The 144,179-nt window shown below is 34.5% G+C and overlaps 1 protein-coding gene across 2 annotated transcripts; it reads left to right on the top strand.

The window, feature by feature from the left end:
* The first annotated feature begins 57,065 nt into the window (after positions 1–57,065).
* LOC149562753 (protein CYTOSOLIC ABA RECEPTOR KINASE 7-like) lies at positions 57,066–117,132 on the top strand. Of its 2 annotated transcripts, XM_089826167.1 has the most exons (9): positions 57,066–57,178; positions 57,343–57,392; positions 58,905–59,009; positions 95,491–95,744; positions 95,958–96,084; positions 96,196–96,469; positions 115,884–116,016; positions 116,301–116,387; positions 116,532–117,132. In XM_089826167.1, the coding sequence occupies exons 3-9, from the start codon at positions 58,916–58,918 to the stop codon at positions 116,661–116,663; spliced, it is 1,101 nt and encodes a 366-aa protein (XP_089682293.1). In that variant the 5' UTR covers positions 57,066–57,178; positions 57,343–57,392; positions 58,905–58,915; the 3' UTR covers positions 116,664–117,132. The 2 variants fall into 2 exon arrangements, with proteins under 2 accessions (XP_089682293.1, XP_089682292.1); XM_089826166.1 differs by lacking the exon at positions 57,343–57,392.
* The last annotated feature ends 27,047 nt before the right edge of the window (positions 117,133–144,179 follow it).

The following is a 144,179-nucleotide window of genomic DNA, read 5'->3' as shown; positions in this document are numbered from 1 at the left end:
TCTAGACCCTTTGAAAACACACGTGATTTAAGATGCAAAGGTTCAATTCCAATTTGAAATGCGCCAACAAAAGAGAAGTGATCGAAGAATGAATACACCAAGAATATTTAGGGTCAACAAAAAGTAAACTCGCGCACCTGGAGGCCCTCCACGTCAAGTATTGATTGATTTTCTTTAAGGCATTCAAGATTGAGTGTGAGTTTTTTTTAAGCCCAAAACAAAGATGTGTGTAAAGCTCAATTTTAAGCATGCACCCGGAGGCCCTCCACGTCAATATTTGTTCAAGTTTTATGCCCAAATGAAGTGTTAGCGAGACTAATGTGCATTCAAAAAAAAAATTATCTTAGAAAAATCAATAAAAAACTCAAGTGAGTGGAATTTGATTTTTGTGGAGCACTTAACACCTTCTTAGGTAGACCCATCCCCATATATGGCACTGATATTGCAACCAATGGTTAGAATGATGGGTGATTAAAGAGGGTGAGCCCAACAACAAATTCACTCAAAGTGTCTTTATTTGTTTTTATAACTTAGAAAGTTTCTAAAATGTGGATTCTTTTTATGCCCCAAAAGATGATTATTTGATCTATGGCATTCAAGATTGGATTTGTTGTTTTAATCATGCATTCATAAAAATAAAAAAAACTTGATTTTAATACATGGCACTCAAGAGTGATTTTAGCAATATGCATTCAAAGACAAGTGATTAAACATTCAAGTTTTTTCCTTTGAGCATTCAAGATTGAGATTTTGCGTGTTGTTTTAAGAACTTTGAAGTGCTTTGTTTTAACCTTAGATCATTCAAGATTGTTTTAGACTCAAAAGTGAAAATGACTCTTTGGACTTTGGTTTTCATTCAAGATTTTGTGTTCTAGTTTGCATGTTTTAAGCCCAAAAATGATATTCCTAGATTGTTTTGATGCATGAAAAACCTAAGAAACATTCAAGATTTTGCAACAAGACATTTGTTTGGAACAAATAACAAAGCTTTTAGGACAATTTTGGCAACCATTTAGGACTCTTAGTTTTCATGAGATTTTTAAAAGAACTTTAAAATATTTGCAAATGAGGTTCATTTTATCCTTGATTGATGCTTTGAGTTTGATTTAGATTTTAGTGTGCACTTAGTGTTGATTTTAAACCTTTTGAAATGGAAACTTGAAGTTCTTTTTAAATTCCCAAAAATGAAGTGTTCCTAACTTTGCATGAATGCATCTAAAACATTGATGTTGCAAGGATGCAAATGATTGGATTGGTTTAGTTTCACTTGTTAAAAGATTCTTTATTTTTATTGCAAATTTTTAGTTTTTAATGGATTTAAGTATGATTTGGGGGTTCATTTTAAGCACTTAAAAAAAATGTGTGTATAATTTTGCTTCCTTAAAAAAAAAAAAGCCAAGATCCCTCAAGAAGAAGAAGAAGAAGTAGAGAGAATAGAAGAAGAATATAGACAAGAAGAGGAAGAAGAATTCCAAGTGCTCCATCCACCTATAAGCTTGAAAAATCTGCAAACACTATGAGATAGACTATGAGTTCCTTTGTCTTCTTCATGCTCATGTGGACCTACAAAACCAATTTATACAATCCTACCAATCACAAAAACAAGCAAAATCAGCCAAAATTAGCAAATGACATACAAAACTTGACTAAAAAAGCTAATGAAGATAACCCATGCGGGGTCTCACCGGGCGTGCCAAAAATGTATATGCTACTTTAGTATGTTAGAAACACTAAATTAAAACAATCAAAAAGCATTTGCATACTAATTTAACATAACTTCATGAGAGACAAAGTGAAGTCCTCAAATGAGAATATGAGCTATGGATAGGCTCTCTCAATGAGGATGATCACTTGATGTAGAGGTGTGTCTAATAGCTAAGATGACTTGATTATGTATGTATGCTCAAATGCTCAAATGGGCTTCAATGGAGGATTTTTGATAGATTTTGGTGAATGGATTTGATGTAAAAATGGCTTCTCAAAATGGCATTATGGCTTTACTTTCCAGATTGTGTTAAAATGGCTTGGGAGAGGATTCCTTAAATAGGCAAATGGCTTGAGGGATCAAGGGCTAGGATGCAAGGATGGGAGAAAGCTTATAGAAGGTTTAGATTGAATGAGAGGAGAGCACATGGATTGTGCTTCTTTATAGCCAATCAGGGAGTGACACATGTCACAGGGTCATTGGTTAGAGCAAGAGGGGTTGAGGGGTCAACAAAGGAGGCTCAAAGCTCATAAAGACCCTCATAATGGCTTGTAAGAGCAATGAATGGGCTTGTAAGAATCATTTATGGTTTTGTGGGCTTCATAAAGTTTTATGGTTGGGATATTTTGAGGGGATAGACTTTGGCTTGGCTTAAGAAAGTCTTAAGCTTGTTTAGGATTGTGCAAATGATTAAGGGTAGGATTAGATTAGGGATGTTAGAGATGGGCAAGTGGATGGCATTTAATGAGGGTGGGTGAAGGAGGAGATATTTGTTAACTTTGGCTTGGGTTAGCAAGTCTTAACCCATGTTTAGGGAATGTGACAAGGTTAGGAGGGGATTAGGATTAGGATTAAAGATAAGGATTGACATCTTCTAGAAGAGTCTAGGCTTTGGATGAGGATGAAGACTTTCTAGAAGAGTCTAGAACTTCCTAGGATGAGGATAAATAAGGTTTTTAGGAAATAAATAAAATTTTATTTATTTCAAAGGTTTGGGTTGAGGAGATATTTATTAAAATATTTTTAATAAACATGAGGATTAATATTTAATCTTAATTAAATATTTTGAGTTGTGATTAGGGGTAGGAAATGATGGGATTAGCCTTTAATCAAAATTAAAGAAGGATTTGAAGATTTTGGAAGAGGTTAGTGGTCTTAAGGAAATTGGCTAAGTTTTGGGCAAAAAATAAATAAATTATTTATTTTGGGATTTTTGGTCAATTTATTAATTAAATAATTAATAAATAAGGAAATAATGTTTAAATAAGATTTAAACATTTTTGGGAGGGATTCCTTAATTAAATATTTTTAATTAAGATAAATGGATTTAATGGCATAAAAATAAATTAATTAATTAATTAATTAATGATGATGTCATCAGAGACTTTTTCAGAAAATAAAAATACTTTTTTTCTAAAGGATTTTTAGATGTCTACAATGACAACACTTATCTATATCAGTATAGCTACCGAGCTTCACAGTTTACACTGAGCATCTCAGTATCTACCGAGCAATCAAAGTGTATCATGGGAATCCAGTGCAAACTGAACATTGGAAGTTGCAATGTTTACCGAGTGATGAAAGTGTAATGTTTATCGAGTGATGGAAGTGCAATGTTTATCAAGTGAAATCAAGGTAAATGAAGGATTCAATTTTTACCGAGTGACACTACTACTGAGTCTCCAATGGTTACTGAGTTCAGAACTACGTCGAGTGATTAGTATGGATTGAGCCTTCACTTCTACCGAGTGCATGATGATGTCGAGTAATGTAGTGGACGCCGAGTATCAGAAGGTCACCGAGTCAGTTCAATGAACCAGAGTTATTTACTATTGGGTTGACTCAGTAATGTTTTGTTCACTTGTGTTTTAGCTGACCTTGCAATTATAATTATTGGAATGATATATATGTAATGTATTATATCATTTACAATGTATGCATGAGAGTATCAAGGAATGGACATGTAATGCTTTGAGAAGAATAAATGCTAATCAGCAACAGAGCAAAATATCCAACAAGGTCTACAAGGAGCAGTAAAGATTCATCAGTCACAAGAGGTGATCTATACTTCAAGGATCTAATCAGCAATCAAGTTTGTAAGTAGATCCACTATTTCATCCTAATAGGTGAATCAGTTTTGTAAATCCTTTAACAAGGTAGACTTAACAGTCTTTGTATAAATCTCTTAACATAGTGCATACTTCAGTGTATATTTGTAAATCCTCTAACAAGGTGGACCTAGCAGTCCTTTGTGCTCCTAACAGGGCAGATCACCAGAAATGGTCAATGTAAGCCTTAACAGGCCAACTTTATAATGCAGTATTGAAGTTTTGTGGGTATCATCCCCACCCCAATTTTACTTTCTATTTGGAAGGTTTCTAGGTTACCAAATCACTGTGTACATGTGTTATGGATGTTTAATCTCTCATATATGCAGTAGATTAGATGAATAAATGGTGAATAGTATATATGCTTAAAGTGTTGAATAGTTTTAAAGTTTTGAAGTTACTGATTCACGCCTCTCCTCTTAGTAACCTATCATATCTTGAATATTGCCAACATGGTGTATTAAAGACATTTTGGAGAGAAGTGGTTAATACAACAATATACATAATGAACAGAGTGTAGATTAGAAAAGGTACAAACAAGACTCCTTATGAATTATATTTTGGACATGTACCATCAGTGAAGTATTGAAAAAAAAAATTGCAAGTAAGTGTTACATAAAAAGAGATGGTGATATTGGTAAGTTTGATGCAAGAAGTGATGAAGGTATGTTCCTTGGTTATTCATTGAAAATCAAAGGTTACAAATGTTTTAATCAAAGAATTAAGACTGTTGTTGAGTTTGCAAATGTGAAAGTGGATTAAAATTTTCAAGTTAAAGAAATAATGTTGGATTATAATTCTCATCAAGAAGATGCTAATCCTAAGCTATCATAGAAAATGTTGAAATCTTCTTTGAGACTAAAAATGATTTGCAAAATGATATTCAAGTTGTTGAAGAGAGAGAAGAACCAAGATCTGAACCTAGAGAAGAAGTAAGAGTTGAGTCAGTGATGCCTACACTTGACATAAACTTGACAAAGAATCACCCTATTAATCATATTATTGGAAGAAAATAAAAATGAGTTATAACAAGAAACATAATAGATGAAGAATTGTGTTTAATTTATCAAGTTGAACCAAATAGTGCATATGGGGCATGCAAGGATGATCATTGGATTCAAGCAATGAAGGAAGAACTAGATCAAATTGTGAAGAATGAGACATCGGAATTGGTTCCTAGACCTCAAGATAAGAATGTTATAGGAACTAAATGAGTCTTCAAAAACAAGATGAATGAATAAGGTGAAGTTGTGAGAAATAAAAAAAGATCAGTATGTAAAGGATATTCACAGTGATGGGACTCAAAATTGCATTCCCATTTTGAGTATCATTCGAAATGTTTGAGTCCATTTGAGCCCTATAAGAGAATTTTCATGCTTATGTACATGCCTATCATTTTAAGGCCTAAGAGGTGTTTTATGTTTCTAACACCTTGAATTCAACATATCCATACATCCTATAATGATAAACTAAGATTCTGAGTCATTCCGTGAAGTTTCATATTGAGCACTGTTCAAATCTGTATTTTTACCCAAGTGTCAAACATCAACAGAAAGCCTAGTTTGCATTTGAATATCTCACACTCGGTTATGTTTCATGACTCACCACGTTGGGAGTGTTTAATATGCATATTAGTGAACCTATATTTCAGATTTTGAGTCATTTTGATTATTTTTGACTAGGTTTTGAATCACTCGAAGTTGGTTACTTATCTATGTCATGCTGATGCAAATTGCCTTGAATTTTGCAAGGCCCTATTTGACCAGCTGTAACTTTGACCTAGTTGACTATAGTAGTAAAATTCATTTTACATTGCATTATAGAGGTCACATGCTCTATATGTTTCATACTTGAGCCTATGAAAAATATGTATGATTAGTTTTCAAACGCAATTTTGAATGCAATTTATAACTTTTTACTGGGGAATAAAATGTAGATTGATCAGTACCCCTATTCGGGATACCATAACTTTCAATCCATGAATGATGAGATAAAATGGATTGTACCACTAAGTTTAACTCTAAAAATTCTCTAAGTGTGCTAGTTTTTGAGTCTTGACCAATCTATCTGCACACTTTCCTAGGGCAATTCCATTTGTGAAAATCATTGTTTTGTTGATGTTTTCAAACCTAAAATTTTAAGTACCTAACTTCGCACACTTTCCAAATGCACCCTATTATTCATCATGAGCCCAAATCATAGATCTATATTCTCTTCATGGTAGTAAACTAATGTTTCAATTTTCAAGCCCTCAAGTATTCATTTACCCTAATTTCGAAGCCAAATCCAAATGGACTTTCATGTTTTCTAATATGTTTGCTTGTAGGTAGTTTTAACTAAGCAAATTTGATGGTAAATATCTTTTGACCCTAAAGTTTTCATGAGACAAGATCTGATGAGTTGAAGGAGTGCAGAACGAGGAATCAACATGTCAATTTTCAAAGCCCAGTTATTTGTTTCAGTCAATTTTTAAAGCTAGCCTATGGGTCTTCTTATCAAAAAATCATAGTTTGTGAAGACAAGGTAAACAAGTTTTAAATGATGATTCAATGCTCAATTTTTTTCTAGTCGGTGTTAGATGTTCATTTGAGTAGTTTGAGATATCAGTTGTTTTAGTTTGAGTTTTTTTTTAGCCAGACCCACTTTGGGGCCCAACTGATTCCATCAGATCAACAACATGTTATGATCATTTTCATTAAATTAGGATCCGATGAGTGTGTGGAATAAGGTACGAGAAAATACAAAGAAATATTGATTATTAATATGCTATTGTCAATGTGGAAGTAGTCTATTTCAAAATTAGTTTCATATCAGAGCAATGTGGTTTATAGTTTTATAAGTACTTTGAGCCTGTTGAGCAGATGAAGTTAGAAGAGATGTAAGGAATATTGTGTGTTATTGGTCATATTGATCATGGAAAGACAACCTTACTTGATGCAATACTCAAGAAAGAAAAGGTGTTTCATAAAAATTAGTTCAAGTAAGAATCATGTTTCCCAATTATCTAAAAGGGGAGTGTGGGATAACTATACTTAGCTAGAATACATAAATAATGTACAAGGATAAAAAGATCAATAGAATTGATACTCCAGGCCATTCGGACTTTGGAGGGGAAATGGAGATTGTTAAAATCTAGGAATGGACATTTCTATTTCCATTTTTCAAAACAATTAGCATCATATGTGCGAGTATGGGGGTCCATCCTTCTATTGTGGGAGTAGATTGTAGATCTGACATATAAACCTAGCTTCAAACTTATAAATCCTAATGACACACCTTCAGTAGTGGAGCATCACTTTTCTTATTTTTCAAAAAAGATATGGGTTTGATTTAGCTATTGATTTAATTAACTTAAGGGGAGGTGAAGGCATTTTGAACCAAGTGTATGCTAACACAATGCAAAATCTGGTCATGATTTTCATCATACCTACAAACATGTACACTTTGAGCACCTATCCCTTCTATATGAACAAATGTTGTAGCCTACCCTTTTATTCTTTATCACTGATAGGAAGGAGTCATTGGAGGTAGCCAGACATCTAGTTGAAATGGATGAAGTAATGGAGGATAGTGATTAGAAGATGACTACATTAACCATCTACATGATAGGCAATGGTCTTCTATGTGTGCTGTAGAGTTTTGATTGTTTGCATGGAGGTCTAGAAGCCCGCCATTATGCGTTGTTTGACCTGGAGCAAGGGATCCCACAAAGAATGAAGTTGAACAATGGTTAGATTCTCTGGATGATGCCAACTACCAAGAAGATGTCTCTCAACTCTACTTTCCCTTTCCAAATTGGTGAATATGGAGTCATGCATCCAATTTCATGTTGATGCCCCCATTCATTAAGAATATAGAAAGAACTTTTCCTTGAGGGGTCACCATTGTAGGCGTGGAGAGTATTTTTTTTAAAAGGGGGGTGATTGAGAGTTATAATTTAGTGGCTTTGCAAGTTTTTTACTCTTCCCACTTCCTTTCACAAGCACAAAACAAAGAATATGACCCGCCAAGGCCAAACGCACAGGCGACATGTATGTTACCATGAGGTGCCTAAGTCATTTATCCCACATGTGTTGGGAGATGGGGGTTTCACCTCTTTTTATATGTGAGCATAAGCATATCATGTGTCCCAAAGGCATATGCTTGAAGACAAGCTAAAATTTTGCATGAAGGGACCCACACGGCTAGTTGGATGGAAAAGTTAGCAATGTTTTGATGGTCAATGCAAAGGTTAGAGGGCTACATGGCAATCAATAAGAGGCCCATTGTCAGATCACAAGGAAGGGTTTGAGGAGGTGTAATCTTACGATCATTAGAGGATTAGAAAGAGAAAATAAAGAAGCTTTGATGTTATGAAAAAGGCATATCAGGGAATCGTAAAGCAAAGTTTGAAGTGTTGTGATGTTACACCAAAAGGGAGTTGGGAGATCATAGAACCAAAGTATTGATGTCACAATCATACGAGGATGTCATAAGGTCAAGGAGGTGATATTTCAAGCTTAAGATATTACACTAATATCAAATCATAAGGTTAGGAAAGGTGAATTTGAGAGCTACTAAGTAATGATAGGATCATAATATCGTAGAGGGGAAGATTCAAATTTTATTGTTACATAGGATGAAGTGGGGCCTGCCCAGGTACAATTGACGAATGATGAAATGAAAAGTGGTGAATCATGACTAGAGGAGAGGATAAAAATGAAATCAAAATATTAAATCAAATATTTTAGTCTGAGTGTGCATTTTGCGAATTTGAAAGATTTGAATTAAATTGATATGTTATATAGTTTTAACTATATGGTTCATTTTAATTTTTCATTTTAATGTCAGTTCATGGCATGGGGCCTAGTTCTTTAAATGCACTTTAGGGGCACATTTTCTATCCAAAACATAGAGTATAATATACCATTGGACTAGGAGAGCCTAAACTCTTCATTTATGAAGTCAGATTCTGTACAGGTATTGATCAGAAGGAGCTATAGACAGAATTATGTTTTTGGCCCATCCTCAATACAAATGCAGATTTATTATTTTTGATGGAATATAATTTCATTTGGATAAGTTTTAGATAAGATTTGTTTGACTGGAGACCATAAAGGATGAAGTGGGTGTTTTGAAGGCAATTCGAAGCAATGAAGTTTTTTCTAGCAGGGGCAATTGAGATTCACAGAAAAGGCAGACGAAGAAAAAAATAATCAGATTGAATTTTTGTATATTTTATTAGATATTTGGCATTTCTTTAGAAAGGGATTTCCTTATTAAATTTTTAAGGAAGATATTGTTAGACATTCTACAACAATAATTAATGAATTTTGATTGTCAAAAGATGGAGAAAATCAATTTCAATAGCAACAAGAAAGAAGAGTTTTCAACAGGACACATGTCAAATTCAAAATCTAATCCTAGAGCCTATTTCTTGTCTATAAGTCTTTCTTCTCTTCTCATTGTATAGGTTTCAATTTTGATATTTCCTCACTATTGTGAGACCAGAAGGGTTTCCAATTTTTACTGTGATACCATTTCTCAGTATTTTCTCTATTATCAACAGCGGTAGTGCAATGTTCTTTGAAGCATTTTAACTTATGCAGTCATCCTTTGAGTTGTTCTTTGAGTTATTTGCATACCATGATGTATTAATTTCAAAGAAATTAATACAGAGTTCCATTGATAGTTTCATTCTGAAGTTTATCTCCTTTCTGTGGGTCTGTAGTTTTCTATTGACTATACCCAAAGTGCATACTATCTATTTGTAGCTTGTGTTGAGGTTATATGCCATGGTGTGTCTTGTTGTTGGGTCAAGGACCTAAGCAATTTTCCTAATATTGCATTTACATAATTGTAGGAATCATAGGAGGATTTGATAAGTATGAATTTTGTGTAAAGATTGATGTTTATTTGCAAGCTAGATAGATAGATCAGATGTTTGGATATATGAGTATATTTCAAGTATCCATGTGTGTGTTTCTGACTTTTTAATGCCCAATGGATAAGGGACTGAGTAGATAGAGGTTACATGTTTTTGCTACTACATACCTAGGTTATGTTGATCCAAATCTTTAATCGAATATCATTTTATCATTTTATATATTGAAGAACTAGAAGTGCTAGTCAATACTTATTTGTGACAGTTTTCTTGTTGATTATAACTATTGCAGTCAAGGAATTTGTTACAAACCTAAGAAGAATTTTTGACCAATATCTGCTATAGGAGATAGTCTTGAAGAGAAGAGTATCAAGTTAGTAAGATTAAATCCCTAAGGTTTGCCCGCCTTGGCCCTGCAAAGCCTAAAGTGAAGTGAGTCCTGATGACTCTATTAATGTTGGCCCAGAACTAAGATGTAGCCCTGTTGAATATAGGATTTATTTGATCCTTAGGCTTGTCCCTATCTTATGCTTCTTGGTATTAGGTTTAAACCCACCTGATATGTTTCTTACCCAGAAAGAACTCCAACACATAACAAGAAGGTGTAGACTATGAAGAGACATTTTCTCCTATTTCCATAATTAAAGCAATAAGAATGTTCTTGGCTTGTGCAACAAGTAAGAACTTAAGAGTGTACCAAATGGATGTGAAGTAAGCCTTCCTAAATGGAGAACTTGAAGAAGAAGTTTACATTGAGAAGCCTGAAGCATTTCCTTTGTCAGCAAAAGGAGACATGGTATGCAAATTGAAGAAAGCATTGTATGGACTAAAGAAAGCACCTAGAACCTTGTATTCGAGGTTAGACAAGTATTTGGCAAAGTTTTTATTTGCTAAAGGTATTACATATAGTAATTTGTATTTGAAAGAAATTGAGAATGGATTATTGATTATTGTGATATTTGCAGATGACATAATCTTTGGAGGTAATGATGAAGCAAGTGACAAATTTATTGATGAAATAAAGAATGAATTTGAGATGAGTATGATTGGTGAAATGAAATATTTCTTAGGTCTACAAATTGTGCATAACAATGATGGTAACTTCCTATCACAGACTAAGTATTTGAAAGACTTGTTGAAGATATTTGGCTTAGAAAATTGTAAGCCTATTGGAACACCTATGATAATTGGTGACAAGTTCTAGAAAAGATGAGACATCTATAGTTGAGAAGAAGAAATACAGATCCATGATTGGAGGTTTACAATATATGAGTCATATCAGGCCCAATGTAGCAAATGCAGTTGGTATAGTAGCAAGGTTTCAAGCACATCCTAAAGAAGCACTTTATGTACTAGTAAAGAGAATATTTAGATACCTAAAGGGTACACTTGATTTTGGAGTGTGGTATGTTAGATGAAGTGACTTTACTTTGTGTGGATATACTAATAAGGATTGTGCAAACAATATGGATGAAAAAAAGAGTACTAGTGGTGGAGCATTTTTCCTTGGAGGAAGATTGGTTTCTTGGCTAATTAAGAAACAAGATTGCATTTCACAGAGTAAAACATAAGCAACGTATGTAGAAGAAACACAAAAATTGCAATTAGATCATGTTGATGAAATAGATATTGAAGGATATTGGGATAGAACTCTCAGATTATGTTATCATACATTGTGATAACACAAGTACAATAACTACGTCTAAGAATCTTGTGTTACAATCTAAGACTAAACATATATCTATTAACTATCATATTCTAAGAGAGAAAGTTGCAGAGAAAGAAATTAGATTAGAGTATGTTAATATAAAAGAGCAAATTGCATACACTTTTATGAAGCCTTTTCCTAAGGATACATTTGAGTATTAGTGAGGTATGCTTATGCCCCAACCTACTTTTGAGTAAATGATGCAAAGAATGGATTAGTCCAATGGTACAAAGCAGTATAGTTTATTTGGGTTGAATGTTGATGTTTCCTATATGGGGGAGAATCTGCGATGAGAAGAGTCATCAAGGACTCTTGGTAGTTGGTATAGAATAGTGTCTTTGGACACTTGAGCTAGTTGAAGACTTTACACAGTTAATTGACATAATAATGCCTTTATCATTGATATCAATGGGGGAGTTGATCACATGAAAAAAATCTTCTAATAGTGTTTGGGAGATATATGCATGGGGTATAGTTGTTCAAAAAATGGATTAATGTTAATGGGGAGAAACATTGAGTTATATCAATGGGGGAGAAGTGTGAACAATCGATGTCATCCATGTAAGGATGGGAAAGCATAGATGGAGAGTTATTCCTATGAGTTTCAAATTTGATTGATGAAGAGGATTTGAAAAGAAGAGAGCAACAACAACAGAGTTGGATTTGGTATTCTTGGGACTTACATTTTTTATATATATGTTGCCATCAATGCTAATGGGGGAGATTGTTAGCATAAATGTTGATAGTATTCCTTTGGGGAGTATCCTAAGCATTTCTAGAATAGTTGAGAAGATTGACATGTTGCATTCGTGACTATATTTATCATTGATGTCAACATAGTATTATTTCTACAAAGATTGGTAGAGTAGTAGATAGAGAACAAGGTCGTATGGACTGTATTGATGATGTGGTCAAGCACAATTGAGGGTACATTCTATATTGTGTCCTAATGAAGTAGACAATTGCATGTGCAGAAAGTCAAAGACATGTGACACAGTGTAAGGTAGGAGAATCCCTAAAGGAGATGTCCTAACCCCCAGAAAATAACCACATAATGGAAACACAACACAAGAAATAAGATATGATACCAAACACAAATCTTTAGTCATAAACTAACTAATTACATGCAATGTGTCAAGATGTAATGCCTTCATGGTTACAACCAAATGTAAAGCAAGTACTAGTTCTACAAGATCCCTCAAGATCAAATCCAAACCCTAGCTAGTCCATATCCACACTCTAGTAGAAACCTCTAAGGAAGATCTAAACTTATGCTCGCAAGACACCAAGAAATCTCCATGTTTTCGAAGCTGCAACTACTAGCTCTTCTCAAACTTTGCTCATATGCTTCGTCCTTATCTCCAAGCTTCTATACAAGAAGAGATCACACCTTGAGAGCTTGATTACAAATGCTCATATACTTTGAATAAATAGGCACTTACCACCCAAGATGTTACAAACACAACCAATGTGGGATAAAAGGTAAATACAAATACCTTACAACAAATATTTAATTCCCACCCAAATACAACTAAGCACCACCATGTGGCCAATTAGAAAATTGCATTGCTTTTGTGGATCATAACAAATATTAAATGCATGATTTTAGGAACTTTCCACAAAATTCTAAGATGCTACCTACACACGTCATTAAATGAAATGACAACCATTTTTCCTATTTTTCTTTTTATGTCACCCATGCACCTCAATAGACAAAAAAGCCTTTTCTCTCCATTTTTTCCATTTTTCCATTTTTAAATTATTTTTCCTTCTATTTTCATCGCTTTCTCTCTCCTCCAATTTGTTTATTTTTATTTTTCATCACACCCCTTTTTTTGTGATGCAAGATGCTCCTACATCAGACTCCCCGAGAAGATAGAAAAGTATGTCCCATATTTTGATGCCAAAAGAAATTTCTCCAACCAACTTCATCTTCCCCAAAGGTTTCCAATCCATCCCAGATAAAAGAAAAAATCTAGACACCAACCATCTTGACTTCATCCATACAAACATCTAAATTGAATGAATATCACCAACCCAATCAACATGCTCACTCTCAGGAACAAACTAAACATATTGCTTCACTAACAATCCATGTAACTTAGGAAAATCAGGAAACTGAACATATTGCTTAATTAGCAATCCATGTAACTTAGGAAAATTAGGAACACATAGATCCACAGTATCATGTAGATCCTTAACCACATCAACAACCTCCAACTCTACATCAGTAGAAACATCCATATCAACCATATTAGCAGTAGCCAGTACATTCTCAGTCATCTCAACAACAACATATAACTGCAAATCCATATTAGCAACCATATGTAAATCCCCATAATCAGCAATCTTGTCATCCACAATAAGATGCTTTGCAATTTTCATGTTAGATCCAACCAATTGATCATGAAAAGAAATCTCCTTTCCAGTCTCACCAAGGTGAGAAATCTCTTCTATAAGTTTAGGTATTTTAGCAACAACCGCAAGTTTCTTTTTAGGTTTCATATCAAATTCCATAAACTGATCAACAAAACCAACCATATATACCTCTTTAGTTTTAGTGAAGTCATCCTTTACCTTTTCCTCAACAAAAATTTGTCTTCTTCTCTACAAAATCTTCTTAACCGGCCATACCACTCTCTTCCGGATCAATAGACTCCAGTTCCATAAATCTCTATAGAACTCAACTATCCCTTTCTTAACTCGATTGGTCAAACTAGCTTCCAACCGAGTAGACATCTCTAAAATCTTCTTTTCCACCACATCATAGAGATTTGTGTTCATCCTAGGGTCCAATCTTCTCTGAGGAATCTTCCAAGATCTTTGCAAATACTATGCAACAAATCCACATTGTTAACAATCACCAACCAGATCAAACTTTCAGTCAACAAGATCAAATCTCCATCTTCGCAACCATCAATCCATCCAAAAGTCCCATACAATTGTAAGTCAGAACCATGATTTACCACCTCACAACAAAGATATCTAGGACTTTAGAAGGAACAATCCACCACAAGATCGATCAGATCCAATCGTGATCAGATAATCTTCACCCCAGGTCTTGGTACAAACTACCTCAACTTTGACGATCTATCTACATGCTCTGGAAAACCTTCACTCTTATAACACTTGACACAGTGCAAGGTAGGAGAATCCCAAAAGGAGATGTCCTAACCCACAAAAAAAATAACCACACAATGGAAACACAAAGCAAGAAAGAAGATCTGATACCAAACACAACTCTTTATTCATAAAATAACTAATTACATGCAATGTGTCAAGCTAAGAAATTCTCGGTTATAACCATATATAAAGCAAGTAAAAGTTTTGCAAGATCCCTCAAGATCCAATCCAAACCCTAGCTATTCTAGATCCACACTCTGGTAGAAACCTCCAAGGAAGATCTAAACTTATGCTCACAAGCCACCAAACAATCTCCATGTTTCCCAAGTTGCAACTACTAGCTCTTCTCAAACTTTGCTCCTTTACTTCATTCTTCTCTCCAAGCTTCTATACAAAAAGAGATCACACCTTGAGAGCCTGATTATAAATTCTCATATACCTTTCTTAAATAGGCACTTACCACCGAAGGTGATACAAATACAACCAGTGTAGCATAAAAGGTAAATACAAATACCTTACAACAAATATTTAATTCCCACCAAAATACAACTAAGCACCATAGTATGGCCAATTAGAAATTTGCATTGTCTTTGTGGATCACAACTAATATTAAATTCATGGTTTAAAGAACTTTCCACAAAATTCTAGGATGTCACCTACACACCTTGATAAATGAAGTGACAGCACCTCGGTAGACGAAAAAGCCTTTCTCTCCATTTTTCTATTTTTAATTATTTTTCCTCCTATTTTCATCACTTTATCTCTCCTTTAATTTATTTATTTATTTATCACACCCCTTTTTTGTGATGCAAAATGCTCCTGCATCAACATGCGTGAGTAATTAAGAATTATATAGGATAGTGTGTCGACAGAGTACTTGAGAAGTAGTTTCTGATGTTTGGATTGTATCTCTTAACAGGGATAGAATCATTATGAGAGAAGTTTAACAATGGCAATAGACATCCTAATGATGATGTTGATAAGTGTGCAAGGTCAAAGGTCATATGTGTAAGAATTTGTACTTACTGTGAGCTGACAATTATTTGTAATTGTGAAAAGATGTAATGAATTGTAATATCTTAATGAAACCCTATTATAATTAATTGGGAAAGCCTCAAGGTCAACTCAAAGAATTATTTTGAGGATATGGTATAAATGAAGGTTATTTTCCTTGTGATGAAATGTGTGGATTTGTAAATTGTGCAAGTAATATGTGAAGTTCTAAATGTGTGTAAGAAATCAAAGAGATTAGTGTGATGCAAGTTCAAAGATCTAGTATTGAGATTTGAAGATGTTTGGTCCAGCCAAGAGGATAGAGAAGGAGTTCAAGTTATTTCATTTCTATTATTCTATAAAGAATAATATAGAGATTAGTTGGACAATGAGTTTGGTGGTCTTACCCCTGAAGCAGTTTGGATAGTGGGTTCATTTGCCTTCACAACTCCTAACTATTCAAAATAATTGGTTAATTGTGTATTGTCTTTGATGTTACACAAAATGTCATATCTTTTCTAGTTAGTAAATGTCGAGCTCACTCGGGTGATGAAGATAGTTTCTTGTGTTTGCCAAGAATTCCAAAGTTTCCCAAGTTCAAAAGGCAGTGACTACCGTGTACACTCGAGCATCGAAGGTAAGATCGCAGAAGTTGAGTGTTAACTGAGTTCACTTGGGTAATCAAGGAAATGTTGGATGGAACCAGTGTTAACTAACCTCATTTGATTAGCAAAGGAACTTTGTGAAAATGTAGTGTTAACTAAGTTTACTTGGTTAACACTGGAAAATTATTTCTAAGTTAGTGTCTACAGAGAAGGGTTAACTAACAAAGGATTTTCTTGTTTTGGCATATTGATTCTAATAAATTTGTTTGTTGGTTCTAGTTGACTAAGGAGATGAATATTAATTATTCTAAGTTATACTCTAGTTGACTTGACAATGCATAAGGTATAAATATAAGGTCAAGTTGAGGATTGAATGTGTGCAAGTGAATGGAAGAATAGAAGATGCTTGGGGGAAGAAAATTAGAAGGATAAGAAGAATATCCTTGTGGAGATGCAAGACACATTCAATCAAAAATGATCAAGTATACAAGCTATAATTGAGATCTATAATCAGCAATTTAGTTGCATTAGAAATTAGGTTATCTCATTATTATTCTTTAACCATCATAGTAGTGATCTAAATATCTTAATAGAGTTGGCTTAACAGCTATTTGTAAATCCTCTAACAAGGTGGCATTTCTAGATTGAAGTGTCTAAAGACCTCTAACAAGACCACTCCTAACAGGATGATTAAATGCTCTAATAGGATCACATCTAACAGTGTGTTTTGTATTTTTTAATAGGGTTGGCTCCTAATAGGGTTCACTTCAGAAGAGTGAAAAATAGTAACTAGTTGCAATTGGTGGTTTTTCCCAAATTGGGTTTCCACGTTAAATCTTGGTGTCACTTGTGTTCATGATATTTCTTTCATGTGTATGCAACTAAATTTACTAAGGTTAATCATAGAAAACATCTTAATATTTGCATGTTAAACATTTTTCGAGTTACAATTGTTATTTCAGTGCTTACCGAGTGACAACATTTACTAGTGTAAACTACGTGTCTGTGTGTTTGTCAAGCATAGTATTTTCACTAAAGTTTGTGTTATGTGTTTACATCTAAGGGATCTAGGATTTATTTTAGTGGTAATTTATTCAACCCTCCCCTCTCAGTTGCTCATCTTATATTTCCAACAATTGGTATCAGAGCTTCTTGGTGCTTGCAGAGAAGGTTTCAAGGACCTAAGCTAAAGATCATGATGTCTTATAGAAGGGAGATCCCCAAACTAAAAAAAGATAACTTCAAGGCATGGTAGGAACTCATGAGGATGCACTTGGAAACCATTGGAGATTCAAGGCTAAATTATCTGGACACCAAATATACTACTCCTACTGGAACTATGACTATTGAAGGAATTACAAAGAAGAAGAGTCATAAGATTATGATGATTGATATTGCTTCATCTCTCAACTATGTTGAATTTGGTGAAGTCAAAGATTTTGGAACTGCTTATGAAATGTAGATCAAGCTAAAAGCCATCTATGGAGGAGATGATAATGTAAGAAGAGCTAATGCTGAAAGTATTAGAGGACAATTTGATCAAATAAAGATGAGAGAAGATGAGAACATTGCAAAGTATAGTGACAGAATCAAAGCTGGTGTTTGTGAAATCAAAGCTTCAGGAGGAAAGATTGAAGATGAGACAGTGGTAAGTAAGTTTCTCAAAACACTTCTTCTTATATATGCAATGAAAGTTTCAGAAATTTAAGAAATGAGATAAATCCAAAGAATGATATAACATTGGATGCAATAGTTGGAAGATTGACAACATTTTAGCTAGATAACTATGATAATTATGTTCCTAGTTCTAGCAATCTCGAGTCTGCATTTGAAGCCAAGTTGTCACTTAAGAAGAAAGCCAAAAAGTCGATCTAAAAGTGAAGATGAAGATAGTTCTAACAGTGACATTGAAACTATTGAAGCATTACTTACAAGAACGTGTCCCAAAGGCAAAGGAAAGTATAAAGGTAAAATTCCTTTGATCTATTTTTCTTGCAAAGAAGTTGGACACATTGTTGCAAGATGTCCAAATAGAGAAGACAAAGATGAAAAGAAGCACAGTAAGTACAAAGGCAAGAAGGATTTCAAGAACTTCAAATATTACAAAGAAAAAGTTAAGAAATCTTGTTTTATGGCTAAAGATTCAGATAGGAGTGATGATGATGAAATGGTCTATATTGTTGTAAAAGATGAATCTGATGATGAAGGAGATAAAATGGCACTTATCTCTCATGTTAGCAAAAATGATACATGGATTATTGATAGTGGTTTCTCACATCATATGACTGGTGACAAAACAAAGTTTGAACATATGGAACACTATGATGGTGGAAGTGTGAGATTTGGAAACAATGAACCATGTTGCATAAAGGGAAAAGGTTGTATCTCACTAACTGATAAACTTAGATGTGATAATGCTTATTGGGTTGAAGGACAAGCATAATCTACTAAGTGTGGCACAATTGAATAACATTGGATTCAAGGTAGAATTCAAGAATGGGAAGGACAATCTATTTGATGGAAAAGGAAATCTGGTACGGTTTGATAACCAAACAAAAGGTAACTTATTCTACCCAGATCTCAATGAAAGTTCATGTTTCATTACTCAAGTAGAAGAGAGTTGGTTAAGTCATAAAAGGTTATGTCATGTGAACTTTGATAATCTGATCAAGATGAGCAAGAACAAAAGAGTGAGAGGTATTCCTAGTTTGAGAAAACCTAGTATGGGCCTATGAAAAAAGTATCAAATTGGAAAGATGGGCAAGACAAGTTTCAAAAGCAAAAACTATTATTTTAAAGAAGTCTTGGAGTTGGTTCATGCTAACTTATGTGAACCTATTCGAATTGAGAGCTACAGTGGAGATAATTTTTTTATTCTTTTTGTTGATTGTTGATGATTATTCTAGAATGATGATTGTAATGTATCTGAAAGATAAGTCTGAAGAATTTCAAAAGTTGAAATGGTATCTGGCAAGAGTGGAGAAGGAAACTAGAAAGAAGCTAAAGTGTTTGAGATTAGATAGAGGTAGTGAATTCATTTCCAATGAATTCAATGAATTATACATTGAAAGAGGAATTAAAAGACAAGTATCAGCCCCTAGTACACCACAACAGAATGATATAGCTGAAAGAAGGAATCAATCCATCATGGATTGTGCAAGAACTTTGATGATAGAAAAGAATGTTGTAATCAAATATTGGAAGGAAGAAATCAATATTGTAGTGCATACCTTTGACAAAGTATAGATGAAGAAAGATTCAAATCAAACTCCTTATGAACTATGGTATGGCTACAAACCTAATGTAAGTTTCTTACAAGTATTTGGTAGAAAATGTTATATCTTAAAGGAATCTAGGAAAGGTAATTTTGATGTCAAAGGTGATGAAGGCATATTCCTAGGATATTCCTATAGAAGTAAAGCATATAAACATTTGAATTTATCAACCCATAAGATCATAGAAAGTGCAAATGTGAGAATTGATGATTTTGTAGAAAAGAGTGAAGAAGAGAGCAACAAAGAACCTAGGATTATAGAGAGTTTATCTATTATGAACTTGATACATTGCCAAATCCAATTAGAAGTCAACAAATTTCACCTCCCGAGTCCCCAAAATCTCTAGAGGCTACCAAGTTTCAACCAATGCAACCTGAGTTATAGTCTGAAGGACCCGAGTCACAAATAGAAGCTACTAAGCTACTGCTAGAGAAAACTGAGTCTGAAGGACTTAAGTCATAGGTAGTGGAACCCAAGCTTTATATAAAAAATCATGGCGAGGCTAGTGAAACAAGTTCTAGATCCAAAGTACCTATGTTAATTAGCAAGATATGTCAGAAGGTACCATACACCAAATCAGATCATTAGAGACAAGTCAGATGGAACAATGACAAGAAAGAAATTGAAAGGTACATGTTTACTTACTAAATTTGAACCTAGATTAGTTAAAGATACTTTGGATAATGAGAATTGGATTGAAGCAATGAAGAAAGAGATAGAAAAGATAGAAGGGAATAAGACATGGGCTCTTGTTCCTAGAACCAAGGATAAGAATATAATCAACACAAAGTGGGTTTTCAGAAATAAGCTAAATGAAGATGGAAAATTTTCTAGAAACAAAGCGATGTTAGTATGCAAAGGCTATTCTCAAGCAGAAGCTATTAATTATGGTGAAACTTTTGCTCCTATTGCAAGATTAGAAGGTGTTAGAACTTTACTTGCTTATGTTGCACATAAAGAGTTTAAAGTCTATCAAATGGATGTGAAATCTACATTCTTGAATGGAATTCTTGAAGAGGAAGTTTACATAGAACAACCATAAGGATTTGTAGATCCTAGCAAAAAGGATATTGTTTGTAAATTGTACAAGGCATTGTATGGACTTGAGAAAGCTCCCAAAGCTTGGTATGAAAGACTTCATAACTACTTGATAAAGATTGGTTTTCAAAGAATAAATGATAACAATAGCCTATATATCAAAGAAGGACTAGACAATAAAATTGTAATGGTAGAAATATTTGTGGATGACACATTGTTTACTAGAAATGATGACTTGTGAAAAGCCTTTTCAGAAGAGATGAGTAAAGAATTTGAGATGTCCATTTTGGAGAGATAAAATTCTTTGTTGGACTATAGATTCAACAGAAGAAAGATGGTATCTACATTACTCAATCCAAGTATACCAAGGAGATACTAAAGAAATTTGGAATGGAGGATTCAAGACTAGTTGGAACTCCTATGTCTACTAGACATAAGCTTGCCAAGAATGATGATTCCAAGGAGATAGATCAAACCACATACAGATCAATGATTGGAAAACTATAATATGTAGTGCATACAAGGCTTGATATTGCATTAGTAGTTGGTATGGTGGCAAGATTCTCAGTAAATTATAAAGAAAATCATATGACAGTAATCAAGAGAATCATGAGGTATCTAAAGGGTACTAAAGACTATGGATTATGGTAGAAGAAAGGAGGCAATCTGGATTTGAAAGCCTTCATAGATGTTGATTGGGTAGGAAGTGTTGATGATAGGAAGAGCACCAATGGGGGAGCATTCTTTCTTGGTAAAAGACTAGTGTCTTGGACAAGAAAGAAGCATAATTGCATTTCTTAGTCTATAGTCGAGGTAGAGTATGTTGCAGTAGTAGTTGATTGTTCTAATGTTGTTTCATTCAAGCAACTATTGGAAAGTATGAAGATATAGATCAAGGATCTTGTAGTTATCTTCTATGACAACACCAATGTAATTAATATATCAAAGGATCTTGTGATGCATACCAAGACCAAACACATTGCTATAAAATATCATTTTCTGAGAGAATTGGTGCAAGATAAAGAGGTAAGATTGGAATGTGAAATACTAAAGAACAAATTGTAGACACATTTTCTAAACTTTTACCTAAGGATGCATATTTGTATCTAAGAGGTAAGCCAGGGGTTATTCCCCTACTTGAAGCTCACTAAAATGAATTTTAGTGATACATCAACCAGAGCATGTTGAAGATCAATCGATTGATGCAGTATTGTAAAGAGCATAATGCATATGAATCAGTACATGAAGTATATTGTTATTCATTGAATATTGTCTTTGGCATAAGATGTCAAAGAGGGAGAGTTTGTTGTCGTAGGGCCCATTTGTCATTGCACCAAAAGCCATGACTGTTAGTGAACAGGGAACACCACGAATATAACCATTTCCACATAATTCATAATAATCTAAAATAAACACAGAATTAAAATCCACATGCAAGAGAATAGACAACATACCCACAAAATGTGACACAAGATATACCTTGGAAAACCCTCATTGAGGGAAAAACCCAGCCTCCAAAAGCATCCATCACCATGTATTATTCAGCAAAAAATACCATTGCCATACAACCATGGAAACCTTCATGGCCATAGCCACAACCGAGCAAACTATGTGAACAAGCATGAATCCACACATCCCATGCCATGCTTCCAACCTTCACAAATGCTCCCTTGGCTAACCTGTCAAGCCTTGTCCTGCTCGACTCTTGCCTTTTGTCTTCTTGTTCTACAACAACTACCCTTTTGGTTGCTTATATAGTAGCAAGTCTCACAAAACCACCAAATGGTATTACATAAACCATGTGCTAAAACAATGTGCTACCTAACCCACTGGCCCCACATTTAATATTGGGCATTTAATTCTTTTCCCCAATATTAAATAATTACATGAAATATTATCACAATGTTACAATACAACTCATCAAGAATATTCCATGGGAATCTTTACATGTTGCACGTCCATCTAGGCACAACATTACATAATAAAATAAAATAATAAAATAACAATATTATGCAATGTGTGCAACACCCATTATCTCAACAATCTCCCACTTGTTGTATACATTGCATAGGGTCAATCCATAGCCACATAAAATGAACAAGGGAACAATCCCTCCCAGCACATCCACCATCATGGATCAAAAATACACCAAGTGCTCCATTCTGGTCTGCAACAAAATCAAAGTATCCAGCATCTCAAACATGAATGATCTCACCTCCTATTATGCCACTGCCACTGGACATACATAAAAGCCATCCAAAGACAAAGCCACCCAACTTGTCGCATTAGAAGATCATAAAATCCTATACCAACTAAAATTTCAAGCACAAAAAACTTGATCCAAAGGTAATCACATGTATCCGTAGTTGTCAAAATATCCATAGCTGAAATAGCACCCACAGCAAGTGTCAAACCCATCCAACTATCCATACCTCAAAGGTATAACAAGTGAATCTCATATCACCGACATATCCAATCTATAACCTGCAATCACAAGCCTCAAGAGCAATACCTGCCACATATATACCAAGAAGCTCCCACTGCAAAAGATAATGCCAAATCTATAACCAATCCACTCAACACATCTAAAAAAAAAGTGAATCCATGTAGCATCAAGGACATCCACAATACATAAACCAATATCCTACAAGAAAAACTCTCATAACAAATCTCCAATGCTCTCCCAAGTTCTCCACAACCAACAGAGGAAAGAGATAAAGGAATAACCATGTCATCTCTCACATGACATACATCAGCACAAACCAGTGATCACAATCTCTAACCAAACTTAAATCCAATGTAGGCAAAACTAAATATCCAAGAAGATAACCAAGACCAGAGAAACCATGCAAATCATAACCTGTATCATGTCCTTCTACACACACCTCTAGATGTAAACTGTGCAAGTATGATCTCCTCCATAAAACCCCAACAAGAAGCCTCAACAACACCCAAACTATACCATATAACTCATCATGGATGTAAGCCTCTCACAAGAAGATCAAACTCATAAACCATTCCTAATCCAAGGAATATGCCCAATATAAAACCATCTCCCAAACTCAACCAACATAATAACATATGCACATGGAGATAACCAATGCTAAACCATCTCTCAAATGAACCCTCCAGAACTAACTCATGTACCATAGCTCAAGATCCATATCCATGAAAGACAAGCATAAATATAATGCAACTAAGAAAAAATAATGGGCTATACCTCTCAAGTAGCAAACCACTGAGTAGACCAAGAGTGGGGAATGAGAATGCTCATCAAGATACCCAAGTCTCCAACCAAGACTCATCTAAGAACAATCTCCTCTCGAGTCCATATCAGGTGACTGCCCCTCGGACTTCCTGCTGAAACCATCAATCGTCCCAACAAATACTTCTTTAATCCAAGAGAAAACAGCATCACCACTGTCTCTAAGTATCCATGAGCACTTGTAACCAATCAATCCATGCCAACTCCAAATGCAACATAGCAATATCATGAAGTATCCAGCTTATGATCAGTGTACTCAATACCAAGAAACTAAACCAAGATCAATGTCAAAAGTTCCAACCATGGCCTCAGGAACATAAACATGACAACATGATCTTACCATCTCAACTAAAGAGATAACATGCTCCACATGAACTCACCATAACATGTCACAACTCTAAACGTGTATCAAGAGTATACCATGACATAATAATGAAACCATCCTCATACCAAGGATAACATGCTAATCAAAGCATAAACCACACCTTTGCCAAGAACCCTGTGAGTCCTCAAGATGCAACCATCTCCACACACCATGAAGAAAACCATCTCCACATACTAGGAAGAACTATCTCCACGCACCATGAAGATAACCAAGAACTCCATGAGTCCTCAATATCTAACCATCTTCACACACCATGAAGATAACAAGTGCACCATGCAAATGTCAAAGACGCTTCTACAGCAACAAGATCTAAGACAAACCTCCAATATCTACAAACACTCAATAAATAAATCAATGCCAACAACTCCCACTCAACCGTGGTACCAAGTCACCTATGGCATCATTAAATCCATCTCCTACTTGAAGATCCAAACCAAATCAGGAACTAATCCTGTACTGTCACCCCATCACTATCACAAGCTCCCACTAAACTGTGTATCCAAGCTATCCATGACATAATGATGAAAAACCATCCTCTAACCATGAGAATCAACCAAGGCATCAAACCATCAAATAACTCAAAGTACACATCATGAGCTCCTCAAAAGAAACCAAATAACCATGATCCTCTACCAAGAAGATATACCACCATAACCAAATCAGAAATCCAAGCTAATGAACATCAAGGATGTACCTGTTTATCCAATCATGTCATGCCAAAATCCATGACACCATGATCACATCCATGAACCGAGCATCTGGCTCTCAATATGTCTAACCTGTCAGCATAAAATAGTCAACCACAATCCTCCACCATGACTGTACCTGGTAACAACATCTCATCCCTTCTACATGAAGAAAATATTAAATCATGTGACTTAGGGCATAGACAACCCAAATCCAAGCCACCAATCTAAATATGCATCAATAATGAAAGATCAATGGGCAAAGACAACCCATAACCAAGCTATAAATGCAACCTGTAAGTATAGACCGCTTACAACACTGCACAACTTGTAGACCCAACAAGTCATCATGCATATCCAAATTCAAACATTTATAACCATATCATCATGAGACCAATCTGAAATATGAACTGAGTATACAATGACATCAAAACTTAAATCTCCAATGCCATAAACTCACAATGTTATCATAGTCAAAATATACTTATAAACTATTCAGATCAATATATCACCAAATTAATTATGCCAAACCTGCACCAAATCTGAACCAATGTGTAGAGCTCTCCAAGAGCTTTTCGTTGACTACTCGAAGTCCAAAATCCGACTCTGTATGCCCAAGTTATGCCCTAATCCGTGCTCAAAATAAATAACATCTGATTTTAGGGCTCTTAAAACCTGACAAAATATCAAAATCATAGAACCAAACCTACACCATGTTGTAGTGCTCTGAATTAGCTTTCCAACACCTATAAGAACTCTGAAATCCGATATTCTGAGAGAAAGTTATGGCTGTTTTACTAAAATTGTCTTTTTACCATTTTTAGTACGATTTTTCATTTTTTATTTTTTCAGTGACGAAAAAATTCGACGGGATTAAATTTGACGGCCATCATGGGCTGAAACCAAAAAACTCTTTCATTTTCCTCTAAACATGGCCAAACTAGGGCATATTATATATCAAAATTTATGGAAATGTCGACCCGGATCCAATGGTGAGGTCTGTTTTTACCCAGAAGGTCATTTATGCATGCTACTCCACAAAACCCTCATTTTAAATGAAACATCCAAAAAATCTTTTTGTCCAAAAAATTTCACATGCCCAAATATTTTAACATCCCATCATAGCAGCAAATCCAAAACCCTCATATCTACAATAAATCATTCATATATCTTGCCCTTTCTTTTATCCTCTCATGCATTCCCATGGATTCAATCTAGGGTTATAATAATAAAACCATAGCTCTGATACCACTTGTAAGGAAACTTGGCAACAAAGAATATAATCGTTTCCACATAACCCATAATAAATCTAAAATAAACACGAAATTAAAATCCACATGCAAGAGAATATACAACATACCCACAAAATGTGACACAATATATACCCTGGAAAACCCTCATTGAGGGAAAAACCCAGCCTCCAAAAGCATCCATCACCATGTATTATTCAACAAAAAATACCATTGCCATACAACCATGGAAGCCTTCATGGCCATAGCCACAACCGAGCAAACTATGTGAACAAGCATGAATCCACACATCCCATGCCATGCTTCCAACCTTCACAAATGCTCCCTTGGCTAACCTGTCAAGCCTTGTCTCGCTCGACTCTTGCCTTTTGTCTTCTTGTTCTACAACAACTACCCTTGTGGCTGCTTATATAGTAGCAAGTCCCACAAAACCACCAAGTGGTATTACATAAACCATGTGCTACCTAACCCGTTGACCCCACATTTAATATTGGGCATTTAATTCTTATCCCCAATATTAAATAATTACATGAAATATTATCACAATGTTAAAATACAACTCATCAAGAATATTCTATGGGAATCTTTACATGTTGCACGTCCATCTAGGCACAACATTACATAATAAAATAACAATATTATGCAATGTGTGCAACACCCATTATCTCAACAATACCACCTGCGGGCAGGGGAGCGCATCGCATCACCCAACAATCTCTCCCTCGACGTGCATACCAGGTGCTTACGTGGGTCGGGAAGGCACCAGGGAGATTTGAACCCATGACCAGGCCAAATCCAGGCTCTGATACCAATTTTAAGGCCCATTTGCCATTGCACCAAAAGCCATGACTGTTAGTGAACATGGAACACCACATAATTAACCACCTGTGGGCAGTTGAGCGCGTCGCATCACCCAACAGTTGTCATATTCATAGAATTTTGTAAAGGGAGAGTTATTTGATAAGAGAGAATTTGCAAAGATGTCAGAGATGTCAAAGAGAGAGAATGAACTCGGTATGATATCAAAGAGGCAGAGTTTGCTATCAGAAGATGTTGAAGACAAAGTTTGCCGATAGAGGGAGAAATTGAAGGCAGAGGGAGTTCACACTGATAGAGGGAGATCTCATGGATGAGAATCAGAATGAAACTAAGAATATTTTCCTTACTTCATTTTGCTCTAAAATTTCATTGTATTATGACATGTTGTGTTGCCATCAATGCCAAAGAAGGAGATTGTTGAAAACAATTGGTTAATTGTGTATTATCTTTGATGTTACAAAAAATGGCATATCTTTTTCAGTTAGTTATGTCGAGCTCACTCGGGTGATGAAGATAGTTTCTTGTGTCTACTGAGCATTCTAGGATGGAACCAATGTTAATTGAGCTCACTCGGTTATCAAAGAAACTTTTGAAAATGCAATGTTAATCGAGTTCACTTGGTTAACACAGGAAAATCATTTCTAAGTTAGTGTCTACCAAGCAGGGTCAATTAACAAAGGATTTTCCTTTTTTAGCATATTGAGTCTAAAAGATTTTCTTATTGGTTCTAGCTGACTGAGGAGATGAATATTAATTATTCTAAGTTGTATTCAAGCCTACTTGACAATGCATAAGATATAAATATAAGGTCAAGTTGAGGATTTGGTGTAGGAGCCCCTAATCCTAGAGGTCACTATGAGATATATAAGATTTTTGAGTCATTTAAAGTCAATTATATGATGTATTGATTCATTTTGAATCTATTTTTAAAAGTGTTGACAAGAAATGTAAGCATGTGCACAATATTGCTCAAGTTGTCAAATAGGCCATGTTTAGGTCTACATGGTCAAATTTGTGTAAAAGACCCATGGAAGGGTAAAAGAATTATAAAATTTCTTAAATATCCCATTTGGGTATGTATAGAGAGGTTTGACAAAGTCTTGAAGTCATTTTTTCAAAAATGTAAAAGTTGGATAAAAAGTTGTAAAATGCAACATTGAGAAAGTTGCTAACATTACAAAAATGATGTAAAAGGTAGATGGTTGGTCTTGGGGGTGGTTAACAAGGTGTCTGACTATCAAATGGATATAAATACCATTGTATGGTCAAAACAAACCAAGATTTGAGAAGAGGAAATATTTTGATACATTTTTGGTGCATTCTATTATTGTTGTTTCGATTGGTTTTTTTGTTTTAGTGTTGTTTTTAGGCCTTTTATAGCCCTGTACGGCCTCCATGTATTATAGTAATGGATAGATAGAATGAAGAATCCTTATTCTCATGCTTTTGGTTTGGTTCAATTTTATAAATAAATGAATAAGTTATGAACATTTTGGTGAAAATGGGTATTTGCAGATTTGAGATTCCCTAAATACAGTCATGTTGTAGTGTGTGGTATGGACACATTTTAGATAATTAAAACCCCTAATAATATTAATTGAAAATATATGTGAATTATCCTTCATTTACTTTTGGTTTGAGTCATTTTAATGCAAATTTGTGACAATTATGAAGATTTGAGTGAAAATTGGTTTTTAAATGCACTCAATGGAATTACAAGCAAAGATATGGGATTATATAATGATTTATGAATTGGAAAAATTCATGTCTTATAGATTCAAAAACTATACTCATATAAGGTAGATTAAAAATTGGTTTGGTTTCATTTGGAGTTGTTTTGAGGAAGTTATTAGATGCCCTAAGCAGAGTTACTAGTTTTACTTCTGATTTGTGACAGAGAAAATGGGTTTACATGTAGAGACTATAAGTCGTAATGGATTTATTATTTTTGTCTCATCTTTGGATATGTTTTTGGAAAAACTACACTAAAGGGTTTTTCAAGAAGATGTTTATAACAGAGGTTATGAGTAATGGAATCAAATATAGAAATCTGGATATCTAAATGGAGAAGGGTTGATATTTTTATGTTGGAAAATGCTTTGTTTTGCCTCATGAGATGCCTCTAATTAATGGAATTATTTAATGTATTTTGAAGGGATCAGAATGTATCCCACTGATTGGTTGACTTTTAAGATGCTCTGCATCAAGATTGAATGTGTGCAAGTGAATGGAAGAATAGAAGATGCTTAGAGGAAGTGAATTAGAAGGATCAACAAAATATCCTTGTGGAGTTACAAAGATACATTCGATCAGAAATGATCAAGTATAAAAGCCAAAATTGAGATCTATAATCAGCAATTCATTTGCATCAAAAATCATGCCATCTCATTGTTACTCTCTAACCATTGTATCAGTGATCTAAATCTCTTAACAGAGTTGGCTCTACAACTATTTGTAAATCCTCTAATAAGGTGGCATTTCTAGATTGAAGTGTCTAAAGACTTCTAACAAGGCCACTCCTAATAGGGTGATTAAATCCTCTAATAGGGTCACACCTAATAGTGTGTTTTGTAACCTTTAACAAGGTTGGCTCCTAACAAGGCTCACTTCAAAAGAGTGAAAAACAGTAACTAGTTGCAATTGGTGGTTTTTCCCAAATTGGGTTTCCACGTTAAATATTGGTGTCACTTGTGTTCATGATATTTCTTTCATGTGTATGAAACTTAGTTTACTAAGGTTAATCATAGAAAACATCTTAAGATTTGCATGTTAAGCATTTTTCGAGTTACAATTGTTATTTAAAGGCTTACTGAGTGACAACATTTACTAGTGTAAACCGTGTACCTGTGTGTTTGTCAAGCATCAATATTTTCAATAAAGTTTGTGTTCTATTTGAAATCTAAGGGATCTGGGGTTTATTTTAGTGGTAATAAGTTTTGTGTTCTATTTCCAACACTAATAGGGTTATAATCTCCTAACATGGATTCAAAGTCTCCTAACAAGGATTGATATGTACTGAATGTGATTCATTGGCTCCTAATAGAGTCCATCCTTTTACAAGGAATTTCTATATTAGTACATCATTTTGTGGGTACCATCCTCACTGGGGGTTTTCCTTTGATCAAGGGTTTCCCTTGTTAACATATATGGTGTTATTGTGTATGAGTACTTCTTATGGTTGTTGATTTTATTGTTCACATGCTTGAGGTTTAATAAGGTTAATAAAATTTATATTGATTTGATAATTAATTCACTCCCCTCTTAGTTATCTTGGTGGAATTTACTTTCTAACAGGGACAACGTCCTAGGTCATGTGGCAAAAGTTGATTTGGAGATATCATAATGTGCAAGGCAACACAAGGCTGACAGTTCAAAGTTTTGGGTATAAAGAAGAATATTTTTATTTAGCAAAGATGCCAATGACTTTGTAATGAAGTGATTAATATATTCAAGCCTTGTTTGTGTTGAATAGATACAAACTTACATGTTAGAGCATAGTATAATAGTGTATGAACATTTTTATGAAGAGAAACTACATGGACTAATCATATATTAAAGATATCAACACGGGCAAAGGTTTTGTATCTATTCCATAACTTGTAAAGCTATGTATGCATGTTTGCACAATGTACTCAACTTGTTTTTTGTATTGTCATTACAAGTCCTAACAAAGTTGAGGCTTCTAACAAGTCTTAGTCCTCTAACAAGGACAAAGACACCATATGCATGCAATAGACTCTTAATAGGCTCAATATCTTTCACAAGATAATTTTAATTAGTGTATCATTTTGTGGGTACCACCCCCACTAGGGTTTCCCCTTGTCTAGGGTTTCCCTAGTTTAAAAAATCATAATGTTATGAGGCTTTTTTAATGTTGTGCATGTTTTTACTTGTCACAATACTATTATATGCAAGCTTAATAATTGTAAATGATATTCATAATTGAGGAAAAAGTTGTTTAAAGTCCGTAATTGATTCACCCCTTCCCCCCTTGCAGCTATTTTTGTGGACTTTACTTTCTAATAGAACAAACACAAGCCTATTTAGAGTAGGTACATCTTAGGTTGATGATAATTTTATTGTTAACGAATTAATCAATAATGCACCTAGCACCCTTAATAAGAAATTAGAAAAGGATGAAGTGATAATTAAGGATATAATTGATAAACATGACGAGTCTATGGAAGAAACATAACAACATGAAGTTCCCCTACAAGTTGAGATAGAGAAAGAAGTTGAAAAAATTGACACATCTATTAATACATCTATAGGGTAGGAAAAAGATGGTACTGAGAAGGATGTAACTGAGAGACAAGGTGATAACTAAATTAGCGCAATTAGGACACAACTTATAGAGTTACCTAGTCATACTCTATTGTGATATTGATGAGGAAGTACCCACCAAGAATCCAGATGAAGTTGGAGATATCGGTGATCGGTTACAAGATACATATGAAAAGGACAAAGATAAGGACAAACAATCCTCACAGGTGCCTCAAGACTCAAGCAAAGGAGATTCAATCCAAACAAACCAAGGAGATGAATAGAAATATGATGAGAAAATAGATAAAGATAAAGAAGATGATAATGGTAAGGATAAGAAACATGATGTTGATAAGGATAAAAAAGATGCAAGAGGAAAGAGTAAATGAGAGACAAAAGAAGATGAAGAGGAGGAAGACAATGATCTGGATAGTGATGATCCCTAATTTGATATACTAAAACAAGATATTTTAAAACTAAAGAAAAAATATAGAGATGAATTCACCCAAGTTTTGAACTACAAGATAGAAATAGATAAGTGAAGATCCAAGAAGCTCAAAAAGAAAGTTCTCACCAAAATACTGAATTTATTTGAGGACTTGATGCTCAAGGTTACTGTCGATAAAGAAAATTCTTTAGATAAACAACTCCAAGTCTATATTGATAAAATAGATGAATAAGGATGAAGAACAATTTTCCCATGATGCAACAAAGAAGATCAAAGATAAGGTCACATAAAATTGTCTACAAAGATAACAATCCTAAAGAGTGAACTTCAACAGATTATTTATTCTTTGGAGGAAATTCTAAATAAGGCTACAACAATATACACTAGATTATGAAATTTTGATATGTTTACGACATATATAGATACAAGGATTATCAGTGCACATAGTGAATTAGTGAGTCATATCGGAGGATTAGAGCCTTCTACATCAAATTTTATGGAGCATTCAATAAAATTGCTTGAACTAATATCTAGAGAATAGGAGTTGAAAACTAAAAAGGAAAAAATAATTGTAAATATTTTAGAACTACAAGGGATAATCACACCACATTTAGATATCATAAAAGAATTCTTGCTAAAGTTACACAAGTTGTGCAGTCATCGGAGTTTTGTATTGTAGTTATACTTGAAGAATTATCATCTAATTTACAAAGACATATCATTAGTTTGACAGCTTTAAAGGACTCATGGGAAACAATTTTGTAGAACACAAGTAATTGTTATAATTTTATCACAAATAAGCTATAAGTGATTCTAGCTATGGTATCTATACATATTTTTTAACATTGACTGCTACAAAAAAAGGAGGAGATGAAAGAGAAAAATATGGAGATGAAAAGAAAAGATAAAAGGGGGGATATAAAACAAAATAGGGGAGATGAAAAGAGATAAAAATAAATAAAGGGGGAGATTATGGAGAAATGAAGACATACAATATACATTTTGAAAATGATTTTTCAGAAAAATAATTATGAAAGAGTTTTTTTTCCATCAATGCCAAAGGGGGAGATTGTTAGCAATACATATAGTTTTGTCATTGATGTCACATTGTAGAAGAAACCTATAAGAATACACTATTGGAGCACATCGGAGTTATCAGAAGATAGGTCATTATTAGAAAGAAGGCAACATCATAAAAAAGATGGTTATGTTATCAAAAAATTGTGATAAACTACTAGAGGTTGACAATGATTAATAAGATGAGTAGATTAGAGAAAAAAATAATTATGGAATGATTGAGAAGAATGAACCCTAGAATATAAAGTTGAGATTACAAGAGCAATGATCAAGGGATCATAGAAGATGGTTAAAAGGACCTAGGGCTATGGTGAAAGATAGAGGACATGCATTGAGCAATTAAGAGGATTGAGAAGTAGAGAAAGGATTGATGAGCATTAGGGATCTGATGAGCTTTGAAAGAAAGCATAAACATATCAAATCATCTTGTAAGAAATCCTAATCTATTTTCTACAAGGTATGTTAAATCCTTTTACAAGATCGTCATTAATAGGACTATTGAGTCTATGTAAGAACTTTTTTAAATCCTTTAACAGGGTCAATGTCGAATAGCCATGATTAAATCTCTTAACACAATAGTCTTAATAGGCTATTGATACAACTCATATTTTGTTGGTCACTCCTTACTGAGTGAGTCACTTAGAAGGTGACATCTTGTATACCCTAACATGCAACCTTTTTCTACTACAGTGAAGAAGTTGTGGGTATCATCCCCAACAAAGCTTTTCCCTCTAACCAAGGGTTTTTGTGTGACCACAAATTTTTGTTTTATGGGTGTGTGAGTCTTTTTGGTTACTATTTATTTAATTTATGTTTTTAATTTCAGCATATCAATAACACTAAACATGTTAAAAGTGAAAAAGAATTACAAAAATGTTAGTGCTAATTCACCCCCAGTACCTAAACTTTCCAATAAACATGAATGCTCATCAAAATTCTAATGATAGGTTCATTAAAATTTCGACGAACATTTGAAGTTTTTCATCAACACTATAACTTATTTTGGTAATTCTTCTTCAATGTATCTGTCATCATACTTTTAATGTTAAATTATTTGTCAAAAAGTTTGATAAAAAACTAGCGATGATGGGTCTTACACCTTGTTCATCAAAATTTTGATAGTTATGCATTGAAATTCTAATAAACTATCATCAGAAAATGGTCTCAAATGTATTAGTGTCTTCTTGTTTTTTTTATTCAAAGGTCAACATTATAGAGGTCCAATCCTTATTGAGGAATTGAAATATTTCCTTACACTCATCTATGTCCTTCTTATCTTTCCCATTGAAATATTGCATTAGATAGAGAAAGTTGGCCAAGTTGTACATCACTTTAACAATAAACCTACAAATACTATAAAATTTAACATCCAAACTTTCCACTTCTCATCCACCTGTGCAATCTTGGCCTCCACCATTGCAAGACATTTATTAAGGATCTCCATTTAATTCAAAGGTGGGTCAGCCTTCAGTTCCTCCATTACGGGGTCCTTACCCTTGGAATTAGTGTGTGAAGCCATAATAGGGATTATCAAATATAGGTTGGGCTAACTAGGATAAGATTTGATGCTAGTTGGAACATGGGTAGAAATGTTACATTGGCATCCAAGTCCAAAACATCTTTGTCACCTCAATTTTTAGAGTCATCCTTAGATTGAAAGGGTTTCATTGCAATCTTCTTATCTAGTTTCCCACTAAGGCATTTAGAGCGACGATAGGTGTTAGTTTCTTAAGTTATTTCCATATTCAAGTCTACATGAAAAAGTGGGCAAGCCACTATAATATTTTAATAGTAAGATTGATTCAAAAGCTCAACTAGGAAAGAATGAGTAGAAAAACCCGAAATCATCACTTAATACAAAAAAATTGATTCATTGAATATTACATGCCAAGTATAGTTCGTAGATGCAAAAAAGCAACTAGTTTACATTATGATGTATATACTACTTCTAAACATATAACTAAGAGCCAAAATAAAAAAATTAGAACTTCAAATTTTTATTCTTCCATTTTAGCACAATCCTGAATGACTTGCATTGTGTGAACCTTGTCATCCACAACTAGAAAGTGAGTGATGACAGTCTAAGTGTGTGAATCCCACCCCAAAACAAAGCTTGAGATCCCACCAAAAGCACCCAATGAATGCACAGCCAAGTCCCAACCACTGCATATATCATCTGACTTTTTTGGAGACCAACCTGATGCCTATTGTACATTGCACTAGATCTGAAACCCGAAGCCCCCCTGCCCACTTTTCGGTTGGTGTTTTTGATCTTGCCAAACATTCCACACTGCATCAGCCAACCTAGCTGGAGATGATTATTGTGAACCTTGGCTGGATGGGACATTTAAAAACCTTAGCAAATCCAAAATTGCATACCTAGATTTTCTAACTCGCTCTTCCAACTGAAAGCCAAGAGCTCGAACTTGACCTATAGTGTAGACTTCATATGTGAGGGGCTTTATTTTTTTATGTCTCTTTTAAGTGCCTCATATGTAACCATAATTTTCAACAATTGGAAATGTGAAAACAAGTCACCCACTAAGGCTTGCCCTGCCCATAAGTCATAATATTGCATGGCAATTGTAAGCTTATTATCAACAAATAAATAATGCTTGATAACCTTGGTGGCTAATCACAACAGGAATTGGGGTGATTGCATGATATACAAAGCATTGGAAAGGAAGATTGATACCATATTTTGTGGATAGAGGAAATGCTTCAAAGATGGGCAGAGAATTTCCTCCCCAATTACCTACTTTATCGCCTGACGAATGGAGGGAGAATAAATAACAAACATCAATTCCAGGGCCACATAATCTATTTGCATCAGTAGCACATTTTCTTCAAGGCTTGGAGGAATCCATATGGGATAATTTTTTGGCAAGATCGACCTATGCAACCTATGACAAGTCTCGCACATAGCACAAACATCCACTAATGTCACCATTTACACTGAGTGTTACTAAACTAAAACCATTATATTATTTTATAAGCGAGGAATGTACTTGGGCATTTAAGAAATAATATATTTTGATATGGAAGATCGCTTCCATAAATTACAAGTAATGAAGTGGCATAGAATGATTAGTTTGGCACATGAGAAGCCATGTGAAAATTTTGTAACGGTTCTCCTCTAAACTCTTTAAGGCATACTTAAAATACCATGCATTAGTGTTACCACACATCACACAAGATAATGACATGGGTAAAAAGGACCCAAGGTTGAATATGCCTAACATTTCTAGTCACTACTTCATCGTGTATGAAATAATGGATTTCATGATGACAAGCCTCCATATCTACCACAATCAAGCTTTTAAGATCATCATGTTGTTCAATCATAGTCATCGAATGTAGAGAAGAAGTGATCAACCCTTCACATCCCAAATTCAAAAGAAAGTATGCAAATTTATTTCATTCCCAAAGCATGTGTGAAATACACACCTCTTGAAATGAATCTAGGAGCACCCAGATTTGATTTAGTATCTATTTAAGATGCCAAGAGTTTGTCTGCCTATTAACACAAGCATTAATGATGACCAAGTAGTCTCCTTCAATATGCAAGTGACAATGATTCCCCAATTTAGCTAGAATTAGTCCTACGAAGAGAGCCTATGCTTCAACAATATTACTAGTGTCAATAGGTAGAGGGGAGGTAGTGAGAGAAAATACATTACCCTGGCTGTCACGTATACTTGCTCCCAAACTTGATATTCTTGGGTTTCTTGTTGAGGCTCCATCAAAATTGAGCTTCATAAAACCTTGCATAGGTGGATGCCAATGAACATTAGATTGATCTATTGATGTTGGGGTAGACTTACTTGTGCCCCACCTAGATGGGATACATAAATTTTTTCATTTCTGCATCATCCCATGGAGTGACAATAGGGTTAAATTTGCATCTTCTTAAGCTCACATTAGTTACTTCTGAGATTGATCTTTCAATAATATTCAAGTCCACATTTAATATACCCTTTCGAGTCATTTTGGCTTAGTTGGTAGGTGGGTAACCCATTTTAAATTCATTTCTATTTTTACATTGGGCTTCTTCTTGAGGGTATTATGTATTTCTTATAGGAGGGCATTTGACACTGCGACAAGGGCCAAGGGTGTTTGTTGGGCTTTCAAAGGTTTGATAGGAGGACTAAGGAACCTCTTACACACCTATTTGGTAAAAAGGGCCAAGAGCAATATGGAAGTGGTAAAGATGAAAAATTAGGCCTTAGTGCAGATTGTTAAAGAAAATGCCAACATTCTTAGCCTCATTAACCTCCTTAACATTATTTTCTAGAGAATAGAACAAACAAAAGGAATGGAGATCTATAAACATGGTTATGAGAGTGATTTCAGAAAGGAAGGTGATAATAGTAATACAATCCAAACATTCCCTCTAGCATGAAATATCTCATGACCACAAGGCATACATAGTCCATCTACTTGCAGTTGAATCCACCCCTAAGTTTCATATGTTTCTCACTCACACAGAATAATTTGTTTAGGATCATGATAGTTGAGACATGTACCATCTTTATCCACTTGTGACCCTTAAGTAGAAAGACCTACAATATTAGAATTTACATTCTCATCCTCTTCAAAAAATACTACTCCCATAGTGACTCTCCTCTTGTTCTAGAAGCCCACAAATTGTTTGGACAAATTTTCATCACATGACCATTTATAAATTTCATAAATTAGGAAATTCTATGCTCTTTGCATATGTGTTGAACCATTCCATCATTCTTTCACTCATCATAATTTTGGGGCTCAACATAGACATGATCACCTCCCACAGTGAAGAGAAACTAGTTGCAAAAAAGGTATTAAGTAGAGGCACATGGAAATGATACAAACAAGCTTTTATAGGACAACTGTTGACTATAATGTGTGACAAAAGAAAACATAAATAAGAATTAAGGGTACAATTAAAAAGTTATGATCCAAATCACAATCTAGCTCTTTCCTTTCAGTTCACCCATGCAAGCATACACTAAGATAGAAAGTACTAGAAATATATCTTTTCAAACCATGATTTTTTGAGCAAATCATCATATTGCCCAAAAAAACATCAATACCAATATGGTTCAAAAAATGATGAAACTAAGGCCTTACCAAATAATAGTTAAACAAATGTGAAGCCGAGTGAACCCCAAGTGGCCAATTCAAAAATATTTCAAGGAAATGTCTAAACAGTCAAGTGACTAGGAGCCTACCAAAAAATACATGCCATATAACCAACTAGAACCACCACATAAAAGTGTAGCCCATTAATGAAGGGGAGTTTCATTTCTCATGAGATGATCTAAAGTTCCCTTGGGGAGAGAACTCTATAATCTCCAACATTTGGTATCAAACATATCAATGCCCACCAAGGCAAGGTGGTCAACAACAAAATTGCCTTCTCTGTAAATATGTTGTAATTTGAATTCTTCAAACCCATGTAATAAAATTTGAATGTCATTGATGATGCAAATGAGGGATCATCCCTGAAAGAAAGTCCCTTTAGAGGCCTCAATAATCAATTTAAAGTGCTCCTCAATTTGTAGAAACCTAATCTTAATGGTAAGAGAGACTTTTAACCCCCAAAGCAAAGCCTTGCCTTTAGTTTGATTACTTGCATGGTTGTGAAGGTGGCCAGAGTTAGCAATAATAAGGGAGCACTTATGGTTTTTGATTAAACCTCCACCCTATACTAGGCCATTTATCTCAACATCATCAAAATTAATTTTACACTAGGGGGAGGTAGGGGGTTGCCAACAAGGATTAACAACACATCATCAATAGATTGTTCCCAATCCTTGAGAACCCTGATGTTTCTTTCCTTCCAAAGACACCAACAAAGACCTGAATGAATCTACAACTACAATTATCTAATGAGAGGGTGTTGGAAGGGCAATTCCTATCAAGGATGAATTGATGGATCTCATTATGGTAAACCCACTGAATCCATTGAATTATTCCCCCTTCTTCAAATTAGTTTATGTAATGATGATATAATGAAGACCACTGCAATAACCCTTTTTGGATATTTTACTAAAAACCCTTGATATAAATGTGCAGATCTAAAATCAAACAAAAAACCAATATTTGATATAAATTCCAGAACTTTAATCAATTTACAACCATCAGATATGCATTTAAGAAAACTCAAAAAGGTTTGTTTGATTCCTCCAATATTCAGAAGTACATAAATAAACTAGTAGTTAATACAAACAACCACCAAAAATGTTACTGTATTATACAACAACAATACAATAACTCACAACAATCCAAAAAATCCAATCTTATAAACAATAATAACAGTTAGATTGGCAAACGTAGATAAAACTTGTAAGAAGGCTAGGTTTGTGTCCAACCTCGAAAAGCTTCTTCAAGGGTTTGAGTCCTCAAAGAGATAACTAGTCACTGTAGACACCTAAAAATCCTTTAGAAAATAAAGTATTTTTATTTTTTGAAAAAGTCTTGATGACATCATCATTTATTAATTAATTAATTTTTATGCCATTAAATCCCTTTATCTTAATTAAAAATATTTAATTAAGGAATCCCTTCCAAAAATGTTTAAATCTTATTTAAACATTATTTCCTTATTTATTAATTATTTAATTAATAAATTGACCAAAAATCCTTTAGAAAATAAAGTATTTTTATTTTCTGAAAAAGTTCTGATGACATCATCATTTATTAATTTATTTATTTATTTTTATGCCATTAAATCCCTTTATCTTAATTAAAAATATTTAATTAAGGAATCCCTCCCAAAAATGTTTAAATCCTTTTTAAACATTATTTCCTTATTTATTAATTATTTAATTAATAAATTGACCAAAAATCCCAAAATAAATAATTTATTTATTTTTTGCCCAAAACTTGGCCAATTTTCTTAAGACCACTAACCTCTTCCAAAATCTTCTAATCCTTCTTTAATTTCGATTAAAGGCTAATCTCATCATTTCCTACCCCTAATCCCAACTCAAAATATTTAATCAAGATTAAATATTAATCCTCATGTTTATTAAAAATATTTTAATAAATATCTCCTCAACCCAAACCCTTGAAATAAATAAAACTTTATTTATTTCATAAAATCTTATCCTAGGAAGTTCTAGACTCTTCTAGAAAGTCTTCATCCTCATCCAAAGCCTAGACTCTTCTAGAAGATGTCTTTAACCCTAATCCTAATCCCCTCCTAACCTTGTCACATTCCCTAAACATGGGTTAAGACTTGCTAACTCAAGGCAAAGTTAACAAATATCTCCTCCTTCACCCACCCTCATTAATTGCAATCCACTTGCCATCCACTTGCCTAGTCCTAAGCCATCTCTAACCCTTCCTCTAATCATTTTTACAACCCTAAGCAAGCTTAAAACCTCCCTAAACCCTCAAATTCGAATTTCATGGTATCTCTCACAAATATCTTCAACCACAAAACTTTATAAAGCCCACAAAGTCATAAATGTTCTTACAAAGCACTTATGAAGGGTCTTTATGAAGATTTTATCCCTTGAGCCTCCTTTGTTGACTCATCCTTCCCCTTTCCTCCATCCTCTCACCATGTGACATGTGTCACTCCTTGATTGGTTGTAAGGAAGCACAATCCATGTGCTCTCCTCTCATGCAATCTGAGCCCTCCATGAGCTTTTCTCCATCTTTGCATCCTAGCCCTTGATCCCTCAAGCCCTTTGCCTATTTAAAGAATCCTCTCCCAAGCCATTTTAACACAATCCATGAAGTAAAGTCATAATGCCATTTTAAGAAGTCATTTTACATCAAAACCATACACTCACACCCAAATTCCAACTCCATTTGAAGCCCTTTTTGAAGCATAAAGCTTGAGCATACATCCTATCTATTTAGACAAAGCTACTAAAAAAGAGAGCTTCTTATTGAGAGAGTCCATTAATGGCTCATATTCTCAATTGAGAGCTCATCTTAGTCTATCTTGAAGTTTATGAATTTTGTTTAGTTTGTAGAAGCTTTATTTAAATTTGGTTTCTATTAGCATACTAACATTGCTCATATACAGTCACTGTTTCTAGATCCCAGATTAATATTTATTTTTAAATATTATCATCTTCATATCTCTCCATGTGGAGCCTATTGTACCTTTATCACTTTTTCCCAATGTGATGCATGCTCTTTTAGGCAATGTGGGATAAAACATCTTTTTTGTCCTTTAGTCACTTAAGTGAGCATAATACCTTTTTAAAATAAAGTGACAAGTTAAATGAACTTTTAAAGTCACTTACTCAGTAAACCGCATAATCATTAGGCATCAAAATAATTGATCAAATGAACTCAGATAAACACGTGCAATGGCTCGTTGGAAAGCTCTCGGCAAGATGCTTCCAAACCAGCACTAAGATACCAAGAATTCTGAGCTCTATTTACTTACTAAAAATAGTAAGCATCTGGACAACCTACCAAAATTGCTCTGATGGGTCTAAAACTAGAAATGTCTAAGCCAAATCTTGAACTGAACCCTATAAAGAACCTTTTCACCCTCGAAACCTAGATGAAGAGAGTTGACAACACAAAATTATAATGTCCCAAAAAAAAAGGGACATTACAAAGCCTCCCTTCTCAATGATTGCTTGCCCTCAAGCAATTTGTTCATACCTGCAGAAACCAAATGCCAGGATCCCATACTCGCCTCGAGAATGAGGTTCTACTCCTTAGTCAATGTACCCCGACATGCATCTTCCCAAACTCAAAATGGTGAAACAATACAATAGGAATCAATGTGCCAAATAACTAAATGCCAGGATCCCAAGCCTCACCATAAAGGGACACCAACTGCCATGTGTTGTTATCCTGTGTGCCAATACCCTCAGTCAAGAAGAATGCCTCACTCCATGAGTGACCCTGCGAGTCTCTACTGTCAAGTGAGGATGGGAGCTCAACAATATACCAATATCCACCCTAAGATGATAGCAACCAAACTCTCCACCTAGCTCCCTAATAAAAGGCAATACATAGGGATGCTCCACCTGGATCCCAAATGAGAACTTGTATGTTGTCTTAGTTACCACTGACCAACTCCTGTAATATTTGTACCACTGTACCACTAACCACTCCTGTAATAACTATACTAATGACAATGTCAGATCTGGTCAATCTGACTCTACTGCCATATCACCCTAGTGAAAATGGAGTAATTCTAATCTCTGGAACCTTGATGTGTTAGAAGGCTAACACACACAAATCATAATCTTGTGACTGTGTAACAACACAGCATAATCCACCAGATGTAAGATACTATTAACACGTAGATTCCCAATCACCTAATCAACATGATCCTCATGAGGAATATGGGGTAATATATGTTCTCCCCACTCATCTGCAAATAACTCATTGACCCTTGAAGGTCAAATAGAATCAACAAATATACTACTAACATACATAGGTAAATCACTGATAGTTGGAATATACCAACAAGTAAAATCACCAATCAACAAGTTTGTCGTGGCCATCTCATAAGAGCTGGGTGATAAATCTCTGGGTAAGCTGAAAAATCCCTTGGAGCATGCTAAGGATAAATTTGAACTTCCTATTCCACCATAGGTACCCTCACTTATGTCAAATTCTTCATAAAAGGAAGGTTCACCATTACTTGAAATCTCTGAATTATCCTCACTTGTTGTATCACTAACCATGTGCTCATGTGAAGATGTACATCTATTGTCATAAAAATTAGAATTTTCAAACTCATCAACTTGTTGATCCATAGAATTTTTCTCATCATAGAAAGTCTTAGACAGGGAACACATGATTGAATTACATTGTTTTCCTTCACATCTACCCACTTTATGAATTCCTTCAATGAGTTGTGTGATTTCATGTGCCCTTGAACCACAATTACTTCTTCGTGAGTGGCTGCCCCACTTGTTTGATTTTCAGCTTTGTGGATGGAGTAATGTGTTAAGCTCAATTGAAGGCATAACTCATCTACATCACTCTCCTTGTCCTTTCCAAATTTTATTGCTAGATCTCTATCCATTAATAGTTGCAAGTAATCATATTTTATTCATTTTCAAAGTTTCAAAAATAGTATGTAAAAGAGGACTTGTGACACCACATACATTCCCATGTCTCTCTTCTATCACAATCTTCTACATGAGATCCTCAATCAATTTGGAAGAATCATCCATCCTTGTCAACACTTGGACAAGCTTGTCCTCTTTGACCAAAAGCATATCCAATAAGTCAAGGAGTGACAATGGTTTTTGATCATCTCTTTTGAACACAAGCGGGCTATTCTCCAAAGAATTTTTTGATATTTCATCAACTAGGGAGACAACATTTTTAGATATGTCCTCTAACTCAATGTGTGCTGGATCATCTATTTTGCCAACATTGCGGTCCATTTGTTCCTTCTCAATATGTGGCATGATTTCCAGTCTAGTATCACCATACAATTCATCCAAGTTAATTTCCATGTCACCAAAGAAGATGCTGGTGCTTTCCTTGTCTAAATAAGATGGGGAATTGCCAACATTGGTTTTTTGGTCAACTCTTTTATATGAGCCATCAACATGCTCATCAGAAGGACTAGTGTAAACAGCTCCATAAGATACTTCTGTCTCCCAGTTACCTATTAGTAGACTTGAGCCATTATTAGTATTTTGCATATTATCATGCGAAGCTTGCTCTTCCTTTTTAGTACTACTATCAAGTTGATTAATGTCTTCCTTATGCAAATTTTTCTACCTATCCTTTGCAAGGAGATCTCGAGCCAAATCATAACATTTGTTTCTTATCATATCTGTCTTTTTTTGCAACTCTGGCTGAAAGTCCACATAATGAAAGGGAATTCTTTTTGAAGCTTTGATGAAAATTTGTTATAATCAATGTTCAGTCTTCTTACTTGAGTTTTACATTCATAAGGATCTTTGATTTGCCCATCGCGAATCTACCTTGAATTCTTATTTTTTGGGGGTCTGTTGTAGCCATGTTTTGTGTTTTCAACAACTTTCTATCTTTCAATACTTGTATTTAAAGATTGGTCAAGATCTACTTTCTCAACTATTTCTATCATTAGGCTCAATTTTGCATTGTTAATTGGAGGTCCACCTGAAAGATTCTTTATAATCTATTAGTTCACACTAACTCTCTCTGAGTTACACCATTGCATATGCATTCTGCTAGCACAATGATTATGCACTACTATGTATTAAATAGCTACTAAACTGACACCTACAGATAATTTGCACTGAGATATGACCCTGCAAAATATAGATGGCATCGTTCAACTTCTTGAATCTGCTTCTGACTCAATGCCAATCACTATAATAAACTTCACAAAATCTGACCAAAGATTTATGATCTAGGCTTAAGGTATTTCGTCAAACATTTACCATGTGAGCAATTTCTCAAACAGATTACTACAGTTATTATGTTATGTTGGTTGCTCCCATAATGATAAAAAAGACTATCATAAAATTATGCATTCAACAAGTTTAGATGGTGTCTTCAAAACTTCAACATTGTACCCAAGAGCTATATCCCGACCAATAACAAATAAAAAATTTCAAAATGTTTAAGACAATTGTCTAGAATAAGAGATATAGATATAGAAGAACAAGAAGAAACCTAGAGAGTGAACAAAGTGGACAACATATAGGTTTCTTTGTAGTTCGAGCATCAATATGGGAATATATATCTGTTTGAATACTTGTCCAGTACCCACATACAACTACCCTAACTTAGGTGTTGCCTAACATTTGTATTCTACCAACCTTCTACACTTGTTCCACACTACAATTACGCAAAGTCTAATATGTGACCTGACAGAAAGGTAATGGTGGTTCCAACTTCACTCCTACTTGAACTAGCTACAAAAAGTCTACAATGCTTCAACCCTGCTAGTAGCAAAATCTCTAGTAAACACTAGTCTATCACCCGCTGATGGTTGTGGTCGACTGGTGTCATTCCCTTCTTCAACAAGCCTCTTCACACTTACATTAGGTTTTGGGAGAGCTATAACTGAGACCCAATGATACCACTGTAATAAACTTCACAAGTTCTATCTAATGATTAATGAACTTTTTTTAAGGTATTTCATCAAACATTCATCATGGAATCTCAACCCTTCAAAATGTATGCAAACTGTGAAATACTACACCTCTACTAATTGAATCAAATGTTATGAAGTAATAAAGATAATCAGTAATATTTTAAATTTCCACCAAATATGGTTAGACAAAACTTAAACTCAGTATTTGTAGCATAACATCTATGACAATAAGATGATATTTCTCCATCCATACTCAGAATACAAATGATAACTATAACAACATTGGCTATGTTCAATAATGTAGAAGGAAATAGGTACAAACCTGTGAAGTGATGAGCAACTGGGTGAGGTTCAAGATTGTGTTAACCATTGACTCATCTTCAGTCTTTGTATTCTGACCACCAACTATCTACAATGTCCTTCAACTAGTTCCAACTGTATGGTTTGGTGTATATGTATGGAACTTCGGCTTGATTACTAGGAAAATGTCCCACTGTCCTTATAATCCAATGTTACTGGGTGCCATTAGATGTGTCTAAAAATCACTGTTACTAGCAACCCACCATGTATACCGCCTAACTACCAACCTTCTACTAGAAATCTAAGAACTGAAGACAACATGTCCTCTACAGTGAGTGTGGGTGAAGTCAAGATCTTTGAAGATAAACGCTTGGCCTTTGCGATTCAGATATAACGTGACCAAGATTTAATAACTTTAGTCTATATAGTAGTACATTGAGCTTAATAAAATGCAGCCAACTTGGAACTCCATGTATCCCCTATTTGCAGGTCGTTAGTCTAAACAAATCTTCCTTAGTTGACTATCCACTGCTCATACCCATGGAGGAGTAGATACTACTATTATATTTTCATTGTTAACAATAACTACACTTGTCAAACAACTCAGAATGATGGTGTCTATGTGCCAGATTTTCACTATGAGGGGAACATTATTCTGGCTCGTCTTGGTTTCATCTCATGAACTCCAAGGTGTAAAGAAATTGCCGCATTATAATCTTGAAATGGCAAGGTTATACTTACCCAATATCACACTGATGACTTTAGTCCTGAAATGACTATGATGGGGACACAACCCAAGAGCAGAATGGACACAACAGAAAAGGGAAATTATATTAACTGAGAAAATAAGCTAGTACAAATAGTACAGAGAAAATAAACTTCAGAACATGCCCTAAGGGCTTACAATAGCATAACTCTGGAGAATATTTCTCCTTTTAGCACCTCCTCTCAAACTCCACTCCGAACTGCCTTTTACAATGCCAAAAATCTCCTTAAATAGACCCCGAAGGGTTAAGGATTAGGAGTAAATTTTAGAAAGTGCTAGTAGGCATCCACCGATGAAATAGAAGGTTCTGGAAGCTGCGTTAGAAGTCGGTGCAAATCTAGAAGAATCCAGAAACGGTAACCGAACTTTCGGGAGGCATAACTTTTGAACCGTAGCTCCGATTGACGAACTGTTTACATTTTCAGAAAGCTCTCAAAGCGCTCTATAGCCTTATGGACTAGCTTTGCTCATCCCCCATTTTTTGACCCTTTTCGAGGTCATTTAATGCCCCAAACCTGACTTTGAAGCATTCTTAGGAGGTCTCCAAAACCCAAAAAACTGGAATAACTTTCAAACTGTGGGACCTATTGACCTGATTTTTTTTTTGGAATGCTCTAAATCATGATTACATTCATATGGCCAATTCACACCTTCTAGTTTACCGAAATGATGGCCCAAATACATGCTCCTATTTTTTCGAGATTTTCAAACGCACTGATAGTTGAACTATGAGAGTTGGAACCTTTATTTGAGCCAAATGGGTATCCAAAAATGTAAAGACATGAAACATAAACTAAGTCTAAGTACATTTTTTGGGTGACACAGGATTGCCCTTATACCTCTAGATGCTCTTGCATCAGACTATCTCCTTGATTGTTGTTCAACTACAACAATATTCTGTAAGGGGTAATATAGTGCATTGAACAATTCCTCTTCCTACTGCTTATTAACTCCTCTTCTTGATATCCAAAGCTCTCAACACAGAATATATAGAAAATATCTATTCCACCACTATTAGCTTCATTTATTCTTTTGAAGTTTTGAGAGGAATATTCAGAGTACAAAAACCTTAGGTAAAAATAATATTAAGTTACTTAATAATATTTTTGAATCAAGCCTGTTCCTTACACATCTATCTATTTGATGAAATTTTACCAAACTCGGAGCCCCTATATTTATTTCTTGGCCTCACTGGTTGACAGGTCTAAAGCTCTGATCTCACTCCACAGGATGGCAGGATACTTAGCTTTGATACCATTATAATAACCCTTTTTGGATATTTTACTAAAAACCTTTGATATAAACGTGCAAATTTAAAACTGAACAGAAAACGAATATTTGATATAAATTCTAGAACTTTAATCGATTTACAACCAGTAGATATGCATACAAGAAAATTCAGAAAAGTTTGTTTGATTCCTCCAATATTTAGAAGTACATAAATAAACTAGCAATTAATACAAATAGCCACCAGAAATGTTATAGTATTATACATCAACAATACAATAACTCGCAACAATCCACAAAAAATCCAATCTTATAAATAGCAATAACAGTTAGATTGATAAATGTAGATAAAACTTGTAAGAAGGCTAGGTTTGTGTCCAACCTCCAAAAGCTTTTTCAAGGGTTTGCGTCCTCAAAGAGATAACCGATCACTGTTTCCAGATCCCATATTAATATTTATTTTTAAATATTTTCATCTTCATATCTCCCCATGTGGAGCCTATTGTACCTTTATCACTTTTCCCAATGTGATGAATGCCCTCTTAGGCAATGTGAGATAAAACACCTTTTTTGTCCTTTAGTCACTTAAGTGAACATAATACCTTTTAAAAATAAAGTGACAAGTTAAATGAACTTTTAAAGTCACTTAGTCAGTAAACCATATAATCATCAAGCATCAAAATAACTAACCAAACGAACTCGAATAAGCACGTGCAATAGCTTGTTGGAAAGCTCTCGACGAGACACTTCTAAACCAACACTGAGATACCAATAATTCTAAGCTTTGTTTACTTACTAAAAATAGTAAGCATCTGAACAACCTGCCAAAACTGCTCTGATGGGTCTGAAACTAGAAATGTCTAGGCCAAATCTTGAACTAAACCTCGTAAAGAACCTTTTCGCCCTCAAAACCCAGGCGAAGTGAGCCGACAACACAAAATTATAATGTCCTAGAAAAAAAGGGACATTACAACCACATTCCACAACTTTTTTTTTATCCTTCCACTTTCTTTTTTGTATTTTTCCTACAATTGGATAGTTCATACTACATGCAAATTTGTCAAAATTCATCATCCATCTACATTTAGGCTCACTTCTCTTGTCATATTGGTCACTCTAATTGTTTTCACTCTATTTTTCTCATTTATTACATGTTTGAAATAAATAAATAACGATAGGATGGAGGAATGAATATATATTTTTTGAAATATTTCTGCTATGACTGAAGTAGTTAGACACATTATTGGTGAAAGTAAACATCTAAGGAGACTTGGAGTTCTATTCATTAAAGTTGGACAAACATAAATCAAATGGTGCATTCATCAACAACTTAAAATACAAGAGATAATAATAGACTAAAGCCAATTGTCTCTCATTAAATGGTAGAATACAATTCTTATATCAACACTATAGAAAATATTTATAATTAATTAGTGTAGAATATAAAATATAAGATGAATAAATTACATATTAATATTAGTTTATTAGATATTTGTTAGTTGTTAGATAGTTTGGATAGTTGGTAAAGAGGCTATAAAATCAATTGAATATAGCAATAAAATATATTGAAAATAAAAGATTATATGATTGATGTGTTGGAACCTCTAAGTATCCTTTAGATGACAATTTCAATAAATATTAATTACCATTAGTTTTAGACTACTTGTTAAGCACTCAATTGCCATATACCTTTAAGGTGTCAAATATATAGAAATAATCAATAAATAATAGCTATTTGTTTGTGAAAAGGCAAATATAGAAAATAACTACTATATTTATGCCGAGAGGCATATACAATGGGAGAAACAATTCCCAGCACAAAGAATATTCCAAGGAATAATCCGTGTAAGGAAAAAAGATTTGGTGAGAGTTACAAACGAAATAATAGCTGGCCAAAATAATAGGAAGCCAAATGGAGGCCGAAATAATAGGCCCGAAATAGTAGGGCCCGAATAAGTAGGACCTGAAAAAATAGGGCTCGAAAAAGTAGGGCCCGAAAAAATAGGGGCGAAATAATTTCAATATGATTTTTTTTTTGTTAAATATAATTTTGCATGCACATTCATACTTATTTTTTGTGGGGAGTGGGGGAATTCGAAACAAATTCGTGGAATGTGAAGAGACGTCTGTTGGGGGATATGAGGAGCCTCTCAGAAGTTATAAAACCAAGGCTCATCATTTCATTTTCATTTTATGTTTTTGCAGGAAGGAAGAAGTGGAGGCTATTGGAGGATTAGATTGGAGTTTTTGAATAGGAGCAGATTGAAGTTTTGGAGTAACATTTTTGCAGGTGAGATTTCTAATTTTTTATTTACATTTTCATTTAGATTTAGATGTAGATGTAAATTGAAATTCAAAATGAGCTATAATATTCTACTTTGATTTAGATTTCAATTTTAATTAATTTCATTTAGATTTAGAATTCTATTCATAACTATGTAGGCTTGCATTTAATAGATTAGTCTTGCATGTTTGATTTAGATTTAGATTTGTATTCAAAATCTATTTGATTTATATATTTTATATTACTTTTCATTTACATATTTTAAAATTGCATGTTTCAAATTACATTTATATTTGCATGTTTCATATTAGTTTTAGATTTTCATATTTCAAAATAGTTATGGTTTGCATGTTTTAGATTTGAATGTTTCACAATAGTTTTACATTTGCATGTTTCTAAGTATTTATATTTTTATGTTTCAAAGCATAATTTTATCATTAATCTGGATGAGAATGCCACCATATCAATACAATTTATAGTTGATTAAAGTTAATGATTTATTTAAAGTAGATAAATAATATATTTAATATATATTTTAACATTATTCAATTATAAAATAAAATATAATTTTCAAAATAATAGCTAGCCAAAATAATATTTAAGCCAAATGGATGCTGAAATAATAGAACCTGAAAAAATAAGGTCAAAAAAGTAGAACGCAAGAAAATAGGGCTGAAATAACTTAATTAAAATTTTAAATATAAAACATTTTCTTTTTGTTAAATATATTTTTGCATGCACATTCATGCTAATTTTTTGTGAGGAGTGGGAGAATTTGAAACAAATTCATGGAATGTCAAAAGAGGTCTATTGGGGGGTATGAGGGTTCTCTCATAAATTATAAAACAAATGCTCCTCATTTCATTTTCATTTTGTGTTTTTGCAGGAAGGAAGGGATGGAGATTATTGGAGCAATTAGAGTTTTTTAAAAGGAGTAGATTAAAGTTTCATATAGTTTAGCCTTGTATGTTTGATTTAGATTTAGGATTCAAAAACTTTTTGATTTAGATATTTGATAATACATTTCTTTTTTAGATTTTTAATGTGCATGTTTCAATTTAGTTTTACATTTGCATGTTTTACATTAGTTTTAGATTTGCATATTTCAAAATACTTTTGGTTTCCATGTTTAGATTTGTATGTTTCATAATAGTTTTTTATTTGCATGTTTCAAAATACTTATATTTTTAATGTTTCATAATTAAATTTAATCGTTGATGTGGACAAAAAGGTCACCTTATCAATAAAACTTGTATTTTATTAAAGTTAGTGATTAATTTAAAATAAACGAATCATATATGTAGTTTATATTGTCATTATTTAATTAGATTATATATGTGGCTACTAAATATATTAATTAAGAAAGAAAATCATTAGTCTAAATAGATTCCTTAATGATAGGGAGATTTATTGATTACAATTCTTAATCATTGCAATAAAAATTGCATTAGCATTATTAAAAATTCAACAATATATAATGTTCTCACATCATCATGGAGAAATAATTTTCATAAAATTGACTCTTATATATTCTTTCACACTTTTAACATCATCTAAATTGTTGTGTTGGGACTTATAACTTCCCTTTCATGAATTAATTTTTCCACTATTTGAGTCATTTGTATAACATATATCCCAAATTTGACCATAGTTGTACTCCAAATACTTCAACACTACACCTAAATCTCATACTTCCCTTAACCCTATCCCTTATTTTAGCGTAACATTTAACCACTTATTAACCCTAATGATAACACTGAGTGTCATATAAATGAAATTGTAAACCTTGGATCCTAACTATAACTCTTACTCTATATATGATTGTACTAATCATTTAGTAAATTATATACCTTAGCCTAACCCTATATGTATAAGTATCTAGAATTTTTTTTTTTTTTTATAAGTGATAATATGTATATACACACACCCAGAGAGAGAGAGAGAGAGAGAGAGAGAGAGAGCATATATGTAGACAAGAAGGAGCTCATATTATGTTTCTTATAGAGGCATGTTTTATGTAGAGAGAGAGAGAGAAAAAGAGATTATGAGGTCTATCTAGAGAGTAGGCACAAAGAGAGTTAGGGTTAGGGTTAGGTTTAAAATTAGAGTTAGAGTTGGGATTAGGGTTAGGGTTAAAATTAGGGTTAGAAATATAGTTAGGATTAGAGATAGAGTTAGGGTTAGGGTAAGGGTAAGAATTAGGGCGAGGGTTAAAATTAGGGTTACAAATATAGTTAGGGTTAGTGTTAGGGTTAGAATAAGAGTTAGGGTTAGGGTTAGAGATAGAGTTAGAATTAGAGTTAGAATAAGTGTTGGAGTTAGAGTTAGAGTTAGAGTTAGGGTTATATTTAGGGTTAGAATTAAGGTTAGGATTAGAATTAGTGTTAGAGTTAGGGTTATGGTTAGTGTTAGGGTTAGAGCTAGAATTGGGGTTAGGGTTAGAGTTAGGGTTATATAGGTTCGAGTTAAGATTAGGGGTATAATTAGAGTTACAATTAGAGTTAGAGTTAGAATTAGGGTTCGGGTTAGAATTAGGGTTACAAATATAATTAGGGTTACAGATTGAGTTAGAGCTAGAGTTAGAGTAAGAGTAATAATTAGGGTTAGGGCTAGAATTAGGGTTACAAATAAATTTAGGGTTAGGGTTAGGGTTAGATTTAGAGGTAGGATTTGAGCTAGATTTAGAGATAGAATTAGAATTAGAACAAGAGTTGGAATTAGAGGTAGGGTTAGAATTAGGGCTAGGATTATGGTTAGCATAAGGGTTATGGTTAGAGTTAGGGTTAGCATTAGGGTTAGGGTTATAATTAGTGTAAGTTTTAGTGTTAGTGTTAGGGTTATAATTGGGACTAGAATTGAGGCTAGGGTTAGGGTTAGGGTTAGGGTTAGAATTAGAGTTAGAGTTAGGGATCAAGTTAGAGTTAAAGTTGGAGATAGAGTTGGGGTTGGGGTTAGGGTTAGAGTTAGGGATCATCATGAAGAAATAATTTTCATCAAATTGACTCTTATATATTCTTTCACACTTTTAACATCATCTCAATTGTTGTGTTGGGACTTATAACTTCCCTTTCATGAATTAATTTTTCCACTATTTGAGTCATTTGTATAACATATATCCCAAATTTGACCATAGTTGTACTCCAAATACTCCAACACTACACCTAAATCTCATACTTTCCTTAACCCTGTTCCTTATTTTAGTGTAACATTTAACCACTTATTAACTGTAACCATAACACTAAGTGTCATATAAATGAAATTGTAAACCTTGGATCCTAACTATAACTCTTACTCTATATATGATTGTACTAATCATTTAGTAAATTATATACCTTAGCCTAACCCTATATGTACAAGTATCTAGAAATAATATTTCTTTTTATAAGTGATAATATGTATATACACACACCCAGAGAGAGAGAGAGAGAGAGAGAGAGAGAGAGAGAGAGAGAGAGAGAGAGAGAGAGAGAGAGAGAGAGAGAGAGAGAGAGAGAGAGAGCATATATGTAGACAAGAAGGAGCTCGTATTATGTTTCTTATAGAGGCATGTTTTATGTAGAGAGAGAGAAAAAGAGATTATGAGGTGTATCTAGAGAGTAGGCACAAAAAGAGTTAGGGTTAGGGTTAGGTTTAAAATTAGAGTTAGAGTTGGGTTTAGGGTTAGGGTTAGAATTAGGGTTAGAAATATAGTTAGGATTAGAGATAGAGTTAGGGTTAGGGTAAGGGTAAGAATTAGGGTTACAAATATAGTTAGGGTTAGTGTTAGGGTTAGAATAAGAGTTAGGGTTAGGGTTAGAGATAGAGTTAGAATTAGAGTTAGAATAAGGGTTGGAGTTAGAGTTAGAGTTAGAGTTAGGGTTATATTTAGGGTTAGAATTAAGGTTAGGATTAGAATTAGTGTTAGAGTTAGGGTTATGGTTAGTGTTAGGGTTATGGTTAGGGTTAGCATTAGGGTTAGGGTTAGGGTTAGTGTTAGGGTTATGGTTAGGATTAACATTAGGGTTAGGGTTACAATTAGAGTAAAAGTAAAAAGTAGAGGTACTGTTGGTGTTAGTGTTAGTGTTAGTATAAGAGTTAGAGTTAGAATTAGAGTTAGGGTTAGGGTTCAAGTTAGAGTTAGAGTTAAAGTTAGAGATCGAATTGTGATCAGGGTTAGATTAGGGTTAGGGTTAAAGTTACCTTATTAGATTTAGGGATAGGGTAAGAGTTAGGGCTAGGATTAGGATTAGAATTAGGGTTAGTGTTAGAGTTAGAGTTATATATAGTGTTAGGGTTAGGATTAGGGGTAGGTTTATAGTCAAAGTTAGGGTGAGGGTTAGTATTGGGGTTAGGGTTACCAAAAGAGTCAAAGTTAGAGTTAGGGTTAGAATTAGGGGTAGGGTTAGAATCAAGGATAAAGTTAGAGTTGGAGTTAGGGTTAGAGTTAGAGTTAGAGTTAGATTTAGGGTAAGAATTAGGGTTAGGATTAGAATTAGCATTAGAGTTAGAGCCAGGGTTACAATTAGGTTAGGGTTAGAGCTAGAATTGGGGTTAGGGTTAGAGTTAGGGTTATATAGGTTTGGGTTAAGATTATGGGTAGAATTAGAGTTACAATTAGAGTTAGAGTTAGAATTAGGGTTACAAATATAATTAGGGTTACAGATTGAGTTAGAGCTAGAGTTAGGGTGAGGGTAATAATTAGGGTTAGGGCTAGAATTAGGGTTACAAATAAAGTTAGGGTTAGGGTTAGGGTTAGATTTAAGGGTAGGATTTGGGCTAGATTTAGAGATAGAATTAGAATTAGAACAAGAGTTGGAGTTAGTGGTAGGGTTAGAATTAGGGCTAGGATTATGGTGAGCATAACGGTTATGGTTAGAGTTAGGGTTAGCATTAGGGTTAGGGTTATAATTAGTGTTAGTTTTAGTGTTAGCGTTAGTGTTAGGGTTATAATTGGGGCTAGAATTGAGGCTAGGGTTAGGGTTAGGGTTAGGGTTAGAATTAGAGATAGAGTTAGGGATTAAGTTAGAGTTAAAGTTGGAGATAGAGTTGGGGTTAGGGTTAGATTTAGGGTTAGGGCTGGAGTTAGGGTTAGATTTAGGTTTAGAGTTAGAGTTAGGGTTAGAATTAGGATTGGGTTTACGATTAGAATTAGGGTTAGGATTAGAGTTAGAGTTACATATAGTGTTAAGGTTAGTATTAGCATTCTATATAGTGTTAGGATTAGGATTATGAGTATGATTAGGGTTAGAGTTAGTGTTAGAGTTAGGGTTAGTGTTAGGGTTACAAGTAGAGTTAGAGTTATAATTATAGTGAGGGTTAGAGTTAGAGTTAGAGTTAGGGTTAGAATTAGGGGTAGGGGTAGGGTTAGGGTTAGAGATAGAGTTGGAGTTAGAGTTAGAATATGGGTTTAAATTAGGGTTAGATTTAGAGTTAGAAGTAGAGTTAGGATTAGAGTTATAGTAAGGCTTAGGGTTAGGGCTAGAATTAGGGTTAGGGTTAGAATTAGCATTAGATTTAGGATTATAAAGGGTTAAGGTTAGGGTTAGGGGAACAATTAAAGTTAGAGATAGAGTTAGAGTTAGAGTCAGGGTTAGGGTTAAACTTAGATATATATACTTATATATACTCTTATATATATATATAAAAACAAATAAATCGATACTAATTTTATCAAAAATAAAAAATTAGAATATATATATATATATATATATATATATATATATATATATATATATATATATATATATATATATATATATATATATATATATATATAATATTAAAATTATTATCATATCTTCCATATCCGCGGCGACTGCTACTAGCTTATATATACTTTTATATATATATAAAATGCCGAGAGTCATCCTTCTCGAAGCACCTATTTTAATTTAAATCGTAAAGTTTTTTTGTGTTGGATACAAAAATATTTTATAATTAATAAAAAATATTTATAATTAATTAGTGTAGAATATAAAATATAAGATGAATAAATTACATATTAATATTAGTTTATTAGATATTTGTTAGTTGTTAGATAGTTTGGATAGTTGGTAAAGAGGCTATAAAATCAACTGAATATAGCAATAAAATATAATGAAAATAAAAGATTATATGATTGATGTGTTGGAACCTCTAAGTATCCTTTAGATGACAATTTCAATAAATATTAATTACCATTAGTTTTAGACTACTTGTTAAGCACTCAATTGCCATATACCTTTAGGTGTCAAATATATAGAAATAATCAATAAATAATAGCTGTTTGTTTGTGAAAAGGCAAATATAGAAAATAACTACTATATTTAGAACTGCAAGAAAAGCAACTTTCCGGGCAAAATCTGATTATATCAAACACCAACACACGAACCCCACCAAGCTCTCCATCTTTTATCTTTTATTTAAAAATTAAAATAAAATTTTGAAAAAAAAGTTCAAACCAATTTTACTCAATGTTTTTATTCAACGTTCAACGCTGAAAATGAAAAGGTGTACCGTACGTGTGGACCATTTTATCTCCAACACGCATTTAGTTTCCAATTAAACCTTTTCTTTATATAGGATATGGTCATAATAAGCCATGCTTAACCTAAATTTGATGACTGAAGATTGAAATTTAAAGTTTGAAGAATATTTATATTATTCAAAATAATTTGAAACTGATTTCGAAATTTTTCTCATGGAATATATAATAATAATTATTGATTTAAAAGTTATTATATAGATTAAAATCATTCAAATAATTTAAAATTTGGAAAAATATTGATTTAATAGAAGAATTAGTATAGAAAAGACATTTGAAATGAATTAATGTGGTGTTTTTTGATTTATTTTGAGAATCTTTCTCAATTCTTATCTTATGTTCTTATGCAATTGCTTATGGACAAAGCTAGAATGTAATGATGAAAAAAAAAGTTTAGGGAAAAAAGTAAATTGAAATATTTTCTATAATAATGGAGCAAACTTTAGAAAATAACGAGCTAAAATAAGTAGCCATTGCTTGAAAGAATGACAAATCTCTTCACCTCTTTTATTTTTTTTCTTTTTATTTGCCTAAATTTTCTTTTCTAAAGTTTATTTGGAACATAAAATTATGTAAACTTTCATTTAGAAAAAGACCTATTTTCTAACATAGTGCCTCAACAAGAAGTATATAACTATTTGTGAATCTAACAATAAATGTATGATACAATAGACTATAAAATAAAGTCTTTTAAATTATATGGGGTGAGATATAGAGGCCCCAATTTCTAATATTGTTAGGTACCTCGGCAAGAAGTATTACAACTATTTGAAGTCCCAAAAATAAATGTCTCATAAGATTAAACTATAAAAACAATTCTTTCAAATTCTACCTATTAAGATATGTATTTCTAACATAATTAGGTGTCTGCAAAAGAAATAAGAATACAACTATTTGTAGATCCAAAAATAAATATTTGATAAGATAATAAAAAAAAAAAAAATCTTCCATCTCCTTTTCTTTCCTTTTATTTTAAAACATTAAAAATTTAAATCTTAATACATAATAGAAAAACGCTTACCATTTATAAATCTCCAAAATAATAAATAAATATAACAAATTATTAAAAAAAAATTCTCTCCCTTTTTTCAATAATAAATAAAGAAATTGAATCTTCACTCGTAATGATAATAAGGTACATATCACAACCTATTATACTAATTAATTAAATAAATTACAACCTTTTATTGCTATTTTTTTGGTAGAACATTTGTTATATAACGGCCAAACGGCTATCAAATTTAAGCGGAATTGTGTAGGGGCAATTTCTTTGTTCTGTCATTTCCTGTCATTTGCCCCCGTTAACGCTGGCACGCGTTGACGACACTTAAATACCTTGGGAAGCGTCCATTCTTATTCATCTCCCTTCTTCTGCGGATTTTGTTCTATCCGCTGATTAATTTTCCAAGAGCAAAGAGATTTATTGCTTTCTGTGGAAGTTAGCGAGGTTCGAACCAGGAGCCTTCTTCCAGGTTAGTATCGTTGTTCTCCAGAGGCCCTTCAGGACTATTGATCTGCTTTCCTGTTAATTGAGATGAATCTGGTGGTTCTGTCAACCATCGGAGGATTTCGTTTACCTTGTTGAACAGAATTTTCCAAGGATGTTTTTTGTTTTCATCGTTTTGTTTAATTGCAGCAAAATCAGCCGTGCTTGGCATCAGAAATTTCATTGCTCTGCCGATTTAGGTATTTTTTGTAGTTGGGCTTCTATCAATTACCGTGAAATTGATCGTTTATCTGCTCTTAGCCGCGTTTTAGCGATATTGAAGTGCGTTTTTCATTGCTTAGGTATTCTCAAACTTTTTCTTCCGTTAATTGACGCGAAAGTGGCATTTCATCTGCCATCAGAGTATCCTTTGCGATGTTAAATGAAACGTTTTTCAATACCAACGTTTCATTTGTGTCTCCCCTTCTGTTGGCGGAACGCAATTGCATGATGGTAGCATTTTAATATATATTTTGCATTGTTGAAGTGAATTACCTATGAATACCTAGGTATAGTTTGTCTTTCATCTTCTGTTTGTTGCCGCGAAATTGATCATTTCTCATTAACCACTAGAGGTTTTGAATTTTGTATTTTGTTGATGTGAATTATTCTTTAATGCATAGAATTGTTATTTTTTCCCACCTTTCAATTATGCAGATTTATCGTGTTTGTCTGCCATCCGACGAGTTTCTTATACTAGTATAGTGGATTCTCCTTGAATTCCTTGGTATACTGTAATTCCCGTGATAGTGTGTGTGTGGGGGTGTGTCTGTGTGTATACTTAAAATTCCTATATCTATTAATGGCTCCTGGACTGCAATTCCTGAAACACCGTGGAACATAGATAATACTAGATGATATGATAAACACAGCGTTAGTCCCCAGTATATTTTCAGCCATCCCCGTCCCAGAAATGTCTCGGAAACTTGGGGGACACCTAGGGGACTGTGACTTTGAATTCTAGAACAAATTAGACTTTGACTCTCCATGTAACACGAATTTGGCATATGATTTCTGCTGATTCTTATATTTTACGGTTCTAATATGTATAAATACATGCTTAATTCATGTTTTCATATATATATATTTTAAATTTCTCTATATATTTTAATTTTCCCTATTGTTATATAGCCGTCCCCATTTGCCGTCTCCTCCTGTCCCCAAAATCGAAATTTTTTTTTTGCTGTCCCGGAAACCCGTTCTGCTGTCCCCTGCCGTCCCCGTCCCTGTCCAGGAAACTCGGGGGAACATAAGATCATAAGCACAATAAATAAGTTTTAAGATTTATTGAAGTATTTCATATTGATCTTATCTATTTATATGTGCATGGAATGCATATAGATGCAAGATAGTGGTGGGGGAAAAACTTAGATGAAATGAACATTTGAGACTTCTTGCAAATAATTTTTCCCTAACGTTTGATTTAGAGCTGTTTACAAATTAAATCAAGCATATCTTCAGTTCACATAATGGAATTTCTGGGAAATTGGTTTAACGCAGGTCGCCAGGTGTAGGGAGGTTTTATGGTCATGTTTATGTATATTGGGGCTTAGTGCTGGAATGATATAATTTTCCGCATTAAAGATTTGTTTATAATAAATGTGGTAATCAGGATCATGATGTTTCCTCTCTGTGTTATTTTGATGCATCCACTAAGTACAGTTTTTGATATTTTTCACAAACATGCATCTAATACAAGCAAAAATGTGCAGGAAAAGAAAAAATGCGTCGGTGGCTTTGTTGTGCTTGTTCAGTTGATGATGCTCCTGAACAGCCTGAGAATCAATACTTAAATGCAACAAAGCCCTTTCCAAATGGTATGCTATTATACTGTGCATCTCTTTCTGTACCAATTATCAGATGTATGTTAGATTTTTTTTCTCTTTATTATGATGTCTAAAAGTAGTTTATATATTCACACTTGTGATGTGTAACAATTTTGAACTTCTGTATATTTTCTTGCGAACAGGGTTATATCTTTTAGTTTGTTCGGCTTGAAATTGTGGCTTTTAAATCTGAACAAGCTAGTAAAGGCTTATTTACATTTGAAATAATTTTCTTTTAGATTGCAGTAAGCAAGAAACAGCTAAAGTCTCGTTCGCCCCAATATGCACGGTAGTCTGAGAAGGATTTGTATCATTTCATAGATATGCAAAATTGTTATTTACCAAATATCAACACATATTAGACCCAACGTATGATGGTTTTAGTGCTAATCTTTCTTAGCAAACTATATGTTTGACAGTTTGGAATTTTGGAAACTTTAGGTAAGGTGATGCAGATGATTGTACATGTATTATTTCTCCATATATTCAATCTTGCTATAAAAAAAAAATGTCCCATTCCTTGAATCTTGCTTTATATTGCAGCCAACAATTATATATTCTGAATGGAGAAGTGACTTTTATAAGGATAATTAGTCAACACAGATTGATTTGAAACAAGCTGTAAATGTCAATTCAAAATCATATGCAGCAAAAGTACTTTCTGTAAATCCAAAATGATTTTACACTTTACAGCAATCCATTAAATGTAAAAAATGCTCGTTATTCTGGTTTAGTTTGCGGATCCCCCAAAATAGTAGCATCTAGTCCGTACAGCAGAAATGTTAAGGGGAAGTGGGGTTCAAGTTGCAGATCCAGTTCCTTCTAAAGTAGTCTCAAAAAGACAAATTTTATTTTATTTTTATAACTACATAGAGTGACATGATCATAAAATCTTTCTGAATATCTCAACAAAAGTAACAAAGAAAGGTCCATTCTGGCATGCTTATTTGTTTTCCTGAGTGGTCCTATAACTCTGTGTCATATGGTGGCACATAAGGGCTTTGTAGATAAAGACTTGTCTGATATTAAACAATTTTGATCACTGACACTCAAATTTATCAGATTTCCATGATCCATTTGAATTCAATGCATGAACTTCTTCTAGCCTTGATTGTGTATGCATTTTTAGCATCAACATTTGGATCACACTCCGTGATCCATCATCAAGATGTAAGAGCATTTTACATATCCTGCATGCTCTTACATTTTGATGATGGATCATGGAGTGTGATCTGAAATGTTGATGCTAAAAATACATACAAAATCAAGGCGAGAAGTGCATTAAACACTCATAATGTTGTGATATTGCTATCAGGATTTAACTGTGTGATTTTGAGTCAAACTCATTGACCCATGTTTCATGAGTAGTGATTCAACATGAATCTCATCTCTAATGAGAATAAATGGAACACTTAGCACTCATTGGATCTAAGTGATGCTCATAGGGGTGAAGCACTAGGACTTCCTGGGAGGTCACCCATCCTAGTACTACTCCAGCTTGAGCGCGCTTAACTAAAGAGTTTCCTCCATGGTTAAACCCAAAGCTTGCAACCCCATTTGCAAAACCTTTACCAAGTGTTGTGCCTTATGAAACATTCATTAGAAGGCCCCTTAAGTTCATCAATTGATAAGTAGGAGATAATTTCCACAGCAAGTCAAATTGTGATATTGCTATCAGGATTTAAATGTGTGATTTTGAGTCAAACTCATTGACCCATGTTTCATGAGCAGTGATTCAGCATGAATCCATCTCTCATGAGAATAAATGGAACACTTAGCACTCATTGGATTTGGGTGATGCTTACAGGGGTGAAGCACTGGGACTTCTCGGGAGGTCACCCATCTCAGTACTACTCCAGCCCAAGCGCGCTTAACTACGGAGTTTCCTCCATGGTTGAACCCAAAGCTTGCAACCCCATTTGCAAAACCTTCACCAAGTATTGTGCCTTATGAATCATTTATTAGAAAGCCCCTTAAACTCATCAATTGATAAGTAGGAGATAATTTCCAGAGCAAGTCAAATTGTGATACTGCTATCAAGATTTAACTGTGTGATTTTGAGTCAAACTCATTGACCCATGTTTCATGAGTAGTGATTCAACATGAATCCATCTCTCATGAGAATAAATGGAACACTTAGCACTCATTGGATCTAGGTGATGCTCACAGGGGCGAAGCACTGGGACTTCCCGGGAGGTCACCCATCCTAGTACTGCTCCAGCCCGAGCGCTTAACTACGAAGTTTCCTCCATGGTTAAACCCAAAGCTTGCAACTCCATTTGCAAAACCTTCATTAAGTGTTGTGCCTTATGAACCATTCATTAGAAAGCCCCTTAAGCTCATCAATTGATCAGTAGGAGACAATTTCCACAGCCAGTCAAATTGTGATATTGCCATCAGGATTTAACTGTGTGATTTTGAGTCAAACTCATTGACCCATGTTTCATGAGTAGTGATTCAACATGAATCCATCTCTCATGAGAATAAATGGAACACTTAGCACTCACTAGATCTAGGTGATGCTCACAGGGGTGAAGCACCGGGACTTCCCGGGAGGTCACCCATCCCAGTACTACTCCAGCCTGAGCGTGCTTAAGTACTTATAATGTTTCTTTCCTCTAATTTATATATCAATTATATTCTATAAAAGATTTGTCAAAACACGAGCAAAGGGTGATTGTAAATTATTGCTTTATGTTGGTCGTTTTGAAGACAGATGCTGCTATGATATTGAATAGTTTCACTGCATCTGACATCTTTTTGTGATCAATACTGTTAAAGTGTTTTCATTTATTTGTTTCTTTTAAACATGATCAGATTTGTTTGAAGTAAAATTCTAATATCTTTTAGCTGTATTTCAAATTGGCTTTCATAAATAGCTAAAATTGAATACATATATTATCATTGAACATTGTTGAGCCCCATAGTTTATATGATAAAAGGGAGTATAATCCTTATGTTTAAAACTGCTTTATTATAGCTTTGCCACATCTAGCACTTGGGTGGGTTCTGCTGTTAAATGCAAAAAGTATCTGAACATAAATAGCACAGGAGAATTCACATCTATATCAATTTTATTACTGGAGAAGTAAATATTGCTCAAATTAAAATCCTGTAGAGTGCATGTGATTTTACACAAGTTTGCACAGTAAACAAGGCATTCTCCTCTGTGTGCTTCTACTTTTGAAATGAATATCCAAATGGGTGGCTCCCAAGAAAGGCTTTACAATCTCGGGAAAGAGAGTTCACCAGAGTATCAATTAAAGGGGGGATGTTTGGGGCCTGGGCTACTTGGAAGGAATACTCCTTTCACAAGTGATGGATGACCTTGGATCTTTTCTAACTCGTACTTGCACTCATTTATCTTATAATAGAGCATCAATGGTCTGTATCCATATATCTTTTGTTCGAGAGAGAAACAGTAATGTTATAGCCATGGAGACTAGGATATCTGAGAGCTGGAGAGACTAGGAGTACTAGTAATTTGACTTTGTGAGACATCTATACAATTAGAATCATTATCCATTAGACATGCAAGCTGCATTGGTGACTGTGAGATGGTAGTCAAGTCATTGATGAGGGAAATTTGTTACCTAATGGTAGCTTATGGAGCCATGTTCTGATTGGAAGGTTCAAAAAGCAATCTCTACAATAAGAAGCATGGTAAGCTTATGATCATTTTTCGTACTTAGAAACCCAGTTGCCAGTTTGGGTTCAGCGATCGATTCGCGGGTTAGGCTATATTTTTTGTGAGGGTTTGGATATGTTTATCATTGTTGTAATGTCCTCAACCCAAAATATAATATCACTCATAGATCTGGGAAATAGATTCACAAATACACAAAAATTCACCGAAAGCACCCAAACTAGTTAGCTACTCTTGCATAGAAAAGGCCAAAAATAGAATTTTATAGAGCATTATGGAAAATGATTTTAATAATGGTTGAAACTGATTTAGTACAGCAGCAACACTAATATATTCAAACTCCAGTTCATAAGAAAAATCCACAAAAACTTTTACAGCCAAATACCACTAATGTTACTGTAACACCACAAACTGATATTGTTTGATATTTAAATGGAGAATACGTAGACTATGATCTGATACAAGATTAATAACAACAAACCCCTCAAAACACATATAGAATTACTGCAACAATAGTAATGAAACCCTGAACACACACAATAGAAAACTGCTGAAAAATTGAAACTGCTACAATCTTGAAGCTTGAATGCAATATTTGGATGAAATTGCTCTTTGTGAACAATGGGGTTCCATCCGCCTGAAACGTATGAGTTTCTGTCCACAAGCCTCCAGTCTCCATTGGGTTTCCGTCCACTGAAGAATTTTGCAAAACGTGAAATTCATACACTGAGAAATTGAAAAGTAGAAATGGCATGATTATCCCATTTTCCCAAACATTCTATGTATTTATCTTTTTCCTGGGCCAATTTGATGGAAAAATCATTAATTAGAAATATTACAAATTACTACTCCACTCTTACTTTCCAAGCTTGCACTTGGTGGGAAAAACATTATTAGAAGTATTCTAAATTTGCCAATCCACTCTTGCTTTCCAATTTTGTGCTTGGTGGTAAAATCATAAAATAAATAAGAAATATTTCAGTCTCCCCCTCCAGTGTTGGCAGGAAAGTTGTAATTAGAAATACTTCAACTTTTCCCTTATGGCACTTAATCCAACTCCCTACTAAGTATTTCCAAATATTTAATTTAATATTTGAATGTCGTTTTGATATTGACTATATTTTGACATTCATAAATATTAAATTAATTTCCCCTTAATCTTTTACTATTAGCCCCTAGAATAATAAAATGGGTAACTATTGACCAAAAACCAATTTTTATGAAAAGGGAACACGACAAACATATATCTCCAAGATCCTCATGCCAAGATTTGTGATGATAAATTGTATGTCTATCCTGGACCTTGAAATTATGAAATTCTGCATTTTCCTTCTTGTCACTGTGAAAATTCCTTAGATAAGTGTGCATGCTATATGAAGTAGTTTGACAATAATATTTCATTTGTGACCACCTATTCCATAGTACCTGTGGGCTTGTAGCACGCTTTGCATTTTCTTCATTCAACTTCCCCCTTCCAGTTTTTTCCAAAACCCTTTCAATCTTGGAGTTATTGGGATAGTCCTTATAGCAAACAACACTGATTGTTCCAAATTCTACTTTTGAAACGATTTTGTATGCGACTCCAAGATTTGATATATACTTATAGTATCAATAATACAGCTAAGGAGGAGAATAAACACCATATAAGTGCAATAGGCACTCCTCCTAACACTGGATATTGATCTTGCAAATTGTCTTGGGTCTCTAGCCTGTGATGCACTGTCTTTGAGAAAGTTGTTCCAGAGATTCCTCAAGCTTTTGATAACGGAACAAGTTTTTTTTGCAACATGATGGGCTATGATTGGCAACCTTCATAATCAACAATATATTGCTTGGAAACAAATCCTTCATTCATCTATATAGTGCTAAAATATTTATCAATTACCTCAACTTGGAAGATGGCAATATATAAAAATAAACATTTTGTAGTGGGGCAGCAAAGAGCATCACGTAACAACAACATTTACACCACCATTTGTCAACATTTGATTTTGCAAGCAATAATTCACTTTGGTAGGAGACTGTGCACCTTCCATGTTCTTTCACATACGTAAACTGGTCACCAAAATAGTCTCCAAAGAGATGCTGGCAAGTATTTGGTTAGCACACCTCATCTGAAAATAAGTCAACTCGTTATCCAAAAACCCATCCAAAACATCATAAAATGTACATATGAATTTCCATGTGAACAGCTAGTAAAGAAACAACAGTATCTGTGGTAAGTTTCTGTTGTAAATACTCTCAAGAAATCCTCTTTTGATTATAATTGATCTTTGATGGGAAATAGCAACAGAGGAGTCTATTACAAGATAATTGCCACAAACTTCTGTAATAAATTCATAAATATCTGCTTACAAACTCTACCGAAATGCGAAAAAACATAGTTTACTCTTCTCCATGTATAATTAAATCCAGGCAAAAAGTTTTCAAACTAAAAAGATATAGTTTTGAATGTCTGAAATGTTATAAGATTCAAGAATTGGCAGATCAATGAATTTCCGGATGATTGATTGATTAACAGAGGAACAAATGTGTTCCTAATAAAGAATTACAAGGACGTTGTTTCTTTTTAGAAACAACGTACACTGAAGATGAAATTAGAAACAAAATTGAAGACAGGATAGGAAACATTCCTATTTGGACTGAAGACAAAAGAGATAGGATAGGAAACATTCCTATCTAGACTGAAACACGGACTATAGATAAGTAGTTGATCATTATAGAAAGTATAAGATATTATCTTAATACCCTCCCTTAATGGTCAACGTATGGATGTCGGAACATTCTGGGATAACTGAGACCCTCCTTGGATCTACAAAATGCTGAAACCAAGAAGCTTTGCTAGAAGAGCGCTATGACTCAAAACAAGGTGCAATTAGCAAACTTCATTTTTGTGGAAAAAACGGTAAAACCCAGAATCTCATGCAACCTTGCGTATTACAGACGACATGAAATGATTTTTGAGGAGAAAATCAACAAACCCAGAAAAACAAAAACAGATTTAGAAGGCAAAAAATGCAGCTTCGCCTTGATTAGGAAGTTCGACAACTTGTGCTGTTGGCTGGGAAGCATTTTACCTTGCTTGGGCAGCCAAATGTTTCCGACACTCGAACTTCATATGGCCAAACTTGTGACAGTAATTACACTGTACATTTTGCTTCATAGAGCCATCCAGGGATTGAGTAGAAGGTTGATGTTGGGAAGGCTAAGAAGACTGATGGTTGCCGATGTTCTGTTGAAAGGATTTTGCAGCAAATGCTTGCTCTGAGGAGGCGGTAGAAGCACTGCTACCAAACTGTTGTTTCCAACGATCCTGTTGCAGAAGTTTGGTGCATAATTTTTGAAACTTCAGATCAACATTAGTTGACATAATGTTGAGTTTTTCTATCAAGTGCTCATAGGATGATGGTAGACTTTTCAGAGTGATGACTATAATATCCTCTTCCTCCATTTTCCGACCAATAGCTTCGAGCTAATTGCGGATGTCCTTAATCTTTGTCAAATGCTCTTGCAAGGACATACATTCATCCATCATAATGGAGAACAACTGATTCTTCAGAAAGAATGCTCGACTTTTGTCAAATGTTTCATGCAGCTCCTTCAGATATTTCCAGATTTCTGCAGCTGAATTGTCAGAAGGAATTTGCAGTAGCTGATCATCGATAACAGAGAGCTTAAGCATAACAGCCTCTTGATTGTAATCATCAAACTTGTCCTGTTCTGCTTGGTCGGAGGTTGGACAAGTCTTTGTGCCTAGAACAAGCTCATCCAAACGACGATATTCGAAGATGGTTAACATGCGCTACTTCCAGTGATTATAATTGTGGCCATTGAATCATAGGCTACCCTCCAACATCAGATTAGTCAAAGATGCCATTTGCACGAAGTTCGAGACAAGGTTGAGGCTGACCCAGAAAACAAGACAAGTGCCTAGAAGAGTAGATGAGAAACCCAGAAGGAATTTGCAATCACAACGAAAATCTGTCGGCCCGAAAATCGAGGATGGAAAACGAGGAACTCAGAAAATTTTGACGAAGACCCAGATGAGGTCTCGAAAAACCCACCACAAATTTGCAAACAAAAAAATTTGTCCGGACCCAAAAAGTAGGGTTTCAGGCAAAACCCTAATCGTCGGCTTTGAAGGTCGATTTAGCAAAAAAATGGTGGTTTTACAGTCGACCAGTGCTGGAAGGAGGGCATGGCAGGATGGAGGAGGTCATACGAACACCGAAAATTAGAACACTGACGCCTGGAGGTCACACAAATGGGCAAAAAACACGACCATAAATTGGCGGACGTTGGACCTCCAATAATTCGCGAACTTGTAGAAATAAATGGTGGATTGACGTCTCTGCAACTAGAAGATATTTGTCTTGATTGGTGTCTACACACGTGACCAGACCAAGAAAGGAAGATTATAATAAATGCTAAGCCGTAGAAACTAAATCGTGGATCTCAAAAAAACTTTGCTAAACACAAAAACCTGTCGCAAAAGGAAATACTAGTCGCAAGCATAGACCAAAGATCCGCCGTTTGTAACTGAGCCACAGATCACCAAGGAACAAGAAACACAATTTTTAAAAAACCAGTGATTTTCAATTTTTCCAGAGCCGCAATTTTTCCAGAAAAAAATGTGATTTACAGTCATCAAAACCCTAGCTTGAACTAGGTATAACGAAGCAAAATTATTTAGGAAGAAATAATTTCGAAAACCAGGTTTAGATAATTTCAATAAGAAATTATTATTTTCAAAGAAAATTTAACCTTGCTCTGATACCATATTACAAGATTCAAGAATTGGCAGATTAACACATTTCTGGATGATTGATTGATTAACAGAGGAACAAATGTGTTCCTTATAAAGAATTACAAGGATGTTGTTTCTAAAAGAAACAACGTAGATTGAAGACAAAATTAGAAACAAAACTGAAGACAGGATAGGAAACATTCCTATCTGGAGTGAAGACAAAAGAGACAGGATAGTAAACATTCTTATCTAGATTGAAAGACGGACTACAAACAAGTAGTTCACTATTATAGAAAGTATAAGATATTATCTTAATATGAAATGGATTAGAAGCATAAAATCCATAGTAAGATGCAACACAGAACACTCCTATATGAGATTTGTCTACAGAACCATGTGCATACTATAATTGCACAGTTTCTTTAATGCCTTCCTGAAAAGTAGAAAATTAAGAAAGGAAAACTCTGTCATGAAAATACCCCCTAACTATTCCCAAAATATTGCGTACCCTTATCTCAATGCACGAGTCATCTAGAATTTGAGTCTTCACAGGATCAGGAATGATGAGCCTTCAATATATCACTACATCCTTATAGAAAACACAACTTCAATTGGTGTACTTCTTTCTTTATCATGTGGTCTACCTATCAAATTTCCAACAAGAAGCTTACTGGACTTGTACACATTATTTTGCACCTTTCATGCGAACATATAAGCCATCTATGATGAAAAGACCTTTCCATAAGTTTTCATTTTTGTTGCTCTCTCTGACTTACACCTGTGAGTTGTAATCTTCCATCAAAATATGAAATAGTTTGTTTTCTATGCAGTACCAAGAAATTTGCTTCCCAAGCAACTTGTCTCTTGTAAGAAGTTTTCTCATCTGAAATAGCCTTTAGAATTCAATTAGAGACACATCTAAGAACCACATTTTTTCCGTTATGAATTTGCAATAACTCACCAATGAGATGCAACCATCCTACATCCATAACTATGTGAATTCTCCAAACCAATCAACATAGAAAGTATTACTTTTGGCTCCATCCTTTAACACTTTATGAATCTTGCCATTAATCAAATTTGATTCATTGTCCAACTTAAAAGGCAAACTTTCATGGCTTTTCATCCGAGTTGAAAGTTTACTACCTGAAACCTTGATGTAGATGAAAGTGAAAAAGTTACCTTTTATCATGACTAATCCCATGGCATCCTTGGACTCATGCTTTTCAAAAGTTATTGTAATTGTGTTTACTTTTGTCATGACTTGGCATGTATTGATCATATATTTCTTCAGAAATTGCAAACACTGATCTTCCATAATCATGCTAGTTCTTTTATCAAAGTATCCAAAGCATACCTTATTTTGGCTCAATGGCACACTCATTTTTCCACTTATCCAGTTGCATGAAATGGTGATTTATTGAAGAATTTCAACCTTCATGTGCTTCCAAATATTCACTTTCTGCGAGTCTTTGGTTAAAACACCAGGATCCCATCTGCAAAAATATTTTTGAATTTTGAAAGAAAAGGTCTACATGCCCTTTGCTACAAACTTGTATCCATTACTCTATCTCCACTTTTAACATGCTTTCCATGATGACAAGAATTTTGCAGTGACAAGGAAATAAATCTGAGATGTTTTCATACCTTGGGCTGCAAATAAAGTTCTCATTCTCATTATTCAAAAGAGAGCTGATTATTGTACCCTCAACAACTCCATTTTTGTCAATCAGAAGCCTTGAAATAGAGTTATCCAAAATATTCTTGTCGAATGCATACTCATCCGTCAAGCTGCTCTCTAAATCATATAATTGCTCATGATTTGGAAGCGGAGGGTAGTGTACATATTGGTACATCTTTCTTTGACTCGTGCTCGTCAATATGAACAAGTGAACCCTTTCCATCTCCATTCTTGCACATTGGAATCCTTCTCTTTGCGACTTACAATATCAGTGGGTGTTCCTTTGACTGCTAGCTCTGATGCATCATGTTTTTGTGGAGACATTTCATTTACTTGATGAACTATGATATCCTCCTCCTGATTCTTTTTCATATATTTCTTTGTCCTTGCTCAACTGCATTTTTTCCTCTCCAGCCTTCACAAACTTGCCAAAAGATATTACCCTTTTGAAAGCTTCAGTCTTACACTGGCACTTTTCAAAGATTTTGATAATCTCTTCATCTCTAGGCACATACTTTCCCATCCATTATAAATATTCTTGAAATGTTGGAATTTCTTTAATAACCAACTATTCTACATACCAATCAGATTTTTTTCTCACATTGTCATTTTAACTCATTCTCTTAAACATTGAGTTGAAAAAACCCATGATTCATATTATTAATCTAATACCCAACAAGTTGGCGAGATAATGCTCTGATACTACTGCAATGTCCTCAACCCAAAATATAATATTACTCTCAGATCTGGAAAATAGATTCACAAAACTTCATTGCAACGGTGAAAACACCCAAACTAGTTTAGCTACACTTGCATAGGAAGGGCCGAATTAAAATAGAACTTTATAAAGCATTACTGAAAAGTATTTTAATCATGATTGAAACTGATCTATTACAGCAACAACATTAATATATTCAAAGTCCAGTTCATAAGAAAAACCCCATAAAAACTTTTATAGCCAAATACCACCAATGCCACTATAACACCGCAAACTGAAATTGTTTGATTTCCAAACAGAAAATACATAGACTATGATCTGATACACGATTAATAGTTACAAACCCTTCATAACATACATAGAATTATTGCAACAATATCAATGAAGCGCTAAACACATAGGATAGGAAATTGCCGAAACTGCTAATATCTTGAAGCTTTAATGCAACCCTTGATGAAATTGCTCTACGTGAACAATGGGTTTTGTCCACTTTCCACTTGACACTCATGGGTTTTCGTCCACAAGTATCCAATGGGTTTCCATCAACTGAAGAATTTTGCAAAAATTGAAGTTCATACAATGAGAAATTGGAAAGAAGAAATGGCATGAATATTCCATTTTCCCAAACATTCTTTCTATTTATCTTGCCCTTGGCCAATTTGGTGGGAAAATCATTAGCTAGAAATATTACAAATTGCTATTGCACCTCTTACTTCCCAAATTTGTACTTGGTGGGAAAATAATTATTAGAGGTATTTTGAATTTCCTAATACACTCTTCTGTCAGTTTATAAGGTCCAAAATTATTTAGAGTTGGGGGGGGGGGGGGGTGGGTTGTGAATCGGTAATCTACCAAATCCAAACTTTTGCTATCCATGCACAACCCAAATCAGATCTTTTCATTAAATATTCAACCACAATTATTAACTAATAACTAATGGAGCAATAAATGATGAAGCAAATAAAACTATCCACACAAGAACATCGAGATTTTTATCGTGGAAACCCTTGGTTAAAGGGAAAAACCACGATGGGAATTAGTACTCAGAAGTATTTGCACTCTTCTGAAGTATGTTTGATGAAGGTCCTAGCCTTGTTAGGAGCTTTGTAAATGCCCTAATATGAGTGAACCTTGTTAGCAATCACTCGGTTAAGGGATTTACCTCTAGCCTTGTTAGGAGTAACCCTTGTTAAGGGATTTAGAACTCTAATCAAAGAGCCACCCAGTTTAGGGATTTCACCTTTAGATCTATTAGGATCTTGCTCACCCTGTTAAGAGTGACTCGGTTAAGGGATTTTCTGGGAGAACTTGTTAGGATTCAACAATGACAATGATCTGAGAATATTACTACTCTTTCGCTTGTACAGATCCAATTAAACACAATCTCAACTTTTCTTGCAGACAAGTGACACACTTCTTCTTGATCGTTCTCGACATTCATATCTACAATTTCATCAATTCATCAAACTGATTATAAATAGTTTCCTCATTGGCTAGGACAACTACTACCTTAAAAAATGTATTACATTTAAATTTCACTTTCTACTTCATCCTAATCTGCCAAAACATATTACCAAACCCTACCAATCCTTGTAGGTTCCAAATGCAATCGCATATTGATTTGATCAAGAATAGTCAATCCTTTTTACTCTTTCTAACATGTTTCCATAACATCAAGAAATTCGATAATCACAATTGATACGAGGTCATCTCACCTTTACACATCATTCAACCATGTCACTTGGATCATGAATAGACTCACCAAAACCAACAATATTATCACCAATTGAGGATCTAACATCAATTGTTCCACATACTTTGCCACTTTTCACAAAATGATCTTCAATCCATTGAAATTATGTCTTCCGATACACTAATCACCTTGCAATCGAAGCAATAATCACATAGCTTAGTCTAGATAATATAGACTGAACCACAACTGAATCCACACAAATTTGATAGATTGATCAAATCATTCATCACCTGTCACTGTTTGTACTCTTGGTTGCTTTGTTAATCATCAATCAATCATAACTCTCTCCAGAGTTGTTGACAACATCTCAAGATATCTTTGAGTCTCCTATTCAAGTCCCACACTCCAATTCAACTCCAACACTGTCGCGGCATTGGCTTCACCCACTCAAGCACTTATCAACTCTCCCGGTAGGGTTATAACCCCTCGCTTAGCTTTTATATACTCCAAAATTATCCTTAGCTGATGGCTTAGTGAATATATTTGCTACCTTTCCTTTGGTTGGCACATATTCCATCTTAACTTCTTTCTCCTGCACTTTCTGTGGTAGAAAATAATACTTAATTGCAATGCATTTTTTCTTGGAATTCATCATCAGATTCTTAAAAATGTTTATTGCACTTGTATTATTACAAAAGATAGTCATTGGTTTAGTTACCTTCTCTTTGATTCCTTCTAAACTTGCTTCACTGTGAACAATTATTTGCAATTGCCATAAGCTCAGCTTCTACAGTAGATTGGGAAATGCAATTTTGCTTCTTACTTATCCATGATACATGTCTTCCACCTAAGAAGAATGCATCAACACTTGTACTTTTCCTATCATCAATGTTTCCATCCCAATTTGCATTAGTGAACACAGTCAAGGAGAAATCACCCTCATGTGGGCACCATGGACCATAAGCAGTAGTCCCCTTCAAGTACCTAAATATTCTCTTCACCACCACCGTGTGAGATTCCTTAGGATTTGATTGAAATCTAGCCACTATCCCAACTGCTTGAGCAATGTTCGGCCATCTATGAACAACATAGTGCAATTTGCCTATCATAGATTGATATAGAGTTTCACCAACTCCACTTGACTCATCATCCTTTGACAATTTGCATCCGGTCACCATGAGGGGTTTAATTGGCTCAGAGTTTTCCATTCTAAATCTCTTGAATACTTGCTCTACATACTTCGATTGACTAATATAAATACCAACCTTTAGCTGTTAAACCTATAATCCAATTAAAAACTTAATTTCTCCAAGCATTGACTTCTTAAATTCTTTTTTCATCTAATCTGCAAAGGCCAAACTCATTTCATCATCTCCACCAAAGATTATGTCATCTACAAACACTTCTGCTAGTAGTAATTTATCTCCTTCAACCTTCCAGTATACATTGATGTCCTTACTTGTTCTTCTGAAATCAATTTTAACAAGATAAGAGTGTAGTCTTTCATACCATACCCTAGGTGCTTGTTTTAGATCCATACAATGTCTTTTTTAATCTACACACCATATCCGTGTATTCTGACAATGCAAATCTATCTGGTTGTTCTATTTATACTTCTTCTGGAATTTCTTTTAGAAAAGCAAACTTGAAATCCATTTGAAAAACCTTAAATCTTTTTATAAGCTGCATATGCAAGTAAGATTCTTACCCTTTCAAGTCACGCCACTGGTGCAAAAGTTTATCCATAGTCTAGTCCTTATTCTTGTGCATAACCCTTACACACCAGTCTTGCCTTGTTCTAGGTCACTTTTTGCCTTGTTTTGGATCACTTGTTCCTCTTCATACAATTTGTTCTTGAAATCTCATTATGTGCCAATCACATTCTTATCTGCTGGTTTAGGAACAAGTGCCCATGTATCATTCTTTTCAATCTGATCAAGTTCCTCTTCCATAGCCTTAATCCAATCTTCATTCTTCAATGCTTCATTCACAGTCTTAGGTTCAGAAATAGAAATCAGACATGTACTTTCCTTGATTTTCCTCCTGGTTTGCACTCTTGCATTCTTATCTCCTATAATTTGATCAATAGATTAATGCAACTTCACATATCTTGGAACAACTGGTTCAAGTCTAGGAGCTTCTTCTTCTGGTTGAACCACTTCTTCCTCATTCTTAGGTTCAACTACATTTTGCACTTTCGATTGCACATGCAATCTCATGGACATCTTCAAATTCTTGCTTGCTAAATTCATCAGGTTTTTAAGGATTTTTTATAATATTTGTCCACTTTACGTTTGCACTTTCATTCATCTTGTTAAAACACTTGTAAGCCTTGCTTTTAGTAAAGTATCCCAAGAAAATGCCTTCATCAGTCTTAGGATCAAATTTGCCTATCAACTCATCTCTCATGATATAGCATTTGCTACCATAAACTTTAAAATGCTTAACATTAGGTGTATGACTATATTGCATTTCATAAGGTGTCTTACTCTTTTTTTACTTGTACCTAGTTCTTTGTGTAGACTGCAATGTTGATGACTTCTCTCCAATACATCTTCGATACATCTCCTTGGGTCATCATTGTTTTGGCCTCATCAACTATGCTCTTGTTCCTCATTTGTGCAATGCCTTTTTGCTGTGGAGTCCTTAGTGCTGACATTTGTCTCTTAATTCCATTCTTCTCACACTATTAAAAAAAACTCCCATGAAGTATACTCTCAACCTTTGTCAAATCTCATACACTACAAGCTTTTACAGGTTTTATTCTCAACAAGTGTTTTGAACATTTTGAACTTACAGAGAGCTTCAAACTTATCCTTTAAGAATGTCACCCACATCATCCTTGAGTAATCATTAACAAACAACATAAAATACTTATCACCATAGTAACTTCTTGTAAAATATGCGTCAATATGCACCAAATCCTTTATATTCTCAAATGAATATGTGTTACTATTGAAAGTAGAACTTTTTAATTTACAATTGACATTCTTTGCACGTTACATTGTCCGGCTTTACTAGTTTTGGCAATACCCTACTTGCATTTGACTTTCTAACATTGATCAAAGAATTAAAATTCACATGACAAAACCTTCTATGCCACAACTAACTGTGATAAATTGTAGGAACCAAACAACTGCTAATAATAGTATTTAGATGGAATAAATTATCTTTAATTTGCCTCTTAGTAGCAATAGGATCTTTTGAGCTTCTAAGTATCTTGCATACATCTCTTTTGAACTCTAGGTGATATCTTTTGCCATTCAATTGATTGATACTCAACATATTGTGTTTCAAACCTTCTACTAATGTTTTACATCATCGACATTTGTTTTTCCATTGAAAGAAATTGTTCCTTTACCTTTTTCCAAGCAGGGTGAATTGTTACCAAACCTAATCACACCTCCATCAAATTCTTCCAACTTTATGAAATTGCTTCTGTTATCAATTATGTGATGTGAGCATCCATTGTCAATGGCCTAATCATTGCTGTGTTCAATGTGTGATACTAATGCCTTCTCAACTTCTACAGTCTCTTCTTTCACTACAACATATACTGCTTCTTCTTCTTCATTAGCTTTTGACTCTTCATCGGTTACACCTTTATCCAATACAACGTAGAATTGTTGCTTTCCGTTTTCCTTGAATCTTTTGATCTTATCCTTCCACTCTCCATTATGACACCTAGCAACAATAAGTCCTACTTTATTGCAAGAGAAACACTTCAATGGTAACTTGCCTTTATAGTTACTGGTACCTTTGCGTAGTTTCTTGGCAAGTAGTACTTCCAGCTCTTCCTACTTTCTTTCATCTTCAAAAACTGATTCATGTTCTTGGTAATAACTAGCTGATTCATTACTTATTTCCTTACCTTTCTTCCTTGGAGCTATAGACAAAGAGGCCTTGAAACTTGTTTCAACTTTAGCAATGCTATGATCATAATTAGTTAACTCAAAAGGAATAAGCTTACCAATCAAATCCATCAATAAAGACACTATCTATTATTCTCAACTCATGAATGGCAAAAACCCAAATGGCATAAACTATTAACAAAGTTCTTAAAGTCTTACTTACCACATTGTATTCCTCAATGTTACCACCAACCATTCTAATAGCACCAATTAGTTCCTTTATCCTTTGACCATACCGAGCAATGTTCTCTCCTTCCACCATTTTTCATGTCATCATATTCACCCTTCAAGCTCTTAACCCTAGCTTTTTGCACATGTTTGTCTCCACCACATATTAATTTTGACTTTTCCCAAACGTCATAAGCAATCTCAAGTCCATTTATTTTAATGTATTCGGTATCAGATAGGGTACTTACTATGGCTTTAAATGCTTGCATGTTCTCCTTTTGCTCCTTCGATTGATTTGCAGTAAGAGTCCCAACAAGTAGTGTATATTTGGTCTCAAAATGACTCCAGAATTGTTGTCCCATTCCATTGAGATAGATCTTCATCCCGTTGCTCCATATTGTGTAGCTATCCCTTGTGAACTTAGGGCCTTCCTTCTTCATCATTGGATCTTTTCTGCAAGTTGTTAAGCTTATCACAAAGAGGACAAAATCTCTGATACCAATTGTTAGTATTATAAGGTCGAAGATTATTGAGAGGGGAGCAGGGTGAATAAAAAATCTACCAAGCTCAAGCTTTTATTAACCATGCAACCCAAATTAGATCTTTTCATTAACCATTCAATCACATTTTTAACTTATCACTTATGGAGCAATAAGTGATGAAACAAATAAAACCATCCATGCAAGTAACACAAGAACACCAAGATTCTTATCCTGGAAACCCTTGGTCAGAGGAAAAAACCACGTTGGAATTAGTTCACACTAGTATTTGCACTCTTCTGAGGTATACCTAGTTAAAGGTTTAGCCTTGTTAGGAGCTTTGCAAATGCCTTGTTAGGAGCAAACCTTGTAGGAGTCACTCGTTTACGGGATTTACCTCTATCCATGTTAGGATCTTTCCCTTGTTAGGAGTAACCTTGTTAAGGGATTTATAACTCTAATTAAAGAGCCACTCGGTTAAGGGATTTCACCTTCAGATGTGATACGATCCTACTCACCCTATTAGGCGTGACCTAGTTAAGGGATTTTCTTAGAGATGCTTTTAGGATTCAACAAGTACAATGATATGAGAATATTACTACTCCTTTGCCTGTATAGATCCAATTAAGCACAATCTCATCTTTTCTTGCAGATAATCCACACTTCTCAATCCTACCCAACATTCACAAACTAAAACTTCACCAATTCAACAGATTGATTATAAACACATTCTTCCCTTGCTAGGGCAGCCACTGCCTTAAACAAAACGTATCACATTTGAATTTTACTTCCCTCTTCATTTGATCCACCAAAATGTTTTACCAAACCTTGATCAATCATTTACCAATCTCTGTCGACCTCCAAATGAAATCACACACGATTTGATTGAGAAAAGTCAAACCTTTTTTCTCTTTCCACCGCACTTCCATAACATTAAGAATTCAATAATCACAACTGATGCAAGGCCATCTCACCATCATTCAACCACATCACCACAACACCTGGATCAAGAATAGATTCATCGTGACCAACCAACTCATTATCAGTTGAGGATCTAACATCAACTATTCTAAATACTCTTCCACTTTTCATAAAAAGATCTTCAACCCATTAAAATTATGTCTTCCGGTACACAAATCACCTTGCGATTGAAACAACAATCACATAGCTTAGTCTAGATAATGTAGATTGAACCACATCTTAATCCATACAAATTCGATTGATCAATCAAATCGTTCATCATTTGTCACTGTCCGTACTTTCGATTGCTCTATTTGTCTTCAATCTATTATAACTCTCCAAATGTGTTGCTCTCTTGTGCGATCCAACACTAAAACATCTCGAGACATCTTTGAGTCTCCCATTTGAGTCACACACTCTAATTCAAATCCAACATTGTCACAAGACTGAATTCACCTACTCAAGCACTTTTCAACTCTCTTGGTCAACCTTCAACCAACATAATACTAAGTTGACATCAATGACAACACAATAACTCATCACCTTGGCATCAAACTTGTATCACACCACTACTCGATACAATTTGTATCAGTTATGCCAACATCTTGTTTTCTTATTTTGTCCTTGGTGGGAAAATCATAAATTAGAAATATTTCAATTTCCCACTTCACTCTTGGTGGGAAAATTGTAATTATAAGCACTTCAAATTTTCCCTTATGGCACATAATCCAACTCCCCACCAAGTATTTCCAATTATTTAATTTAATATTTGACTGTTGTTTTGATATTGACAATATTTTGACATTCATATCTATTAAATTGATTATTCCCCTTAATCTTTTATGATTAACCCATAGAAGAATTAAATCGGTTACTATTGATCAAAAACCAATTTTTGATAAAAGGGGACATGACAATTATAGAGTTTCAACACTAAACTAAATTAGACTTAATGCAATTTCAAGATTTATAGAGGTGATCATTGTCTTCCATCTGTTCTTATTGAAGAAAGTTTCTTCAAGATTTTGTTTTAACTCTATTATGATGAACTGTATAGTAAACTGCACTCAAATTGAAGTTACTGAAACTAAGGAGATATTCCACATGATCCCATCAAAAATCATCTAAGATCATCTACTTAATATTTGTTACTCTCTTAGAGTTTCTTTGCCTTCAAATAGAACACGTTTGAATAATGAACGAGCTAGTAAGTGCCTTTGCGAACGTCACAAGTCTATTTAAGACACTTGCATTAGAAGCAAAATGGTTCTCAAAAACCTATTCAAAATAAAAAACAAGCTATCAAGAAAAATAAGAATACAAAATCAATTAAGATCTAAGTAAGTTAAAAGAAAATTAAAATTCTAAGTAACTATCATGAAACTATAACACAAATTTTATAAAAGTCATCTAAGATCATCTACTTAATATTTGTTACTCTCTTAGAGTTTCTTTGCCTTAATATAGAACAAGTTTGAATAATGAACGAGCTAGTAAGTGCCTTGCCAACCTCACAAGTCAATTCAAGACACTTGCATTAGAAGCAAAATGGTTCTCAAAAACCTATTCAAAATAAAAAACAAGCTATCAAGAAAAATAAGAATACAAAATCAATTAAGATCTAATGAACTAAGTTTAAAAAAATAAAATTCTAAGTGACTAACATGAAACTATAATACAAATTTTATATTTATTCACATACCTTCAATATCTCCACTTCAAAAAATGATCTAAATATGCTTTCTGCCATGTGGTGCTTGGTGATGTACATTTGAATCTTTTCAAAGTTCTCATACAACTTTTTAATCCAATCGATGTTGTTCCCAAACTTTTGTAGCATGCTATTGAGACAGTGGATTGCACAAGGTGTTCATAAGATATGCGAATAACCAAGGTTGCATGGGTACTCGTACCCACACCCCTGGTACTCGTACCCACGTACCCAAGTACCGGGTACACGTATCCCACGTACCGGGTACTCGGTGGAGAGCATCATAGCTAAGGACCTTGATTAAGATTCTGATTTTTTTTTTTGGTTTTTTGTTTTTGTATTAGCTTGTTGTTTATCAAACTTAATTCAAAACCAAATCAGTTTGAAACTTTGATACTCACTAACAATAAACTTTATCACTGTTCAAGTTAAAAGTTTATCATTTGCAATATGTCATTGTCATATGGTTTAGGATCTTCTTGTTCATGTTTAAAGTCTGCCTTCTTTGTTATGCATCTAAGCATTTATCATGTATTATTATTTCAAACATATAGCAAATCTGAAACTGAAAACAGTACATTACATTTGCAAACTTTATCACTGTTCTTGTTTTGAAAAACCATTGTCATGACTCATAAAATCAGATTTTTAATAAATATAAAAGTGTAATTTTTAAGTAAGTTTGACATACCCAAGTACCTCCGTCCCCAATTATGAAAAATACTTTAAACATTCAGCAATAGCATATATATATATATATATATATATATATATATATATATATATATATATATATATATATATATATATATATATATATATATATATATATATATATATATATATATATATTTGACTTATGGCTTACATTTTCAAATTTCTTGTTTTGAATGCTCAATGTCATGACTCGTGACAGATATTTTGATTTTTATATTTTCTATAAAATATTAATTATATAGAAAAAATTAGGCTTACACACGTACCCCCGTCCCCTATTTTGAAAAATATGCGTACCCGTACCCGCTCCCGTACCCGTTCCCGTTCCCGTACCCACGTACCCATGCAACCTTGCGAATAACATTCCTCAATCAAAAACCTATTATTTCTCCAATCTATGCATTGTCTATTACATAGCTCCCAGACTAGGACTTGGTGCAGACTTGGCAAGGCTGACTCAACTCTGGACTCTGCAGGACTTGGCAAAAACTTGGATTTTGGGGAATTTTTCCTTAAATTGAGTTGCTAGAGAGTCATAGGGTCATTGGGACTCAACAAAGGTGGACTAAAAACTTGTGAGGACTAAGATAGTTGTGAAGAGTCAAGGAATGATGATCTGTTATGACATGAACATCAGTATGGGGTCCCACTTCCCCAATGGCTATGATGAGGTGTCAAGAATCAATAAGGTTTAACCTTCCAATCATATGCTATAGCTCTATGGAGCATATCTTACAGAACACTAGTATACTATATCACATTGATCAAAGCTAACTCTTAGCATCCTACCACCCATAAAAAAACAATGGAAACCTCTTTCTTGGCTAATGAATCTCTTATGGGCTTCAATGTCTTGTACAAGCTTGACCTCCTTGTCCAATAGGCTGACAGAAACCTCAATGTCTATTATGACATGAACATCATTATGGGGTCCCACTTCTTCAATGGCTATGATGACGTGTCAAGAATAAATCAGGTTTAACTTCCTAATCATATTTTATAGCTTTAAGAAGCATTTCTTAGGGGACACTAGTATAGTATATGAAATTGATCAAAGCTAACTTTTAGCATCCTACCACCCATAAAAAACAATGGAAACCCCTATCTTGGTTAATTAATCTCTATGGACTTCAATGTCTTGGACAAGCTTGACCTCGTTGAATAGGGTGACACAAACCTTCTCATAACTTGAGCCCTTGTACCTTTTTGTTGCCTCACTAATATTTCTCACCATTTATTTGCTAGTATGATGAGCAAACAACATTAAAAGCCAATTCATTTTGCATAAATGCATTTTGTTGTGGGTTGATTGGCAATGTATTGTCTCATTTTATAATATAATTTCCAAGAGTCCCTTTGGTCTATTATCTCTAGTGGGTTGTTTTGAAGTTGTAGCCAAGAATGGGTGGCTCTCTAGCACAATATTGGGATCAAATGGGGGTGCAGAGGAGTCCATTTCTTTATTTCTCCCCTTTACTAAATGATGATTTTCTTTAGGCTTAGTACTTATCTGCTTGCTCTTATTCTTTAATGTGTGCTATCTCATGCTCTGATGGCACAAGTTCATCATCCTTTTTAAAATATCCTTTGATGCCTATTGCATGAATTTCACATAAATGAACTTTCATTTGACTCTTTGAACTACAATGCTAATAACACACTCTTTGCGAATCTAAATATCAACTGCGCCACCTAGAACCGACTATCACATCAATATATTTACAGTGTGGAGAACTTGTATCTATTTTGAGTTTAGATCAGCCGATGGAGTTAGAACTAGCTTCTATTGTAAATGTAATTCTTATGGTAACAACTTTTATAAACAACATATTCAAAACAAATAAGAACAAAGAATAAACAACTAAATCCGATCTCTAGCAACTTTAATCATAATGATAGATCCTTTAAGAATGAAAAAAATGAAGCCAGATGATCTTCCTAACAACTAATGGAAACTTGTAAATGCGTAGAAATAGCAATGCAAATATTACGGTGCCTACATGACAAGAAAATGTGAAAATTAGCATTTTGCAATGGTAATCGTCTTTTGCAAAAATGAGTTTGTTGTAGTATATGACATACTTCAGTTTCTGCTTTAAGTCGGAAATAAAATTTTGGGGCAGGGAAATCAAAATCAAAGCTGAGAAAAATTAAAACAAAAAATAAAATAAATATTGGTTATAAAAATAGATAAATTTGTTGTCATTCATTTGGATCCTCCCTAGGTTTGCACGGGTTTGTTTGAGTACTTTTTGCTGGCACCCTGCCAAAATCCATAGGGGAACCAAATTGGATCAGTAATTTGATTGGTCAGAATGCGAATCTGATAACATGGTCCAAAGATGCAAGAGAATAATGCAGTGGATTTTGAGGAAAACTACATACAAAAATATTAGCCCACCCAAATCTGTCAAATCCAAAATTAAATGATCCAAACTAGTACATTAGACTTCGATACCATGTTACATTAAAACGAAGAACTGAAACTACTTGAACAGCGAAAATCAATTGTTTTAAAAGAGTTAGTTTTCACAAGAGACATGCAAGTGCTCAAGAAGCAAAGTAGTTTTACAAGAGCTCACAGTAGCATGATTGAATAACAAGCTAAAGGAGTGAATACATATAAAGGAGAGAGGAGAAGCAAGATCAAACAGTGAGAAAAGCAACTCCCAACTACCCAAAAATAGGTAGGGGATACATTCATGAGATGATGTCATCTACCTTAGGTTGGGCGATTCATTACAACTAAGCAATCTAAAGTAAATGTGTAGGAAAATACATAACATCCAACTAAGGAAAATAAAATGCCCACCCTAACACAAATGATAGGATTAGAAATAATGAATAAAGCTTAAATTGGTTATGTAAAACTATTAGACTATTAACACAAATAGACCAGTTCTAAAAAAATTGACATAAGAATTGAATATAATATATCAATAACAAGAGATGCAATGCATGCCAATTTTAGTTCAAGCCTAATAGAAAAGGAGAGGTGGGGGAGGAATAATAATTACAAGACAAACTAGGAAATTTTTTATTCATCATAAGCTTAAACCGAAATAGCCTAAAGGGAGGAATTTTTTAATAGGAAAACCTTAAATTATTAGTCCTTTTTAGTTCGCAAAGGATTTATTCCACATTTTCCCTTGGATTGCAATTAAATTCAATACCAAAGGTAAAATATCTTTCACAAATCATTATGAACAATTAAGAATATAATTAATCAAGAAGTTTTAGGATTATGTTAGGGGAGTAAACCCCAAAAGGTGACACACCTTTACAAGAGATACCTTTGTGCCAAGGAGTATCCTGTATTCTATGTTCATAGATGCATCACTACTCAAATCTCTTTGAATTTGTAGTGGTATATCCACAAACTGACCATAACAAATCATTCTCCTTTAAATAATTGTATTTAAACATTAAGCTTTTTTTGCACTTATAAGTTGTGAATCTTCAATGTCAAAGTACATTTGTATAATTACTAGTATCCTCTAGATTTCATTACTTTGGCAAGTTCAGTATGTGAGTAAATTACAAACTTTATAATCAAAGATAATATGTAGAAACAAGAAAATAATTACACACATATGTTCACCATAAATGAATTGCAATTTAATTTACCTAATCTGTTATATTTTGTGAGAAGCGAGAACCGAGCTAGTATTTGATACCAATTGTGGATCACATGCAACTCCACTTGACGAAGGATCGATGACCAAAAAAGTAGAATGAAGAGAAATCGAAGTTGTATGGTTCGGACCTTGCCAATAGGGTCCGGGTCCTTCTTGGGTTGTGGATTCGTGTTGGGTCCGTGGCGGGTCTGGGCAAGGTCCATGCAACGGTTCGTGGTGCGGACCCTGCTCAAACCCGCCATAGATGTGCAGGGGCCCAAGAGGATCCTCAAGGATCTTGCATGGACCCTCAAGGTCCGTGTGCACACCCTCAAGAATTCCGTGCGGACCCTCAAGGGCCTACGAGGATCCACAACCCATGAAGCCAAAAGTATATTAAAAACACACAATTATATTTAAATTTTTTTATTATTATGGTACAGCTATATATATATGAACCACAATTAAAGCCAAGATGAGCCTTAATTAAGCCTTTACTTTATTTGTATATTAAATTGCAGTTTACTAATGGTACTGTTATAAGATTCAATCAGTCAAAATGTTAAAACAGTACTTCCAGTAAACTGCAATTTGATATAATTTAAAATTAAATGGTATGATTCACACACACTCACATTCACACTCATATATATTCAAGCCCACCATTAATAAAATAAAATATGTGACACTAAATATCAATATCAATAGCAATTTAATTAATCCAAATCCAACACAGAGATGATTTAAAACATCACACCAAATTGAAATATATATTGAATAACTGGAAACTTCATTGGCAGTCAAGCCAAGTCTTAAATATTGTTTCTCTTTTTTTATACACACACACTCATGAACCCCCCACAAACCCAACTGGATTTTTTTTGGCCTGAACCCATGAACTCGTACACAAATCCGAACCCACAAACCCCAACTGGCAACTTAGAGAGAAATCTGAAATGAGAGAAAAATGGACAAAACAGTGAATTTTGAGAAGACTCTCAATACTCTCACCAAGCTGTTACTTAACTAGTGAAGTTGAGAGTAGGGTGCTGATTATGTAGAAAAATAAGACATACATTCAAGAGTTGCATTAACTCCTACTCGCCATAAAAGTTGGGAGATTCTACCTACATAAATGCCAAAGCATGCTGCATAACCTCCTTACTTGAAGAGAGAAAAGGCGTTATAAACGGCGGCACATAAAGCCAAAAGGGGGCGTGTAACTTACCCACCCATGTGTGGGAGAGAGAGACACATGTAGCTGAAGTATTTTGCCACATGTCCTCATAATAGTCACTCCTAGAAACCTAAGCAAGTTTAAATAACATATATATAAGAAAAAAAGCACCCTTAAAGGAAAATAAAAATCTACAGTAACCTAGGTGAAGGAAATATGGGTCTCAAGTTCAACAAATGAGGTCATCTTAGATACCCATGTACATAGAGACTACTCCAAAAAATGAAACACCCCATAAATAGCGAGAGAAAATACCCCAACCCCACAAGGTAGAGAGAGAATGAAGGACTAAGAGGCTCCTCTTGCATTAGACACTCGTCACATTCCAAGCAAAGCTTGAAATGAAGGAACTTGCTCTCAATGAAGGGTTTGGTGAAGATGTCTGCAGTTTGTCTGATGTAGAACAATACTTAAGATCAATGATGCTTTTTTGAATCAACTATTTAAAGTAGTGCATATGTATCTCAATGCATTTCATCCTTTAATAATTAATTGCGTTTTTTGAAATTTGTATAGCACTTTGATTATCACGAAAGATGATTGTAGGCTTTCTGATATAAACTCAGTGAGAATATTTCGAAACCAAAATAGCTTCAGTGGTGGCATTAATTGCCACTTGATACTCAACCTTTGTAGATGTAAGAGCTATTTTGGGCTGCTTCTTTTTTGACCAACAAATTGAACCCGAATGAAGTGAGAAGCAATATCCTGTAGTAGACTTGCAATCTTGTGAATCACTTGCCCAATTTGAATCCTTATATCCCACCAAGTCAGTATCAATATCTACTGCATATTGAATTCCATAATTTTGAATATTGTAAATGTCGTGAAGGATCCTCTTAGTTTCTTTCCAGTGCAACTCATGTGTCTCCTGCATGGATTGAGAGACAATGCCCATAACATATGAAATGTCTGGTATTGTATGAGTCAAGTAGATGAGACTCCACCAAGCTGATAGTATAATGTGCCATCAACCGAGGGTGAGGAGCACTTAGGCTCAAGTTTGACCCATAACAAAAATGGAGTCTATGAAGGCTTAATGTCAGCAATATGAAATCTGGAGAGCATATTGAGTGCATACTTGGGTTGTCCAAGGAAGATACTTGAAGATGATGAAGTGATCTCAATCCCCAAACAGTAATGCTGAATACACAAATCTGATGTCAAAAAATTATTTTGTAGAGAAGTTTTCACTGCCTTGATGGTGAATAAGTGACTACCTGTGATCAACAAGTCATTAACATAGAAAACCAGAAATGCGAGTGTCATCCTGCTGAATAATATATACGCTCAGATCTGAATGGCATTAAGTGAAACCAATTGTCAGGAGCAATGAGTCCATCGTGACATGCCAAGCCCATGATGACTGCTTGAGGCCACAGAGAGACTTTTGAAGTCAACTCACAAGTGAGGGATCCTGAACGAACCTCTGCTGCTGCCTCATAATGTATGTGCATTCTAAATTGTGCCCCTTCCACAGAAACAAAATGGCTACAAGGAAGGGAACATGAAGTTGTGTGATGTGGAGCCTAACTTGGGTGCTTCCACTTTACAACATTTTGTGCTTGAGGGATTTTAAAGCATGCACAATTTTTGGTGTTAGTGGCAGGGGCACTGCTTATGTTCTTCAAATCTTCCTACATCATGTAATAATTTTTACAGTTTTTTGCATGCATGAACTAAGCCCCATTTTTTCATAGTTTGACGAACTGAATCCCCAAATCTAAACTTGAATAAACAACATAGTCTTCAAATGAGTCAACTGCATAGTCTTCAAATGATCTAGAGATCAACAACTTTGTGTTTATGGTTGAGTTTTCCGGAGATCTTGGGTGTTTATTGCTTTTTGATAACCCAACCAGCATCTCTTACTATAGCATTATGTCTTTAAGGCTTGAGAAAGTAACCTTCTATTTTTATTTCATTTGAATGTGAGTTTGGGAAGCTGATCTAAAAATAAAGAGTTTGATCTTGCTTATTGTGAACAACTCTTTTTTTTGAGGCATTTCAAGGTAAAACAATTGGGCACCATTATTTCTGAAAGATTACTTGTCAAATTCTTGAAATCAAAGCAATTATAGCAAAATTTCATCAAGATTTTGTGCATTTGTTTATTTAAATCGATTTTGAAAGTGCTGCAAATTTCAGGGCATCTTGAACTAATCACAACACTATTAAGCTTGAGAACACAAAACCACATTTAATTTGGGCATATTTAAGCACTTTATCTAGGGGGGTTTAGAAAAATTTCCTAATTAACTCATTGTTCAAGATCTGTATGGTCCACATACTTCACCACTACTGTACCTAGTTCATGATGTTTGAGTTCGATGCTACAACTTGACTGGTGTTCATTGTAGTTTGGAAAGTTCAAGATATTCTGTGATATAGAGCCCATACTTTTGTATTGTGTGGTGGTTTCATCAAGGGTTGAAGTAGTTTTTGCACCAGGGAGAGACATTTTCCACTATGATGTAATTGTACAAGGACTCACAAATCACATAATCACAACTTCATAACTTTTCAGGGCAATATTGCACATTTTTGCAAACTTTTAACCGAATCAACAAACTAGGACTGAATTTTCCACTTGAGAAGAGATTATCATAGCTTTCACAAATTAAGTAATGAATAAAAATCCTTTCATGAGATTAAATAAAGATAAACTACAGATGTTTCTCCAGATTTATAGCCAAATTTATTCAATAGAACAAGAGTTATCAAACTTTTTCCAAAACTGCCAACTCTAGGACAGTTTCAGACATGCATTCACCAAAACGGCCATGACTTCTGCAACACTTAATGGAATTCCATCAAACCAAAATCAAAAGAAAGCTAACTCAAGTACCTTTCCAAAAATATAAGTTGCAGGTCTGTATCTTTTCATATGAATTTGTACCAATAGAAACAACAGTCGGGATTTTGGAAATTTACAGAAAACTAACATAAAAACTTACAAAGGAAAACCTTCTTTCATTTCTATTCACCTCAAAACGATTTCCAACCATTCCAATCTGTGAATCAGGACCATTACATGATATTTTTATGTTTTTTCAATTCTTCTAACTATTGGATACCTCCCATGACCTTTCACCTTCTCTCTTACATCATCTTTGTCACATTTTATGACAATATTTACTTACATATCTGATAACTTTTGAATTTTTCCATTTATGACCTTCAAGACTCAAAAAACTATAAAAATATGATAAATAAAACATAAACACATTATTTCTATCATACTTTATGACATTTACTTACTTTTATCAAACTTGACCAAATGAACTTAAATGGACAACATTGACAACATTTTACAAATTGAATCCAAGGCTTAACTTAGCCTTACATGTTGACTCAAATAGACAAAATATATTGACAAACATTAATTTGACATTTCAGAACAAACATTAATCAGATATGTATTCTTTATATCCGTTGTTCTAGGTGCTCCTGCACTACACTAATAGCCTCCACTTGTTTGCTGACATCTTCAAATATCAGTATACAACTATAACTCTTCATTTGACTGTGAAGTTACTTTGTAACAGGTCTATATAGTGTGAGCGTTTTTGTACCTCCATACCTTGGAGACTATGGCTGCTACTTAGTATGCTACCAATAATGGCATTCAAATTTCCATCGGCACCCTTTATCATGATGTACCACACCTAACAATGCTACTTTTGGTATGGGATGACAGCTACTAAGGAGCTCAAAGTTTTGATGTGTCAGGCAATTCGTGTTGTTTCTGCTTTTGGGATTTAGTTTCCTTTTAACTTGTGCTTTGCTTATGTATTTGATATTCCATGCCTTATCTTAAAAGAAGTAGCCTTTTGTGCTATGGGATGGGAGCATCTTTACACATGACATAGATATGTTTTTGAAAAGATCTAAGCTTCTTAAATGTCTATATATTATTAGAGATCTCCTTTATATTTGGTTTATATTATGTATTTGATATTCCATGCCTTAATCTTAAAAGAAGTGGCCTTTTGTGCTATATAGGATGAGAGGATCTTTACACATGACATAGATATGTTTTTGAAAAGATATAAGATTCTTAATGTCTACATGTTATTAGAGATCTCCTTTATATTTGCTTTATATTATGAATATTTTTGAAGAAGAATATTATTTGGCACATCTCTATTGTTGTTTGTAGAGTGGTAGCACAAAAAGGCATATCTTATGCCTAGAATATCAAATTTTTGACTTCATACATGCATTGGAAAGCTCTCTTTGAGCCCACATTTTGATGTGACTTGTATTACTATTTAGATTGTTTGCAATTTTCAAGTGAATCTCCATGTTGCTAAGAAGCTTGTTGTAACATTCTCTTTTCCCAGGCCTTGGCTAACAACTAGCATATCATTGAATATAGTTACTATTTTACAATCATGAGAAGGTAGTTACAACAATTAACTTATTCATACAAAAGGAATTTACGGTTGCAATCATTTTAACTGAAATATCATATTAACAATTGAAGGAATAACCAAATAAAACTAAATTGGAAATTATAAGTTTGCAATACCCTACATTCCCAAACCGGAATTCCGCATAGGGCATCCTTTGCAAAACCCTGGGTTAGTCCACATATACCACTTAGGGCACAAAAGTTATACCATTGTATCATAATAACCAATACCATTAAGGGCAACATGATAATAGTAACATCTCTTTTTCCATTGACAATTATGACAATTAAGAGTAAATAAAAGATACGTTTATGTTTATATTCACATGAATGGAGGACAATGACAACAACCATCAAGTAAGCCAATCTCATGCAAGCAATTACATTTCGTGATCAATTTGTAAAAAGCAATTGATTTCTTAATACATTTAAAAGGAAACTGATTTCTAAGCATTAAAGGGAATAATTGATTAAATGATATTAAGCATCTAACATTTCTTCAACTTGAGATTACAAATATAAAGTAAAATATCTATCCAGAAGATATTTGAATGCAGATCATATCTCTATCTTGTGCAAGCCTTGGTATCTAGTGGAGAGGAGAAGCATTGTCAAGGGCTTAAACTCCCAACCGTGGACCCTTAAATATCCCCACACAATCTCATTTGAGAAAGGCCCTCCTTGCCCAGAAGAATAGACAGGGGACACCCTGTCCAGCCATTGAGCATTTTGGTATTTTGAGTATCAACCCTTCGCTCGACTTGACAATAAGGGTTACTTACTAGACAACCATGAGCTGACTCAATATATACAGTTTAATTATTCAATTTCTTTCGTTTACTGACATTCATTTGTTCTTGTAGGGATGCTTCTCCTACCCACCCATTAATGCTCAACCCTTTCGGTCTTGGGTGTATCCTGGGAGATTCCGAGCCATGTATAATGTAAATATCATTTTATCAATTGAGACTTATTTCATCTGATCTGATCTTATCTCAAGGGTATATGATCCATACCGTTGTATAAGTTAGATTGATGTCTCATGTAATATATTGGTGCTTGCTTCAGATATTCATGCACAAAATTTGCAATTAGAAATGTAATCGTTGAACATTTATAGTGATGACAAACTATTTCATTACAGTTGTGGGTCTGTATTATCGTCAACATCTGATAAGCATGGTAACAAGAGAGATTGGGAAGTTTCTATTACTTTTTTAAACAACATTCTATAGCCTTTATTTGTGACCATTGTTGCATCATTCATGATCAAGGATGAACAAGGATACTACAACAATTCATTTACATCATTGATTTCAACATTTGAATCAAACATGAATAGAGAATGTATGGCAGTAAAATATGAGCAATGGTTGCATGACCTGTAGTTGGTTTGATGATTTGTCTATTGCGGCTCAAGAACAATGAGCTCCAACGCGATGAACACAATCTGGAAATTAATGGCAACTGCATTGATTTAATTCGTAGCTTTTGATGTTCACTATATGATGCAAAGGTTTGTGATATACTAGCAATGGAAGTTGTAATCGGCTTGAGGCCGTGAGAGAGTTCTTGCTAAAAATATAACGTTAGGAACAATTGCGAGGAGAGAAAAAGAATTCTTATCAAGTAGTAGAGAGAGTAACAAATAGATCATATGCACACTATCTCAGTTATAAGAAAAGGGTGGTAGTGCATGGCCATCCATTGTTCACAAATAACTCCACCAATATAATTTTTTTAAAGAATTATGAGTGGGTATGGAAATGGAAATCGCTCAACAATATGGAGCCAATAATAAAGATATACATAAAGATTATTCTTCCTTATGATTTCTATAATATATTGGTATCATGCTATCTGTGCCACCTTTATTTGTACGTACATACATATATATGTATATATGTGTGTGTGTGCGCATAAATTAATCATGTGTGTGCGCATAAATTAATCATGTAATTCTTTGTATCAATACATTTGTTTAATATATATACATGTAGGTGCAAATATAGATGTTAAAATAACACGGTTTCAATATATAGAAATATATATCCAAATGACTACTCAACGATCTCAAATATAAAAAGATAACAATTTTATGTTATTTAAATGCTTAATGTTTTCTTGTTTTATGAATTGATTGGGTAGCTCATGGTCATCCAACGTACACACTTGCTTGCCTAGCCGTTTACCCTTAGCCATGGTGGTTCAGGACTCATACCTATTTGCCTAGTGATAGGTGGTGCCCTCATGCCCAATTCCTTACTAGCAATGCTCCCCCACCTTCTATGTGCTTCTGCAAGGGAAGAAATTTCCCACAATAACATCGTATTCCTCAAATTATAATATCTATAACAAGATATTGTTCACGAAGCATCATAACAACTTCCATTTCACTTCCTAGGAATGAGTAAAACCAACTTCCCAATATCTCAAGATGACAATAAAATAGCATCATAACGACTAACTAACATGTCATCTTCATATGAAATTATAACAATTAACCATCTTACCATTTCACATGATCATAACTAATTTTACCTGTCAACTGACTTCACATGAAACCTCAACGACTATATGAGCATTTTTTTAATTGAGTCAAAAACTGGGATGTAACATACCCTTCCCCTTGTGTTTCATCGTCCTCGATAAACTTTGAAATTTTAATGAACACTACAAAAGACATTTAAAATTGGGCCAAAAATTGGGATGTAACACTTGTTATTTCACTAATAGAAAGTACCATGATCATTTTGTGCTTAGGGCATCCTATGGTGTATTATAACTATAATTGAGATAAAAACAACTTACTATTCTTTAGGATATTTAAATATTTTGTATTGTACTAAGCACGTAGTGTTCTTTCATTGCTTAGACAATCATCAAATGAAATTTTGGTGATCTATATTCTCTAGTTGAGAGTGATGCTCCCTTAGAGTAGAGTCTAATGCCTTACATCGTTGGACTGTTCTTGAGCTACGTGATCATGACCAAAATCATGCATGTTTCACAACAATGACATGATGTATAGAGTATTATGTCTTACTATTTTGAGGACATTTTGCATCAAATTGAGCGTAAGTATTCTTTAACTGATTGGGCCATCATTGAGTAATTGAATGACGATCTTGATTCTGCATTTGAGAGTGATGCCTCCTTAAACTACCCTTCACACATGGGCGATGCTTAGGCAATTACTAATCATCCTACCCTTAAAGCCCCATATATGGTTGAGCACTTTCCTCTTATACTTGTTGCTACTTTAAAGTACAAAGTTACTTCTTCAAGAGCTTCCAGTGAATCTCACATTTTGGAATGTGGATAACATTATTGAGGACATAACTTTCCTCTTTGTCGATTGTGGTTGCCGGATTGCTTTAAAGTCTTTAGCTTCTTTGCTATCTATTCTTCACTAGTTTCCATTTGGTTTTGAGAGGTCAATCCTACAATTAGGCCTAGGAATCTAGTTTGGTTTTATCCCCTTTTAGCAACCATATTGAAACATCTAGGTGTCATTTTATCTTCTTTAATATGTGGGAGAGGCTACACTTCTCTCCTTTGTCTTATGAGGGGAGTTGTCTTTTCTCATTATATAGGGAAGTTATTCTCTCTTTCCTGTGGAGAGCTACTTCTCTTGGGAGGGATCGATTTCTTCATGGGTACCTTAGGGTCCTTAGCTATTCTCCAAAGGGACACATCTTGTGTGCTTTTGCCCCCGTTTTCCTATTGGGGATGTGGGGACAACATTTGAAGTACATTGCCCATCCCCAACTTGTGCAAAATTTTGAAAGTGTTTTTGGGATGACTTTGAGAGAGGTCAGGAATTTAGGGGATGACCAAAAGTCTTTGTGATGGCCATGGGATTCCTATGCACATCCCTTTGTCGTCCCCTATGGCTTAGACAACTCTTGGTAGACCAATTTAGAAAAAAAACACATTATTAAGTTGAAAGATAGGCTGCTTGTGCCCACAAAGACTCCTAAACTACATTAAACAACTCGAAAGCCTAATCTAAGCATTACATAACCAAAAAGAAGGGGAAAAGCCCATTTTCACGTTGGAAAGGAGTAGAGTAGCAAGAGGAGAAGCTGGTCAAGGAGTGAACAACACTTCAAAGAGGGGGTTAGGTCATCAAATCTACTTGATATAGAATCTTAGACTTACCATTTGTTGATTATGGATAGTGATATATCATATTTTTGTAGTTCTATGTTTATTATTTGCATTTATAGGCAACATTACTATATGTCAGATGTCGAGGGTTTAAATGCCTCATGTCATTTCATGGTTCAAACTTGGAGCCTTTTGGTATTTTTTTGTAACTTGAATATAATATGCATGCACATTGACAATGAAAGTTTCTACATTGATGAATCACTTTTCCAAATCCTTTTAAATGTATTAAGCTTCTACACTATACATGATGAATGCTTTACTATGTTATAATATGCATATTTGAAATTTATCAATATTTTTAAAAAAACTTCTATGTTTTAACAACCGTCCCTTAAAAAATGGCCCAAAAGTATATCCTTACAGGAAACACATCCCATTGCCACGGAATGATTTTATTAACCAATACACCAAATATATAGAGTTTACATGTGCTATGAAAAGCATTAACTAAAAGGCAAAGTTGTCTAATTAAAGATAATGCCTAAAAATTTACCAGATGAAGATAACTAAAATAAAGTCTAATTGACAGATAAATATAGCAAGAACCTAGGATACTAAAAATATTCTAATGCCCCCCTTAATAGTCATTCTATCAACTACCCTACAGAAGACGGTTCATGTCTTGCGGTCATAAATCCTTTGGAACACTCTGCTACTGCTGAGACGCTCTCTGAATCTGCAAAATGTCAGTGACCAAGAGTAGTCAAAATCTGTCTAGAAAATAATTGAGAAGGTTGTCCCCTTCTTCAGAATGGTCTTAACAAGAGACAAGATCCTTCCACTGACTTTGCCATTGAGATGAGTCTTCCATTAACCCTTCTAGAATCGGCAAAACCTATGACCAAATATCATTCAGAAACCGTCTAATCTGATGTTGGATAACAAATTTGTCCTTCCATGTAGACAATGACTTACTGATAACAACTGTCACAATTTTGAGGAAAAATTGATAAACCCTCCAAACTTTTATAGATGAGCAAGATGCTCCAAAATAGATGGCAAGATGCCATGATTTTAAGGGAACAAAGCATCATTTTTCAAAAAAATGGTAAAAACCCTAATTACAAAAACCAAAAACAAATTTTGGGGAGGAAAACCAAGCAAAACCAAACACGATTTTTGAAGTGAAAAATTGATTAAAACCAAACGGATAGCTGGCACAAATTTTGAGACATGGATTAGCAAACAAAACATTGTTTTTAAGGAAGAACGGTGAAACCCAAGAGAAACCAATGAGCCCTGTCAAACTGTAGAAACCTTGACCGGTGTAATACAAGAGCAAAGTCTTAATTTTTTAAGGAAAAGTTACAAACCCTCCAAATGTTTTCTTATGGAGAAAAAATTATTAAAAAACCCCAAAATAATTTTTTAATAGGAAAATTTTGAAAACTTGAGAACATCCACAGCTTGAAATCCAAATTTTGGAGTAAGGGCCTTATGCTAAAAAAACTGTTGCAAAACTAGGAATAAATTTTATGGAAAAAATTATTAAAACCCATCGAATATTTTTTCCGAAAAAAAATTCGAAGTTTATAGAATTTTTTCGAAGGGAAACATTATGTAAACACGCCCAAATAGTATTTGAGCAAAAATTTATTAAAACCCAACAGATAATTTTCGAGGAAAAGTTATTAAAGGGAGTGATACCCAAACTGGCTCACACTTTGATACCATGAAATTGTTAAAAATGGAATGATTGTGTTAACTAGTACCCTGAATGTATAGAGTTTACAAATGCTATAAAAAGTGTCAACTGAAAAGCAAAGTTGTCTAAATAAAAACATCTAAGAACACTAAAAATAAAGCCTAAATGACCATTAACTAAGGTTCTAGAATAACAAGCTAAATATAGCAAGAATGTGGATACTAAAAATATTCTAACACTGCCATCTGCATCCCAAACCTCTGTGGAATATACCAGGACCTCTTTTTGCATCCACCTAAGCTACACTTAACATGGTGTTAGTGTAGATTTTTCATTTTCCGTACTGGATATTATGTATTTTCCTATACATGTAGTTTAGTTTGTTTAGTTGCATTGAATGGATCAAATAAGGGTAGATGGCATCTGATAATGAGCGTAACTCTTGCCTAATCTTAGGTAGTTAGGGTTAATTTTCTCATTGGTTGAATTTCCATCCCCTCTCTTCTATGCATATCCACTCTAGCTTGTTATTCATGTAATTTATAGTTTTGTGAACATGCATAATACTGTTTTACTTCTTAAGCATTTGCATTTCTCTTGTGAGAACAAGCACTAGTTTGTTATTCATTTACAATATTATTGGCACTCTTAATACTATTCTTTTCGAGCATTTGGATTTCACCTTGTCAGAGTTAACCCTTTATAACAATTTTTTCCTGTCATTGCTAGAATAGTTCTTTTTATCGAGTTTCTTGCACTAGGTTTTGGTTGCTTCAGTTCATTTTTGAACTCTAGCAAATTGTAATGAAATTGTATACCATCCAGTGAGTAAGGCATTTTGGAAGAATGAAGTTTTGTATGTTATTACTATTTTTGTGACTGAATGTTTAGCAAAATGCCTTACTCATTTAAAATAACAAAAATAATTGTGTTGTGTATTACTTTCCAGGAAACCAGGGCAATTTTAAGGCATCTGAGGGGACAAAGAATGACACTCCACAGAAAGTTGCTCCTATTGAAGCACCTGCTCTATCTCTAGAGGAGTTAAAGGAAGCAACAGATAACTTTGGTCCAAAAGCTTTGATTGGAGAAGGATCCTATGGAAGAGTATACTATGCAACATTAAGCAATGGTTCAGCCGCAGCAATTAAGAAATTGGATGTCAGCAGTCAGCCAGAGGCAAACCCAGAATTTTTAGCACAGGTATCAAGGAGAATACTGTTTGAGTAGGCCATTTAATCTTTACAATTATCATACTACTCGTAATTTAGTATATGCTTTGGTATGCACCATATGAAGAAGTTGTCGATTTCCTTTTATAGTCTTCTACTGATGCGGTACTTTACAGGTTTGCTTAACTGTATATCTGTAAAGTCCTATCATGAATTTTCCAACTCTTATGCTTTATGTATTTAGGTCTCAATGGTCTCAAGATTGAAGCATGAGCATGTAGTTGAGTTGGTGGGTTACTGTGTTGAGGGAAACATCCGTGTGCTAGCTTATGAATTTGCAACAATGGGCTCCTTACACGACATTTTACATGGTATGATTGTATATGAATTTAAATTCTCAGAAAAAGAATTATTGTTTTGATCATTCTTGTTTTTGAATTAGACTTCTATTCACTTATGGTTTTAATCTGTTTCAAGTGTAGGACGGAAAGGTGTGCAAGGGGCCCAACCAGGTCCAGTTCTTGATTGGATGCAACGGGTGAAAATTGCTGTGGGTGCAGCAAAGGGTCTTGAATATCTTCATGAGAAAGCTCAACCTCATATTATTCATCGAGATATTAGATCTAGCAATGTTTTACTTTTTGACGACTTCAAAGCGAAAATTGCTGATTTCAATCTTTCTAATCAAGCCCCTGACATGGCTGCTCGCCTTCATTCAACACGCGTGCTGGGAACATTCGGCTATCATGCTCCAGAGTACTTTTCTAACTAAAGTTCTAAAATAAATTTTCTAATAATTTGTCTTGGTTAAATAATTCATGGAGACATGATTTTAAATTATACTCAAGAATATCAATAGCATTAGAGTCAGCCAAGCACCTCTTTCTTCTCAATAGCATGGACATAGACAGTTGAACAGAACAAGCAAACACCCTCTTAACAATTTCCTCCCTTCATTTAATATTTATCTTCTAGGAATGCTTAATGTTACAACAGAAACATGTTTTTGACAGGTTACAAAACCAACATGCTATGGTTTTTTCCCTGTATAAGTCAGAACTATGTCAAGGATATAATACATGATATCCAATGTAGCTTGTGAGGGTTTGGTAAATGTGGAACCCATATCCCAGTTTGCCCTGTTTTGATCAGAGTATGCACACCTGTGCAATATCAAAGATAGTATGTTTTCCTACGTCTGAAAAAATATGTTTGGTGTACTATACTAATATGACAAAACTTGCCAGCAAGACCTGATTGGACAATATTTTGCTAAGTTATACGATCTAATGTGAGAAATGAAATCTTGTTCATGTATGTTCTTTTCTGCATTTCCTGTGCAACATTGGAAGTAAGCATGTTTGCCATTGGCTGTAAAAAATATCATTTTAATTTACTAAACTACTAATTTAGTGAAACCTGACTATAATGACCTGATTCAAGAATATTCCATTCAGTTTGAGCACAAGCTAATTCAAGAATGAAATGTAATTTGTGCTAAGGTAAAATATAGATGACAGATGTAAAGAAACAATCCCATGTAGTGACGATCTCATTCCTACGCACTGCAAAAATACATGGCAGTCAGCATAGTGACCAAGTGTAATCATAGACTAATTGAATCAACTGGCTTCTCTTTCCTTTGGGCCAACCATAAAATTGTTAATTATTATTATAATAAGGTTCGTCCACACCTCAAGAAATCACAAAAATGTGAGAAAGCCTGCAAGAGTGAGTTTAGGATAGGAAATGTGGGAACGAGAGCAAGAGGAAGATAAAGTGCCAAGTCCTTATTTAACACTCAAAAACTATGTAGACCTCATCATTTAGATGAGTTAGATTGTTTAGCTTCAATGTTAATGTTTTGAAGAATTAAGTTTTGGATCTTAATAGCAAGGGCTTGATATTGCATAAAGCATAGTAATAAAATAGTGGAAATGGTGTGCACCATGAAAGTTTGTGTGGCTTCAAAGACCTCAATTTGGGTTTAGAAACTTGTGCATTCTCCTTCATTGCTACTACTTTAAACTCAAGTTCAACCTAAGCGACCTATGTGTGGTTATTCTTTGTAAACATATGATGTCCCTTTCCTAATTTACCCTAGAATCACAATTACAACAAATTAGGATTAGAGTCACATTTAACCAAGTAAAACATCTTTTCAAATAGTGTGATCTATGAGAAAATGTGAGAGACACAGAGGAGTCAAAATAAACAAACAAACATTCACACCTCTAATATAATAACCTGTAAAAACTCTAACAAACCTAACAAATATTCAATTTTACTAACACGCATAAATATGATGTGAATTATTACTTTAACTCACTTGACCTCGTACACTTGTGAACAATAATTTCCAACACCCCCCCTTAGTCCATCACAATAGTAGATGACCATACATAATAGCTCACTAAATATTATATGATAAAGAGTAAGGACAAACATATACTCATGCCAAGCAATAGTGGAACTAGCATCACTACACTTGTTGCTTTCTTCCATGGATAACAACTAACATATCTATCCAAATTCTTCAATTTTGAATATGGACAAACACTTCTATCCAACATCAGTCATGATCAGGAACATGCACATCTGCTCACAACATGTATGATCGGTGACAAACACATCCGATCATAATCTCCAACTCGTGTGACTAGGGACAAACACTTCATTACCGCTTGAATGGAGAAAACATAGCCATTCACTAACAATTGAGAAATGTGATTGGGAACATATGCATCCAACCACAATATAAAAGGTTTGACAACCACATCCTTGTTGCTTAGGCAGCCACTTTTGTCGATTAGTGCCACTCTGATCACAAATGATATGAGATGGTTGCTGCTGCCACCAGTGTGGAATTTCCACTTATTGACACAACATACAATGCCACCAAGCTAATAAGGGGCCTGTTGTTGGTGACTGATGAGCGGTAGCTGAATTTCCTTTAGCCTCCTATGTCTCCAACCTCCAATTGATTTGATTTTAGAGGACATATTCCTCCTCACTATCTTCATATGGTGGATCTTCAGTATTCATCCCATGAAGGCATTCTTCATCATCATCTGCAGCCAATGCCTTATCTATATTTAGTTTACCATGAAAAAGATCCTTAGCTCATTAATTGCAATTCATCACAACGTGCCCCTTCTTTCATATTAGCACAAAATTCTCTTCTCTAAGGAAGGTTTCCCTTTCATGTAGAAAACTTGATTTAGAGGAATGGTTAAACCTATTATTTTTCTCATACATTGCACTTATTTGTATAGCCAAGTCAGTTGTCTTGATTCCATTATCAATCAAAGTAGATATTATTTCTTCTTGGGTATCATCTACTTTGTTTAATGTGAAAATAATGTTTGCATAACAAGGACGTTAGTCAGGACAGCCAAACTTTAGATCTGGTCTGGTGCTGGTCCTCCTCTATGTAGATCGCTCTGCTCCCTTAGAATAATAGGGGTCTCTGCACCACTAGATGGAATAGAATAAACTCCCAGCAGCCCCAGAATCAATGGAGTGATGGGTATGTAGGGTGGGATGGCCTATATATTCGAAGGGCAGCTAGCTGGGGATCCTCAGTTTCCCTACTATTCAGCAGGGGCGTTGAGGCAAGCAGCTACGCCTCTAAGTTGTTTAGAAAAGAGTTGGAACCTCTCTCATCCGGTGGTGCAGGCACCCAGTGTTTTCAGCTCCATCCTCTCTCTTCATTCATGGCCATTCATGTGCCAAATGCTCGCTGATTGAACTGGTCGACTGACCAGAACATCCTCATTCATTCACCCTCTGCTGGTGCACCGCCCATAGAATTTTAGGGAGTACAAAAGTTATCTCCTCCCTACCATGGCACTAGGACGTAGATAATCTGGTGTTGACCGGTACACCATATTACATATGTAACATGGCTGGAGGCGTATACAATTATCTAGGGATAGCCGATATCAGCCAAGTTCATCAGGGAGCCAAGCCATATAATAGTAGGGGAGTGTTCATGAGAAGGAATGCTATTAAACAAAATAGCTTTTGTATCATTGTCATCTACTTTGGCCTTTATCCTAGCTAGTTGATTCAAAAGGGAACAAAACTTACTGATATGTTGAACAATGTTGTCACATTCAATCATTTTCAAACCAAACAAATTTTGTTTTAAGTCCATCTTTGCACTTGGTGCTTTTATTCAAACAAAGCATTCAAATTCTTCCCCACTTCTCCTAAAGTCTTCCATAAGTCAATATGGTGGAGGTATGCATCTAAAAGTGTAAGACCAATCAAAGACATTGCTCTTGAATCCTTCACAATCCATTTTGTGTTCCTCTCTCATCAAGATCAGTTGGCCTTGTTGTTTTGTTCCACTTAACGTATCCCACACATCCTTCTCAGTAAGGATCAACTGCAACTTAATCTGGTATTTGTGGAACTGATAACCTTAAATTTTTTCTATCAGCACACTGTTTTTCTCCATAAAAAAAGTAGTATTGGACTCCTCCCAAACTAAATAATATTGAAGGTGTCAGGTGTAATGTCCCCTGTGGGACCTTAATTTATTTTAAATTTATCAGTTCAGGTTTGGATTGTAATCACCCCCGTTGGGATTAGTCATTCATCTTATTAGCTGTAGGTTATCTTGTACAAATTATTATCATCCATTCTTACCTTATTACTATTCCAGCTCAATGACAGAAGGAGTAGGTGTTGTCTAGATACCAACTTGTTGTTATCCAACTTGTCTAGATACCAACTTGGAATGGATTCCCTCTATAAGTATATAGGTCTAAGTCCGTAGCCCATTTGGATATTGCCCTCAACGCTTCCAGAATGCTGACCCCTACCCTATCTTGGGATAAAGATCCATTACTTGGATATATGCAAGCCCCTCCTTGAAAATGTTATAACCTTCCCTGCTTAGGCCAAATAGTAAATGGGTCTTGAGTATATATATGTCTGTATAATATAACTTATATATAATTCTGACATTGTTCTTATCAATAGATATCTATGATATATATTAGACCCTCTAACGGTTCCTTATCAATACTAGGATTCAGATATACCTTAGTGTAAATCAATATTAACTTATATGTATTACATCATTGTTTTCTGTCACGCTCATTGGCATTGCAAATGGTTTATTTCTCCCTTTTCTTGTTACTCTTTTGATGCCTGATTGAGATGTGTTTGAAGTCTCTTTTAGTTTTATATGCAGTGAGAAGGCAAGGATACAAAGTGTCAGATCCTTTAACCATCCAAGAGGCATATCTTAAACCCGCCTTTTCATAACAGTTCAATTTGACTACTACAATCACTCCTCTTCATAACTTGTTGTTATGCCTCCAGAATCACTACTGCTTCTCCTTTATTATAATTGTTGACTAATAAGATTGACTGGATAATATTGTTAAGGAAGTAAGATCACATATAATACCTTTTGAATTTTATATATGTCTCTTATGACTGTATTTACAATCTTGTGTCTTCTTTTCTTGCAGATATATATATATATATATATATATACTGACTGCTATAGAGTAAGTATATTCTGATTTGATTTCAATAAATATAAAACAGATGTGTTAAATTTAATATCACTGCCAATGTAATGGTACTGATTTTGTATTATGTATGTTCCAAAAGAAGCAATCTTCTCATATTAAGTATGAATGTGGAGAGGCATGTCTCATGCAGGATCATGACTCTACATGGCTTAAGGTGTCATGTCACTATATGGGACATACCCTGTCATCCACAAGACATGACTTATAGATGCTGCTTCATAATATAATTGCAGCCTTTAATGACCATGATCTGCTGTATGTATAATTGGTGTTTAATAAGATCGATTCTCTTGGAATATTATTGGTCAGTCTGATTAATAATATTGATCATAATTATTATTATTGTCTTGACAAGAATTATTAGATATTGTTAAATGAATATGTATGTATGTATGTATCTATATGAATATATATAGGTATATGTATACATATTATTATCTAATGATTATTAGTCAGGAGTAATGATGATTAACGTACTAATCATGATAGTTGATTAACACAGTTTATGATCAAATCAATCTCACTGAAGCTATAACATCAACAAGTATCACAAGTATCACACGATGAACTGAAGATTAATATAATTCCTTGACTTCCACAGAAGACTATTGCCATGTCAGTAGCAGAGTATCAATCCATTGGCAGAAACAATAATTACATGCATTTAGCACAAATTCTATTGTCATTCACCCAGACTTCTATCAAGGACATATAGGGCTTATACAATACGGCCTGTGAACTATCTAGACATTAATATTTGCTTGAGGGCTATTATTGCCATATATTATTTGATTGACATATATCGGATGGATTGAGGATTTCTTAATTCATAATCACTATCAAGGGATGATATCAACTATTTTTCGCTTGGCATTCCAAAAACACAAAGTCTGAAATAATCAATTATCTGTCACTGGAATCACAAAGTTCGATTTCGATTGGAGTAGTGTTGTTGTAAGTTTGTAACATTATATGGAAGCATAGTAGTATTGAATTATTATTCAAGATATCTGGCAGACTATATCATATTTTTGTGTCTTATTCTCCTAGCATTATGCATCCTTATTACTGACATAATTTTGTTTAAGTCAAATGCATCCTTATTGCATCACATTCCGTCAATTTCTAACCAAATAATTTTTGATTTAAGCCCATCTTGCACTTGATAGTTATATTTAAACAAAGCATTCAAATTCTTACACACTTCTCTTGAAGTCTTTGGTAAATCAATATGGTGGAGGTATGCATCTGAAAGTACAGGACTAATTAAAGACATTGCTCTTCAATCTTTCACAATCCACTTTGTGCTGTTTTTTATCAGGATCTGTTGGCCTTGTTGTTGTTGTTCTACTTACTATATCCCACACATCCTTTTCAATAAGGATCAACTGCAACTTAATCTGCAACGGTTGGAACTATGAACCTTAAAACATTTCTATCACCAGACCGTTTTTCTCCATAAAAGAATACTATTGGACCTCTACCCCCCCAATTTAAATAATTTTAAAGGTGTCAGGTTCCACTGATAATGCACCTTAACTACAAAACAAAATTGATAAAAACAAATGGAGATGACAAGGAAGAGCACTATTGATGATAAGGAAGATCACTATCAAAGCTACAAGTACTTGGCCCAAAGTAAATACCACTCCCATTGACTTCCCCCCAATCTAAATAATATTGGTGTCAGGTTCCACTGACAGTGCACCTTAACTACAAAACAAAATTGATAAAAATTAACGAAGATGACAAGGAAGAGCACTATCAAAGCTATGAGTACTTGACCCAAAATAAATACCACTCCCATTGACCAAACAACTACACTATCATAATACCTCTACCATAATTCTTTAGGGAAATCACTTGCTTGTACAAGCATTGATTATAACTTTGGCAAAGGAAACAAGCGCTACTGAGCATAAATAATGCCACACGGATCTTGATTGCGAAGGGATCATGATACACTAAAGAAAGTGAAACAGATCAATAACAAACAATGCCTCTGTCCCATTCTAAAACATATGATTGAATGAACTAACTGTGCAAACCAATAGAAATGGTCGATCGATCTGCAAGGGGCTAATCGAAGATGAGACGTTGCCACAACCACAAAAACTATCAACCAAGCCAGTTCACACTGCACAATCTAACTGAAAGAGATGTCTCCTCCACCTTCTCCAACCCAAACAACTTAGCCTGAACCTATGATGCTGGTAGAAAGAAGTGTTAGACTAAATCACAAGTCACCAAAGGTAACACCAAACTATTTAATGCTCCTACCAAACAAGCAAAAGCACGAGCCTAGAACCGCCACCAAGCAAATAGCTAAATTTCCCTTCATAGGTCCATTGTGCCAATAAAGCATGGAACAATGCACAAATCAGTTCTTGCCTATCCCATTGGCTACAAATGTGTCGGTAAATTTTCATAGGGTGAAATGAAGCTTGGCTCGATTAGATGTACTCCAATAACAAAATTATAGCGAATCAATAAACAAACTAAATCGAAACACATTTTGCTTCCAATTCTCCCAAGAACAATTGAACTGTATTGTTTAACTTTGATACTATATGAGAAAATATTGGGTGGGGGGGAGAGTGAGAGGAGTCGAAATAAAAAAAAAGGTTTGAATATTTGCTTCCTTATAATTTTCATTCGATAAACTTCAACATATTTATGGGATTCTTGAATCCTATTTTTAAGGAAATATTATAAACTAAGTCCCTAATGATTTGAGTTGTTTTTACAAACAAACATTCCTACCACTAATATTATAACCTGTAAATGAAGTCCAACAAACCTAATAAATAAATGATTTAACTATCACTTATAAATACTGCGTGATTAATTACTTTTACTCACTTTACATCACACACATGCGAACACTAATTTCCAACATGATATTGGATTTGAATCCTGTAATCATAACATAAAAAATATCTGCGCACACACACATATATAAGGTGAATCTATGACACATGATTTTCCTATAATATTAGCATCATTTCAACACATTCGAGAAGAAGCATGATAGGTACACTCAAAGCCACCCTGTAGTAAGCCCAGTGTGAAACTTTGGCCCTCTTGGCCTTGGTGGCAAGTAACATGGACATCTAGCTGGGGTCCCTACCTACCAGGGTGCTTGTACTTGTTTTCCCTATCCATGTGTCATCTCTTGAGAATTAATAGCCAGCATTATAAAGTCAGGGAGAAAATCATCATGGACATTCCTTGATTGTCCTATATAAGCCCAAGAGGGAAATTTTGCCCTCTTGGCTTTGGTGGTACAAAATATTGACATCCACCTCAAGTTTCTAGCTAGATGACATTCCTCGTGATTCATCTATCCTTTACACCTCTCTCTCTCTCTCTCTCTATATATATATATATATTACTAGTCAAACTGCAATATATACTTAGGTTACAAACATATTAGGGGAAGAGGCATGATGGGTTCCCCTAAAGCCATTTCTAAACCAAGCCTAAGAGGGATGTATCAACCCATTTGCTTGCCATCTTGTATCTGCTTTCCCCAATAATATCTTGTCTCCTTACAAACAATTGCCACCTTGTAGATTAGGTGGAGGCTTTAAGGGGTGACTTGACTTAGTGAGTGCCTCCTTGTCCCAGGCTGGAACATTCCTACTAGAAAAAAGTCCTCACTAGTCTCTTGTGATCCTCTTCTTACACCTCAAGCCCTTTCTCTTTCAAGGTGGATTGCAAACAATCAAACATATCTTATATTCTATTATGAGCATTCATTTAAGCGTCATATATTTTTTCGTGTGCACATAGATATAATTTTGCCACAATTGCTTGTAAGGAAGGATACTCTAAAACTTATCATTGACCTAAAAATATGAAAGGAATTGAAATTTATAATTTTGAAATAATGAGCTAAATATAATGGCTTATGAAGGTGATGATGTCATGACCGATCAATGATCTTCCATTTAGGAAACCATTTTCTATTAACCTCACCATTCTCTAATGCCCTTCTTGCCCTTTTCCATGTGCTCGTATGCATAGCCCATTACAAACATTTCTCCTTTAACAACATGAACAGGCTAACTAATGGCTTTGTGAACTGTTAAGAATTACATAATAAGTAGTAGTATTAGAAAGGAAAGCATAAACAATTTCTTTATTTATAAACCTGGTAAAATGGATGAAAACAGGATAGGAATTAAAATATATTTTTTGTGGAAGCCAAAAGTGCTGCTCATCAAAGATAATGAAATTAACTTTATTGGTGGGTCCTCAAGTATGAAAATTGTGCTTACTCCTCAATAGCAATCTTAGGGTTCAACTTCAAAGCAAACCGTAGTTGTGATGTGATATATTGGTTACACCAAAGCTATCTAACTTCTATGTTGTTTATTTCCTCATATGTCGAGGACTCAAGCATGGTTGTATAATTATTTGAGGGCCAATATTTATAGATATAGTGACCTGACCTAGAATTGATTAGATACAAAAATAATTGTCTAACTCCTCCAGCATAAGGTCAAGGCAATGAGCCGAACAAAGAGTTTGGAAGAGAGATGGGCACCTTTTCACAAAAAGCCCACTTGAAACAGTATTTTTGCATTTTTTATAAAGATTTGTGTGACATCTACCTCACCCACTCAATCATGTCTGTTTGTAAAATCTAAGAGTCTTGCAAATGAAATTTGTATTTTTTGCCTTCTATATAGCATCAATGATCTTGAGGGAAACTAAACCACTTGAGCCAAAAAAGGAATATAACTTGTGTATTTTTTTTTCTGTTAATCCAACCATCAAACATCATGATTCAACCTTTCTTCCACCATATCTCACACTGCTTTTCAATAATCGCTTCCTGCATTCAAAATTGGTTGCGAAATATCTTCATCACTAGGTGTTAATGTTATTGTAGCTACAGTCAGATTCCTCCAGGCTGACATGGATAACACAATTATTATAATAATGTAATTATATCGATAATTATATTATTGATAATATAATTATTAATAATATAATATTTATATTGATATTATAATTTAAATACTGATATTATAATTAGTATTATAATATAATTAATGATGCCACATGTGAAGAGTGGCCATCCGTGGTGAAGGGGCACCACCAGTAAATATAAAGGAAGAGTGAAAACTTCCTCTCTTTGTAACTGCTGAACATACACACAAAAAATAGCATGGTATCAGAGTTGGTCTTCCTTGCCAGCCCGTGAAGGTTTTATGAAGAAACAGATATATATATATATATTGACGTGGGAAATTATTTAGTTTGAAAAGAATGCAAATGTGTAAATATTTCAGGGGCACTATATTGGAGTCAAATTGAAGGAGCTAATATTTTATTTATGCAAAGCACTTGTATTGATGGTTTATTTACTTGGGCGAATATGCTGGAAAGCTTTAATATTACATTTGAACATCATCGCTTATAATTTCTGAACAGAATACTGATGACAATATAATCAGTAAGTATATTTTGTGTGGTTTATGCAAGAGCTTAGATCATCAGGCCCTATGTTGGTGCTTATGCTGGAGATTGTTTGCAGAAGTCTAAAATTGCAGATATAATAAAGGTCTATTATTTAACTATATCCTTGATTCTTAGTTGACAAAATGTTGCGGACGATTCTTATGTGGCTCGATATATAGTGAAGAAATAATATTGCAGCAAGTTTGGAGTTTTTTGTGGGGCCCATTTCACAATATAACGATTCATTTGTGGAATTGGATTGTTGAAGACATTACCTTGTGCAGTTTTTAATATTCAAATTCCATTGACGCCACCAAGAGCCACGAAAAATAGTTATGGAAATATTTGGAGTAGAGGCTTTGGATGTGCTATGTTTAGCACAAATAACATTTCTGCCGTTTCCAATTTCAAACTATAGAAGAGGGACCTGGGGGAATTTTTTGCATTGTGAAAAACATTTGAGGTTTGCATGAAGGCAATGGGTAGTCACACGTTATATTTTATCACTTACTCTATACTCAAGCACCTACTGTCGACTTAGCTCTTCAGTGAATTAAGAGAGATTGCAGTTTATAAGATCTTATTAGAAGTGACAAATCATCAAGAGATGAGCCATAGAAATCTCCATTCAAATGGTGATTTGGGAACCAAGTTATAGTGTGGTAGTCTGCAAGCGTTGGAATGTAAAAAGAGCAGCAGTACCACATAGCAAATGATGGATCCAAGAAGTGAAGTACAGGTCGAACAAAGAAGCCAGTGCTACAGTGGCCATTCTCAATAAGGTGCCTAGCAAGGAGAATGGTTACATGTGAAGGCATTAACAATTAGCACAGAAATCATATTTAGAAGGCAATGAATATGATTAATAAGACACCTTAATTGAAAGTTAATGGATATAGTATTAATTAGACAAATCAATTAATAGTTATGAGGCATGGTTCTTAAAAGACGTTCCCTTTTGTAAGATATGGAAAAAGAAACTCCGAATTTGTTCTTGAGGCAGGGGAGAAGCAATACCTCATATTTGATAGAAGAACGAAATTTGTACATTATGTCAAATGTTTCTGAGGCAGCTGTGAGTAAGAAAATGTCAATACCATCTCCAAATTGCTGGAATGTCCGAGTGCCAATGTCAAATCTGCCTTAAACTAATTATGAGTATTTGAAAAGGCATAATATTTTGAATGGTTGTATCTGTTCAAAAATACATGCATCTCCCATGTAAACTGTAGAGACATATAGATATAGAAGTGTAATACAATGGAAGGAAATAAGGGAGGGGAGTGTTGTCATTGAAAGAGAAGCAAGTCTGATTGCATTTACATCTTCTGTTGGTACCTCTTGACGGCAAAAGTACTTACAAATTGGGTGCAGATTGTTCGAGGCAGTGACAGACTCAGAGACAACCAGAATTAGGTAGACTTTTCATATTTGTAATTGGCGTAGGTTCTCATACAACAGCTTTCTTCATTTATGTTTCTTGCTGAAGACTATGCAACAAAGTCTGTCATACTGTTCCAGAAGGCCGTGGATTGTAATGAAGGCAAATTACGGCAGTATGTTGCTATTCTGATGTAATTTTGGGAGTTGACTCAATCTACCATTCTGTACAAGCTCATTCCTGATATAGATCATCTTGCAGAGATGAAGGTGTTTGCAGTTGGTTTTGGATGCATGTATTGCTCACCAGGATTTCTTAAGAAGCAGTCAAAAAGAAAAAACTTTTTTTAACCAATTTGTTGAGTATTGCTGGAGCTGGGCAAACATAGCATAGTTTCTGTTTGGGGCGCCTCCTATTAACAGCTTCTAAAGATTGGTGATAGGTTCCAGGCAACACATTTGGTATCCTACTTAAGGCAAACAGAAAATTACACAGCATTGCAGTTTACTTGATATATGTATTTATCCTAGAACAGAGTTTACATGGCAAGCCAAGTGTTTGTCAAAATAGTAGCCAAAGTCTGCTGGTTAATTCTGAAAATAAAGGAAGCCTGGTTGGGATATTACATAGCAAATTCACTTTAGGGTTCAATCAGAAACATGCTGTGGCAGCTGCACATGACAGTGGGATGATTGTTGTTAAATTGGAGAGTGAGGGGACTGCCAACGTTTTCCTGAAGGATTGAGTTGAGACATCTCTTAGAGGAAAAGTCTTTATTGATTATGATCAGTTTCTTTGAAGAGAGGGAATTAACATTCAAAGAGAGTTTGATAAAGTTCCATACTTGGAAAACTCTCACTCGGCAACATTTTGCCAAGCCCCAAAAGGTTTATTCGGAAAAAAATGTGCCAACTTTTAAAAAAAGCTCTGGAACCTTAAAAAACTGCTTAAATTTAATTAAAAATACATTTTTCCCGCAAAATTCAATGAGAAGATGCATGTAATGAGTTAATTAAAGAGAATGCAAAAGAAACAAGTAGAGTTTAGATATATATAAATGCATAGTGGGTACAAAATCGCATTCTCATGCAGAATGCTGATGGCAGGAAGCAATATAGTAAATAGTTTTTGTCAAACTAGAAGTAAATACCAAATACGTCAATACAATCACATCTTCCTCTTCCCAGCTTTATTAGCAGAAAAGAGAGAGGGGGTCTAGGCCTCAAAGACTGGGCGTCACTGTGAAGTCTGTGGCTGTGCCTCCTCCCTAGGCACTGCTATTGACTCCCTCTATGTCGTGGAAGTGGATGTATCTCCTCCTATAGTTGGCACTAGTAATGCTGCCTCCTCTGAGCTTGAATCCTCATCATCCTTGTCCTCAATGTCATCCATTGTGAAATGAAAATCCGTTCCATCCCCCCCCTCCATGGCCTGCCTCTCCAAATCAGTGATCTCATTCGCTGAAAACAATGTACTTGGCTCCTGTGCCGCTCAATCAGAATAAGGATATATCTCATTCAGATCGAGTGGACCAGGTACTACTGAACCCCATGCCCTTTTTATGCACAACTTAAGATTATAGTGCACATAAAAAAGGTCATCTAGCCGTTTTTGAGTCAATATGTTTCAATAACTTGCAATCACCTAAGAATGCCTTGGAATCCTTCTTCTCTCAACTCTTCAAGCCTCCAAATGCTGAAAATGTGACTGGTAAACAAAAAACACCTTTTTTGGCCTTCAACGTCGTCATCTTTTATGCGGCCGAGTCACAGGTAAAAAGTCGCCAATTTTTAAAAAAAAAACTCAGCGATTAATCTGCCGGGAAACAAAAAAATTGGCAAGTTGCTAATCGCCAATTATGCCAACTATGTGATGAATTTCCATAGATGTACTATTGGCAGAGTACTCTCTGAGTTGCAAAAAGTGGCTGAGTTTTCTGGCCTGGTGACTCTTTTATGACTTTTACTGGCACCAAAAACTCGCCGAGTACTTGCCTGAGTTTTTGCCAAAAACTAGTTAGTTTTATAATAGCACTTAAAGGCAAAAAACAGTCCAATTTAATTTCATTTCTCATTTCTCAACTTGAGAGGGGGAAAACAATCCGCCAGAATTTTTTGTTTATGTTGACTTCAATATTTAGTTCTGGAAATGTGAGCTTAAGTTTTTTCCAAAACGATCACAAGTTTCCACTTATTCAACTATCACCAGGCTAGTAACTCCTTATATGATCACAATAACCATGAGAAGTCTTTTGCACCAATGAGGCTGGCAAGCAATGAACAGAAATGCCTGACGAAGGCAGCCCGATCTAGTAGCAATTATTCCAAATTGGGCATTAATCTGCAGGCACCAATGCTCATAAACAGCCCCACACACAGGTCGAAACGCCAAGCAAGACCTAAGACATGCCTGTTTGAACACACAATTGTGTAGCCCAACCCTTATGTTAGCACTCAGAAATTGCAATGACTAAGGCGTTTAATCTCTGATATGCCAGATGCCTAATAGCAGACCATTAACACACCACAAAAGAGATACGATAGCTTCCACAATGAAGGTACACAAATGCCTGGTCTGCCCATGAAAGAACAACAGAATTGAATACCAAATCCTCCCTATGCAAGAACACCCCTGTGCAATTAATTCCAATGTCTAAAAGCTGGTATATATAAACGCTGAATTTCAGAATTACACATAACTACCACAATCAAATCACCCAAAGAAAAATCATCCCACTATGCAATGATTCAATAGCTCTGAAAACTGTAGGTAGACATGCATCAAATTTTGCACCAAACTGATTCTCCAGTAGCACGCCCAAATCAGATGAAACAACCAAACACAATCCACTCTATTTTCAGTAATGATTGGAAAAATAATTTAAACTCTAAACCGTCAGTAATAAATTGCTTCTCAAGCCACAGAAGAAAGATAGTATGAGAAGACAATAATGACTCTCAGAATTAATTTGCAATACCTTAACTGTGAATTTACAATGCACTTCTCAGCTAGAAACCCTTATATTTCAGCAAAGGCAAGAAACCAACAATCATGAAAATCTCCACAAAGCAACAAAAGCAAATAATCAATTGGATAATTGGATGCTTTTTTCATCAAAATGAGCTCATATTTATAACCCCCATTGGCTCAACGTTTCCCAAATGCAACTTCACTTAAGAAGCTTTGCCAACACATCATTTTATAACATTATTATAATAAAGTGCTGTTATAATAATGAGACTTTAATAAATATGAGCTCACACAATAAATAACCTCATCCAATGTAGGTGATGACCAACTGCGAACGCTACCATGCATTGCCAAATGTGGCAACTACTTGAACTACACTTACAAAAAATATTAGGTCCACCATTGAGACCCCCAAATCATCCTGTCATCTCATGAGAGTTGCTATAATGAACTGACTCGATCATTTGCAAAGCTTGCCAAAAATGGGGACATTACAGTCCTCCCTCCCCAAGATTGCTTGTTCTCAAGTAATCAGGCATCACACTGAAATCTCCACCAGGATCTTATAAGAAGCATGTGATATCCTTGTCATCACTAAACCAACTGCATGCCAGTAACACCATCAGAACCAATAACATGACCTGCAACATAGCACCCAACACCTGTGTTGATGATGTAGAAGTTAGGACACCACTAAAAGAGAAGTCCATAAGAGATCTTAGCACACACTCCTTCACTGTACCTACCCAATCATCCTGCAAACAATCCAACTTAGCACAAACCAACTCTGCACCCAATGCAAGACCTGGCCATCCCCATCCTCATCGCTAGGCTATTGTGATGACTTTCCCTCAACAATATTAGTATAAACCCACATGCCATGATTCACTACTCCCTTTGGCCTCAAAGCACAAGTATGACCTTTAGAGAAATTCCCTTTGCACCAAAAGCAATCTCCCCCTCACATTCTCTCTGAATGTATCATCAAACTTCCTTGCTGACATCCCCTTTTCCTCAACAAGTGGCGGGGGTTCCTCATCAACGGGTGGAGGAACAAAAGGTTTTCAAAGCAGCCTTGCTTCGAGAAGATCACTCTTAAGTCACGTGCCTTCCTCATTGCCTCCTGTAAAGAAGATGGGTCCAATGACTTTGCCTATCCACGGAGTGGCTCAATCAATTCCTCCATAAATAACATCACTCGTATGTTCTGATATGTCATAAACCATAACTAAGAGCCTCTGAAACTCACTGATATATCCCTCTAATCCACTAAACTACCTCAGTTGAGCCAACTCTTTGAAGTACACCTTTGGATCCTTCCTTCAAACCTCTCGATCAAACGATCCACGAACCCCTAATAGGAAATGTTTTGATCATGCCACATAGAAACTAAGCCATGTTACCACCAGTCATGGGAAGCTCTGTCCAAATGTAGCAGTCCAATCCTGGTAGCGTCCACTTCAGACATAGGATGCAAAGCCCAATACATGTTGAGCTAACCTGCCTCGATCCTCAACTCAATCTCGATCTCCATCTCGGGATCTATCCTCAACTCGAGAACTATGAGAACCAGTAGAAACATCTTGAGTCCTCTCCCTACTCTCTTCCCAAGGGAGTGCTATCCGCTGTAGAGTGTCCGGAAGCTGTTGTAACACACTTGCCATCTGGTTCTGTCCTGCAGCCATGTCTCAGAGTTTAGCCTGAACGTCTCTATCTATCTCAGAACTTGTGGCAGCTGAACCAACTGGACTATCAGCACCACCATCACCCACTGTACTGAATTGAATCTCAGACTCTCCATCCCTGCGTGGAAGAGTACAACCTCTACGTGTGTAATTCATGCCTGACACAGATCTCCTATCATCTCCCATGGCATTGAATAGGAGGATAATGAATCAAATACTGAATGCAACTCCGACAATGCACTAACCAAACTATCAACTGAGCCCAATTCCTACAAGCTGGCAGGAAACTGCTCTGATACCACCATAATAACCCCTAGTTGGCTCGTGCCAGCAAGCCTAAATTTCTTGTTTATGTTGGCTTCAATATTTAGTTCTGGAAATGTGAGCTCAAGTTTTTTCAAAATGAGCCCAAAGTTCCCACTTATTCAACTATGACCAGGCTGGTAACTCCTTATATGATCGCAGCAACCATGAAATGCCTTTTGCACTAGTGAGGCTGGCAAGCAAGGACCAGAAATGCCTGACAAAAGCAGCCTGATCTAGTAGCAATTCTTCCAAACTAGGCGTTAATCTGCAGGCACAAATACTCATAAGCAGCCCACACACAGGTCCAAACGCCAAGGCAGGCATCAGCCGAGACGTGCCTGTTTGGACACATAATTGTGCAGCCCGACCCTTATGTCAGGGTCCAGAAATTGCAATGACTAAGGTGTTTAATCTCTGAGATGCCAGACACCTAATAGAAGACCATTAACATATCACAAAAGAGATACAGTGGCATGCACAATGAAGGTGCACAAATGCCTGGTCTGCCCATGAAATAACAACAGGAATTGAATACCAAACCCTCCTTGTGCAAGAATGCTTCTGTGCAATTAATTCCGACGTCTAATAGCAGGTATATATGAATGCTGAATTTCAGAATTACACAAAGCTACCACAATCAAATTGCCCAAAGAAAAATAGTCCCACTATGCAATGATTCAATATCTCTGAATACTGTAGGTAGACATGCAACAATAGTGAGATGGTTGCCTTTTTCACAAGAAAATCAGTTTAAATAATTTTTTTTGCATTCTATATAATAATTTGCATATCATCAAGCATGACTTCTAAAATCTTGCAAATGAAATTTGTTTTTTTGCTCCTCTATATCATTAAAGAATTTGAGGAAACTGGACCTCCTGAAGAAAAAACAAGGAGTTCAATAATATATTTATTTCTCCTATAAATCCAACCATTTGAAATGATAATACATCCTTTCTTACACCATATCTAACACTGCTCGTCAAGAATGGATCTTATCTCTGCTATCTGTATTCAATATTGGGTGCTGTAAATCTTCTTCGTTAGACTCTGAACTGGCGCTGGCTCAGCTCAAGACAAAATGCACCAAAGACCAAAAATAGCTAAACTTTTTATTTTTCCAAATTTGTGAAAACACTGATTTTTTCTCAATTTTTTTGCTGTTTTCAATCACAAAATGTGCAGATCATGAAGAACAAATGCTGAAAATTTCAGAAAAATCCATTGTGTTTTTTATTTTTTGAAATTTGGTCGACGGTGCATTTTTGTCGTGAGCTTAGCTGTGTCCCTTTGAACCCTGCCTCAACAGTAGTAATAACATCTACAAAAATTTGTTTATAAGCATATCTAAACTAAAACTGAGAAATAAATCATATTCTAAATTTTAGAAAGCAGCTGTGGTCAAAGTACAAATACAAACAAAAAAAATTATATTTATTAGAAAAAATGAATTACCTAGACACATGAAATGGAATTGAACAATAGAAGAAAAAATGTTCAGCTGCATTCCTTGCTATTTGATGTTTGTCCCTATTGCAACCTATGCTCTCAAGCAAATTATTGGGAACTTGGAGAAGTGCATGGCATAATATAATGTCTAATTTTGATGTGCGAAGTCTAGGGCCAACAATATTGTTTGAATTGGAAGGAATGGATGATTTGTAGAAGTAAAAGAAGCAATTTGATCATGGTTGTCATCTCCTTTTTTTTTCATTTTTTGTTTTAAGGTCTTTTTCTTCAAATAAATCTAATTGTGTCTGGACCCCTCGAACAACCTCAGGCGAAACTTGTGTGCACAAAGAATTATCTCAGGTTGCTATACAGGAAAGGTGAAGTTTTATTAGAACAGTGGCTCCTCCATGAATTTTGGTTTTGTAATAATTGCAAGCCAACTCCCTTTTCTTCACTCGTTGAGGGACATGTTTCTTTTTGAACTGGTGTCACCATTGTGACAATTAGTAATTTGAAAGTAGGCTGCAAATGAAAAAAGGGAAAATGTTTTATCATTCATACCTGCAAATGAAAGAAGGTAAAATGTTTTAGCATTCATATTTGCAGGTAAAGTGAAAGAGATGGAAAAACAATGGATTATGGAATAAAAAAGAAGGGAAATTTGAAGTAACTATGTTTACCTTTTTTAATTCTATGTTTCTTGTTCCATGAATTCACAATGAGAAGAGGACATAAAATGAAACATGGGATGGCAAATGGAAAAAGAAAAAATGGACAAGCTTTAAGAAAAACCATACTTTTCAAATATGCTGCTCCAAATTTGACAATCGGTTGCTGCAAATCTGCAGTCATCTCTTTTGCTGCCTCAATCTATCTATTGTGTTTTGCTTAATTCCTTTTTTAGTTCACTGTGACCTCTTTTACTTTTAGTTTTTGTTGTTATTCGTTGAGGCTCTATTAGCTGGCTGAGTTTGAATGGTGGGAACTTGGGAACTTGTCCATTGAGTCTGGTAGACTTGGAGTCTGTCAAAAACATGCTAATACTTGCTGATGAGGTTGCGGGCCTTGTTTGGCCTTCCTCACTCCAAGACTCAGTGGGTCTGCTGGGTACTCAATAAGGCCCATTACTACGCCTTTATCTACTTCTTAAAAGAATTTATTAAGCTCATAGATGTCAGGCATGTAGTTAATGTCTATATAAGCTTCAATGTTATATTATGATAGCTCAATATTCTTTAAGTTGGTTACTTTCCTTCTATTCTTTTCAAAGTCTTAAAATTCAACTTTTCTTCGTTGAAATCAGCTTTTGTGTTTTAACGTCTAACGGTTATGATACTGTACTCGGTCAGGTATGCTATGACAGGACAGCTGACTCAGAAGAGTGACGTATATAGCTTTGGGGTGGTTCTGCTTGAGCTTCTTACCGGTAGAAAGCCTGTTGACCATACAATGCCTCGGGGACAACAAAGTCTTGTTACTTGGGTAAGAATTGCATTTTTTGAGATTTTGATCTAACATATAATACAGCACTGGAGTTAAACCATAATAATAATTGATCACATAGATGAGCTTGAGAGGGAACATTGTTTAAGGAGAATTGGGATTTTTCATTTTACCTTTTAAAATGCCATATATTTGTTATAAGTCTTTGGAAGCCTCTGATGGATTGTAGTATATTTCACAATCTAAGTTCACCCTTTTTTGCGTCAGAGCTCTGCATCACGTGACATTTGTTAATATCCTCTGTTGATTTTTGTTCTCTGTAGGCCACTCCAAGACTGAGTGAAGATAAAGTCAAGCAGTGTGTGGATCCAAAGCTGAAGGGAGAATATCCTTCCAAGTCTGTTGCTAAGGTGCAGATCCATTCTACCATCTATGCCTAATTTTGTTAATAAGTTGTTTGGTCGTAAGAGAGTGAAAATGCTAGTCAGGAGTTCTATTTTAATATTCTCTGGGTTTTATTTTAATATTCTTTTTTGGATCTTAATCTATTGCAGTTAGCCGCTGTTGCAGCACTTTGTGTGCAGTATGAGGCAGATTTCCGTCCCAACATGAGTATAGTTGTAAAAGCGCTTCAACCACTGCTCAATCCAAAGCCAGCAGCTCCTGCACCTGAAGCTCAGAATTGATGATTTAGCATGGTGCAGTCGAGTTCAATTTCAGGCTGTGTTCAGCAAAGTTCTATATTAATATGACAGGATATTATAGTGGCAGTTTCTGGAGAACACAGCCCAAATACTTAAGCAACTATTTATTTGCGGAGCTCCAGCTTTTGTTCGTGGGTTAGATTTTTTTCTATATTCTTTTAAAATAGCTATTCTTTGGCCCCTTTTGCAGATTGTTTACATGTGCGGAAAACTTGATACTCGAGTCAGTTCCAAGCAACATATAGTTTGTGTGCTATATTTCCTAGAATCCTTTTGCTTATTTATGGGTTCTGGGATTACTTTTTTGATCCTGGTTTTGTTTGTAGTCTTGTTCTATAAGATATTTTTCCTCTCTTCTTTTCCTGTATAGGTCATGTACGTGGATCTAGACATCTTGTTTGACATTAAGGACTCTGCAATGATTATCATCATGATTTTGTGTAAGGCATAACAGGAAGGGTAAATTATTCTTAGACACTAGAGATTCTTTTGGAAGAAGTAAAAAAGTATTGAATATTACTTTTATTACAAGGTCAACTGTCAGTCCTTAATATACTTCTGTCTGCTTCTTTTGGAAGGGGTATGGAATGGATATTAGCTTTTATGTTTTAAAGACCTGTTCCGCTGTCAGGAGTATTAAATGACGTTTAAAAATAACATATCGAGTGTGCTCTGTGATCCTGTAATTACATACCAAGGAGAGATTTGATACTCTCCTGCAAATTTCATGCTATTTTCGTCATATGTATGACAAAAAGATGAAGCCATTGAAGCTATTTGCTGTTACTCCAACATGCATCTTCCTTGAACTTTGCGTTCCCTTGCTGAATGTTAGTATATTCTTATAATATGTCATGATTTCTAAGTAATACTAATTTTGCTATTTGCCTCGGAATGGTTTTGGTACGCGGCTCACGTTACAATGTAAGTTGTCGATCAACGTAAAAAATAGTTGAAAGATAATTGGTTTTGTTAGTCCCGAACTAATGATCCCAGTGTGGGTCACAACAATTAATTTGATGACTAAAACTTAAAATTTCTCGAGTTCCAAAAAATACATATTATCTTTTAACTCATAATTTCTTATTTATGATTGGCTAATAAGAGTTTTGCCAGGGGTAGAATTTAATTTTCAGTTAAAAAATTAGAAAAATTAAGCTCTAGAATTCTCCGTGAGGTTCCAGTCCACCTTGTTGCTCAACCTCTTCTTGCCCCTGGAGCCAGCTTAAGTCTTCAAAACCCTCTCTAGATTCTTCGTAGATACATCCCCCCATTTCGAGCTTTGGTGAGTACAGAGAAACCCTACTGATATGAGAGACTAAAAAGGCCCTGCTGATTTAATTAGTGATTTCATTATTTTGATCAGTTTGATCTAAACTGCTCATATATTCTTTCTTCACTGTCAAAGGGTGAACATTTGTTAATTTCAGAGCATTTATGTATCCTCTGTTTCAAAATTCTAGTGGTTTAAAATACTTTTCAGAACTTGAAAAAATCACTAGTTATAAAATTGACCACATGAGCAAGATAGGTAATGCATAACAAAGTGACAATATTTTAACGTGGAAAACCCTTTAGGGTAAAAGTCCACTTTGAATTTGAAACTTTATTGGCCTCTTGGGTAGATTTTTTAGAGTTACAACTGTGAGAAGCACCAACACCCTATTTTAGAAACACCAATTTCAAGGAACACCAATCCCTTACACTTGAAACACCAACTTCTAAAATGAACAAATGAGATACAAAATCAAAGGAACATCTCTGTTACAACACAAATCATGAATCAGTAGTTTCAACGTCTTGTTGAAAACATAATGTAGAATATACTTCTGTTCTCCTCAAAACATCCAGTATTCAAATATGTTTTCTTTTTCCATTAAAAGATTTGGCAAATGCACATATGAATGAATGAAGAAGTAATATGTAAACCCTTCTTCTACCTCTCATAAACTTTTGCAATGAAAATCAAATTACAAATAGAAAAATAGAAAGATAAAACATTATCCTGTTTGTTTTTAAAAATCTATTTGCATATTGTTCGGTTTACAAAGAATTTCACACATATCCTACAACTTATGTCAAAAACACATGTTGGATGTTTTAAAGGAATGTATCCTCTACTTATAAATCAAGAAAGTTGAAAATTTGGAGGCAAGTACATACCCCAAACTTCAATTAGACCAAAACTACTCAAAACTACTAAAACTGTCATAGCAATTTGGTAACTGTTTCTGATAAACATTTTTATTCCTCTTTCTCTACATGTGTTATGTAAAAAATAACAAAGGCCCATTTTCGCTAACTCAAAGCCATTTAAAAAAATGTATGATAATTGGGGTATAATTGATAAAAAATTCATCGACTTTCTAATAGACCAAAACTATATTTTTATGATTATTTTTTGAAGCAATGTGAACATTAAGTGTTAATTGTATAACACTTGGTGTTTGTCTTGAATATATTTTGAACAATATTGAAAGATGTCAAATAAGATAATTACATGATGTTAACCATACTATATGCTCATTATTTTTGCATTATTGACATCAATGATAACAATCAAAGACCAAATACCAAGGATTCAACATAAAAATCTTTTGCATATTTATTAATATTATTTTTGCATGTTCAATTCAATTAAAAATGAATCACATTTAACCACTGCAATCTTTTAAAAACTTCCAAATTTTAATCACCAATAATTTAATTAAAATTACTAGACTTAATTGAATTAAATATAACTATATTAAATCATGTTATAATTCTATTATTGAATTAAATTTTATGAGCAAGAAACACGTATAATACAAGTTAAATTATGTATGTTTCTATAAGGTGCAAATTATGTTGTAATTTTTTTAATAAATTGTTTATAAACTTCTTATTTCCAAATCTTATTATAATTTTTTAATTAGATTTTTCATAAGTTTCAGCAAATAGATATAATTTATGATGTTGGTGGTGTTATTGATTTACTACTATTGTGTATCAAGGATCAAAACGAGGTTACACGGTAAGTTTCATATATCAGATCTAGCCAACTAACCAAAAGAAAAATCAGCTCAACCCATGGGCTGGTACATAGAGTTTACACATTTAAATGTTGTTTATATAATAAATTATAAAGGTTACTCCTCTTCCTCATCACTTAACTCTGAGGTAGTGAACTGTACAGGAGAAGGCATACATGTCAATAGATGGTCCTCCTCTTCTTGTTGCTTGCACCCTCAAGTTACCTTCCCTTTGGATCTTCTACACCAGCTGTGACAATGACACATTGAACTCGTCCTCCAATGCATTGCTTTCTTTCTCCTTCATAAAAGTAAACCAATACTTGAGATCTTTCTTAGTCAACAACCCTTTACCTTCCTGCATGAATTTCCGGAATTGCTCCTCCATCTTTAAGATGACAATTACCTGCACAACAATGTCAACCCTTATGATCTCCTCAAAGACTCAATAAGAATTATTTCTTTACCCTTAAACACATTATTGTTCCTAAATTTCCATAGATACTAGAGTATAAATGAAGAGAGAATAGACTAGAGCAAATTAAGACTATTGTTGCCACAACAGATTTTACCAAATATAATGTTCTCAATAAAGACAATTTCATCAAATACAAACCAAACATATACTAGATATCCTATACAAAAGCGCATTGGAAAAAAAAAAGAGCAATAGATTCAAGGTGAGCATAAGCAAGACAAATATTAGGATCCCCTCTTGGCTTAGCGAATGACAGCTTATGGAACAACATTCTCCAAAGAAAGAAAACAATTTTAAGCTCTATAGGTCTAGCCCAAAAATGAATGAGAATTTTCTTCCAGTCATTATGGGCAAGAGAAAGATTCCAACTGATATTAAGATGATCAAGGATAACAATGTTGGTGGTAAGGGCAGAGTAGACATACTTGGATCTAACCAGATGCAAGGGAGAGGAGTCGGGCCATTTCAATTGGAACAAGCAAGATCCATGAGAGGAACAACTCCTTCTGACCCCTACAACATCAAGGGCATTAACAATCATAAAGTTTTCCTATGAGATTCATTAAGGGAGATTACGGATTTAAGCTTAGTCCAGTCTATGAGATTGTCATTACACAAAATGTCTCTAAAGGTTTTAATACCAGCTTTGGCCCATTTCTTAGTTGAGTATCCCTGCACCAGGGCTAGAGGCTTAGAGTTACTTTTCAGACTCCAGTAAATAGTTTTGTTGTCACACCATATGTTTCCATCCTCTGTTCTCGGAATAGTCCCCAATAGAGGTCTCACTTTAGCCCAGCTTTTCCAGATTGCCTTAAAAACATTAGACCCCCCACCGTTGTTTTACATTCAAGAGCTAAAAAGTCTAGAACATTTAGATTATTCCAGAACTTTGCTCTACATGGATAGCCTCTAGTCAAGTTATGTTTAATAATTTTGCAGGGTTCATCTCCATGTGTAGCTTTAGCAATCCATTTCACAATTAGTGCCATTCATTAAACTATCAAATCTTTCAATCCGAGATCCCTTAAATCCTTACTTTTTGTGCACTAGTCCCATTTGATAGCATGAGTCTTACCAGTACCTTTCCCATCAGACCAAAGAAAGTCTTGTATAATATTTTGTATTTATTCAAATTGATTAACATTAAAGAGCCATGCTGAGGAGAAATAAATAGAATAAGAGGAGAGGATCTTCTGACAAGTCTGAATTCTACCTGCCAAAGATAGATATATAGTGTTCCATTTGTGAAGTTTGCCACTAATTTTCTCTCGGACCCAAATGCACATATCATTAATAGTGGGGTTGATGATGACAGGAATTCCGAGGTATTTCACTACTTGGTTAGGGCCTCCCCAACATATACCATATTTGTTGCATCACGAAGGAGGAATAATGTCCCATCCCAGAAGAATAGATTTAGAAAATGATATCTTGCTTCCCAAGGTTGTATAGAATAGATCTAGTTTAGTCATTAGATGTAAAATATTAGTCGCGTCAAGTTTGAATAAAATTGTTGTGTCATTTGCAAATTGGATATTAATTATCTCTCTCTCATTTGGAAGGAGAGGGCCTGAAACCTTAGGAGACAAAGAATTATCCCTTAGAAAGTAGTGCAAGGCTTCTACAACTATTACAAAAAGTGCACGGGCAAGGGGCACCCCTGCCTAATGGACCTTGATAGTTCAAAGCATTTTGTTCTCATATCATTCACTTCAATTGATGCATTAGCATCTTTCAATAGAATTTTCACCATATGAATATATGTTACTAGAAAGCCTAATGCTTCTAGCATCATAAAAATGAATCTCCATTCCACCCCGTCTTAGGCTCTCTTGTAGTCTATCAAAAGCATTCCAATATCTTGTCCTGAATATCCGGCCCAGTCCATAGTTTCCCGACAAGTGGTGAGATTCTCCAATATATATCTACCCTTGACAAAACTTGTCTATGTCTGGCTAATGATCTTACGAAGGATAAAGACTAGTTTAGAGGCCAATATCTTAGTTTGGATTTTGTATGTCACATTCAGGAGTGTGATGGGTCTCCAGTTTTTAATCAAGGTTTTGTCACCTCCTTTATAGATTAGTTTGATGACACCTGAATTAATAGTCGGTCCCATAGATCCCTCCTTAAATGTAAAGAGGTATAACTCTAATAAGATGGGGCTAATCCAATCTAGATTGACTTTGAAGAATTCAACTGTGATCCCATCTAGCCCAAGAGCTTTCTCTTTACTCAAGGTGGAGATGACACCTTTAATCTCCGTAAGAGTAAAAGGTACATTCAACAATTCTAAGTTTGCATCTGACACTTTCTTAGGGATAATATATATAGTCTTTCTCCTAGCATTCTCCATGTCCACCCCTATATCTTTTGAGGAGAATAAAAATTTATAAAATCGGGTGAAAGCACCAAGGATACCTTCTGCATCTGTGAAGTTTGACCCATTTTCCCACACACACTCAATCTTGTCTTTGGCTTCCTTATCTTTCAAAACCTTAAAGAAACACTTAGAACCTCTATCCCCCATCTCCAACTAGTTATCTCTGGACCTAATTCCGGCCCCCTAAATCTTTTTGGTTTGCAATTTCCTCAACCCATGCTTAGTCTTGGTAACCATCTGAAAAAATTGGCATTCACAGAGTGATTTTGGAGAGAGGCTTCAATTGCTTGCAGAGAGAATCAACCAAGGAGATTTCCAATGCTCTGCCATCCTTGACTTTTTTCTTATCCACAATCTTGAATAAAGTTTGCTAGGATTTAATAGTCTAATTCCATCTATTGATGGGGTTTTCATGCTTATGTATAGTATAACTATACCATTGTATAATTTAGAAGCTGCAAGGACATCTTGATCATCTAGAAAAGGACTGCAAATTGTTGATCTTGGACAAGGGAGAACCAATTTTAAGAATTTCAATAAAAAATAGGATGATAGTCAGAGAGTGAATAGGGCATAACTTGGATAGGGTTGTTATCAACAGGTTTGTAATAGCTAAAGAAGTTTTTATCATAGTAAACCCTATCAAGTCTTGAATAAATTCTGTTATCCCCTCTCTGAAAGTTAGACCAAGTGTACCATATTCTTAGGGATTGATTTTTCAAATCAGCAAGGGGATCAATAATATTGAGCTTGCTCAACATTCTAGACCAATAAAGGTGTTCATTGCCTTTCCATTCAAACTTTAATCCGCCATATTTATCTTGTAGTCTCTCTACCATGTTATAGTCTCCTACTACAATCCAAGGAATATTGGGCAGCTCAGTTGTCCACTGCTAAAGTCTGATTCTATTCAAATGACCATTAGGGGCATAAAAAGAGCATATGTTGAACTCAAGTTATCAATTTTAAAGGAGACCCATGAGGCTCTATTGCAAGGTGAATTGCTCCATTTGGTGATTTTCTTCCTCCAACTAGGACCAACCAGGATGGTTGTTCCCCCTTTCCCTTTAGGATGTTTGGTATAGAAGGATGCAATGTCCTTCTAGATATATTTCAAAGAAATTTCAAGGGTAAAACCAATAGCCTTGACTTCTTGAATTAACAGAATATCAATGTTATTGACCCACCTTAAGAATCTTTTGATAATGTACTTTCTATCTAAAGATTCCAAGCCTCTAACATTTCCAAGAAGCTAATTTCAACTTATCCATAGTACTATTTATTTATCAATGTCCATTGGGGTCTGAAACCCCTTAAAGCATTTAGGCATTTTGGATCTGGCCCTCTTGAAAGCTTTGGTATTTCCACTAGTATTAGGTGGTTTACCCCTTTTCTTTTTCACAACTTATCCATTCTCTAAACCACTTCTATTATTATTCCTTCTTTTGCTTTTTTCTACATAGAAGACATAGAATTCCTCCTCTATAATGTCACCCATCTTGGAACATTCCCTAACTTCGACCATAGGATCAACATCAGGCTGCACCTCCTCTGTAATACAATTATCCTGTTGTAGACTTGATCTCAAGTTTGGCACATTAATCTCCAAACTAGCTAGAGGATCCCCTTTCCTTTCCATATTAGGATTAATATAATTTGCTGGGATAACAATAAGGGAATAGTCATGAAGCCTTTCCTCTTCATTCAAGCCATCGAATTTGTGTATGATAGGAATGTCTTCAGCAAGGCAATTTGGATTATCAGAGCCAACTTCAACACAAGGGGTAATTGTTAGAGGAGGGGCAACCTCATCTCTACTCCTGTTCAAAGTGGGGAAGAGCTTAACTACCGAGCAGGTCCTATCTTTGCCAATATTTTTTGCCTTATCCTTCATAGATCTCAATGCCAATTGTTGGGCATTTAACTTCCTAGCATTACCACCCAAGGGCTTAGGATCAAGATCAAAATCCAAAGTTTGGACTTTCAAAAGGGTTTTAAGCTCTTTTAGAGACTCCTGAGCTTTTTGAACAACATGGTTTCTTGAGGGCTAATCAAATTGACATTTTAGGACACTTAGAGAACCCATAAGATTATTAGAGTCTTTCATTCATTGGGATGCCTACAGGTCTAGGGAAATTTGTATGGAGTCTTTTTTAGACAAGGAGACAACCAATTTGAGTTTTAGAGGTGGCACAGGTGTACAAAAGGAGACATGATTAAGATTCTTCTTACTAGTGAGAAGAGGGCAATCCTTTCTCTTATTCCATTCTCTTCTGCAAAGGTAGCATGCATTTAGCCCACCCATGTAAACAATAGGACACCACACAGGTGAGGGACCTACATCTAGACAAATTTTCTTAGGGGCACCAACACCAAGGAGGATAGATATAAGAATTCTAATATCAACATTAGGGAATAGGGTGTTAGAATGATCAATTTAAAGCACTTTTCCAACAGGCTCCAACAGTTGGGGAATGAAATTCTAGATGAATTGGGGAAGGTTGATAATAGTTACCCATCTAGGGTTGGTTAGGGCTAAAACTTCATCATTTATTGAGTCTAGAGACCAAGGCAAGGCCCTAAACTCTGCATTGCCCACTTTCCATAATTGTTTATCCACGACGACTTTTTGGGAATCAGGGTTACAAAAAATAATAATAAACAACCCTCTTTGAACCATTCGACATAAAGAAAAGTGATGCCCTAATTTTTGGCCCCAAACCCTATGAAACCAGTCATTGAGATAATTTCTTGAAGGCAATTTAAAAGGATCCACAACAATAAAGAAGATATATGTGTTCTTTAACCTATTCTTCTCTTTATCCAGCTCTACTACCATTTGGTCATTAATCTTAATAACGAAATAAGATGAAGAAATATTCTTACCTCCATCTCCTTAGTTGACAAGTTGGGCAGTTGAGGAAGAGAGTCCTTTGACGAATTTGGCATCATCTGGGACATGAGGGATTCCTTGGAGTGCTTTTTTGAATGATGCTCTACCTTCTTCATCTGTAATTTCCTCTGCACCTTCCCTTTTCTCTCCATGGCAATCAAGGGCATGAAAATGGGAAGAAGGTTGGCTATGTGGTTTAGAAATACCATGCTTCTCCTTTACATTGCTCTTATTGAAGGCAACCATAATTAATTGCCTAATTTGAATAAATTTCTTGGCCCTTGGTGAGGTCGAGGCCATCAATGCTTGCATGGGGAAGAATAAAGAGGGCTCTATAGATCTCTAGTTGCAAAGCCCTCTCCCTCGTACGACCACCTCCATGCTTGCTTTTGTTTGATCAATGTCAAAGCCAATTCGATGGTGTTATTGATTTTAATATTTTTATAACTATTTTAAAATATTGTATATTTTGATACTTGGTTCTTACATTAAATTTTCTTACAAGAACTTAGTTTAGGATTTCAGATCATTCTTTAAATGTCTATATTTATTCATTGGATACTTCATGATATTTATTCAATTGAATTGATGTAAATCATGAGAGCTTTTGTAGTATAAAATATTTTTATGTGGTACCATAACTAAATTTAAATATGTTCGCTTGTTCTCCACACTTCACCCACAACCTATAATACCGGGATTGAGAAACAAAAATCACAATGGTAAGCAATGTAACATAAAACAAGAGAATTAGAGATTTTATATAAGAAACAAATATAGAGAATTCCATTTTGAAACTTTATCCCACATAAATAAGAATACATGTAATTTTAAAGTTTGTGAAGTACAAAACATAATAAAAATAATGATCAATAATATTATATATCACTTTTATAAGATTTAAAATGATTTTTAGTTTAGACAAGAGTCCTCAACACAACGGTAAATTGTGAGCCTCTTATATGAGAGGTCTTGGATTTGAGTCTACTCAAATTTAATAAATAATTTTTATTTTTATTTTTTTTGTTCGATAAATGGTCGAAGCCTTTGGATTATATAAATAAATTTGGAACAATTACAGATGTTGAGTATCTCCATTCAAACAGACACTAGTAGGAAAGAATGAAGAAGAAAACCTCCAGTCTTGCCTGAGACCTTAGTCCTATACATAATACAAATATAAAAGGGGTATACCCCAATTTCATAATTCATTTCTATGCTCTTTACTACTTTATCTATATTTACTCTTAAGATCTTGGTACATTTTTTTTTAGGAAGCCAATCTTCCTTTACATTTATAAAATTCTCTAATCAAAGCCAGGATCGTCCCCTCAACTCTCGATTATGCTTTGTGTTTTGATTAGGATCAATTTTACTGATGCTCTGTAATCACATCCACTTCAAACTTGTTTTGGAAGTTAGTACTAACTTTAGTTGAAATTTGGTATGTATATTACTACAAGACTAATAATCTACTAGTAAATATTGAGTTAAAATGAAATACAAAAGATACAAGAGGTGGCGATTGATTAGCATTAGTATTTAGTAATAATTTCTCCTAAGTTATAATATCAATAGATTCCTTTCAGGGATTAGTTATAATATATTCAGATCTCCTGATTATTGTGATTATTATAATTTTTTTCAAAGCCTTATTGTAATTTGTATTTATTTTGAATTCAATTCTACTTAATGTTTTGATTGTTCTTCCAAATCTCCCACTTTACTTACCTTTCTTTTGTTGACAAACTAGCTCATGTGTATCCAGACCTAGGACAAAAGTGGAAGACCAAATGATAAGAAGATCATGGGTAATCGTCCTAAACTGTCTAAGTGACAGATACCCTAGTATCGATAAACATATATCTACTTCCCCTAGATACAAATGCTGAAATATGACAAGGGCTTGGGGATTCAATAGCTAAAAGATATAGAGCTAAAATTTCAAGGTGTGAAGGATTCCTTACATACACTTTGAACACAATGACATTAATTTAACTTTTGATTAAACATAAGTTACTGATTACTAGGCCTAAGCTAAATACAGAGGTCCAAAAGATCAGAATACTATATTCCCAAATCCAAAAAGCCAAATAACCTTGAGTTCTTTTTTGCTATGATCTTCTTTCCTTCCATTAAAGAGAACGACTAGTTCTAAATTCCTTTTTAGTGATGAGATTTCTAAGATCTAATCTATTTATAATTATCTTCCAAAACTTTAGATGTAGTGAATAAAGAGATGAAAACAATGATTAACCATAAAAATCCATATTTCAAACTATGCCAATGAATCAAAACCACATAAGGGGAAAATAATCAAACAAATGCCAAAAAAAAGAAGATTTATATATGATAATATATGTACATAGGTGCCTATATGTATAAGATATAAACCACTAAAGAGGGAAACAATGATAACACTAAGGAAAGAACCAAAAAGACAAGTTGAAAGCTATCAAAAACACCAATGAAGATGCTAGATGTAAACCCTAGGGCAGAGAGAGGGCACCTAGATGATTAGAGAAAAAAATTCGTCTAAAGATATAGGGCTAATCCTCCTCCACTTTCTTCCAACAAACCATAATGAAATATGTAGCTTTATCTAGGTCATCTACCGTAGATCCTGGAGGAAACACAAATGCCAGTTACTCTTTGTTGGATTTTAACATATTGGGCAAAATGAACTCCAAATTGCTAAGATCATCAAAAGACACTCTAGGTTTAATGTAGGCCTCAAACATCTGAAGAAAATGGACTAAACACTCCTTACCCTGGTCTTCTATGATTCCCATCCAACATAGTAGAAAATTGATGCTTGCCTCCATTTTTGGCCAAGCCGAGAAGATCTTGGATGTTGTCACTCGAGGAAAAACTAAGATCTTACATTGAAGATTGGAAGATAAAATCCTCACCTTCAACTCTTGTATTTGCTAACTCATTTGCCTCAATATTTCCTTCTCGATATATATGTTGAAATCTAGTTTCTTTGAATTGATCAATTAAACTGAGAACATATTAAAGTTTAGAGTTCATTGCCTAGTTCAAAGATTGATGTTTTATAATAACATTAATAATGATTTGGAAGTCTCCTTCTATACTTATTCTTTTTATCCTGTTTGTTAAACTTAATTGTAGTCCATCCTGAAGGGCTTCTAATTCCTCTTTTTTATTTGAAGAGATACCCAGAGGTTTGGCTCTTTTGATAATCTACTCTCCAGTTTTTTACCTTATTATACATCCTATTCCTACTTTTCCTAGATTACCTCTTAATGCTCCGTTGAGGTTTAGTTTCATCCATCCTTTTGGAGGTGCTTCCCATTTACATTCTTTCCTTGTTTTTTGGTCTTTTTTCTCATATATTAGTGGGGTTGATTAGAAAAGCCCAATTCTTTTTCATACACCCATCCCATTCTGAGAATGTCCCTTTAATTTGAATAGATTTCCTTAAATAGTTGTTTATAACTTCAGTAATACTAGCTTCAACCTTGTTTAACATGGAGTTTGCACTTAGTTATGTGTTACTAAAGATGCTCATGTTTCTCACTTTCCATATTTCCCACATTAGTATGGTTGGGGACATATTCCACAATTTATCATATATACTAGAATTGTTCTTAGTAGGCCAACCTAATAGATGACTAGAAAAATCCTCAGGAAGAGGAGAAGTCCAGTTAAGTTTTTTATGAAGTCAATTCCAACATTCTTAGTGAATGATCAATTATAAAGGAGATGCTTTGTTGTCTCAGAGTTTTCTTTACAGAGGCAACATCTTGATGGGCCTTCAAATCCCATTTTTGTGAACCTGTCTACTATTAGGATTCTTTTTGAATCACATCCCATAAGAAGATGCCTACATTAGGTAAGCATGTTGCATCCCAACATAACTTTAAAGGAAGGTTAATATTTTCCCATCTTTGTGAGTTAATTATTAGATTATATCCTAACTTGACTTTGTATGATCCATCTTTGGAAGCACCCATATAAGTTTGTCTTCCCTATTTTTATGATTCACCCGTCGATCCTTGAAGATGTTTTCAAAGTTTTCTTTATCTATAGGAGAAATGTCTATATTCTCCAAGGTTTTCCATGCCCAAATATTCTCCCCATTTACCTTTTTGATGAATTTGTAGTTTGAAACCTTCAAACCCCATAAATTGATAAGCACATTCTTGACATTATCAGGAATTTTAGTATTAGTCAGAGGGGGTTGTCCATCCTAGGAATCTTCCCAGAAGTGAAAATCATTTCCTCTTTCGAGGTCTTAAGTGACATATTTTTTGATCATTGACCGACTTCTTACCTTGATATTCCATGTTTCTGACCTTGTTGGTGGATTCCTAGTTCTAAATAAAGATGTTGGATCATTCATATTTAATTATTTATTGTACAAAATTTTAGCTCATTTATTTTCCCTTTCTTGGTATATTCTTTGTACTAGCTTTTCTCTCAATGCCTCATTTTTCCAACTAAAGTTTTTTAACACCTAATCCCCCTTGATTCTTACGACGACATATCTTGTCCCACTTTATTAATGCTAGTTTCTTTTTTTCTTTTGTTCCACTCCAAAATAAATTTCTGAGTTTTCCTTCCAATATTTTTTCACCCTATTAAGTAAAGGAAGGAAGGAGAATTGATAAGTAGGGACTATTGAGAGAATGGATATAATTTTAGTTGCTCTGCTCGCTTTTGTTAGCCATTTTCCTTTCCATGTTTATGTTTTTTTATCAACTATGTCTAAGTTATTGTCCCATCCTTTTTTCTTCCTTACTCCTTTTTCTAAATGAATACCAAGGTATTTGCAAGGAAAAGTACCTTTCTTAATCTCATCTGGTTACATATATACTCTTCCATTTCTCATGTATTTAGGAAACATATTTCCATTTTTTCTACATTTACTTTAGGAAGAAAATAATTATAATTAATCACAACACATAATAATTAATTTTGACTTCAACCTCTTGCCATTTTTATAAAAAAAAAATCTGTTAATTTTTAAAAATAATAATTATAAAAAATGTTTGCAACTATATTTACATATAGAGTGAATGATATCATCAAAAGTTTGTTGTTGAAGGATTTCTTCTCTTTGTTTTTTTTTTTTTTTTTTCTCTTTTTCCTCTATATTTTCTTTAAACACTTCTTTTAGCACATTTAAGCCATGATATAGTCACATCCTACGAGACCTTGAGTTATAATTAGAGGAAGCTTGAGATGAAACATATATATTTGAATGATGTTGTGTCATTGTTATCTAATTTGTTACATTTTTATTTGAAATAAAATAAAATAATATTAGTATTATAAAATAAATTGACAATATAAAAAGTTATTATGTGACTGTCCTCATGGGTAAATATATGTAAATTTTTTTGTATAGTAAGATACAAATTGTAGTATTTCTTAGTAGTGGTGTTCTTGTTGGAGAAATGATGCAAAATATTTGAGGTTGAAAAGTTGATCAATAAATTGGAACATAGTTACGGGAAAAATTAGCTTCTTTATTGATATATTTTGATATTTCCTTCTTGATCAAAATATGTCCTCTTTATTTGGATAAACACTATTCATATAAGGAAAGGTCATCAATCATGTTCACTAGTGAAATTATTTTGGATTGAGTAGAAAATATAGTACGAAGAGGATCGTGTAATATCTTCTATCTTTTTACACTTCGAGTGTCATATTTTGTAATCCTTTATGATTTCACACTCTATTTGGGTCGTTTCTTTAGTGTGTCGAATCCTAGTTCATCTCTAGTCTATTTGACCTTTATTATATCCTACTACTATCATATACTAAGATTGAGATTGGATCCCATGTCCTAGGTTGTGATACTTTTTCACCACTCTTTTAAGTCCATTTTGAGTAAAATGACCTAATTTCAAACATGTGTGAGTGTTAGTTCCCACTGTTTGTGATTGATCTAGATATTTACATATGACTATTTGAAGTTGGCCTAAGTTTGTAAATACCTTGAGAACCCTATATAAGACAATAATTTCTCATTCATAAGCATTGGGATATGATTCAAGAGTGAATATTCATAAATTATTCAATAGTATATTTGAGTACAATGAGTGGCATTCTACAAATAGTTATCTTTAGTATGATATAGAGATTGATTTTTCTATGATTTATCATCTAAATGCATTGACACTCACAAGACTTGTCTGAAGTGTGGTGCATCACCACCATTATCAATTCAACATTTTAGTTATGATTCAACCTTTGTGCTACCAAGGATAAAATTCCCCTTTAATCATGGTTGTTGTTATTGAGGTAAGAATGCCAACACAATATTTAAATAGGTGAAAATCCTAGACCATGTTGAATTTCTCTAGTTTGTAAGACTTTCTATTTGATATTTTGGAAAATAGGCTTATAGGATCTTTTGATTGCATTTCTAATCCTTTTTGTCACATTGAATTCCCATAGGATTAGGGCACCTAGCAAACTAGTCCAACATCTTGGCTTTAGATTGCAACTACAAGTTCCTCTCATTTAACCTAGTTCATTTACACACTTCACAATCTCAAATTCATTGTAACAAAGGAACATGAATTCAAGTACTCAACTCTCATATTAAGACTATAGTTGAGCCAAATTGACTACAATGTTGATTCTTCATCCTTTATCAACCTAACTTGACAACTGCCACCTTGTTTCCCTAATTGTTTGACCTAGAACATTCATGGTTGCATGCATGTTATTGAGACATGCACACATTGTGCATTATCATCGCTAATATTTTCAATCAAGTTGGTTTTTGAAGTGTTACATTATTTGATTCATGGTAGTGTAATGGCCCTATGGGATTCCACTAATGCTCTCCATATCTCGAGTTTATTTTCACAACAACATTCTATGATTCACTCTCTCAAGCTTCTACATTCACTTTCACAATGTCTTCCACTTTTCCCATCTCCATCATCACCCATAGAAAATCTCTAATAGCTTAGGAGGTTGATGCTTTTCTTACCCTAGCAAGATCTATGTTATGGTGTCGAAGGTAAGTGTCCTCTTCTTGAGTTATTATATTTACACATTGCTCCAAGTAGAGAGTAAGATACTGAATCGTTAAGGGGTCTAGCTACCTTGTAGAATGTTTCAAAATTCCTTTCACACTCTTAATCAAATTATGGTTCCCCAATAGTAAATGCATCTCGTAGTGTCCCCCTCATCTTAACTTGAATCTCAAACACATATCTCATGCATAGATTATCATTATAAGAAAGATAAAGGATTGTGAGAATAGACAAAAAAGGTGTAAAAAGATCTCATGTATTTTGCTACAATAATACTGATCCACTACCAATTATGAGACCCAAAATTTCATTAAATGTTTGGTTGTTGCTATGTGGTCCATCTCCCCAACTTTTCCATTTAATGGATAACAATTTTACATAATGGTTGTCTTCAATTCAAAATTTGATAAACCATATTAAAATTGGCAGCAAATTATATTTTTGCACATCTATTTAGTTGTAAAGAAGCACATTTCTTATAATATAACATGTGATGTAGAGTGATATACAATATTTTTTTTTTATGTGAAACTATCTCACTAATCCAAGGAAGTTTATTGCGTGAATATTTAAGAAACAAGTTCATGCTATTAATATTCATTTTTCATCTTTCCTCCAATCAATTATTATTGATACAATTGTATTTCTTCCTATAAAAAATGATTCCTCTTTCATGTGACCTAGAGTATCTGATGATGATAAACATTATACTAGTTAATATTTATAGCTTATGTCAGATAACATTTCATTATAATTGATATGATATTTATACTTATGATTATTATTTATATAAATTAATTCATATCAATATATTCATATATCTAACTATATTATTTACCTATGCTCATTGGATCAGGATAAATGTTGGGACCCACTATGTTGTTTCAACAATAATATGCCATTGACTTGATAGTATGGAGTACTATCTAAAGTGTTATGGAATTTTTTAAACTATCTTTATCAAACATTTTGATTGGCTTTGACTTGGGCATATTGTATCTGTGTCCTTACTATGGTGGGCTCCCCCATTTATCATTCATGTTCAAAATGCTTAATTAATGGTAGTTTATATTGCTTCAAGCTTTGGTTATTATGACCATTTCCTAGTCTCTTCATACATGTCAACTTACATATGCCATGACTGGGATCATTTATGTTTGGCCTTGATTGTTTATAGGTGATTTTGTTTAAAGTCTCAATCTAATGATTAATGTATTCACAAATGAGTTATGTGAATGGTTAAGCGGTGTCTATATGGTCACAACCCTGTGCATTATATGATATATACACACATAAAATATAAGTGTTACTACAAAGAGGGATTATAAACTTAGAATATAGAATAACAAAGTGCTATTACAAGGAGGAGTTATAAACTGAAATTACATATATAATAGTAAATTGTGAACCTTTAAATATTCTATAAATCTAATAAAAAATTTAACATGGCATCAAAGTCGGTTTTAGAGATGATCAAGATTTGATTTATTTATTCAGTGCACTCAAACATTCTTAAACCCTACTCATCAAAATGATAAGCAGAATAAGGATTGAAGATACACTCAAAGGTGCTTCAAGTTTTGAAGCTTGTAAATTACGTATAATGATGATACTAAGAAAATAGAAGTTAACAGTGATTGTGAGAAATTGTCCTAAAAATAAGAAGACTATTGGGTGGGAAACTAACAACACCAAAACAACAAAATTATTAGTAGATGGAGTAAAAGATAATCTACTACCTATTATCATAAAATTAGAGTGTACATATGATATGTTCAAAGCTCTAGAACACATGTTCAAGATCAACAACACTAGCAAGATTCTCACCCTAAAAAATCAACTCAATAATATAAAGATGAAGAAAGGAGAGACCACCACGTCATACTTTATGTGGATAACGGAGTTAAGAAACCAACTTTTAATAGTTGGTCACAACTATGATAGCAAAGAGTTAATTACACTATCATTAAATGGGATAGCTTTTTAATGGGAAAAATTTAGGTAAGGAATAGGTGCTCAACCCTAACCCCCCGAATTTCATTGACTAAAAGTTGACTGTATTCGAGAAGAGTGTAATAAAAAAATAGAGGAATTGACATGGAGTCCACAAATGAAGAAATTCAAGCTCTCACCACAAACTTAAAAAGAAAAAGGAGGAAGAATGATAAACATCCATACAACAAAAAAAAAGATCTTTCTCATGCACTATATTTTAGATGCGAAAAATATAGTCACACTGCAACAAGATGTCCTGACCGACTTAAACATCAATCTTCTTTTGCTGAAATCAGTAATTGAAACTTGGTTTCAGAGAAACTTGCATTCTAAAGAACCTCAATATATTTCAATATTTTTTGAAATTCCAGATTAAGAGGGAGTTCCTTATCATCTGCATTAAGCCTCTAGCAAAATAAAAGTGGATCACTTTCGAGGTAAACTTGGTATGCTGTAATTACTGAGAAAAGTCTTAGGATATTTTATTGTACTAAAGAATTACTTATTAATAAAAGTTATTTCATATGGGCCCTATGTACATCATGAGGAAGTGACGACTTCTAAATGATTATCACTTATATTTGCAGAAGTTATTGAAAGGCGATGATCTTACAATAACTTAATTTTATATTATGGTGGATGTTCATGTGGTATGCATTATGAGAATGTGTGTGCACATATCTTATGAAAATTTTGAGTAAATGGTGAATATTATGTAAATTAATGTTCATAAGGCCATTACACTGAGTACTTGGTGATTGTCAAATGAGTTGACCTTTAGGAGACCATTACTCATAGTACTTAGTGAATATCTTGCAACTCAACATTTAGGAGATCATTACTCAAAGGCACCTAGTAAATGTCAAATGATTTGACATCCAATAATCCAAAATGCCAAATGAGTTATCATTCTACAATGTCAAATGAGTTGACATCTATTTTTCAATATTACATTGAGGTAATGTGTTATTCATATTGTGTATGAATCTTGTTATCTGCCCTAGATAAGAGGGAATGTTAATGTTTATAGCTAATGTCAGATAACATTTCAATATAATTAGCTAATTGGATCATGGTAAATGCTTAGACCCACGACATTGTTTCAACAATAATATATCATTGACTTGATAGTATGGAGTACTATTCAAAGTGTCATGGAATTATTTAAATTGTCTTGATTAAGCATTCCAATTGGCTTTGACTTGAGTGGATTATATTAGTGTCCTTACTATGGTGGCTCCCCCATTTATTGATCATGTTCAAAATATTTAAATAATGGTAGTTTATATTGCTTTGGGCATTGGTTATTATGACCATTGCCTAGACTCTTCATACATGTCAACTTACATATGCCATGATTTGCATCATTCATGTTTGGCTTTGATTGTTTATAGATGATTTTGTTTTAAGTCTCAATCTAATGATTAATGTATTCACAAATGAGTTATGTGAATGGTCAAGGGGTGTCTATAGGGTCACACCCCTATGCATTATAGGATATATAAAAAGAGTTTAAATTATTTGTTGGAACACACATAAATTATTAGGTGTTACTACAAAAAGGGATTCTACACTTAGAATATGGCATAAAAAAGTGCTATTACGAGGGGTTATTAATTGAAATTATATATATAATAGTAAATTTTGAACCTTAAAATATTATATAAATTTAATCAAAGTTTTAATAGTACCCTTAGATGAATTAAAAAATATTAATTAGTAGCCTATGTGCAATATAATTTCCATCCATTCTAAATTATAAGAAACTTATTAAAGGATTTGCACAATACAAACCCATAGATCATGTATAACACTTGCATGCAAGAACTTGCCATAGAGAAATAAAGACAAGAGAAGGCAAGGGTTTGGCTATGTAAATATGCAAGAATATATTTATTAGACAAAAGAATGAGTAAAACATACAAGAGATAAATCCTTATAGAAGGAGATTGTAAAACCTAAAAGGGAAACCCTAAGAAGTAAATGGAATTTAATAATTAATAATTAATTATCAAATGTCAATGCATGTGTAAGGAATCTTAAAAAGGGAGTAAATATAATTTATTTAATATAATATAATTAATTCTTTACTCTAACCAGCCCCCTTAAGATGAGCAACGATACAACTACAAACAATGCGATAACAAGCAAGGGAACTACAATGCTAAAATGATAAATGGTTCTCAACAACATGGCCCAATGGGGTACCCAAGACAAACCAAATCTTTGTCAAAATAAATAAATAGAGAAAACCATGTGGGAAAAACCCTACTTCAAAAAGAGATAGAAGAATGCTAAAAAATAAGGAAGGAAGGAATCATCACTGAGACCCCCAAAGGATAACTTCCTTCACCCTAAGAATAGAATACAATTGAAGATACTGTGGGGATGCAAAAGGTTTAGTGAAGATGTTTGCAACCTATTATGCAGTGGGAATATACTCCAAGTTAAGAGAGCCATCCTAAATCAAATGCCCGATGAAGTACATATGAAGCTCAATGTGCTTGGTTCATTGATGCTCAACTAAGTTGCCAAAAATGTGTATAGCACTTTGATTGTCACACCAAAGAAAGGTGGAATTATCAAGAGGAAAACCAAGCTCTATCATCAACTACAGAAGCCATAAAACCTTCTAACTACCTAGCACAATTGCCTTGTACTTTGCCTTTGTAGATGATAATGCACGAGCATGATGCTTCTTGCAAGACCATGTAATAGGACCAAAATGAAGATAGAAAACAAACCCAAAAGTAGACCTTGTATCATCAATATCACCAACTCAATCATACTAAATCTAGGGTGAGTTTATTTTATCTTAGAATGTAGAATTGGAGATAAATTGGAGGCATAAGTAAGAAGTGGTTACTCTGTGTTAATGATTTTTAGGTAAGAGTTGAAAGCCTTCTTCCTATTTCATTTTACGCTAGTTTCCTTCAAATTGTAAGGATTTTAAAAGTGTTTATTGTAGTCACAAGTATGAAGTCTGTTCTACACTTCTTTGGAAACACATCTAGCCTAGAGTGTCAAAGGCCTATAATTTCTGATACCAATCTCATGGGGGTTCAAGTAGATAAGTTTCCTGAGAAGCTAATTGATATGGTAGAAAAGGAAGGCCCTCTGGAAATCATGATGATCGGGCTTCTTGAAGTCGTTGCCTTTCCTCCTGTCATGATGAACCTAGAGCTAATCTAGCATTGTTTAAACCATTATGATGGTAAGTTCAAAAGTATACTAAAAAAATATGGTGAGATCCTTTTGCCCATATCCAGAGAAACCATCATGTCAATATTCAAGCTACCTAATAAGTATTTTTCTAGTTTTAGCTCTACCCGATCCTTAGTGCAATTTCAAGAAGATCCTAAAAAGCACTGTAGCCAAATAGAAAGAAAGTGTGCTGATAATTTCTACAAAGGAGGTTGAAGGCTCCCTAAAGTGTTAACCAAAGATCATATTAAGCCTCACATACATGATATGGTGGTCTTGTTGCATAGAATTTTGGGTTCAACGTATGTTCTCACCTTTTAGGACTGAATGTTTCACTATATAGACATTATGTTGAACGACAAACAATATTATGGCATAGCCAACTCGCTAAGAAACCAACATAAGCACTCACAATAGTATCAAGAAATAATTTTAGATGTCCTCCTACTTGATATATGACCTTGCATGTGTATTAGACCTTGTTGCTATTCCTCATGAACCTTGGAGTGAGGATATAACTATATATCAATATTGCCCTTTGTTGAGAAAGGATAAGGTACTGGAGAATTTTTGCAAAGTACATGATGTGTTCCTAGGAAGGTTGTACCTTGATTTAATTGGAATCCCAGAACAATGGATTTCTCCAGATGCATAGAACCTAGTCCAGAGCTACGAAAGTTTTTATATGCAATTCCCAAGGTTCACATACATAAGAGTAGTAGGGTTTGATGAGGACCCACTCAAGTTACCAAGGTATGCTTTGGATTGCTTTGTGTTAGCAGAAATGTGCGGGCAAGTGTCCTTTATATTTAAGAACAATCTCCCTAAAGAGAAATGGGAATCTATGTTCCCCATCAAACTAGGTTCCCCAATTTGTACGAGTATGACTGATGCTTCAACAATTGGAAGCAACCTACTAAATTTTAACCTGAAATTCTATGATGAAAGGAGGGTTTTTGATGATATAAGTTTTGTAAGGATGGTCGTCAGTTTGGGAGACGACATATAGTCAACGACCCACATTGAACACCTATGGGAGGATTGCACTGATGAGAGAGAAGTCACAAGGAGAGACCATTCAAGGCTGTTGATCCCTCAAATCAAAATGTTGCAGCTAAGATTTGATGTAGAAGGGATCACTGAAGACAGTTCAAATGTTATTGAACCTGGGTATAAATGAGAAGAAGAAAAGACACCTCCCAATATTAATTGGGATCATTATGAAGAAGATAATAGAAATCTTAGATCTGGATCCATCCTAAGGTGTACTGATGATTGGTTGCAAAAGAAGAGACATAAAGCAACTGATGGTATACAGATTTAAAAATTTAGCAAGGTCTTTCCTTTGGTAGAATTATCACCTAGTCTTTCTGACATCCCTTTTTTGTCAAATGATGTAGATAGTACCTCTTCAGCTAAAAAGAAAAAAGTGGCTTCGTCTGAACTTGTCGCCAGGACACACCCAACCTATCCCACAGCTCCTGGAATGAGATCCAGAACCAGGTCTGCAACACAGGTTCAAATGGAAAATAAACGTTCTGATTTCATGGATATAGATCTAGACAATGAAGATATTTCTATAGTATCTTCAGACCAAGAAAGGAATAAGTGTGTGTCTGAAGATACGAATGTCACTCAGCATGATTTCGAAATCCCTACCAAGTCAAATGATGGCAAGAAAGTCGCAAGCCCCATTCTCCCATGGTTGTTTGATTTGGTAAACAAGAAGTGCATCCTTAAACTTGTCTCATTGCCAATTAAAGATATAGTGACCAAATATTGTACTCGTACCCCCCAAAAAATGAGTAAAGAACAATGCCCGCCTGAGTAAAGACCCTGTTACAGGAAAAGTGACCGCAGAGATAGCCACATATAGACAAAGAGAGAATGTTCAGAAAGTCGAAGCAGAGGACTTTGACATTGCAAAGATGGAGCTACGGGTTTTGAACCGAGATACTAGGAACCACTTGCTCAAGTTCTCAGTTGATCATATTATGGCCCAATCCGAAAGAGATGACTGAGAAAAAAGAGAATTGAAGCAATCGGTTACCATCACGGCCGAATGTATTGATTCTCTAAGCAATGTAGGCACACTATCTCTAGCTCAAACCCCTCAACTCTCTGATCCTAACTCCTCTAACAACATAAAGTTATTAAGACAAATGTAGCTGGGAAGGACTATCATAGGAGAAGTGAACATTTGGATAGAAGGAATCATGAAAGAAGAGAACAAGTTCATTCAAGAGTTCACTACCACATACGCTGATGGGGAGGTGCTACTCAGAGAAATACAAATTCTGATACCGGTATGTGAAGCCGACGAGTCCAAGTACTAGGTGATCATATCTCAGGTACTCTAAGTAGAGAAGTATGAGGTGGCTAAATTCCTTGCCAAAAATCCCTTGAAGTCGATAGATCCCTGCATGCTCTATATTTTAAAAATCAATATGGGATGGAAAAGTTCATTGTTCAAGTCTGCAATCAAACACTAACAGGGGATCAAAAAAGAAATAAGGGGATATGAAGATTTATAAACCCCACCGACATATTTTATCTTGAAAAGGGAAACATGAACTTAGATGGTTTGGGGAAAAGCTTTGAGGAAATCAAGTGTTCGATCAAGGACAATGATAATATTACATCCCGAGACTTTAAAATGGTGGTGAATGTGGAATCCATATTGCACATGAATTGAGGGAACCTACCTAAGCAGGTGGAAAGGATTAGAGAGCTCAAGTGGAAAAAAGATGCATGCAGAAAAAAGATACTAAGTTTAAAAAACCCGCACTCCCCGCAGTTCAAGAGTTCATGAACGTCTTCAAGGGCTGGAAGTTGGTCAAGCAAGCCACATCAGATGGAGATAATCTTGTAGGGAATGAGTAGTTCCATGTTTTTATAGCTTTTAAAGATTAGTTATCTTTTTAAGGACATGTGTCTAAAGACTATTCCTGCTTTTAGCTACTGCTATAACTATTTTAATTCCTATGTAACTGAGAGCATTGGGTTTTGATGGAGGTCTCTCGTTAATGATACTATAAATAGGGGTTACATTTTTTTTTTTTGCATATAATAACTTAGATATATGTACTGATAGTAGTATCTTTTGAATTGGAAAGTTAGAAAAGAGAGTTTTAGATGATCTAAATGTCCATTTGGACTTTGAGCTTGGTGATGTATGAATATATATATCAATGCATAGTGCAGTTTAAAATTGTGTGTTTAAATATTGGTGTGGCGATTACTTTGTGAATTGATGCATCAATGGCCTTGTGTTATTGTTTGTTATCTGTCTTAGATTGTCGTTCTTTTCAACTGAATTTAGTTTCTTTTAAAAGTTTATTTTTTAAGTCTTTGAAAATTGGAGAACTTTGTGTCTCTTAATTTATTTTGGATTCTATTCTAATCTCTAAAAGCATTCATCCATACCCAAGAGTATGTTGAGAGAACCTTAAGTACTTTCTAGTAAAATTACGTATGCGTGTATTTTTAATTTTTAATTTCTTGAAAAACTAAGGAGGGGGAGTTGTACCTCATTAAATTTAAAGAGAAATGATTACCATATGTTTATCTAACTTTTGTGAACCCTTTTGGCTTCCCAAGTAAGGGCATAGAGTTAATTATTCTGCATTTTAAAGGAAGGCAAATATATTCACTAATAGATTTTTGGCTACTTTGCTAGGAATAATCTTGTGAACCTTGACCAGGACCTTAAATTTTTTTATGATGAATCATGATGGTCCTTCCACATAATGATGTGTTTCTTGTACTTCAACCAAATTTAGGTTTTGTGAATACAAAAAAAGATTTAATTTTAGATCTAACTTTTGTCGCTTGGAAATATAGACCCAACAACCAACAATTCCAACAAGTCCTCTAGATCCTAAAGATGGAAGAAGAATGAGCTGAAATTTTGAGAGGCGTGCTAGTAGTGCAAGAAGAAATGGTGGTAGATCGATCGGTTTAAGCACCAACAAGAAACTACACCAGATTAAAATTCAAACCCTAGCTAAAAAGAGCTATACAAAGGGAGATAAAAATAAAGGGTTGATTGATGCAGATTTTGAACCCCTAAGTAATTTGAACTTTCTTCCTGACTTTAACAAACCAAAGAAGAGAAAAACCAAATATTGTAGCAGATCTACTTCTCCCCCAATGACTTCCCATGTCTCACCTCTTGTACAAGCTTTAATTGCATCAAGAGTCTTAATACCAACTTATTTCAATATACAACCCTTAAACTTAAGGTTTCCAAACATGGCCATTAATTAGCCTTGGGGGAAATATATAGGCCCTCTAAACATTGGAGTGAACCCTATAGCATTACCAAAGGGAGCAAGTGAGATTTTGCCTAAATTTAGTGGAGATGGCAAAGTATCCATAGAAGACCATTTGAGCGCTTTTCATACAACATGTGGCATCATTAGTATACCCAGTGAAGAAGTAGAAATTGGACCTTTTGTTAGGACACTCACCGATGCAACAACTGATTTGTTCAACCATCTACCTCATGTTTCCATAAAAATTTGGAATGAAATGGAGACAACCTTTGAAACCAGATTCAAAACACTTGATGATGAATGCTCCTCCTTTCTCAAACTTGGACCGTTAAAAAAGGAGATACATGAACCAATCAGGGAGTTTGTAGCCAAGTCTAATAAGCTACTACAAAGGATTCTTGTGACTTCTATGCCTAGTGATGAGAAAAAAAATATTTTCTATTTGAATGTTGTTCCACCTGACATAAGCTCTAATTTGTTTAGGGATGGAGTAGCTAATTTAGTTGTTATGCAAAGACAATCTACTCAGTTAAAAGATACTTTTATCATATCAGGAAAATGGAAGAGAGAAGTAAAAACCTCTAAGACTTCTTCATCTACTCCTATAGATCCCCTCATGCAAAGGTTAATGAATGATGTGGCCGTGCTTAAAAGATAGTAGAATAAATTCGACACTACTTATTAGTCACCTTACCAAGATATCAGTCAAAGGCAATATAATCAACCTCATGGAAAAACTCCCCTTTTAATGACACCCCAACCAAGATTGTAGATAGAGACTTCTCCCAAAGAAACTGTATGTTCTTTCATATAACTATTGACCACGATGGACAAACTTGCCCCAATTGGTTAAGGTGTGTTTGGATTAATGCAATGAAAGATACCATCAATGAAGAAGTTCTAGAAGAAAATGTTAGGAGAAAAGCTGAAAGTTTGGGATCCTTCTTCCTGCAGTATGAATCTAATTCAGACAGGAGAAAAAATATCCTAGTGACATTGCAGGATCCTCCATGTGTCATTCTCACACGAAACCAAAAAATTCAACATTGGTACCAATACTGTTAATGCCCCTTCTAAAGGAAAAGATCTAGTATGTAACGATATTCCTTTTGGTATAAAAAGTTTAGAAGTTAAAATCTTACCAAGAAAAGAGTCATCTGCAACCTCTCCTATGTTTGACATTGTTGAATTCTATAAATCCACTATCATCTCAATTTCCCCCACCGAATATTTAAAAATGAACCACAAGGAATTTGATGAGTTGGTCCAGTATGTGAAAGGAGAATCCAATTCAAATGCTCAATTCGATGAACCTCTTTTAGCTAAGGCTATGAAAACTCATGAAACTCCCATCTTTGTATCTGAAGGTACATCATAGAAGTCTAATTACCAATGTTGTAGAAAACAAGATAGAAGAAAGGAAACCCAACCTCTTCTACATTTTCCTACTATTAAATGGATAAAGACTTAGCAATTGCATCATAGATTTTGGAGCCTCTCATAACATCATGCCTTCCTCTATTACTAAAGCCCTAGGCCTCCCTCTCACAAAAACATATGGGCATTGCTACTCCATGGATGAAAACTAAGTACGTCTCATAGGACAAGTTAAAGATGTACAAGATATCCTTGTCGCTTGTCCAGATAAATGATTAAAGCCAACAAGTTTGGTATTTTGATATTCCAACAAGTTATGATATACTGCTTAGCCAAACATTCTATAAATCCATGGGAGGGAAAATCAAAATGGATTGGTCGAAAGTAGTGATACCAGAAGGGAAGAAGAATATAAAATTACAACCAGAGCCCAAAAATAAATACATTGTGGTTCCAGAAGTTAAGGTGTGTTTAGATTAATTCAACAAGAGATGCCATTAGTGAAAAAGTTCCAGAAGAAAATTTTAGGACAAAAGATGAAAGTTTTGGGTCTTTCTTCTTGGAGTATGAATCTAATTCAGACAAGGGAAAAGATATCCCAGTGACACTACAGGATCCTCCATGTGCCATTCCCACACAAAACCAAAAAAGTCAAGACTGAAAATTCAACATAACACCTCTTCTAAAGGAAAATACCTGGTATGTAATGATATTCCTTTTGGTATAGAAAGTTTAGAATTTAAAATCTTACCAAGAAAAGAGTCACCTGCAACCTCTCCTATGTTTGACATTGTTGAATTCTACAAATCCACTATCATCTCAATTTCCCCCACCGAATATTTAAAAATGAACCCT

This window comes from Cupressus sempervirens, chromosome 4 (assembly GCF_028749045.1).
Source record: "Cupressus sempervirens isolate cs-2001-9-10 chromosome 4, ASM2874904v1, whole genome shotgun sequence".
In the NCBI taxonomy this organism is placed as follows: Eukaryota; Viridiplantae; Streptophyta; class Pinopsida; order Cupressales; family Cupressaceae; genus Cupressus; species Cupressus sempervirens.
Note: the sequence above shows the minus strand (reverse complement) of the source record. Positions and strands in the feature narration are given on the sequence as shown.

Coding starts and splice junctions, on each gene's coding strand:
- LOC149562753 (XM_089826166.1), top strand. CDS start 58,916: ATGCGTCGGTGGCTTTGTTGTGCTTGTTCAGTTGATGATGCTCCTGAA. Junction 95,745..95,957: donor ACCCAGAATTTTTAGCACAG/GTATCAAGGAGA, acceptor TTATGTATTTAG/GTCTCAATGGTCTCAAGATT. Junction 116,017..116,300: donor AACAAAGTCTTGTTACTTGG/GTAAGAATTGCA, acceptor TGTTCTCTGTAG/GCCACTCCAAGACTGAGTGA.